Raw genomic sequence first — 116362 nt, forward strand, 5'->3', positions numbered from 1 at the left:
TTCTTAATTAAGATTTAAGTAGAAGAAAGAATTAAGCACCCACTGTCAAATGTCCATTAGACATCAACTTTTGAAGCTGGTTACTCTCATCTGGCTTTGCTGAAACATACAACTGTGTGTGATCAGCATAATAGTGAAAGCTAACACCATGTTTATGAATTTTACCAAGAGGTATAATGAAAAAAAAAAAACAGTGGGTGTAAGAAAAAACACCAATCTTTGCCTTGATATGCATAGAGAAATCAACATTTACATTTATGTCAAATAAGACCTGAGCCAGGAGAGGGCTGTTCCTCTGCTCCTGGGACAGTGGTAGCTCAAGTTACCAAGGCTCTGGGTTGTTGGTTCAAGCCCCAGCACCACCAAGCTACAGGTATCCACTGTTGGATACCTGACCCTTAACCCTCCCTACTCTAGGGGTGCTGCAACATGGCTGAACCTGTGCTCTGCCCCCAATTTCAAAAGCTGAGATATGTGAAGAAAGAATTTCACTGTGCTGTAATGTATAGGTGAGAAAAATAAAGGTTACATACTTCAACTTCAATGACATTTTCTAGCCTGTTAAGGAGAAGAGTATATTCAGTGGTATTTAAAATATGCTCTAAGGTCAAGCAACACAAGCAATGAGACACAACCCAGATCAGAGGCTAGTAGTGGGTCATTTTCCACTTTAACCAGCACTGTCTTGATGAGGCATGAGACATGTGGTATTAGAATAACTGCTGTGCTATAACCTTTTCTAGGATATTGTAGATAAAGGTGAGTTTTCATATTGACCTACAGTTGAACCCTCTCATCCCCTCTCAAAAAATTAACCGATTCTTTTTTTTTTTTTGCTATATGCTGAAGAAATTGTGGCTTAAAATCAAACAATAAATATGATATCTTACATCAGAATTTCAGCTTTCATTTTCATATGTGTACATCTAGATGGGTTAAACAACTTAGCACATGATAGCTTTTGTTTGAACCAAAATATCAGAACATGTGATGTGACAGGTTGTTTCTTGTTGTACAGATGTGTACTGTTAGATTGACCGTTTAAAGAGTTAATAGTTCTGAATATCTAATCTTAATCGTAATGAAAAAATGAATGAATTAAAAAAAAAACACCAGTGACCAGTCAATGACCATGAAGGGAAACAACAGAAATTAATGACCAAAACATCTTTGAAGATCTGTGAAGAAAAACCTTCTTTCCTGATGTTTATTTCTTTCTACATTGTAAAACAATGCTAATGTCGTTTGAACAGTTGATATTGAGATATGTCTGCTACTGATGCTCTGTAAAGCCTTCATAACGGCTCTAATATGAGGGGCTGTTAATTGGTGATTTCTGAGGCTGGTGACTCTAAATGAACTTCTCCTCTGCAGCAGAGGTAAGTTTTAGTCTTGCTTTACTGGGATGGTCTTCATGTGAGCCAGTTTCATCATGGTGCTTGATGGGTTTTGCAAATACACTTGACAATACTGTTCTTGCAAGAACTATTCCAGAACACCTGACCTTCGTGTCTTAAAATAACAACTGACTGTTTTTTTTGTCATTACATATGGATTACTTAAGTCCATGTGTGTTATTTCATAGTTTTGAAATCTCCAGTATTGTTCTAGAATGTATATATATACACAGTATCTCACAAAAGTGAGTACACCCCTCACATTTTTGTAAATATTTTATTATATCTTTTCATGTGGCAACACTGAAGAAATGACACTCTGCTACAATGTAAAGTAGTGAGTGTACAGCCTGTATAACTGTAAATTTGCTGTCCCCTCAAAATAATTCAACACACAGCCATTAATGTCTAAACTGTTGGCAACAAAAGTGACTACACCCCTAAGTGGAAATGTCCAAATTGGCCCAATTAGCCATTTACCCTCCCCAGTGTCGTGTGACTCGTTAGTGTTACAAGGTCTCAGGTGTGAATGGGGAGCAGGTGTGTTAAATTTGGTGTTATCGCTCTCACACTCTCTCATACTGGTCACTGGAAGAATATGGCACCTCATGGCAAAGAACTATTGTTGCTCTACATAAAGATGGCCTAGGCTATAAGAAGATTGCCAAGACCCTGAAACTGAGCTGCAGGACGGTGGGCAAGACCATACAGTGGTTTTACAGGACAGGTTCCACTCAGAACAGGCCTCGCCATGGTCCACCAAAGAAGTTGAGTGCATGTGCTCAGCGCCATATCCGGAGGTTGTCTTTGGGAAATAGACGTATGAGTGCTGCCAGCATTGCTGCAGAGGTTGAAGGGGTGGGGGGTCAGCCTGTCAGTGCTCAGACCATACGCCACACACTGCATCAAATTGGTCTGCATGGCTGTCGTCCCAGAAGGAAGCCTCTACTAAAGATGATGCACAAGAAAGCCTGCATACAGTTTGCTGAAGATAAGCAGACTAAGGACATTGATTACTGGAACCATGAGACCAAGATAAACTTATTTGGTTCAGATGGTGTCAAGCGTGTGTGGCGGCAACCAGGTGAGGAGTACAAAGACAAGTGTGCCTTGCCTACAGTCAAGCATGATGGTGGGAGTGTCATGGTCTGTGCCTGCATGAGTGCTGCCAGCACTGGGGAGCTACAGCTCATTGAGGGAACCATGAATGCCAACATGTACTGTGACATACTGAAGCAGAGCATGATCCCCTCCGTTCGGAGACTGGGCTGCAGGGCAGTATTCCAACATGATAACAACCCCAAACACACCTCCAAGACGACCACTGCCTTGGTAATGGACTGGTCAAGCATGTCTCCAGACCTAAACCCTATTGAGCATCTGTGGGGCATCCTCAAACGGAAGGTGGGGGAGCACAAGGTCTCTAACATCCACCAGCTCTGCGATGTCATCATGGAGGAGTGGAAGAGGACTCCAGTGGCAACCTGTGAAGCTCTCTGAGTGAACTCTAGTGAACTCTATGACTAAGAGGGTTAAAGCAGTACTGGAAAATAATGGTGGCCACACAAAATATTGACACTTTGAGCCCAATTTGGACATTTCCACTTAGGGGTGTATTCACTTTTGTTGCCAACGGTTTAGACATTAATGGCTGTGTGTTGAATTATTTTGAGGGGACAGCATATTTACAGGCTGTATACTCACTACTTTACATTGGAGCAGAGTGTCATTTCTTCAGTGTTGTCACAAGAAAAGATATAATAAAATATTTACAAAAATGTGAGGGGTGTACTCACTTTTGTGAGATATTGTGTATATATACATTATATATATAGTATATATATATATATATATGTGTGTGTGTGTGTGTTTGTCATAACAGGGTTAGTTTTTAGTTTCTTAATTACTCTTCTTTTAAGCAGAGCTGCATTATCTAAGCATTCAATTATATGATGAAGTTCCATGGGCTCAGTTGGTGAGCCAATCATAGCTGAAAACAGACACATTTTTAATTGCGATGAGATAATGATGTGAGATAGCTTCTGACTGTGGAAATGTGAGTATATTTTTTATATTTAATTCAAATTCTATTATTAAATCAAGAAGGTGAAGGGTCCTAGTAAATTCTTATTAACCTCTAAATCTAGAATAGATGCAACTGCTGTTAATAAAAAAAAAACAATATCCATATCTCACTGATGAAAGTAACTAGTAAATGCTTGTCATAAGATATTTTTCTTGGACTTTCAGTGATATATACACATGCAAATGTCACCTGCTTTCTTTTCATTGACAAGGGGAAACACAGGATTACACATCAAATTTCTTCATGATTCTTTGATAATGCCTCAGAATCATCTCACTTGATAGAGTGAAAATGTGAAGGAGTGGACAGTTGGCTGCAGAGGTGTACATACATATATGACAGCATATAATTGTTTAAAATTGGGCTGCCTTTAGATTCCCCAGTGCAGGAATTGAGACATTTGTGGTTTTGTGGTTACAATAAGTAAACACAATAAAAACACAATACAAGTTACACTTCTTCATTTTATTGATCTGTTTGAATACTAATACTTACAGATATTTGATAAATAAAGAATTTGCATTGTTTTGATGATTATGTTTTAACTGTAATTAAAGATTAAATGCATTAATATTATACTTATTATAGATTATTTAATATGTGTACTTGGAGTGAAAGTAGGCAAATCTTCATTAATAATATGTTTCCTTCTCCACCCAACCTAAAAAAATAAAAGAAAAAAGAGTTATCCAACAATCAATTTCTCTTTCTGCTTTTCATTTTCTTTCTTTTTTGAATCTTTTTATTATATTGATGAAGTGCTCATTGATATTTATTCTCTTAATTCCATTGGCTTTATCCAAAGCTGACAAAATATTTCAGTTTGGAAATATTAGTGTACCTTGTGCTCTCACTGCACTTTCATAGACCAGAATGAACATAACATGTACATACCTCCAGGGTTCCGTCTAAGGATATATCTTCTTGTCTCATCATATACAAAGATAAGGAGGGCATATGGTAAGGCACATAACCACCATGATGGTCTATAAGGGAAAACAGAAAGATCAATAGATTGCAAAAGGGCATTGCTACACTGTGTCACGCAAGTTTTTAATGCTTTCTGCTTGAGTGTGTCAAGGTGTATCTTGATAGATAGATAGATAGATAGATAGATAGATAGATAGATAGATAGATAGATAGATAGATAGATAGATAGACAGATAGATGGATTGCTAGATATAATGGGGCTTTTGGGAGGGGGGAACTTTTTTTTTGGGGGGGTAACTTTTTTCCTCAGCAAACTTACTTAAGTGGATACATTCTAAGTGCAATATCCATGCCTGGACAATATGAAAGAAAAGAAGCCAAAGCTGTCTCCTCGAGAAGCCCAAAGATAAGGATCTTATTCCTGAAAGAAAATAGTACAGATGGTGAATAGAGTAATTCTGAAAATCTGACTCCTAATTAAGTATGACAACAGCTTGAAAGTGAATTACATACTTCATTTTTTGTTGTACAATGGAATTCATCCTGGTCTTACAGATGATCAAATCAGCCCACTGCACTATTACAATGCTGACAAAGAATGCTGTCTGGCATGTGTACTCTACAATTTTTCTGCTCTCAAAAGTCTGCAAAATATAGTACATGCATTTTTAGTAAAACAATGCAGTTAAGTTTTGTTAAGTAAACACCTTGATCCAAATTTGAAGGACATACCCACTGTTGTCCATAGCTGTCCTCCAACTCATTAAAATATTTATCATCCCAGTCAATGCGCAGTCCTATCAGGTATGAGGGCAGGAATCCATTTTCAGCAAGGATTACAAAATAAGTGAAGAAACCTGCAGCTGCTTGCATCATTCCTAAAATCAGACAAGAATGTTGATTCCATTAATATTACTATAATAATTAATTCAGATTATTCATTCCTAATTATATTAAATCCAATATACTTTACAGGGCCTCAGTCATCTTACCAATCTGACCATAAGCCATGCTGATTAGCCTTTCATTCACTAGCTTGTCTTTTTTTGGGTTTCTGGGCTGTCTTTTCATGATGTCACTCTCAGCAGTTTCATAGGCCAGTGAAATAGCAGGCACCTGCATTAAAAAAGAGGAATGAAATGTAAATCCTATAACATTTTACCATCAGGTCTTTACAACCAACGACTAGTAACCCAGTCAAATTTCACGTTTTTTTAAATTAACTAGGTCATCATTAAATATTCACACAAAGCTGAATCAAATGACCAAAATACCAAATTCGCCCAAATGATTTGGGAGAACCCAAATAAACTTTAGGTCATGTTGCTAAGGATGTGTGTCAACTTTACACTCTCAAATCCTCTTTCATGGTTTCATTATCAAATTTGTTTGCTGGTTCTGAGCAAACACTCTGGTGAATCAAAAATGTGAGAAATAACTAAATGGTCTGTGATGCAATGCTGTGATACAAATTTTGTGATAGTTGGGCAAATTCAAAATATTTTTACATCAATATGTTTGTGCAACTTCCAGGAATATTACAGAGAAAAATTGTCATGATTTAGTGTTTAAAATGTATGAGTTTTACTGATTTCTGACTTTTAGAACCCCAAAGTGTAAAATTAGACAAAATGTCTTGGAGTCTCATTTAACAAGGTACTTTAATCACTGCTAAAGTTTATGTAAATTTTGGTCAGTAATTTTCACAGTTACTGAGAACATCACCCTGTTTGGGATTAAATGACATTAGGTCTTTAAGGATGAAATGTCTGTCTGAATAAAATGTTGCAAAAAAAAGTTATTTGGGTTTCTCAAATGTTGTTCAGCATATTGCTTGATAATTAGACAAAATTTGTAGAAGAAGCGAAAAAATCACCTTCAACATTCTCAACACTCATGAGAAGTCATGAGAAGTCATGAGAGATAAGAATTTGATTTGAATTTTAACAAATCAAAAATTATGAGGAATTTGTGAATTTTAGCACCAAGTCCCTTAGGATGAGGTCTCTCAGCTGTCTACCAAGTTTGGTCAAAATATGTTGCTAAGACATGCTATCACCGAGTTGATATGCTTTTAGCCTAGCACCATGCAGTGACATTTGCCAGACAACACCAGAATTGGCAGTCTGCCTCTGGTGCCCCATTCTCTTCACAGATGAGAGCAGATTCAAACTGAGCACATGTGATAGATGTGAAAGAGTATGGTGATGCTGTGAGGAACGTTATACTGCCTGCAACATTACCGGACCGGTTTGGTGGTGGGTCAGTGATGGTCTTGTGAAGAATAACCTTGGAGGGCTGCTCAAAACTCCACTCTAGCCAGTGGTACCCTTACTACTGTTCGGTACTGGTATAAAATCTTTAGAGCCAATGTCAGACTGTATGCTGGTGAGTGGGCTCTAGGTTCCTTCTGGTACATGACAGTCCCTGGCCTTATGTGGCCAGAGTGTGCAGGCAGTTTCTGGATGAATATTATCTTCTTTGAGATCGAATACATGTACGTGATTTAAATGTTCATTTAATTTTATTGAGCAGGATACATCTGTGCGTTTTTGGGTGAACCAATCATCATATCACAAATCTGATGAATAAGTTTCCTCCTGATGCCCTCCTGATGTGCTCTTTCAAAGTTCAAGGGTTATCAGACAAAATTTGTATGAAAACAAATAAACAAGCCATTTTTGTTAAAAAAAAAAAAATCTACCAAATTTGATCAAAAATAGTCATTGTTGCTGATACTTGCTCTTATTTCCTGTTTGGTGACTTTCCAGTCAAATTTATTTGCATGTTCCCTACAAATCAGCCTATCTATCAAAGCTTTCACAATGCTGTGATCAAAATTGGATGATGACCCAAAGTTTGTAGGATAAGACGTGAACCCTGTTTTTGTGAAAAAACTCAAAATGCCAGAAAATCTAATTTTAAAAAATGAAATTAACACCATGATGTTTTTTTGAATTCAGCTTGACCCTAAGAATCATAGGAAAGGGGAATCATGTTACTTTGACACTGCATGGGTTTATGTTTTAAGGCTCTGTCCACATTTGCTTCTACCGGGCTTGAATAACAGAGATCTTAATATGCTAGACTTTATAAAATGCTTCCTATTGGCTGCCCCACAATTCAATGTGTAATAATAATAATAATAATAATAATAATAATTTCTTACCATGTCAGTTCCCAAGTCAATACATAGTATAGTGACAGTTCCAAGAGGGAGAGGAATGCCAGCAATGATGAAAAGGAGGAAGGGGGAAATCTCAGGAATGTTACTGGTTAAGGTGTAAGCAATTGATTTCTTCAAGTTGTCAAATATTAGACGACCTAGAGAGAGAATTATATTTATGTTACTTATTTGGCTTAACACGAACCAAACTTAAAAAACATGCAATTCAGTTGTTATTAACCTTCTTCTACTCCAGTAACAATAGAAGCAAAGTTGTCATCCAGGAGAATCATATCAGCAGCCTGTTTGGAGACATCAGATCCAGCAATACCCATTGCTACACCAATGTCAGCCTTCTTCAGAGCAGGAGAGTCATTAACACCATCACCAGTCACAGCCACAATGGCACCCTGTCAGCAAATAATTGAAAGATATTTACTAACTGAAAGTTTAAACTCTCATTTATTAAAAATATTATTAGTTCATACCTGTCTCTGGCATCCTTCCACAATAATCAGTTTTTGTTGAGGAGATGTTCTGGCAAACACAATTTCAGTGTGGTGTTTCAAAACATCGTCCAGCTGCTCTGGGGTCATTTCCTTCAACTCTGCGCCATGGACCACACAGGCCTTTGCCTGTCTGCAAAGATGTCTGGTGTTAGTCTTTTACTTACTTAAGGAGTTTCAGAATTGTTATACAATGGAGATACAGCCTTTCATAAGGCCCTCTCCCACCTTGACAAGAAGAACACTTATGACAGAATGCTGCTCTTTGATTTCAGCTCAGTTTTAATACATGATTCTACAGAAAGTGTTCACAGAGCTGAAGATGCTGGGCTTCACTCTCTTTACCTTCTGCAACTGGATTCTGGACTTCCACAAAATGACCACAGACTAAAAGCTGAGCCTGACACACCCCATATAATAATAATAATAATAATAATAATAATAATAATAATAATAATAATAATAATTTCCATATTAATTAATAAAACATGCCAGACTCCTTGCAAATACTAGGGCTCAAGCATTCTAATGAGCACCATTGCATAGACTTCACATTAGACGTTGCTTAAAGCAAATAAACATTTTTAGCTAACCTGGGGCTGACGTCTCCAACAGGGATGTTCAGACGAGCAGCGATGTCTTCTACAGTTTCATTGCCTTCAGAGATGATACCCACTCCCTTAGCAATGGCTTTAGCTGTAATTGGATGATCTCCTGTCACCATGATAACCTGGAAACACAGGTAAGTATCTAAATATTAGACAGTGATAATCTAATTATGTGCTTATGTCTTGCATAGAACTTTTACAGAAACTAAAGGGCTTACCTTGATTCCAGCACTCCTGCACTTAGCTACAGCATCAGGTACAGCAGCACGGGGAGGATCAATCATAGACATGAGGCCAAGAAAGCACAGGTTCTCAGTAGTGAAGTTTATTTCCTCTGTGTCAAATGCAAAGCCCTCAGGGAACTGATCATCAGGGAGAATGAAATGGCAGAAACCTGGAATGTAAAGAATAGCTCAGTGTATAAAACAAAATAGTCAACCTACTAACAAAATGTCAAAGTGTTCATTTGCATCTGTGTATTCAGTTAGATTTTCTCACCTAATACCCTTTCTCCAAGGCTGCCCAGCTTTACATAGGCATGTTGGAAAGCATCTTTTGTCTCCTCATCCAAGGTTTGTTCTTTCCCTTGAATCATGATGGTTGAGCACCTGTTCAGAATGCTCTCTGGAGCTCCTTTCATTACTAATATATGCTTAGTCTCTGAGGAGTTGGGGTTCTTGTGGACTGAGAGCTTATGTATGACAGTTAAACTTTTGTTAGGGTCAAAACAAAGGGCATCAAATAATCAATAAAATGTTATTTTAAGGTTTAAATTTAAACACCTGGTATTTGTTGGTGGAGTTGAAAGGTATCTCAGAAAGCTTTGGATACTTGTCTCTCATTTCCTTCACTGAACCACAGCAGAGTTCAATACACTTTAACAGGGCAGACTCTGATGCATCTCCGGCTGTATCTCTCTGTAAGGTAAGGCAATGCACAAAATAAGAAACAATATTTTAGTATTTTTGTTCCTTCCATGGGGAGATATGACCTTTTACATATTCCACTTATCAAAGGGACAGCTACTATATGCATAAATAGTTATAAATAAAGTGTGAGAAAAAAAAAGATCAAAAATTACTTGAAGAACATTTAAAATATCCAAAAATTAGATGAACCTTAAGTATTGGAACTTTGCTCTGATCGCCAAGGAAGACTGCACGGTTGCACAGGCCAGCTACACGAGCAAGAGCAGACCAAGTGGGAGAACTTCTGTCAAAAGAGGTTCCACTTTGGTCCTCTGTAGTATCTGCTTCATGGATCTCGTTGTCAAACCACATATGTGCCACAGTCATACGGTTCTGGGTCAGAGTTCCTGTCTTGTCTGAGCAAATAGTGGAGGTGGAGCCAAGGGTTTCTACAGCTTCAAGATTCTTTACCAGACAGTTCTTCTTCGCCATACGTTTAGCAGTTAGAGTCAGACACACCTATAAGAACAAAAATGTAAATTATTATTATTATCATTATTTTCAAATGAAAAGTAATATTGATCACTTTCTTGATTTTGACTTTAAATACAAAAGACTGACTTCATATAAATTACTATGTTAACTTTGAATAATGTAGAACCATCATGGATATTTTTAGGTACAATACTTACAGTGACAGTAGCAAGCAGACCCTCAGGCACATTGGCAACAATAATTCCAATAAGGAAGATGACAGCTTCAAGCCATCCATATCCAAGAATAAGGGACAAAATGAAGAAGGACACACCCAGGAAAACAGCCACACCAGTAATAATGTGGATAAAGTGTTCAATCTCTATGGCAATGGGAGTCTTTCCACCCTCCAGACTTGAGGCAAGAATAGCAATGCGGCCCATGACTGTGTTATCACCAGTGTTGATGACGATACCTTTGGCTGTACCTGAGAAAAATATTTGATTCATTTTATTAAAATGTACATTTTATTAAATATCTTTTGTTTAGTAAACTTATTTTATCAATTATATATTTGTACCTTCCAAGCAATTTGTAGAAAAGAACACAATATTCCTTGTCTCAAGAGGATTTTCATTTGAGAAGTCAGGAGTACGAGTTTGTGGTTCCGATTCTCCAGTAAGAGAGGAATTGTCCACCTGCATGGGCATAAATGTGCATATCATTTGAGATCATGTAGATATAACTGTAGACAGTATTATAGTAGACAGTTAGGTCAGTATTATTTTTTGTTACTTATTTGTTGTTTTGATTTTTGATTTTTTTTTACTTCTTCCAGGGTTTTCCCTGATAGTTAACTTCTAGATATTGGCTTTTACAGGGAGATAGGAGATAGGATATGTTTGCACTCTTTGGTGTCACCCAGATGAGGATGGCTTTGCTTTTGAAACTGGTTCATCTCAAGGTTTTTGGCTTGTATTGTCTCAGGACATTTTCCCTTCACACAGTTGCCTCTGGTTTGCTCATTTGGGATAAATATAAATTTAAATTTTAAGCTTTGTGATTTTTATTCTAAATTTTTAGATTTTTGTAAAGTTGCTTTGCAGCAATGTTCACTGAGTAGAATTGAATTGAAAATGCATTTGTCAAAAGTCTAAATCACTCACTGACATTCAGTAGCCACTATATCCTGGTCAGTGACGTGGTGGAACCTATCCTATGACCTAACCCAACCTAACACTGGGTAGCAATACCTGGGTGGCACACCAGTAGGAATGCACACATTCACACTTTATCATAGCCAGTCCACCTACCACATGACTCCTACATGAACCACATAAAACCCACCTTGGGTAGAACATACACAAAAACTCCACACAGACCATAACCTGAGACCAGGATGGAACCTCAGACCTTGAACCCTCTCAATGTGTTACCCAAGTTGAAATCAATAGACATCATTTTTAAAAAATGTAATTGAACTATTTGAAGGACTCTTATCTTACCTTGCAACCATGAGCAGCAATAATACGCAGATCAGCAGGAATCCTATCACCACCTCTGATTTCCACCAAGTCACCAACAACAACCTCTTCAGCGTTAAGGCTCTTTCTCTCACCATCACGAATAACCAGAGCTTGCTAAATAAGAAAAATACAGTTAAATGTTGGCTGACATGTGGACATTTCATATTCTTTATTTTAAATCATCTTTGTGTATTACATGGGGAACAAGATTCTTGAAGGAGTCCATGATCTTTGAGCTCTTAGCTTCTTGGTAGTATGAAAAGCAGCCAGTAATCAACACCACTGTGGCCAGCACGATACCCAGGTACAACTATGAAAAAAAGGCAAAGCTTATTATTTGTTTCAGTAGTAACTAATGAAACTAATGAAACATGTTAACTGATGAAACTCACATAATGATAAATGAAAATGAACATTTCTCACATTATCATTTTCTGGTTCATTCTCTGTAGTAATTTGAATTGTAAAAGCCAAGAAACAAAGAAAAGCTCCAATCCACAGCAGTGTACAAAATCCACCAAAGAGCTGTTTACAGAATTTGACCCATTCTGGCGTGGAGGGAGGAGGTGTCAGAACGTTGGGTCCATCACGTTCAAAGATCTCTTTTGCACGGGTACTGGACAAACCCTTTAAAAATAGGATTGTAAATGCATTATTAATCAGTTTTAGTTATTTGTTTTAAGACAAGATAAATGATTAGGTTTCAATTAAATTCAGAAGAATAAAAAAAATAATTTGGCAAAATATACTATAACATGTAAAATATAATTGTAGCATCACTATATTATATAATATTAGAGTGACAAATAAAAGGAAAGCCAATATGTCTATATAATGTGCCTGGCCACCAACAGCCACCTGTTTCAATGTGCCTTGCCATAGACTCCTTATAAAACTGATCAGAGAGCCCTGTGGAGTCAGTCATCCTGGAAAAGACCACTGGAAGAGAAATTTGTTATCTTTCTTTTCTCTAACCTAAGGTGTATCTAAACTATGCCAGCTAAATGTCCCTACAGCATAATGGAGCTACTGTTTATCACTGTATAAAATTACTTTATTATGTCTAAATAATAAGGTATTATTATGCAGAAGTGCTCAATTTTAATAACAGGGCCTGCTGCACCCTGAATACTACAACAATCACTTCTTTTTCAGATACATACATTTACAAGCACAAGATAATAAATAAAGTTCACAATCACAATGTCTAATGGATACACAGAATTCTTTTTGACAATTTTTTTTGTTGTAATTGATCAAGTCCTATATACAGTTATGTCTAAAAGAGATATATTTCTCTTGGTTGTATAATAGTTTTATTTTGTATTTGAGAATTATTTATTTTACATTTTGGGGTATTCTTTAACAACTGTACTTGTTAAAGTAGTACTGTAATTGTTATTTTGTTATTTGCCTTATGCAAATATATAAAGTACAAATATCTACATGGTCAAACTCTCACAACACAAATAAACATGTGCACAGCTGATTGAGATAAATATGGTTAATATCAGTGCACATGGCAATTTCCTTCCCAAAGACCATTGTAAAATCAAAAATTGCAATAATTCTCAGAACAATTTACTGGTCATTAAAACATGAAGATTTTAGAGGAGTTTAGACTACTGTTTTTAGAGATTAATTGTGTTATACACTCCAACAGATCTTCTACTCACTCTGTTAATGTCAGTGCCATATTTATGATGCAGTTCATCTAACGTCAACTTGTGATCATCCTGCAAGGGTAAATAGGATTTAATTATTTATTAGTCAACAATAAACATTCCATCAAACATTCCTTCCACTCCATTGAGCCAAAAATATAAAAGCAATCATATTAAATATTGTAATGCATTCCTTTACGTAAAAATATGATATACTGTGAACTGTAAAAAATACAAAAATGTGCTATTCTTACCAGATCCACTTCTTTCTTAAGTTCACTTATGTCCTTCCTCTTTTTCTTCTTTTTTTCCCCTTCTTCTGAACTTGCTGCAAGCATGTACTTATCATTTCCTGTCTGCATAAAAATGTTAAAATATGAAAAAGTACAACATTAATTTTAAAAAGCGTAATTAAATAGATTACAAAACTCAAAGTAATAATTTAAGCACACAGTCCACTTACCCCTAAGCCCATTTTAGGTTTTTGTTTAGTAACTGATCAAAGTATGTGCTGGTCCAGGTAGAGAAACCTTTATATCTTAGCAACTGACCAGTCAGAAGGGGAGGAGTTTTGGTCAAAACTGGATGTAGGTAATTTTAATTCCTCCATGGCAACCAAACAGTTTCCCAAAACATCTGGGAAAGGGGTAAAGTGTTTGTGGAAAAGTTTTAAAGTATTGTAGATACACAAAGGGTCCATACTGGTAGGTAATTTAAACTCTCCAGTGTGTTTACATAGTAATATACCAATATAACCCATCAATATTATCCATGTATTTCTTGGAATATTTTAATATTTATCACATAAACATATTCTGCATATGATTATCTACATATTACATTACTATATTTCAGGTTTAGTATATGCAAAGTAGTTTTTATATTTGTTGATGATGGTCTTTACCGTGTTCCATGTACCATGTATCTGATGTTCTGGAAATTCTTTTATGCCTCTCTCCTGATCCTTACATTTCAGAACATGGACCATGGCTTCAGCTGTCAGATAAAACAATGAAACAAGAAATGTATTAAAAAATGTAATATATGTTTATAAAGTAGTTTTTATATAGTGGGTGGTAGTAGTTCAAGTGGTTAAGGCTCTGGGTTGTTGACCGGAAGATCAGGGTTCAAGCCCCAGCACTGCCAAGCTGCCACTGTTGGGCCCTTAAGCAAGGCCCCTAACCCACCCTGCTCCAGGAGTGCTGCATCAGGGCTGACCCTGCACTCTGACCCCAACCCCCAAGGATGGGATATGCGAAGAAGTAGTAATGTATATATGTGACAAATAGAGACTACTTAACTAGTATGTCGAATTGTCATCCAGTCAGAGGTGGTTTTAATTGATTTAAATAAGGAACTAACATTAACTTACATCCATACACAATGTAGCTGAAGATTTGTGCACACCTGACCACACCTGACACTCATGGCCATCCCATTCCAGATTTAGATTTTTTTTCCATTCAGCCACAAAAATATTATTGAGATCAGGCACTGATTTTCGTTGAGAAAGCCTGGCATTCCAGTGTCTTTCAAAAGTGTTCAGTGGGGCTGAGCTCAGGTGCAGACCCCTCATGTTTGTTCACTCCAGCCTCTAACTTCATGGACCTCATATTGGGTGCAAAGGAGCATTCTCATGCTGGAACTGGGTTTGGGACTCTTAGTTCCAGTGAAGGCAAATTTAAAGAAATGTTTATCAACAAAATGTTGTCCAATTATGCATTTAAAAAAGACTTATTCATAAATGTATATGTATATAGGAAGTTTGGACTCCTGTCTTAAAGCAACTTTTGTGATGTGAAATTACAAAAATAATTAAAAAAAACCCAAACAGAAACATTTATGGGGAAAAAATTGAAAACAAAATAAAAAGAAAAAACCTCAACAACAAAACAACAACATGGTCACATTAAATTTGTACACCCATTTATATACAATAATATATAATAAATAATTGATGTGGTCATATTCAGAATGAGTACAGAATGAATCACATTCAAACTGATGTCCAAAAGTACTTATCATACAGCTGTCAACTATGAATTTATTCTGATTAACTCTAAATAAATATCAGCTGTTTCTGTAGAATTTTCTTCACATTTCTTGTTTAACTGAAATGTAAGGATCAGGAGAGAGGCATAAAAGGAATTTCCAGTAGATCAGATATACCATGGAACACGGTAAAGACCATCATCAACAAATGGAGCACCACCAACAGGACAGCCCTCCAAAAAGTCAAGACAAAAACTTACCAGGGAGGCTTTCAAGAGACCTAAACATTCAAGGAGCTACAGAAATATCTGACAAGTAGCTTCACACACAAACTCCAATTTCCAGCAGATGCACACACACACACACACACACACCTGTATTCAGTTAGTCACATGTGTGCCCATACATACACGCTCTCTCTCTCTCTCTCTCTCTCTCTCTCACACACACACACACACACACACTGTTTAAAAGACAAACTTTAACTTATTTTAGTAACTTCATTGTTTTGATATTTGCTCCTGTTTCTGGTTTACTTGTATTTTTGACATAGACCCTGATATCCTATGTTGATTGCATGAACACTGCCCGTTTTTGACAAAAATCTTTGGACCGTTTACCTGGTGTTCTTTAGAAACATCTGTCACTGTAAGTTTCGTGTGACATACTGATTACTCTCTGCACGTGACAACAATATCTCATATTTTTCATGTCTGGCCTATGAGGTAGTCTGGCTAGAAGAAAGCCCTTTCAAAAAATAACAAAAAATAACAAACAATATCCAAACTCAACTAAATCACCCTAAACCATGTTGCAAAAATGTGTTATGGTCTGATGAGACCAATTCCAAAAGTTATAACAATTCCATATTTTCAAAACAGTGGACATTGTCACAAAGCAGCTTTAAAGGAATATAGAAATTTAGGAAATAAATGTTAAAGCCAGTGGCATGGAAACACTACCTGAGATGATATGTGGAATGAACATTGAGAGGAATCAGACTCAAAAGGGAACCCATCCTCATCTGGGTGACACCGGATAGTGCGATTATAAATAATTGTCCTTCCATAACTGGGACAATTATTGGAATTGTGAAACCAGGAAATTCATTCAAGTTTTAACATGAAGTCTATTTTGTTGAAGTTATCAGCTGTTCACTGGTGTGCAAGACTTGAGAAGAGACTCATGGCAATTGCAGTCCTAAAGCCATCATAGCAATTAGTAATATTAGAAAGTCTTCATTGAAAAAACACTCCACCTTTATAGATTAAAGTCACACTAATATCATGTATCTTTAGGCTGTCCATGTATGGTCATCCTCAGCAGCAGCAAGTGCTTTCCGAGTGATGAGAACTCTGAATAAATGTAGGGCATCAGGATATTTGTTAGCTCAAGGCTTGACAAAACAAATATGAGCCAGTGGAGTGTGCATAAGATAGGAGTGATGATTTTCTTATCTTCTGGTTCTAGGACTGTAGATTCTGCATTCTGGACTAGCTGGAGCTTGTTCATGCTCTTATTGGAACATTTAGACAGTTAGACAGTAAGGCAATAATCCAACAAAGAGGTAACAAAAGCATGAACTAGTTTCTTCATCATGTAGTGACATTATATTCCTTATCTTAGCAATATTTCCGAGATGAAAGAAGGCTACCATATTAATATTATCTACATGAGCTTCAAATGAAAGACTGGAGTCAATAATCACACCAAGATCTTGACCATTTCAGAATGCCATGTGAAGAGAAGTCATCATTTACATCTACAATATCCTCTCAGGTAGGCAGGAGAGAAGAGCACTGTTTATATTCTATGGCCATAGACAGGCTGAAGGTGATGACCTTCATGATTATTCCCATGCTTTATCAAAAATACAATGATCTAGTCAGCTCATGCTTGACTAGATCATAGTGGATAAGGGGTGATTCTCTTAATAGGTAGCTTTGCAAATTTGTGTGGGGTAAACTCTAATTGTAGTGCCTGATGAAGCCAGGAGCCGTGTAATAAAATTAAAAGATAGGAAAACACACAGCATGCTGCAAACAATGTACCAGGAAAACTGTTACATGCAGTTACACCGGGTTTTAGTCTGAAAGTGGTTGCCAAAAAGGGTAAAGCTACTGGTGAATTGACCACCGCATTAAGACCTCACACACTGAAAAAAAGCTTGGAAAGGAAATTCAGTAGACACATTGGAGGCATTGCTGGTTTTGTAAATCTTTGTGGATGACTATATAAATGCTGCAGCTTCATCAGAAGTAAGATAACTAGAGAATCAGGAGACCAATTGCCAGTGTATAATGAAAGAGATCAATTGAAAATAGTATTTTTACATGCACAAGTTTACATAGTTACATAGTTACATAGCACAAGTTAACCTGTAAAGATCATACAGATAATGCCTAATGCTAACAAATGAGAAACATAGAAAAACATGAATATAGACAAAAAACCATGACAAAAACACCACAAGCAAACAAAGGCCAGACCTGTAGACCAGTTAATCTGAAATGTTCAAATCATCACATAATCATGGAAAAATAAAAATCCCACACTGGCAAATTATTCAGAGCTTTTTGCCTATATCACGATTAAGACTGAAAGTATAGAGATAAGATTCACCATTAGATCCATTTGACTTATGACCCTCCTGTAGCCAAACCTTACCATTTCCTCCCAACAAATCTGTAAATATACAATATTGTCAGGGAGCATCCTTTTCACTTCTGAAAATGGGGATAATCCACAAAAGTACCGCTGATCATGCAATACAATGTCCGGGTACGGGTCAGGAAATCAGATGGATGCCTGTATAGCCAAACTCAACAACAGGGTCATAAAATGGTGACATATTCCCACTGACCTGTATCACTGAGATATGGTCCATTACAGGGGTGAAGACATGAAAAAGACCGCCATTTATGACAACTTTTGGGCTTTTGGAGTATTCTTGTATGTCTTTGTGTTTGCAATGGGCCAGCAATTTCCCGGTGCTTAATAGCTCACCATGTGTGACCTGATCTTATAATACTGATCCATATAATACTGGTTTAAGACTAGATTTCTCACAAACCTTTGAAGAATATTTAGCAAGTTTTGAAATTGTACTGAAATGACAAAGAGACCAGGTTGAAAGTCAAACAAGAGAAATATAATTTTTGCACCATAGGTTTGGTTTCTGGGTCATCAGATAATTAAATGTTTGCAGAAATGGGAAGTACCCAACTTGCTAAAATGGCAGAGAACTTTCCTAGACCCTTGCAGTTATTACCTTCACTAAGGATTAAGGATTTTTCACAGATTCCTAAACCTCTTCATTATCTAGTGAATCACAGCCCCTTGTTAAGTTGGAAGCTGATTCCAGTAGTCATGGTTTAAGAGCCATCCTTTCTCAACAGCAGGGCCACACAAAAAAACGGCATAGTCTATACTAGTAAGCAGTTGCAAATTGCCAAAAATGACAATCTAGGTGGGTGTAAAATGGTCAGAGAGATTCATGCAATAGAATCTGATGTATACTTGGGGGTTGAGCCTTCAGGAAATGCAGAGACCCTCCCTGGCTACACCAGCGATGAGCTAAGTGCATTTCAGACACAAGATACTACTGTGGGTGTTGTTTGTAAATTTTGGAGGGCTAACAGGAAACCTAACATTTTGTAAAGATCTAGCCTGTAAATGTCAGTGCTTTCCCCTTTTGAAGCAATGGGACAAGATAAGAGAAAATGATAGGTTACTCTACTGTGTGAGATGCCAAGCAGGGTGAATATCACCAATTTCTCTTTCTGTGCTATCTGGAAGAGAAAGTTCTTCAAATTGTCCATAATTGCTTGGGGCACCATAAGACAAAGGTGTTTTGGGTAGGGATGTATGAGGATGTGTAAGCCTGAATCAAGATGTGTCCCAGTTGTTTTTTCAGAGATGCCACAACAATCCACTATCAACACTAATCAGTGCATTCAACACCTACCAAAATTCCTGTTGAAAGAATAGTTCATGAAGTATGGAGTCTATCTGTAGAAGAGATTGTGCTAATTGTCTATGAGAAATGAGTGAGACTGATGCTACAAAGGCTTTTGAGGCAGAGTTGTCTATATCTGAGCATGCTCACTGCACTATTCAAGATTCAAGATTCAAGATTCAAGAAACTTTTATTGTCATTTCTAAGCCCTAAGCCTAAAGGTAATGTGCCAAAGAGCCAACACTGGTGTTCCCTCAGCAGCATTGTTTCATGACCTGTTTCATGAGCCCACATCAATGCTTAGTTACTCAGTCCTGAAGTGTTTTTTCAAGTGCTTACAAGTCTTAGTGTAATTTTCTTTAGAGAAGATCTGTATTAATCACTGAGGGGGTTGACCCAGAGCAGGGGAGAATAAAACCAAGTGTTCACCAATTTAATACCTTCAGATTTTAAATAGCTCTGTTTCTTTAAGAAAATACAACCCCTCTCTGCAGAGGTAGACACACATGCACAGGTAGACAAGCAGAGATGAAAAAGTTTTATTTTTAAATTTTATATTCAAATATAATTGCATTGTTTTACATTCTAAGTGGTGTTCTTTGTGCATAATGTGCTTTGACTTTGACTTCAGAACACAGTACAATACACATGTACTGTACTGGAATGTATAGCTATAATATAAAAACAAGGTCATCAGCCCTTCTCTGTCTATTTGTTTACACAAAATGTGTTTAGGAAGAAAACAGCAGCCTGAGTAGAAATATAAATATATAAGTTTTATTTCAACAGTTTCACATTCTGCTTGGTGGGTACCCAAAAAAATCTTTTTTTAAGAGAACTGGGATCGTTGCCATATTTTATAACAGTTCTATGTGCTTGTATTGCATTGTTTTGTATCTTTTGGCTTCATGGAACACAATTAAGTGTCTTCTTTGCCTTGTTTTATTCCAGTTGAAGGAAATTTAGTGTCATTGTCACCTCAAAGTTATCTCATAAGTATAATTTGTTCATAAATAATAATTATAAATATTAAAACATAATACATAAAAATAAAAAATAAAAACATACATTGTTCATACATTATATCAAGTGAATTTTTTTGCTGAAAATAACCCCCAAACAAATATATAGCTTTTATTTTGACTTAGTATCCCTGCCCAAAATTAACATTTGAAATTTAGATAATTTCATTTATTTACCATGATTTTGTTGAGAAATGTCTTTCTACCTCCTAATGTCTCCTTCCTGTGTAGTTTACTCTTACTGTTTTTTTCCCCTCAAGTGTGTTTAGACCATTAAATCACAACCAAAGTATGTTGTGTTTTTACCAACAATTTTGCACTGAACTGCACATTATAGATTAAACCACAATTTAAAGAGCTTCAGTGTAATTATGTAAATAAAAAGAGGAAATTAAACCAATAAAGCTTCCGACATTAAAGCATAAAGAGGAAAGAAGGAATTTATTTGTAATTAGCTCTTGTCTAGACATATAAATTAATTATACAGATGTAGGTAGTAGTAGTAGTAGTAAGGTAGTAAAGAGAATTTCAGTTTCTTAAATAAGAACACTCAATGCTATATTCAGTAGACATTAATTCATGTTTAAAATATAGGAGAATTAAAAATGTACAATGATCCTTAATTGCAAGAGAAACTGTTTTTAAAAGAAACTGCCTCTGAACTGCTGGTGATCCTTTTGCCTTCAAATCTATCATGCAGCACCAGCACTTATTTCCTTATTTGCAAGACCCATATGTTAGCCAAACAAATTAATTTTAATGTTCTTCAACAATAATTGTGATTCAGTGAATTTAGTGACTGTCAAGATAAGGATTTAAAAAATGAGAGTAATCATCTTAACAATCTGACACATAAAACCACTTCATGGGTTTTGATATAAGCCATTTATAAATCCTGAAGCACTGGTTTATACGATACTTGTGAATTTGTTAGAAATGAAGTGGATGTTCAGTACTTCAGGTGAGATGAAAAGGCTGTTTCAGAATGTCATACATTTTGAAACATAAGATTTCATGATTTAGAATAAAATATTTTCTACAATTTTTTTGTAGAACACCCCCCCCAAAAAAAATAAAAATAATTTTTTTTTTTTTAGTACTTTAGAATAAACAATGTTTGAATTAACCAATTTATGGTTGATAAGTCAATATGTTTTGAAGATTTTTTAAATTTGTGACTACAGCAAATATGCTTAAGTCTAGAACTTATTGGCCTATGTAAATACATTCTTTTTATCCGATGTCTTCCTTCACTTTATTCTTTTTCCAACAGTCTTCTGAGATCCATTTTCCTCTGCCATCAACTTGTATCTATGCAAAATAAAACACATTTAAAATACATAAAGTACAAAAAAACAAAAGACACACACAAATAAAATAAAATAAAATAAAATAAAAGCACAGGTGGCAAAATATATAAAACAAAGATGCTCAAAAATATTACTTGTTATAATAATTGCATAGTGAAATACTCACCAAAAACTCAATTTTCCTTTCTCCAGTTAGGGACATACAATTGACCTTTATTGGTGTTTCTAAAAACATGCTAATGTATGTCACAAAACCTGCATCTTACCTGTCAGAAGGGGAGGAGATTTGAATAAAGGTGAATCACAACAAAAAACTTCCCTAAACATGTAAGAGGTGGGGGAACTGTTTGTGTACAAACATTTACGTATTTTAGACACACCAGGTGTCCATGCAGGTAGGTCATTTTAAATGGTCAATGACAACCATCCTAAACTTATTAACTTATTAGTTTGGAGCTGTTAATGCAGTGATCGACATTCATAATTATCATACTGTTACTGAACTAATACAAGCTCTGCCTCATCAGGAATTGCAGTTTGTAGAAAACTTACAGGATAATTAATTTTATTATTATTGTATTTTTTTTAATAAAAAGTGAAATGCGGTCAGTGAAACTGGTTAAAACAGTTATGAATGTTTTATGATTATTCACTTCCATCTTATTCCAAAACACAATTACAATTGATCTATTGACCTACTAAAGTTTGATGAAATTCAGTGCCGCAGACTTTTGCTTTTATTATTTCTGTAATTGAGATCAATTTATTTATTTTAAATCATATTGTCTGTACACTCAGAGATAACTTGGATGTACTAGAAAGTTTATAAATATGACAATGAGCTTAAGAAAGATTGAAAACATTTTGGCATTACTAACAGGAATCCCAGGAATATAACCATAATAAATGCAAAAAATATTGTAGATATTTATTAAAAAGTTTGTCTCTGATTGATGAACTTCACTGTGGCTGTGGAACTGGAACAATGAAGGTGGAGACAGAATATACCACAAAGAATACTGTAAACATAGAGTTGGGTGAGCTGTTTGTGGACAAATTTAGGGATACAAAGCAGGACAAACTGATCCTCCCCAGTTCAGATCAGACTGATTACGAACACACATCTTTTACAGAGAGCACATGACAGTGTGAGGACAGGGTTTCTGAGGACAAAGACTCTTAATGGTGAGTGAATTTTATTTTTAAATGATAGAGAATAAATTCATCCAATTTATATTTAAAGGCCTGACAGAGGATATTTAAACTGGATTGGGAAGAGTCTCAATAGTTTCGCAGGAGGACAGCAAAATAAGCACTGAAGTGACATGAAGACTTCAAAGTTTCAGCTTTGAACTTTGGAATTTCTCAAGTAAACTGAAGAATTTGAAGAATTTATTAGATTTTGCAGTTTAAAAGTCTCATAATCTTTGCTTGTTATGCGTACAGTATTATAATCAGTATGTAAAACAGTCTTTACAAACATTTATCATCTAAACATGTATTAGACAAATGAAATCATTTTAGAATGTCTTTAAATCTCTATGTGACAGTAATAACCCATAGGTAAATGTATTTGGTTAAAGGTTTCTATTTGATATCTTAGTAAATTTAATGGGGATTTTCACTTTTATAGCATTTTGTTTTTCTGTTCCTTAGTACAGAAATTGAGACAAATCTTTCTGAGATTCAAAACAGAGAAATTTCTATTTTGCTCTAACATTTGATAACTGTTATATTTTACTTACTGTAACTTCACATATAATCCAGTATATTTGCTCATTTGGCAAATATATATAAAAAAGTTAATTAATAGTTAATAATTTTTTTAAACTTATAAATGTTTGAGGACAAAGCCATGTTTGCCAGCACAGGGATCTGAACACAAAGCCTTCTAATCTGAAAGTGCCATGGCTGTTGGGGTCAACTTAATTGTTGAATCGGTTGTCCTGTTTTTTTTTTAAAGCATTATCCAAATTATGTACTAAACTAGATGTACTAAACTAGATATTTACAACTATACAAGTATAAAAGTAAAACTACAAATTTAGATCTTTCCAATTAATAATTCATTTAATGTCAATAATGAGCTACATCTTCATTTAAAATAATAGTTCTAATAAAGAATATTTGTCACAAATCTACTAAATCAAACATACTGCATTTGTGATGTAGTCTTTCCAAATATACATAAGTATGTGTGCAGAAAACTGGGCAGACTATTTAAATCAACTGGACTGATTCATTAACCTGGCAAATGTGGGAAATGTGTGTGACTTTTTTGCAATTTCTTTTGAAACTCAAGAGGAGACAGATGTGATATTACTGCGGTCTTTTCCCTCAGGAAACAAACTGAGAAACAGAAGACATAAGAAGTCATCTCTTTTATTTCATACATACAGACCAGAGTTATAGAGAGATTTACTCAGCAAGTATAGGAATATGTGAATATAACTTATAGGAATTCCTTTATAGCAAGTTATACAATTTATAATTATCTGCATTTATAATGATTTCTATTCTTTATTTGAAAAAAAAAAAAAACCTTCAAATGATTAATGAAAAGACTGGGAATGTTTGTGAATCTTTGACATTAAGGTTATAAATCATACAACTAGAGTAATTCTGTCCTTCCAAAGAAATACAACATTTAACATGTTAATATTACATATTAGTACTAGATAATATATTACAGTAGTGGGGACCTGAGCTGGACATGGATTGTCTCACTGCTAAATTCAAACACTAGACTGAAAACCTGAGAAATTTCAACTTTGATTAAAGCAAAGATTTTCATTTGATTCCCCTTTGACTTCATCATTCACCATTATGGCCTTAATTTCACGTTTGTGCTGAGAACTCACAAATATAAATCTCTAACACAAACCCACAATCACCTTTAACAAACTGCTTACAGCACATTAAACACTGGCTTAAACTGAACTTTCCTAAGTTTATACCGAACTCAGGATCCTAGGTTTCTCTTGTCAAAGGTTATTGAACACTGCACTGATATAAATGCCATAAAAAATTCCTTCCTCTACTGCCAAAGAACTTGGGTTCACCCATGACTCTACTCTTTTTTTTCAGTCTAACATTAACACTGTAACCAAATCAGCTTTCTTCCAAATAATCCATATATATTTTTGTTTGTTTGTTTATGTTTTTTGGTCTGTTGTTACTTGTTTGTGTTTGCTGTTGTTAACTCTGATTGTTTTCTGATTTAATGACAAGGCTGATTTCTTAAAATGCACATAGATTGGTGTATTTTGATTGTTTGCCTATTTTGAGTCTGCGCTTGCATCTGACTTCACTGTTTGCTGGAGTCTTACACATCATATAATATATTGTGTATATTTTCTGACACAGCAGGAGTAAGGCTTATGTCTACAGCAATGTTTTCCCTAGAAATAACATAGCAGTGTTTTATTTATGTGCAATAAAATAAATGTTAACTAACATTTTTGAATAAAGATCTAGTCTGAGGGCAAACACATCCTTCTACACAGAATTTATCAAGGTACTGTTATGGGTAGGGTGTGTATATACAGTACTAGACCTTTCCATATGTATTAAGACACCCCTGGTGGTAGAAAACTGATTATGAGGAACTCCCATTCCATTTAATCCCACTTAATAATGCCAGCACAGTCAGCAGAGCCAATACTGACTGACATGGTGCAAAGAGTGACTGATCCTGTCTTGCTTGAAGGTTTGGCAAGATTTCCAAATGTTATTTAGCCATAAAATGAACCTGTTGGTCCAGTGACAGGAGCCTGTGCTGCACTGCTGCAGCCCAGGTTCAGTTCCTAGGCAGGGAACCAACCCAGCCACTGAGGGGTTAATTATCAATGCTGGTCCCAAATCTGGGTAAAATGGAAAGCTTGTGTTGGGAAAAGAATCTGGTTTTAAACATGTATGCAAACAAAGAAGAGCAGTTAACGTTGTTGTGCTCTTGTGGCATACATTTCTTCAATATTGTGGCCAGGATCATGTGATCCTTTTATTGCATAGTTGGTCTTCAACATCAGCTTTGGAGAGCAAATATAAATAATAGTATTTAGAAGATTATTAAGCTGTCTTTAAGATATGTTTGAAATGTGGTAAACCATGGTTTACCAGGTCAAATGTACTGTTCAATTTATCATTGATAAAAAATGATAAAAAAAATCGAAAAAAAGATGTTACTTTGTTGTGAGCTTTTAGTAAACAGCTGATTATATCACAGCAAAACATGCTCTCCTGAAATAATGCTTGGTTATTACGGGGCATTGTGCTGCATTACTCACCTGCTCTTCCATGCATTCAGGAAATCTGAAGAAACATGAGCCTGTCATAGCTACAGCATGATGTACCAGAGTTTAAAGGAAGGCCATGTCAACAGGATGCACAGAGCAGTAAACAGATATCCAAACTGATATCCTCGAGAATGTCTTCCCTTGGAAAATACCCTGTGGTAAGTTTTATGTCATGTTTCATAAGGTGAAGATTTGATCACAAAGTAGTTTGGATGGGGCAGTAGATTCATCTATTTGTGAGCTAATACTGATTTATTAAAAATCTAATTCTGTAAGGCAGATTCTACAACATTTAGTTCCAGTTGAATCATTTGATTGGACTGAATGAAATGAAGAGGTGCTCTAAGAGCCTTGATATTTATTTTTAACAGCGTGGTACATTTCATTATTTGCATCTCACTGCGATCGCTGTGTAAGGTTATAACACCACGTTAAAGACTGCTTGCAATTAACGATTCATGATATGGTGCTTCATATATATCTGGGTCCTTTTATATGTGCCATAGTGCCACTGCCCTGTTATTTACACCACCCTAAAGATAGGCTTGGAAGTCTATAAATAGTAGATTGAAAATATGCAACTGTGCATAAACAGAGTAGAAAATAAAGTCCATGTGTATTTACAACAGAAGTATTTCTGAAAAAAAGTTGACTTTGTTTTGTAATCGATTACACTGAATTAGCTTCAATGCCAACTAGGCTTTTTAAAAATAATGAAAACATTTGCTTATGTTTTTTTATTGTTGTTGTTGTATTTATATGCATTATGCAAGCAGACATTTTCTCAACATTACTGTCAGAGTTCAACTTTATTAAAATAATAACATATTTGTATGATTAATACAAAGTGGGAGTGTATATATTGTGTGCCCATTTCTTTCTAAGACAGTGTACATTCATCATGAATTCCATAGTTGATAGGTGGGTTTTCTTAGTAGTATGTCTCCTTTTCCACCCATCCTAAAATAGAGAACATTCACATTAGAAAAGATGGTACATAAAAGTGGAACCCAAATTAATTAGTTACACACAATTTCCAAACTTATTAAGAGTTATTTGTTCTTACCGCCTGGGTTCCGTCTAAGGAGGTACCTTCTTGCCTCATCATAAAGAAATATGAGCAGTGAATATGGGAAGGCACAGAACCACCAGCTTGGTCTAAATGGGATGAATAAAAGTTATGTAACTGGCTACACTGTCAATGTTTGCAAAAGAAGAAGTCATTTCCATATACATACAAATAAGATTTACTTATGATATTATAAAAATGATGTGTAAAGAAACTTACTTCAGTGGATACATTCTAAGTGCTACATCCATGCCTGGGCAGTAGGATAAGAAAGCTGCCAAAGCGGTCTCTTCAAACAACCCAAATATTAAAATTTTGTTTCTAAACGACAATTAAAAAAATGGTTTTAAGGGATTAGAATACAAAAGAGTAAATAATGTAAAATAACATTTTTTTTGTGGTAATAAAGACTAAATAACTCCAATGATCAAAACTTTCTGATTACTTAATATCATTTCTATAACTTTATTTACTTACTTCATTCCCTGTTGCAGGATGGAGTTTCTCCTGGTCTTACAGATGATCAGATCGGCCCACTGCACAATTACTATGCTGGCAAAGAATGCAGTATGGCAAGTATACTCCACTATTTTTCTTCGTTCGTAAGTCTAAGGACAAGGACAACTTTTAATGTACTTGAACGTTTACATACATAAAAAGTGAATTCAGTGTTTTAGCTCATAACATTCATGCAAGTATTACATACCCATTGTTGGCCATAGCTGTCTTCTAGATCATTATAATATTTATCATCCCAATTGACACGTACTCCTATTAGGTCTGAAGGCAGGAAACCATTCTCAGCAAGAATTACAAAATAAGTGAAGAATCCTGCAGTAGCTTGCATCATTCCTATAAAGACATAAAAAGTCATAAAACTATCATTCATATTTTACCCTGTTTTCTCCCAATAGAATTATTCACTTATTCCCACACACTAGCTAGCTCCTACTGCAAAAAAATACACCAACTGGGGCCAGTGAGGGCTAGAATGTGTTTCCTTCAGAGCACATAAACCAGGCATCACCTTTTTTAATTGCTATCATGCTACATCACAGGGCAGCTGAAGACACAGCAGAGTGCTCTCTATTCTTCAGACATTAACATACAACTCACAGACACCCACAACTCTTGAGGGCCATTCTACATACTTCAGCACAATATATATAACTGATCACCTACAAAATGCACCAAAATTCAACAATATTAAAGAAAGAATGGTGGTTTTGTTAGGATATGTCTGGTTTAAGTCAACTTGTCAACTAATACATAGAACATATCTATATAAAGACCTTAAGAAGAAATATTTCTATACTGATGGGATGTTTCTATCTCAATGAACAGGCCAGGAGGACCTAGTAAATATGTATGAAAACTAATTTAACTCATATGCCATATGCTCATATACATGTATTCTTATTCACCATGTCCTGAAACGCATGATATATATATATATAACTGCAAGTTTGGACTGTGTATATAGATTTATATGACTATCAAAAGTTTCTTTGCCTAGAAAGTGTTCTCTTACCAATTTGACCATATGCCATACTAATAAGCCTTTCATTCACCAGCTTGTCGGTTTTAGCATTTCGGGGCTGTCTCTTCATGATGTCACTTTCAGCAGCTTCATATGCCAAAGAAATAGCAGGAACCTGAAATATGAGCAAAAGTCACAATTACCTCATCATCTTTACAACCATATATTGGGTGGCTTCTATATCTGTGTTTACTTTTATAGGAACCTTACCATGTCAGTTCCTAAGTCAATACATAAAATGGTGACAGTGCCCAGAGGAAGAGGAATGTTTGCAATAATGAAGAGCAGGAAGGGGGAAATCTCAGGAATGTTGCTGGTCAGTGTGTATGCAATAGATTTCTTCAAGTTGTCAAATATCAGACGGCCTGGAGACAGAATAACATTTTAGCAAATTGCAGATCAACATTGTTAACCTGATAGTTCAGTAGCCATTCCTACCTTCTTCTACTCCAGTAACAATAGAAGCAAAGTTGTCATCCAGGAGAATCATATCAGCAGCCTGTTTGGAGACATCAGATCCAGCAATACCCATTGCTACACCAATGTCAGCCTTCTTCAGAGCAGGAGAATCATTAACACCGTCACCAGTCACAGCCACAATGGCACCCTGTAATCAAAACAAAAATATTTAGAAATTTACTTAACAAGCAACATTCAAAATTTTGAAAGAAAGCTAATTGTTCTGTATTTATTGTACCTGTCGCTGACAACCTTCAACAATGATCAGTTTCTGCTGTGGAGACGTTCTGGCAAACACAATCTCAGTGTGATGACTGAGGATGTCATCCAGCTGTTCTGAGGTCATTTCCTTCAAATCTCCACCATGGACCACACAAGCCTTTGCATCCCTGAAAATAAGCATCAGCTGATATCTTAACAACTTGGACCACTTCATAAAAGCTTTTAGGTGCATTATTCCAAAGCATTTCAGTTACCTGGGGTCAACATCTCCAACAGGAATGTTTAAACGAGCAGCAATGTCTTCCACAGTCTCATTACCTTCCGAGATGATGCCCACTCCCTTCGCAATGGCTTTAGCTGTAATCGGGTGATCTCCTGTAACCATGATGACCTGGAAATGCAAAAATATTTGAGATCTAGAGAAAAGATTATAGTATCTATTTAATTATACTGTAAAACATTCACTACCAATACGAAATTAAAACACTATACCTTGATTCCAGCACTCCTGCACTTGCCCACTGCATCAGGTACAGCAGCACGAGGAGGATCAATCATGGCCATGAGTCCAACAAAGCACAGATTCTCAGTGGGGAAATTTACTTCATCAGTATCAAATGCAAAGCCTTCAGGAAACTGATCATCAGGGAGGCTGTAATGGCAGAAACCTGCAAAGAATGCAATTAATTCACTCCTTTCTTTAGTACTTATTAATGAATATATTCATTCAATAACTTCTTTATCCTTGTCAGGGGCATGTTTGATCCACACACACATTTTTACATACATTTACACCTAGGGACAATTTAGAGTATTCAGTCTATTAATTGAATGGTTTTTCAGAGGTGGAAGGAACTGGAGGTAATATACATGGACTCAGTAGAACAAGTAAAACTTCACACAGGATTGAGCTCATGATCACATCAGGGACCCTGGAGCTGTGTGGTGTTAACACTACCCCCTGCCTCAATATGTTATGGTATAGTGTAGCTTGTATTTTCTACCAGGAGAAAGTCAGTTCTTTAAGCAGTGAATTATACAACCCACACAGTGTCACTTACCTAATACTCTTTCTCCAAGTCCTCCCAGTTCCACATAAGCATTCTGAAAAGCATCCTTTAATTCATCATCTAGGGGTTGCTCTTTTCCTTGAATGATAATAGTTGAGCACCGGTCTAGGATTCTCTCAGGAGCTCCCTTCATTACGAGCAAGTGTTTTGTCTCTGAAGAGTTGGGGTTCTTGTGGATTGAGAGCTGGGGACAATCAGATGATGTTAGAACTAACTTATCTTTGAATTGTTTTTGTTTTCCTCCAAAAGACTGAATGCATAAAATAAGTACCTGGTATTTATTGGTGGAGTTGAAAGGGATCTCAGCAATCTTTGGGTATTTGTCCCTCATATCCTTCACTGCACCACAGCAGAGCTCAATACATTTTAGCAGGGCAGACTCTGATGCGTCTCCAGCAGTTTCTCTCTGTAAGAGCATATGATAGAAAATTTGCTCAAAATCAATACGAGTTAATTGAAAATAAATGAAAAATGAATGAATAGGAAATGGACTGATAGATAATTTGATACTTTAGCACACCTTCAGGATAGGAACATTGGCTTGATCGCCAAGGAAGACTGCACGGTTGCACAGGCCAGCTACACGAGCAAGAGCAGACCAAGTGGGAGAGCTTCTGTCAAAAGAGGTTCCACTTTGGTTCTCTGTAGTATCTGCTTCATGGATCTGGTTATCAAACCACATATGTGCCACAGTCATACGGTTCTGGGTCAGAGTTCCTGTCTTGTCTGAGCAAATAGTGGAGGTGGAGCCAAGGGTTTCTACAGCTTCAAGATTTTTGACCAGGCAATTCTTCTTTGCCATACGTTTAGCAGTTAATGTCAGACACACCTATTTGAAGCAGAAAATTGTAAGAAAAGCATTATTAAAGGATATTAGACAAGATTTCTTGTATATTATATGGCACGTTCTAGCAAATTAAGCTTATTTTATACCGATTTTACTCATGCATAAGTAAGAGTATAAGTGAATAATAATTCTATTCTTACAGTGACAGTAGCAAGCAGACCCTCAGGCACATTGGCAACAATAATTCCAATAAGGAAGATGACAGCTTCAAGCCATCCATATCCAAGAATAAGGGACAAAATGAAGAAGGACACACCCAGGAAAACAGCCACACCAGTAATAATGTGGATAAAGTGTTCAATCTCTTTGGCAATGGGAGTCTGTCCAACCTCGAGACTTGAAGCCAGGGTGGCAATTCGACCCATCACAGTGCGATCACCAGTGTTGATGACGATACCTCTTGCAGAACCTGAGAACAAAATATTATATTATCTATCTATCTATCTATCTATCTATCTATCTATCTATCTATCTATCTATCTATCTATCTATCTATCTATCTATCTATCTATCTATCTATCATTTTTATAATTCTAATTATCTCCTTTTTTTCTCTTTTCAAACAAATAATTAAATTTTCTACCTTCAACACAATTTGTAGAAAAGAATACAATATTTCTTGTTTCCAGAGGATTGTCATTGGAGAAGTCAGGAGTACGTGTCTGAGGCTCAGATTCACCAGTAAGGGATGAATTGTCCACCTGAAAGGTAAGGAAAAAAAGTTCAGAATGTGCAGCTTATAAGAACCCAGTGTCTTAGATTTTAGTGGGTCGAGATGGCATTAATAATGACACATCCTCAAACACACTTAAGTTGAGAGGCTACACCACATGAAGCTATAGACTATATATCTAGCTATAGATCTATAACTATAGATCTAGTTTTTTTTTTTGCATAATAAGCAGTTAAGGGTGGTCATATAGTCATCCATTATATTTGCTAGCAGCTTGTTTTGAGTGGTTTTACATGCATCTTTTTTGTTTAACTGTGCTTGAGTTGATAGAATTAAAAAGACATTTTTCTTCTTTTTCATAGCCTTTCTGTAGCAAAAACTTATTTCTTATTTCAGACATTATCCACACTATAAACCCCACTTTCTCTCTCCCAGTGTCCTACATTAGAAATGATTCATGGGGCAGTAAGAATTTTGCCCCTGTAGGCCTCTTTTAGACCTTGTTGTAGTTCCCATTTTGACCACAAGGTACTGCGAACTCTGTGGAAGTTTGGCAGAAAGCTCTTTGTTACATTTGCATAATATCTAGCAAGATTCGGCAAATCAAAGGAAAATCAGATTATGCCTGTCTATTGTGACACTTTTTAATCTGCTAGTCACTGAAAAAGGTAATTAATATTGCAACAGAATTGAAAATGTTTGGAATTAGCAGTACACATGTATGACGGAAAAAAATGTAAATTTCATTGTTTCTGTAATCGTTAAATAGCCAACATAGTTATTTGAAAGAGTTTTAAGGATATCACCTTGCATCCATGTGCAGAGATAATGCGCAGATCTGCAGGGATTCTGTCACCACCCTTAATTTCCACAATGTCTCCAGCAACTACATCCTCAGCATTAATGCTCTTCTTTTCACCATCACGGACAACCAGAGCTTGCTGAATAACAGAGAACATGTCTAGAAGTGGCAACATGACTTCTCATGATTTCTTAATGAAATATTATTTCATGGTCTATACCTGTGGGACAAGATTCTTGAAGGATTCCATGATCTTTGAGCTCTTAGCCTCTTGATAGTATGAGAAGCATCCAGTGATCATTACAACAGCAGACAGGACAATTCCAAGATACAACTGTTGAAAACAGTGTGTGTGTGTGTGTGTGTGAGAGAGAGAGAGAGAACAAAGGTGAACAAAGGTGTTCTACTGAGATACTGTGTAAGAAGATACCGCTGATATTTTAAACTCTCTCTCACACACATTATGTATTTTTCTTACATTATCGTTTGCTGGTTCATCTTCTGACGCAGCCTGGATTCCATATGCCAAAAAACAAAGAATAGCTCCAATCCACAATAAAGTGGAAAATCCACCAAAGAGCTGTTTACAGAATTTGACCCATTCTGGGGTTGTAGGAGGTGGTGTTAGAGCATTGGGTCCATCACGTGCCAGGATCTCTTTAGCACGAGAAGCAGTCAAACCCTTACACAAAGTATAAAATCCTGTTAGCATGAAAGCAGTTTATTAACTTACAACAGATTCTAAAATTAATAACAGACCAATGTCTATTATTACATTTCTTAAATCTTTCTGAAATCTTCAGTGTTGAACATTTTAGTTTTAATGCTTATTTTATATACAGTCATATGCCTAAAATTGTACAAGTAAAAAAAAAGCTTTTTTATTAGGTGTAAGACACTTAACCTCTACTCACTCTCTCAAAGTCAGTGCCATATTTGCGGTGAAGCTCATCTAAGGTCAACTTATGATCATCCTTCAGGGAAAAATACGAACACATAATAAAAATATCAAAAATTTGTATTATTATCTTTAGCTTTCTGACTTTAAAGTGTAAGGCAGAATTTCTCACCAGATCAACTTCTTTTTTTAGATCGTCCATGTTCTTCTCCTGCTTCTTTCCCTTTTTCTTCTTTTTCTCCCCATCTTCAGAGGTTGCTGCTAATTTGTATTTCTCACTTCCCTTCTGTGCAAAATGTGGCAAGAATATTTCACAATTAAATTAAAAACTCATACACTGCCATCATACATAGTTACAGCTTTACCAAACATATTAGAAATATCAATTCTTATCTACATTAAGCAGAAAATATTAACTTATTAACTATTTTTTTTTTTGAACACTTACACCTAAGCCCATTTTGTCTTTTTTAGTTTATTCGGTGTTCAGCAGGGCTTTTCCTGTTCCTCTGGAGATGTATAAAAGCTCCTGCTGTCCCAAAATGGGCTCACAAACCTTTATATCCCACTTGCTCACCTGCCTGCAGGGGAGGAGATTTGAGTAAACTTGGACAGGATTGGCAGATGTGTGTGGTTTTTTTTTTAAATTTATAATTTATGATCTATTTAACCTTCATTCCCACGTTCGAACTTTCAATGACAACCACTAGCAAAGGACAACCAAAGTCCTTTTCTGAAAAACGTACCTAGTTTTATGGAGTGCTATTACCAAAGAGTCTGTAAATCATTTACACAAAGACATGCAGTGTAACTACATACTGACTGGGCAATATTTCTTGTATTTAATTGCTGTTTCCTCTTTATTTAGACTTTTCATTGGGAATATTAGGAAAAACACTCTTTAAACCCTCCATGGAAACAATCAACATGGTCTCACTCCACTATAATTAAAGTTGAAGACTCAAAAATCTTAAATGGAAAATAATGATAGCCTACCTTGGCTCACAGGTATTTTGTAAAGCCACCAGGGATTTTAAAACCTAGATCATGTTTTGTAAACGCCTGGCTGTTTGTTGTCAGATGGTGTAGGATAGCTTAAGATAAGAACAGTTCATCTGATGTCCTTCCCACAATTCTCACATTCATTTCAGCACAGAATGAATGTGGCTGCTAAAGTGACGATTTGCATGTAAATTTGCCTGAAACGTCTCTCCCACCATTTTCCAATAGTCTGTTGGGTTAGAAACCTGAAGAACCTCAGTATTACTGAATTACCTGCTACTGAGAGAACTGAAAAGTGTCTGTGAAACACGTACATATGAAAGGGATCTAAACAATAAGCACTCATTTGGCTGAAATGAAGATTGCATGTGTATAAACTTTAACAAGTCAGCATTGAACATTTCACAATGTTAAAGATTAAAATAGACGTTGTTCAACATAGTTATATTTTAATAAACTCTATTCCTCCCTCTCATAAAACTCCAACATTCATTAACTTGGAACTGCCTGAGAGAGAGTGAGGGCCATTATGGTAGAGAACCAGTTTTATGCAAACAGATGACACAGACAGGACAAGTAACAGTACACAGAAGAGCACAATGATTTCACTAATTTTCAACTAATTTATACATTTCTGCATTTACTAATCTCAATTATAGACATTTATTGAATAAACTGTTCAATTTGAACCTATGAAATGTGTACCTGTAAAAAGGCTGCAACAAATACAAATGCTACATCTAACATAACCTTGATGTTAAACTTCGTAAACCTTTCGATGAATTGCAGTGCAAAAAATCAGGTAAAAAATCCAGGTAAAGTTCACATCAAACATCAGAATGAAGAAAATGTGATTCTGTTTGTGGCATGGTTGTTGGTGCCAGATGGGCTGGTTTGAGTATTTCAGAAAGTGATGATCTGAGAATTTCACACACAACAGTCTCTAGAGTTACAAAGAATGGTGTGAAAAAACAATGAGTGAGTGAGAGGTATGTTGGTGGCATTGCCTTTTGGTAAGAGAGGACAGAGGAAGATGGCCAGATTGGTTCAGGAAGGATATAATAACTCATATAATCACTTTTTAACAACCATGGTGAAAACACTGGCCTTGAGGTGGATATGCTCTACATACAACTACAGAAAACCACAAGTCTGAATCTGTGCCCATGATATCCAAAGATTCTTGTTCTTGGGTAACAGGAGTGGAACCCACTGTGGTCTTCTGCTGGTGTAGCTCATCCAAGGTCAAGCTCAAGGCTTGATGTGTTGTGTGTTCTGAGATGCTGTTCTGTTCACCACAGTATGGGAGCTTATTTGGTTTACTGTAGATTTACATTTATATTTATGACATTTGGCAGAAACCCTTATCAAGAGCGACTTACATTTTTATCTCATTTCATACAACTGAGCAATTGAGGGTTAAGGGCCTTGCTCAAGGGCTCAGCAGTGGCAGTTTAGTGGACCTGGGATTTGAACTCCCAACCTTGTCATCAGAAGTCCAATACCATAACCACTAAGCTAACACATAGATTTCCTGTTAGCTCTTTTTTTGCACCATTCTGTACAAAGAATGTAAGAATGGTCACCTGGCACCAACAACCATGCTATGGTTAAAAACACAGAGATCACACTTTCCCCCCTATTCTGATGTGACCTGTACCTGCAGGATTTTGCATATTGTGCTTCTGTACTATGATTGCCTTATAGGACAACTGCGGAAATGAGCAGGTGTACAGGTGTTCCTAATAAAGTGGAAGTGAGTGTATATTATGTAGTGGCAGTGCCGCTTCTTGAACTGTTATATAGTTATACTTCTCCTTTTCATATCACTTAATTAATTGTATTATTTATATATTGGTCTTAACATCAACAGCAAAAGAGAGAGAGAGAGAGAGAGAGAGAGAGAGAGATCAAGGTCACATGGTCATACCTGCACCGGATGAATATTTCAGCCACTGACAACAAACCAAGAGGAAGAGTTGTGGCTTTAGATCAGGGTCTCATTTCATTGGGTTGTCTTTGAACTTATGTTATGCATGGATTGTTTTGAAATAATTGAGTGCAAAATAAAGTATTACCCTCTGCATTGTGAATTCAACACGTCTATGAACCTTTCTTTTAAATGCATGCAACATATTTTGCTTAGCAAAGTGGGGGGAGGGGAAGAGACATCCAAAGTAGATATTTGAATAGGATTAGTTTACAATATGAAATGAACATGAAGTGCACCAATGGCATTGAAGGAAACACCAGTATAATTCATTTATTTCAGTTACGATCCTATATGAATTAATGTGAAATAGCCATGAGGCAAACCAGCTAAACAATAGAGTCTCTGTCCCACAAAATAACCCCAGTGGAATGTCAGGACTAAGTCTCTGAATGGCCCATAGTCACTCACCCACACTGGTGTTTTTGTGTGAGTCAGGCATGCTGCTTGTAAGAGACCATTGTTATCTTTTAGCTCAGAGGAAAGAGAATTGTGTGCTCAGGTTACTCGACTCGAACACCGCCCTTCCCAACACAATTTTCCACTACTTTTCTTTGGCAGAATTGCTACTTGTATCCTTCCTGCTCTTAGTGTTCTTGTCTTCAACAAACATAACTTATTTTTATCCTGATGCCCCATATAGAAAAAGACAAACAATCTTATTTAACATATGAATATTATGATTAAACTAGCAGCATACAATTTCTTACAATCAATAGGAAAACAATGCCCAAACACAATGACACACTGAAACTACAAAATGTTCTTTAATATACAATAACAATATATTTGACAATACTAAGATTTTGTATTCTAAAAAAAATTGTTTTTTTCAATCTAGGTTTGTTTGTACAACACTGTGATTGGTTTCTCAGCATGTCCCTTTCATGCCATATTCAAGCTAATACCCCTGAGTAATAACAATCTGTTATGTAAGGTCAGTTCTATGTGGTGCATTCTTAGCACCGGTTTAGTGATACGGCATGAATAAAATATGCATAAATATAGACCAATGCCAAATGACTTCAGAAGACATGGGCTTCTGGAAAAATATTGATTTTGATATGCATATGGAAATCACATCTTTGATATTTGGATTGGAAGCCTGTGAGCTACACTACCATTATATCAGATTGTTAGGTTACAGTTTTAATTTGCATATTTTGTTGATTTCTGAAGTGAAAACAAGTTAACTCAATTGTTGTTGCAAACTATTTTAAAAAGATTTTTTCAAAGAGCCAGGAAGGAAGAACATGTGATACATGAAAGGAAAGTCTGAGGTCCCAGTGATAGAAGCCAAAAATTTGAAAAAAAAAAGAGAAACATATAGCAAACAGTACAATTTAAAAACAGTAAACAGTGATAATAAAAACAATGAGTGGAAAATAAAAGTGTACATTTCCTATGTTATTGCTCATAGAAGAGTCTGCAGTGTGGCAGATACTGCACATGAGAAGTCTGTGGTGTGTTATTATTGCACATGAGAAATCACAATGTAAGTGTATTATTGCACGTGTAAGGAGTTTGTGAGCCTCACTGCTTCTGGAAAGAAGCTGTTTTGAGTCTGGTTGTTCTGGCCCTGATGCTGTGCAGGTTGGTTTCCTGCAAAGTTCGATGCACCTTTACTTTATAATTAATTAATTAAATAAAAAGTAATTGTGGCCGGTGTGAAAGTTTGGACACCCCTACAGCTGTAAAATCTCAGAACTCAATTAACTTGTTAGGCTCTAATTGACTCATTAGGACTCATCACCAGTTAAGACGAGATCTGAAAGACAAGATCTGAAGATGTGAAAGACTTAAATAGAACTGCTCATATTCTGGGCAAAAATCAAAGCAAAACAAATAATTTGACATTAAACTTAGGACCTGTAGGAATATTTAGCTGATCCAGGAGACAGGAGTGGAGATGCACTGATGCATTGTGCAGTATCACTTGCACAAACATGATCTGCATGGAAGAGTCATCAGAAGAAAACCTGCAACTTCAACATGAAACTCAACATCTGAATTAGACAACATCATCTAGATAAGGGGTTTGATTTTTACCTCCCTGTGTGTGGAGTTTGTATGTCAAGCATGGTATTGGAGGGCTGATGATTTGGGCTTGTATTGTAGCCACAGGACCTGGGAAACTTACAGTCTTTGAGACAAGGATAAACTTTATACCAGAATTAAATTGAGACAAATGTGAGGCCATCTTTCCAGCAGCATAAGCTGGGTTGTACTTGGGTCATGCAACAGGACAATGATCCCAGAGTGGGCCAAAATTTCTCTGAAATGAAGTGATCAACTGATAAACTGCTACATAAAATACTTACTTTAAAATATTAATGAGTGTTTGATATGTTAATAAATTTTAGGGTGTATTTTTTATTTTATTTTATCTTATTTTATTTTAGCATCTTACTGTATTTATCTTATTACTTTTTTTTGGAAAAAGACTGATTTCTGTATTTTTTGTCAACTGTGTCATGGTTAAGTTGAACTACGTTACCCAATGTCCAATGTCGCATGTCTGATCAGTGTCTTAATTTTCTTTGTAAAGACCTTTCACTGGCAAAATTATTAATGCAGCTGGCATAATTATTAATTATTAAGGCCAAGTCTGAACCTAAATCTACTTTAATCTTAATCTGAACATGATTCCTCCAGAACTTAAACCTAATTAACTCAAATGGAAATTTTTTGGCTATTTAAATTATAATATTATAATAAAAATTGCAACTTAAAATAAAACAACCAAAAAAGAAAAAAAAATGCTATTAGTTGGATTGCCCTTAGTTTTAAATAAACATATGAATGTGTGTGTGTGTGTGTGTGTGTATGTGTGTGATGCCTAGGATAATGAGGGTCACTGGAAGTGAGTGAGTATTTCATACTGTTATTTTAAGAATATGAGACATATATGTCCATCATTTGTACTTGAGGCTTGGACAAGGACATAGCAAGGCATGGCATGAAGAAGAGGAGTGGAAATGTTTAGTGTTGGCAGGCAAGTGGAGGTGGAGCCTGTGTTTATATTGCACACACACACCATCTGCCCTTGACTTCTTGTGTCTGATTGAGAATTTCCTTGAGCCAGATATTGCTTCATGCCAGTACTTTACTTGTTTTCTCTCTGTTAAGTGTTTATGGTAACACCAACAGCTGTGACTCAGTAGAGGAAGATTCTGTTCCACAATCCTGTACCTTGCTACTACAAAAATCAAGTCTTAACATGCAGGTCAATTAAAATCATCATTCCAACATACATAGAACATAAATAATTAAAAATAATACATACAAAATATGCAAAAATAATTACATACAGATAATGTCTTTTCAGATGATATACCCAGATGAACTTTGGCAAGGATTCACTTATGCAAGGATTCACAAGTATTACAAGTATTAAATAAGTCAGAAATTTAAGGGATATGAGCTTTAAATAATAAACATGAATCTGCCAGGATCTCATAAAAAATCAGCAGAATATTTGTATAAAGTGTGTTTTCTGTGCCATGCTGTGACATTTGTCCTTCATCTATCAAATGTTCAGCTTCTTGAAAATGATATGAAGGAATTTCTTTCTCTTTTGATATCTGGTTCAGGTAGTTGACAATGTGATACGCTTCAGTGGAATGTGGTGACTCAAGAGGGGAAGATTTCACAGATTTCAACTCTTTTTTTACTCTTCTAGCTTTTTCTAAGGTTGTAGAACACCATGTACCAAGTATTATCAGTATTGGATGAAGCGTAATCCACTGCACATTCCAGAAATAATACCCATGTCTAAATATAGGACACTTATCATTCCTTTACATAGAGATATGTGATACAGGACATGTCACTCGTCTTAAACTGTCTGGAGGCTCATAGTGGACCAACACTGTACAACTTGTCTACATATATAATGCTGTAATCTGATGCTTTGTTTCCGTGCTTGTGCCATGACTATAAAAATGGGACATGTTGTACTAACCAAATTTTTCCATAGAGATCTATAGAGACTTAGAAACTTCTTATACAGTGGGGGAAATAAGTATTCAACACATTTTATTTTTTTATTTATTTTATTAAACACAGTTCCAGTTAAGCAATTCACATGAAATAAATTTTGACCAGGCATTGTTATTATCTAAAGAAATCTACACTGATAAAAAAAAATCAAAATGTTACAATTAATAAAGAAGTGGAATGACAAAGGGGAAGTACTGAACACACTAAGATACCAAGGCAAGGCAGCAGCTGATTTTACTAGAAGTAGTTCTACCTCCACCGCGAGTGCACTTTCCCCCAGAAGTCTCCATTTTCCAGTAATTCACAGCCATTTTCAAATGCTGTATGGCAAACTTCAAACAAGCTTCAACATGCCTTTTTTACAATAATGAAACCTTCTAGGGTGTGCGTGCATGAAGGCCATGGAGGTGGAGTGCATTGCCTGTTGTTTCCTTTGTGACAGCTGTATCTGCTGTAGGTTTATCTGGAGCTCTTTTTGAGTGTTCCTTGGCTCTTGGGCCACACTTCTGACTATCCTTCTGACTCCCTGATCAGAAATCTTGCGAGGAGCTCCAGTGCGTGGCTGGTTGATGGTGGAGTGATGTTTCCTCCACTTGTGAATAATGGCCCCAGTGGTGATTACTGGGACATTTAGGAGTGTTATGTAGTGCAACAATCTTGCTGTGAAGGTCTTGGGAGAGCTCTTTGCTTCTACCCACCATGAGAACTTTGTATACTTGCATTCAAAGGTGAGTCAGACATCTTCTAAACTATCAACATGTACCAACCCAGCAGATTCTAATGTGCAGAGGCAGGAGGTTGAACTACTTACTAAAATCTGCTGCCTTGCCTTGGTGTACTGCTTTTTCTGTCTTTGTTTAATACTTTTTGAAAGTAAAGTAAATGTTTTTAACATGCATTGCACTTTTAATTAATAAATAAATAAATAAATAAATAAATAAATAAATAAATAAATAAATAAATAAATAAATAAATAAATTAATTAATTAATTAATAAATAAATAAATAAATAAATAAATAAATAAAACATTATAAAGGAGGTCTATAGTTAATGGTTTATGAAATGTTTGTAAATGAGATTGTGGCCACATATTCCATATATATATATATATATATATATATATATATATATATATATATATATATATATATATATATATATGTATATATATATATATATGTAGTGTATGTATATACCACATTCCAGTAGAGGGCAGTGCAGTGGGCAGTGGAGGCCCAGTTGTTAGGACGTTGGATTACTAATTGGTAGGTCAGGAGTTGCCAATGCTAGGCCCAAAACCCTCAACTGCTCAGTTGTACAAAAGTAAGCTTCTCTGGGTGAGGGCTGCTGTAAATGCAGTGCAAGTTAATGATAATCCAGTATGTGTACAGTTCTGTTCAATTTCCATTAATTGAGAAGTTTCCCCTTAACCTTTATCCTCCTGAATTAGCAAAGACAGAGCTAAGCAGTGGAGGACAAACAGGATAGAGACAGCCCTTTAAAAATTAATGTACATTTGGTCCATGAAGCTCAAATATGAATTCAATTAAATCTCAGCTCAAATACAGCAGCTGAAACATTATTTTAAATAGAAGGGGAGCTTTATTCCAGAAGAAAGAGTAGAACAGGGCCATACTGCAACCATAATGTACTGTAAGTGCTAGGAAGATCCAGGACAGCATTCTCTGTTTAATACATACTTTACTGCAGTGAACTAATCAATAAAGTCATAATACTGCAAAACAAAATTATTGTTGCACAACTGTTCCTGTTCGGATGTTTCTAACTGGATATCATACAATTAAATACCATCAACCAGCTGATCTTTCATCTGTTTTTCACACAATGGGCTTGTGGTTCAGCATAATCTTAGTAGTAGTTTTCATTCCCTTGTAATTTAGGGTTCTCATTTATCACGTCTCCCTGTTAAAGTAATAAATTTCAGCTGTCTTCAAATATGAAGTATATAAAGTTTATAAAATATATCAAGGTTTAATCAGCAAATGCCCTGAATGTGCCCTGATAATTACTTCAATTATGAAACTGAAGTAAGAGGTTCCTTGTTGTTTGGTATAGCAGATCTTCATTATCTTCATTATGGTATTTTGTGTCAGAATAATTAGTGTATTAGCAATTGTATAAGACAGACAACTGCCTATGCTATATAGCATTAAACGTTTTCTATACAGATGGGAAAGGAAAGAAAGTATATGGAAGAATATAAAAATGTAGGCATACACAGATCAGGCATAACATTATGATCACTGACAGGTGAAGTGAATAACACTGATGATCTCCTCATCATGGCACCTGTTAGTGGGTGGGATATATTAGGCAGCAAATGAACATTTTGTCCTCAAAGTTGATGTGTTAGAAGCAGGAAACAAGCATAAGGATTTGAGGGAGTTTCATGAAGGGCCAAATTGTAATGTAACTGATCAGAACATCTCCAAAACTGCAGCTCTTGTGGGGTGTTCCTGGTCTGCAGTGGTCACTAGAACTGGACCACAGCGTAATGGAAGAAGGTGGCCTGGTCTGATGAATCACGTTTTCTTTTACATCACGTGGATGGTCGGGTGCGTGTGCATCACTTACCTGGGGAACACAGGGCACCAGGATGCACTATGGAAAGAAGGCAAGCCGGTGGAGACAGTGTCATGGTTTGGGCAATATTCTGCTGGGAAACCTTTCATTCTTTGATTAACTACGGCCTTTCACTATGTCAGAGAGCTCAGTGGGGATGGTGCGCTCCCATACCAGCATGTGATGTATCCTGTCAGGATGCTCTCACTGGTGCAGGTGTACAACCTGCTGTCCCAAAGAAAAAGATAACAGAGAACTTAGTAGAACTCTGATGACCTCTCAGTCGTACTCATGCAAATTTAGCTGTTTTTGTCAAAAAAATAGATCAAAATACCAATGTCCTGTCCACAAAACTAAAGTATGAGGAGAAATATAACATTTTCTTTTCTATACTTGCTTATACTCAAGCAATTAGGAAATTATGCTTACTAGTCCAGAAACAAAAAAAATAAATAGAAATTTGTCACACAGTGTTACAAAACTGTGCATCCAAGAGAACAGAATTTGCTGTGCTCTCAGAGAGGGAGAGAGACTCTTTCTCCCTTGTCAATCACAGTGACAACCCAATCTTTAGCTCATGTATGTGAAAGAGGATATTGCTTTCCTCCAAGTGTGTTAAGCTGTCCTGTGACGCATATTTTCCATTGCAATAGCTTGAAAAGATGTGGTTGGCATGGTTTCATGTCTCAAAGAACTTGTCTTTACAGCAAATTTATGACTTTCATCAGTATGGAACGTTTCGTATATTCCCTAGGGTAGTGGTTCCCAAGCTTTTTGGTCAAATAAGCCAAAATGGACATTTTTTGTGACCTTAAACCTTGACAAATCAAAATGAATGATAAAACAATAGTAAAATACTGCTAATATTTGGAGTAATAATAACAATCTGCAACACCACCTTTTGGACAAATAGTTGGACAAATCGTTTGTCTCAGTAATGTTGATTTCTGCTGTGTCTCCAGACAGGCAGGGTAATGGGATGGGATAGGGTGCTTCAGTAGAAGGGATAATTGATGAGTGATTTTTTTGTGAGAAGAGTAAATGACAGTCCATTGAGGCATGTATGTAGCTGCCTGGTGTATTTTGTGTGAAATTTGTAAATAGTTCAGATTCAAGTTCATTTTAGCATTCCTGAAATTCAATTAAATTTTGATTAGCAAAAGTGCTATAGGAGAATTCAACAATACAAACACAATACAAAAACACAAGGCAATATAACTTTACACTAACGAAACACTTTATTAGGAACACCTGTACACTTACAAAAACATGCAGTTATCTAACCAGTCAAGTGTGTGGCAGCAGTGCAATGCTTAACATTATGAATAACATCCACTGAGCAGTGGTTCTATGGATGGAAACATGATGAAAGAGGTTGCTGAACAATGAGCAGACTGTTTGGAGCTTAGAGAAACTCAGAAAACCGAAGTTCAGACAATTGAAGGGAGTGAAGCAGTGCAGGATGTTCAGTGGGAAACAGACAATTTTTGGCTTTATATGCAAGCATCAGTTTTTTAAACTTAGTGCAGGCAGCTACTGGTAGCCAGTGAATGGAGTGCCACAAAAGGGTGATGTGGGAGAACTTTGAAAAGTTGTAAGTCACAGGGCTGCATTTTGGATAATTTGCAGAGGTAGATCTGCCAAGAGCGAGTTGCAGTAGTCCAGTCTCAAAATGTCAAGACACTGAATAAGCACCTGAGTGGCTTGCGTGGATAAGATTAGTTAATGCGAATCATTGATCACTTGAATGTGAGAATCACAACATAAAATCACACCTGAAAAATGCAGGAATTGCATTTATCCAGAATTGTCATAACCAGCTTGGCAATTTCCTGCAAGACCACTAGAGGGCAATCTGTAAGGGCTATTTTCATGTTGTTTATATTTGCCAGTGTAATGTGCCTTCTCTTGATGTTTTGTTTCTCCATGTGTGCTTTGCCCAACCCAATCCATTGTTCTGCTTTCCTGGCTTTTTTGTCCTCACTGTTCCACATTTCCTTGATTACATGATCTATATATGCTTGTTGATTTGTGTCTGCTGAGTCTTCATTGTGTTGAACTGTGATGCTCTCTTAGGTTTCTGCCTGTACTTTTGAATTTACTCTGTGTTGCTTTTCGAGTTTCTTGGTGTAATCTTTCTAAAAAAAAAAAAACCTTGTCTGTTTCCTCCTGCATTTGGGTCTGGAACTTTGTACTGTGGGTAACCCTTGAGCCCTTCTACTGAAAACCAGGGTTTGGTACTCCCATAGTGTTATTCATAAAATGTTTGGTAAGTATAGCATTTAACTATATAAAACAATACATAGTACGAATGGGAGAGCATAAATTATAAAACACTGGCTATTGTATGAATAAGGCTTAAGCTATAAGACATTGTATACTACAAATACAAAATATAAAACATAAAAATATACAACACTGTGCAGTTTGAAACAGGAGACATGGTGCAAATCTGAATTGAATATATTGGTAAAGACCTCTGCTATTTGGTCAGATCACTCTTTCAGTCTGCAACCTGAGTCCCTGAGTCTGGACCAGCTGCTTTGGTGAAGTTAGTTTTTGTGAAGGGTGCAAGCACCTGGTGGCAGTATAAAGAAAGTGGTAGTTCATTCTCAGGTTGAGCATCATGGGTAACAGGCAAAGAGGTGGTTCAGCACATTGGGTAGAGGAGCATAATTACCTTCATTCCAGTCAACATGCAGTAGTAAATAATTATTGTTTTGAAGCAATACTCTACGTGCTGTTTTTATTCGTGCTTGAGGTATCTTATTCCAGTTGTTAGGTTCCTCTTGTATCTTTATTTGAGAGTCCATACGGACTATTCAACCATTGCCTCAAGCAAAGTTAATGTAAATGTAGAGGAGGACTAAAGAGATAGACTGCTCTAGTTTTGCTTCCTGGTGAAAGAGGCACAGCCTTGGAGTACATAGTTGGTTACGGACATGTGGTCAGACAGTCTTGTAGGGAAGTCTTACTGCATGTGTGGATGAATGGATGATGACATTCGAATTTCTTTGCAAAGCATTGTTTCATCTTCTAAAAAGTTTTTTTTCAGTTACAGATTTACAATTTAGGGCTACTGTAACATTGAACATCTGAGCTTCAAAAGAAAAATGCTACATAAGTACAACCATGACCCAAATCAAAATCTTGCTGTGAAGTATATGGAGATCAACATTTGTTTAAGGCCACTTCTATCCATGGCTTTATCAGGAAATATCATAAAATTTATTGCTTTGTTTATAGATAAAGCTCTTCAGCAGCTCTGAGGGCATCTGAGACCCAGTTATAACTTCTGATTTGATAATCACGGAACACAAGACAGTCCTAGGTTTGAATCCTGGGTTTGAACAGGCAGGGGCCTTTCTGTGTGGAGTTTGTATATTTACTCCTTGTACTCTGGTTTCCTCCCACAGTCCAAAAACATGTACATTAGGTTAATTGGTAATTCTGAATTGCCATTGGGGGTGAGTGTGTGTGGTTGTCTGTCTATATGTGGCCCTGTGATGGACTGGCAACCTGTCCAGGGTGTACCCCTGCCTTTTTACCCAATGTGCACTGGGATAGGCTCCAGCAGACCCCCATAACCCTAATTAGGAATAAAGCAGGTATAGACGATAGATGGAACACAAGATATTCTGTATATTATCCTACATTTTGTCAACACATTATCAGGCCATAACTGTTATTATATTGAAATTGTGAACCTGCACTTGCTTGTCCCTTCTTGCCCAGTTGGTAGATGTCATGTTATAGGGGAGAGTTATCTAGTTGTGGCAAGACCAGAGTCCATATGAAAATGGAGGGGAAAAAAAAGAACAACTGTGGTCTGGTAAAGAAAAAAATAAAGATGAGCTCAGTCAAAACACCAGGATTGGAATTTAAAAACTGTGTTCTGTGCACATCTGTAAATATTCTTGGGACAGTAGTTCTGGAAATCAATAACAAAAACTTCATCTTTCGTGATGGCTAATAATATAAATGTGTGTCAGAAAAGTCAGAAAATGTAGACTGACAGAAAACATATTGTTCTTTGATGCATCTTAGCTTCCCTGAGCTTAACTAACTCTTGTTATTTATGTCTGACCACGCCCGTTCTTTACACATTAGAGTACTTTGAGATGGTGGGTATGACTCGGTATGTAGTGTTTAATACAGTATCAGTTTCACGGCTCCTTACAGCCACTGGTGGTGTGTAACACCTGGATACCACCTTTGAATATCTGCTAATGTGTGCAGGCTGAAATCTACAAACAAGGTTGCGTAATGCTGCATGATGATGCATCCACTATAAATACCAGCATCATTCATGAATCAGTGCGTTTTTCCTTCTCACTTGTGCTAAGGTTGGATTACATTAGCAGCATGGAGCTATCTGATTAGATCACAGTGAGAGTTAAACATATTCTGTCCTCTGAAACTGCAGACAGGCTCTTCTCTTTGCTTTCTACCTTGGTAAGGGAATTTTCTTATATATTACAAACAATATTATTAGAACTTTACAGGCTACAGGATCCATTTCCCCATAAAGATTTGCCTGCTTAGTTAAATGGTACTGTCTCAAAATTTCTACCATTGGGTGTTAGACTGTCTGAGTGGGAAGCCAGTAATTACACTGCTGTATCAGTCTCTTGAAATCAATCAGAAGGACAGGAGAGCCGGAGAGCCGGGATTGATATGTTGTACTAAATCAAGCTTTGCTTTTGTTAGCTCACATCATAGAATACACTCTTGCTTTGTCTGATGGCTGCAAGAAGCATGTAACCCCCATGTAACGGAGTGCTCACAAAGATCTCCATAATTAGGCTATGTGTGAAGTGGGTGTCTCCCTTATCACTAGTAATTGCTTTAGCTAAAAGAATTCTCTGCAGGCAGATACTTGCCTGGCATGACATGACTCTGGAGGCCTACTGCTCCAACTAACATACCCCACTGCAAGGTACATCTTCTCTTCATTTATACTACTCCATGACATATAAGTTGCTAAAACCTGGGTGTAGCTATGTAAATTCTCCAGATTCTCTGCCATGAATCCTTGATATTCAGTCAACTGCAAAAAGGTTCTAGCTCTTATTTTATTCTTTCAGTTCACTGAGAGACCACAACACAATTATTAGTTAGTACATTAGTTCTAAATCCATTCATTTTTTTTTAAATTGATAGATTTTCAGAGAATTTAACCTGTATCTAGGCTACTTTTTGACAACCCTGATTTAGACTGTTTCTCGATTTTTATGTGAAATGTCTATCTTGCCTAACCCAGTGTCCCTTTACCCTCTTCCCACTTCACATCTAGTACAGAACCTACAAATTTAGACCTCTGCACCTTCATAAAATGTAAAATGCTTAAAAGTTCTTTAGTGAAAACCCTGAAGGACCTACTTAGAACCTTACAGAAGGAACTCCCTTATGAGTTAGAAGTAGAGTTGTTGAAAGATAAGAAAACTTCATTTATCCAACAAACTCTTTTTTTTTTTTTTTTTTTTTTTTTTAAAAAGTGTGCCCTTGAGAAGCAGGACATTTACAAGCTGACAGATGTTGTTGAGACTAAAAAGGCCAATGTTTCCCAGAATTCAGTGTTGTTTTAGCCAGCAGGCTGAGCATGCTTTCCCAGTGGTGGAAGGGGGCCTGTGGTGTGAGTCAACATACAGAGCAGACATGACATTCCAAATGCACCTCACTACTCTAGCTGTGTTTGTTCAGATGGACTGATGTGCTTTTATTCCAGCACATGCTGACTCTTCTTTCTCTAAAAGGAGTTTTTGTCAAATCAAAATATTAAACATCAGATACAAATCTGCTACACATCCTGTTGCAGTACCAATCAATCAATTTCCTCTACTTCCAACCTCATTTCATTTATACATACAAGAGTTTATTTGTTATTCCAAATTAGCAAGAGATAATTAGAACTTAAAGGACAAAGGACTCAAACAGAAAAACAAATATGGACAAATCTGCCCATATTTTAAAAGCATATATGAACATTTACATTGAATACAAGTAAATGTGCACTAAAGGACCAAATGTATGTGGACATTTGATCATCACATCCAATTGTGAGTCTTTCCTAAAGTTGGCAGCACACAATTGTATAGAATGTCTTTGTATACTGAAGCATTAAGATTTCATTTTACTGGAACTAACGGGCCCCAAACCGTTTCCAGCACCTGTGCAGCAGCACCCATTCCAGCACCTGATAATTCAACTGAGCACCTTTAAAACATGATAGTAGCTATATGTGGATGTACGCATGAACTGGCATCCCATCTGGGATCTAGAGTGACTGGTTACTGAAAGTGAGTGAGTGATATACAGAGATTTAGTGCCCTCTGCTGGTTAACATGACTTTTTGGTTTTGTGTTTAAATACTTGAGGAAAGAAACCTTTATAGAAGGTCTAACACAAGTACAAAGGAAGCCAAGCTTTATTTAATAATACTATATATAGACCACATAAGGGAACATTTTGGGATCAATCAGCTGCTAATTAAAGAAAATTATAGACATTAGTGCAGAATAATCTCAAATCTGACACTGCCTAAATTAATGTCATATAGCAACTGTACAAGCATGGTCCATTCTCCCATATACACTATTTCCATTTGCTGACCTCAGCCTAACATTGATGCCTATATGATGAATATATCATTATAATATGAATAAAGTATTGGAATTCTAGAATGTGCTCATGTGAAGAAAACATGCAGTGTGATTGTGAGAATAAATAGTGGGAATGGTGCATACTGGCCTAGTTTGCCTATGTAATGCAATACTTTGTTGTCTTTAAGCCATTTTGTAAGAACTTAAATACTTACTATAATAGTCCTTCGCCAACCAAAACCCACAAGCAACCAAATTCTAACATTCTGGCTGAAGTTTTTATTTCTAGATATTTCTAGGTATCTCAATTTAATTGTTCTTATAACTGATGCTGAAGTGTGTCAAAAAAGGGTGAGTGAAGACAAAAAACAATGCATTTCAGATACATGCATCAGATAGATAAATGCAGTTCAACAATCTTAACAAGGGCAAAGGCTGAGAAATCCAAAACAGCAGGTGCAAACAAAGTCAAAACACATGTGTAATCAGATAGACTACTAGACTAGGCAAAACAAACTTATGAATCAAGAAACAGACAATAATCCAAAAATGAAATCAAACAATGGCAAAAGGCTTGGAAATGTCAGGCACAGGAACACTGACCATTTATTTTACTTTAAGGTGAGTGTGAAATGAGAATCCTTATATTCTTTGGTCTGTAATTGTGAAAAGGTGTGTATATGTGACAGTTTGAAGTCAAGTCAAGTCAAGAGGCTTTTGTTGTCATTTTGATCATCTACAGCTGATGCAGTACGTAGTGAAATAGAACAATGTTCCTCCAGGACCCGGCTGCAACATAAAGGCACTACATAAAAGATCTCCTGGTTGTCACTGACACTGAATTTCTCCATGAATCTGAAAAGACACACAAGGTGACAGGATCTCTGTGCCTGTCATTCATGACATCCCTTGTGATGCCAGAGTACATGTAGACATTGTTATAGAATAGTCCTGCATTTTGGAATGCTGGGGAGGGCTCACGTGAAGAGTTTGTCATGGAGGCATGCAAGATCTACTGGTCAATGTCCCATGGGATGTTTCCCACCAAGCATGTCTTCTACAGAAATTAGCAAACCTCAAGCTCCCTGATGGTCTGCAGGGAAGGTAAGTGACGGACAGTGACAGCCAAAACCTTGTCTTGATCCATGAGCACTCCCTCTGGTCTGATCTTTAGCCATGAAAAGTCACTGTCACCACAAGAAGCTTGTTTTCTCTCCTTTAGCACAAAATGGATTAAAGAACTATTTGGTTAAAAATGCTTGAAGTTGGCAATGTGGGTTTTTTTCTGGGGAGTAAACTAAAATTATGTTGATGATGAACATCCCCAACACGTCTCTACTGCAGAGCCTTCACTAAGTAGTCATTCATGGCTTGGGTATCTTTGGCTGACAAGGAGTAGATGCTGTTATGAGGTCATGTAATTCTTGCCAGGAGCTCAATGCACAATCATATATCTGTGAGGTGGTAATCCACCGGCTTTGGTTTAGCTGAACATTTCTTTGAACTTTGGCACTCCAGAGGAATTTCCCTTTGGGTCTGAGTCTTAGGGCTTCCTATGGTCATAAATGCAACATAGGATGGGGGAACATGAAGGCACTTTTTATGACAATATGCTGACTCCATACGGAAGCAAGAGGTGGAGGTCACTCCAATCAAGATTTCTCTGTGAACGTGAGCTTTTACAGAGAGAGAGAGAGAGAGAGAGAGACAGAGAGAGAGACAGAGAGAGAGAGACTTCTCTGTACAGGTGTCAGTGAATAGGGGATGCAGTGGAGGTGAGGGCTTGCGAGAGGTTATTCACAACTTTCTATTCATGAACTATTCATGACTTTCTAATTTGTGGCTTTTTTCTCAGTTAGTCCTGCTGCATCAAGCCTCTCACCAGATTCAAAATAGAGAGAAGAAAACTCTCTTAGATAGCTCCATAGAAATAGTATCTGAGTTCTAGAGAAATCTGTTTCACATTTTTTTTGAACATCTTTTCAAACTTCAGTTTTTTCACTTCTCCAGTAGTTTAAGCTCGAACCATGTCTGCTAAACAACCCTGAATCTCATTCTGAATTATTTTACTAGTGTACTTTGAATTATGAATGGAAGTCAACCTTTTTTAACAGCTTTGTCATGGTTACTAATTGTCTCTAGAATTGCCATGAAGTTCCCTTTATTTTCTGAGACTGCAAACTCATTGTGTTTTTTTGAGCAATGTTTTGTGTGGCAGTAATGAATAACACTTCCCTTATTGCTTTTATATATTCCCGATTTTCTCTACCCTGATTGTTATGTTCCTTATTTAGGACAGTTGCCAGCATTGCATTAGCTGTTACAGCTCTTTGATGGTCCCTCCATGCAATCGTTGCTTGTCTGCGCAGCTCAGACTGGGCATGGGTTACAAACCCCACTCTCTCTGAAAGTTGCTTTCTGCCAGTTTTTGAATCCAGATGGTTAGCAGGGTTAAAATAGGGATAAATGTTAGGGATAAATTTTAGGGATAAATTGAGACGATGTCCATTGTTAAAAGTACTATACAAATAAATTTAAATGAATTGAATTGAACTGAATTAAAATGTCTGACAAATATTCAAGGCAGGGGGCAATGTCATACCAGGCTGTCTTGAAGAATCATCTCCTGTCCCCAATCAAGGTCCTTGAAAATAGTCTCAGATTCGGCGGGTGGGTCTTCTTTACATTAGCTGATATCTGTGGATAAAGACAAACCAATATAAGGCACATATAGGAATTAAGAAACACTAAAGTAATATCTATTTTGATAGAGAAACTGCATTACGGTGAATTTGATCAATATAAACCATTAGACTACATGGACAACTTATGAACTTTACAAGCCAACAAATATGTTTCTAACATGACACTCCTGATGGTCTTAGGTAGTTTGTGGACATAAACACCGTCTCTCATACTCTGCATGTGTGTCCTCCTCAGCCTCACTGTCATATTCTTCTGACTCTTCTTCCTGTTCTGTGCATTCACTTTAATAACTTTCAACTAAGTCTTCTGACTTTGCCTTCACTTCCCACTGCTTCTCTTCCCTTTCTGCTTCTTTCTTTCTACCTGAATCAGTCTCTGTCTCATTATATTTAATTATTTGCAGGGCATTTTTTCCGGGGAAGTTGTAGATTCCTGTAATGGTGGATGTACTGGCTCCCAACAATTGAGTGTTAGACACAGAATCCATGCTCCTTTCAGTAGGACTGACTAGGACTGAAGCCACACCTCCTTGAATAACACTGATAGACACAGGATCCACAATATCTCAGACACATAGACACATAGACCACATGTCCTCCATTAATCGTATGTGATGGTGCCACCCACACCACCCATAAGCAACCTGCGAGTGCTCCTCTCACTACTACTGCAAAGGTAAACAAAAGACCATGTGGCTGTAGGGTGGGGCAGCAGAATCTCTCCTGCCCGCCAATCAGGGCAGTTGAAGGTCTGCTGGTAAAGTTACTTGAGCCAAAATATATCATACTGATATATTTTACAGCAACTGGAGATAAAACCATATAGTACTTAAAAAGGTTTGAAATCCATTAAATACTAAATGGAACAGATGAAAATTTCAAATGTCTGCTTTGCTTATTAAAAAAACAAGGGGCATAAATTAATACACCCAAATTAATACACCCATGTTAATATAATGATTTTATAACGATTTTATGTTAATTGATTTGTACCATTAAACAGTGTAGAAATTTTCAGAACATAGTTTGGTATTGTAGGAGTTTCTGAGGTATTTAGTGTTTTCAGTCCTCTGTGTGCTTGATCGTTCATGGTGTTTTGAAGGTATCTCTTATTAGGATTTAGTTGCCTTGGAAAGCAGTATGCACTTTACAGGTGATCAACATACAAAGACATTTAGCATTTACAAACCTTTATAAATATATCAGAAAAATTAAAGGTTGATAAATTTATTTTTATTTATTTATTTTTGGTGCAACTGAATGTTACCATTTTCGACAGTCTTAGCAGTATGTCCTATTTGGAGCTAGAGCATGGTCAGTAAACACAGCCGGTCAGCAGTGAGTCCTCCTCTCACCCGCCCACATTAGTGACACGCCCTGCACCGATTTAACGTGCTACTGAAACCATGGTTACTGTAGGTTTTTGCTGTATAAAAAACAAGATTTTTAACCAATTCTTTGGCAAAATCACTCAGCAGACTCAAAAATGCAGGGTATAAAAATGCAGGATTTTACTGTCTATTTCTGATTGCACTTATTAATCATTTTTAAAATCACGTTATTATTGCTTGGGCGCTCTGGTCACGTGCTGAAGTGATGCACTTCTGCACCGTCAAAACTGCCATTCTCGTGCCTCGTGCTTGTAATTGCTTTTACATGTGCAGTCGTCATTTCCGTTTTTGGAAACAATTTAGTTCGGCGCCATCAAAAGCACTGACGTGGTCCTCTGTGCCAGACTGCACGGGGGATTTGTAAAAGTCCCTCAATAATGAAACAGCGCTCGGACCGTGGTGTTGTGGCCGCGGACCGCTCTGTACGGACCACTGCGGCACGATCACAGCCGTCTGCTTAAAACAAGCCCTTCTTATTTGACCTCAAAACGGCTCCAGCGCGTGCAGCCTCGACCGTTTTTGTTTACATCCGCCATGCAGGAGTCGGATGAACGGAAAGGGGCGGCGACGGCAGACGTGCAGGTCGATGAACACCCCAACGCGCTGATCGCGTGCAAAGTCCCCGACGAGGTCTTCAATGACACGCACGTGAAGGTAGGCTATAACTCACCCTCTCGATAAAGCTTCACCTTTAACACTGACCGGCCTTTATCGCCTCCAAAACTGTTGACTCGACACATTATTTGTGACAGTGACCCTTACATGCAGGTGAGGTGTGCGATGAATCATCATGAGTCAGGAGACAGCGAGCATCCACACGCAATAATAATAATAATAATAATAATAATAATAATAATAATAATAATAATAACGCAGTTCATTATTATACTTAAAGCTTAAACATAAACTTAAACGCGAAAGCTTGATTGTCTAATGTTCTATGCCACAAATATTGCCAAAATGTCCAGCGCAGTAAATCCAATAATCTACACAAACATATTAGACAGGAAATTACCTTCAGTCACCAAAATACTGCATTTATACTGTATTTCATCATGCACACACAGATCACTCCTACTGTTGAAGTGAGTAATTCTGTTTTCTACATTTTAATCCAAACATCAGTAAATACAGCTTAGTGGACATAACTGAGTCATATTTGATGGTTATGTATGAAATGTTGGCATACAAATTAAAATTAGTTCTATTCTTGGCCAGGTATTTGTGTAACAACTAGAGCATTATAAATGACCGCAACCCCTTTTCCCTATTTCAGGCAACTCCAAGGTGGCTTGCTATCTATAGATGAGAGAAAAAGAATAAAAAGGCAATCTATGCACACAGCTTCTTAGTATTTCTTTTCAGTCTCACTTGCTGAAAATGAGCGTTTGTACTCCTTAACAAAAAAGCGCTCTGTCAGTTTACACTGGTGGAGACGGTTACTTATCCCACATCTTTCTCTAAACTGCTGAATACTAACCATCAGGGTTGTTCATTTGGCTGTAGAATTTGATGAAAAACTGATTGTAAAACTGATTTTATCTATTAATCTGAAAGTGGGTATTATTTCCAGAGCTCTTCTTAAAGGTGGTGAGCTAGGCCTAGTGGTCTCCCCCTCCCCCTGATTGGCTGTGATAATGACCACTTTAGAAACTGATGAGTAAAATAAAATAGTCATGATCATTATTATTTACTTCAATTATCTTGTTTTGCTCTGCATACTAAAGAAGGGGCATGGTTTTTGAACTCTGATTTAATTTTGAGCATTCTGTATGGGTTGTTTTCAATATTTTTTTGTGTTGTCTTAAGGGTGTTGGATTATAAAAATTTAAAAAAAAAAATTATCTTGAAATATCAAGCATTTCTGGAACTTTTCCTTGGTTCACCCCCTTTGTGTTTCTCGGTCAGTTTTTGTGTGCATGCCCAAACAGATGCATTATTCTCTTGGGTTCTGCCACTTCAGTCTGTTTCAAGGTGGATGGAAGAATTTTTAAAAGAACTATAATCTTTTTTACAGTATCTAAGTTCTCTCACTAGAAGTAAATATTATTTAACACAAAGAAACAATGTTCCTTGTAAACTATGTATAGTATTGATTTGAATGTGTGTTACATAGGTAGTGTAGCATGCATATTTTATGACTTATACTCTATGACTAAGCAGAGGTATTATTCTTAGATAGCTTCAGACTGAGGCAGTGTTGAAGTGAGTAATTATGTTTTCTACATTTAATCCAAATGTCAGTAAATACTGCTTAGTGGACATGACTGAGTAGAGTCATTTTTTTTTTTTGTTATGTATGATACGTTAGCATACAAATTTAAATGAGTTATATTCATGCCAAGATATTTGTGTAACGCCTAGAACATCATTATAAATAACTACATCCCCGGCTCCTGATTTTAGGCAGCTCCAAAGTGGATGGCCTCAGTTTACTATAATTAGAAGAGAGATAAAGAAAGGAGAAAAGTTTCAGTCTCTGCAGCACAGCTCCTCACCGTTAGTCTGTCTCTCTCTTAGCCTTGCTTACTGTCAGTATCACTTTGTGGGGAACCAGCACTTGTATTACGTAAGAGTAGAGCACTTTGGTAGCCCACTGGAGGCTTCAGCTTGGTGAATGTTCTCAAATTGCTGGCTGTGGTGTGGTATACCACACCATACCATACCATGGAGACAGTTAGTGATTGATTACTTATCCCACCAGCATCTTCCTCAGACCTGCTGAAAAACACTTCGCAAAGGTATTGAGCTCTTCTAGCAAGCACACACAATTTATGTGCTCAGTATGTTTGGATTGAAAGGATTTTAAGTGGTGACAATTGCATATTAGTGTGTTCCATTTTATTGTACATGTAGCTATCTATTGTAATGTTATTCTGTAGCATGTATGCATAGCATTACAATACTTGTTTTTGCTTTTCTGATTGTTTGGTATTTTGCATGTTTTGAAGCTATATGAAGACAAGGATTATGGACATTGTAGTGTTAATAATGGCCACATTAAAAGCCTTTGGTTAAAATAAAACATTTATGGGTACTATTATTATTTATTGCTTCAGAGTGTCTTGTGTTGCCCTGTATACTTAAGTAGGAACTTGACTTGAGCTCTCTTCCTACTCTATCCTGATGCCCTACCTCTGGTTAGAGCCTCGTATCTTTGTGGTGCACTTTGCTGCATAGTCCTGGTTCTGTGTGGACAGCCTGGAGACCCATGGGAATGCTGTGGATAGAAATACTTTGGACTATGGTCACTATGGCGGTGGCATAACTGCTGTTGTGGCGGTCAGTTTTATGCTCGGGTCTTCAGCAACAAACATTCAGGGGCTTCGGCAGGAAGGAATTGGTGTTAAGTCTATAATGAACTCAGAACTCTGATTTATACATTGCTCAGGAGCTCTTGGTTGCACAATTCAACTCGACCATAAACTGTAGAAAAGACATTATTTATAATCACACTCTGAGCCTGGTTCCTCTCAAGGTTTCTTCCTCATAACCACACATGCCTCAGCCTTGGCCATTGGGGATAAACACTAATTTAATTTTAAATATTGTTATTTTTATTCTATATCTTTATATTTCAGTAAAGTGCTTTGAGACAATGTCCATTGTTAAAAGTGCTATACAAATAAATTTGTGTATGCATTTCTTTAAACTGATTTCATTTTGAGCATTGTGGATTGGTTGTTTTAAATGTTTCTCATTTTTGTGTTAGAATAACGGTATTGTATTCTAAAGTATCTTGAAAGATCAAGAGTTCTATATGTGCCCAGATATTTGTGTAACACCTAAAATATCATACTGCAACCCCTCCTCCTGATTTTAGGCTGCTCTGAAGTGGATGGCTTCTGTTTGCTATCTTTAGAAAAGAGGAAAAGAATAAAAAAAATCAGTCTGTGCAGCACAGCTCCTAAACATTGGTTTGTTTTTCTTCAGCATTGATTGCTACCATTATCACTTAGTTTTTTTTTCTCGATGTCGGTGAACTCACTGATAATAAGATAACAGATAAGATAAGATAAGATAATCTCAACTTGCCAGGCTGAGTGTGTTGTGGAGCTTCATACTATACCATGAAGAATTAAAAGTTGTTGTCTGATTGCTTGTCCCAACCTGCTGAACAAAAGCCCTCAAGGGCTGTGAGTGCTATTGGTCAATGTGGATGTTAAGCTGACCTGTGCTGCTATGAGAAGTCAAGGATGATGGGCATTGTCATGTTAATCATAGCCACATATTTATGGTTATGTATGATATGTTAGCAAACAAATTAGAATTAGTTCTATTCATGCCCATGTAACACCTAGAAATTAATTGTAAATAACTATAGCCCCTCTTCCTGCTTTTAGGCAGCTTGAATGAGGATGGCTTCCATTTCTTATCTTTGAATGAGAAAAGGAGAATAAAAAACCCTTAGGACACCTTTTAAGAAACACTTGATCTTTCAAAATATTTTATAATACACTAAACTTATGATGTCAGAAAATGAGAAAAACAGTGTCTAAGTGTCTCTCTTGCCTGAAGTGAATAAGAAAATATAATATAACACAAAGGAATAATGTTCCTTGTAAAGTACATATAGTACTGATGTTTTCTGTCTTTAGATGAGAGGAGCAGAATAAAAAAAGCCTCAGTCTGTGCAGCACAGCTCTTCACTATTAGTGTGTCTCTCCCTCAGTCTTGCACAGTAACAGAATGAACAGCAGTGAGCTCAGTCAGCCATCTATAGGCATCAGTCTGATGGACATTCTCAACTTGCTGGGCTGGGTTTAGTTTGGAATGATGAACCACAGTGGAGAATAATCGGTTTCAGTCTTCACAGCACAATTGCTCAACGTATATCTTGGGGGAAGAACAAACAGTTGTATTTCTTAAAAGTAGTGAACTCTGTCAACAAACTGGACACTACAGCCTGGTAAATGTTCTCAGCTTGCTGTGTATGGCTTGGCACAGTAGCCTCCAACCTTTTTAAATAGCACCCCTTAAAGGCAGTGTGCTACTAGCCAATGAAGAAGTTGTTCAGTTGAGAATAAGCTGTTTACAGCGACTCCTCTGAAAGTGGGCAGGGTTTCCAGAGCTAGGCCTAAGGGCTATGTGAGGACCAAACCATCACCTAGGTCACTGTCAGGGTTACTCATGTCAGGTCATGGTAACAGATTACCTATTCAAGTGGTAAATAGGTCAGTGGCCTATTTGTTAGCATATTTGCTCAGAGACATGAGAGAGAGTTTGTATTCAGTTTAACAGAAACTTCAGGTAAGTGTATATTATATTGTAATGTTTGTTTTTACTCACTGACTGCACCGTAAAAATGTGATAAAGGACAAGATCTACTGTATAGATATATAATGAATAGACTAGAATATTATCACATTGTGCTAAGTTTATTAATAAGGATAAAATGTGCTATCAGCATTTTTATGCTGTAAAACTTGATTACCAGGCATTGCTCATTAAAGCTGTACTGTACATTTACATTGAGGGAAAAAATTTTGATCCCCTGCTGATTTTGTACGTTTGCCCACTGACAAAGAAATGATCAGTCTGTAATTTTAATGGTAGGTTTATCTGAACAGTGAGAGACAGAATAACAACAAAAAAATCCAGAAAAACACATTTCAAAAACGTTATACATTGATTTGCATTTTATTGAGTGAAATAAGTATTTGACCCCTTTGCAGAACATGACTTAGTACTTGGTGCCAAACCTTGTTGGCAATCACAGGCTTCAGACATTTCTTGGAATCTCAAGGAATTTGGGCCCACTCCTCTTTGCATCCACGACCCATTTTCAATGCCCTGGCTGACGGAAGGAGGTTCTCACTCAAGATTTGACGGTACATGGCTCCGTCCATCGTCCCTTTGATGCGGTGCGGTTGTCCTGTCCCCTTAGCAGAAAAACACCCCTAAAGCATAATGTTTCCACCTCCATGTTTGACGGTGGGGATGGTCTTATTGGAGTCATAGGCAGCATTCCTCCTCCTCCAAACACGGCAAGTTGAGTTGATGCCAAAGAGCTGGATTTTGGTCTCATTTGACCACAACACTTTCACCCAGTTCTCCTCTGAATCATTCAGATGTTCACTGGCAAACTTCAGATGAGCCTGTACATGTGCTTTCTTTAGCAGGGGGACCTTGCAGGCGCTACTGGATTTCAGTCTTTCACGGCGTAGTGTGTTACCAATTGTTTTCTTGGTGACTATGGTCCCAGCTGCCTTGAGATCATTGACAAAATCCTCCAGTTTAATTCTGGGCTGATTCCTCGCCGTTCTCATGATCATTGAAACTCCATGAGGTGAGATCTTGCATGGAGCCCCAGACCGAGGAAGATTGACGGTCCTTTTGTGTTTCTTCCATTTGGGAATAATCGCACCAACTGTTGTCACCTTCTCACCAAGCTGCTTGGCGATGGTCTTGTAGCTCATTCCAGCCTCGTGTAGGTCTACAATCTTGTCCCTGACATCCATGGACAGCTCTTTGGTCTTGGCCATGATGGAGAGTTTGGAATCTGATTGATTGCTTCCTTCTGTGGACAGGGTGTCTTTCATACAGTTAACCAGCTGAGATTAAGAGCACTCCCCGAGAGTCCTCCTACTGTAATCTCAGCTCCAAAGTAAATTGTTTGAGGTTAAGAAAAAAACACAGCCACCAAGATGTTTTCTATAAAAAATAATCAGAATTAAATCTAATTCATTTCCAGTGTGTGCAGAAAGAGTGTTTATGATAAATAGAGGCATTTTTGTTATTAACTATGGTGTAAATACTGGGAGAGGGATAATGTAATGAATAATGTCTGTTCATCAGAATTGTGTGTGAACATTTCTTCCTTTGTCAATTACAAAATCTTTTTGGGCTCGTTTCAGGACTTGTTTGTGGTTTTTGAAAAGTAGCTGGGCTGGAAATTTTGGTGAAACCTGGCAATCAAATTAATGCAAACATTTGAAGTTACATTATATTGCCAAAGGTTTTGGGACATCTGCCTTAACATGCACATAAATTTAATGATATCACATTCTTAAACTGTAGGTTTTATTATGGAGTTGTCCCGCCCTTTGCAGCTATAACAGCTTCAACTCTTCTGGGAAGGCTTTCCACAAGGTTTGGAGTGTGTTTATGGGAATTTTTGACCATTCCTCTAGAAACGCATTTGTGAGGTCAGGCACTGATGTTGGACGACAAGGCCTGACTCACAGTCTCTACTCTAATTCATCCCAAAGGTGATGAGGTCAGGACTCATCCATGTCTTTATGGACCTTACTTTGTGCACTGGTGTGCAGTCATGTTGGAACAGGAAGGGACCTTCCCCAAACTGTTCCCACAAAGCTGGAACCATGAAAGTGTCCAAATGTCTTGCAAAGAGTTCCTTTCACTGGAACTAAGGGACCAAGCCCAACACCTGAAAAGCAACACATAATCCATAAACCATAATCCCCCTTCACCAAACTTTACACTTGGCACAATGCAGCCAGGCAAGTACTGTTCTCCTGGCACCCGCCAAACCCAGACTCGTCCATCCGATTGCCAGACTGAGTAGTGTGATTGGTATCTCCACTGCTCTAGAGTCCAGTGGTGGCATGCTTTACACCACTGCATCCAGCGCTTTGCAATGCACTTGGTGATGTAAGGCTTGGATGCATTTTCTTGAATGCACAGGTGGCAATCTATCACTGTACCATGCCTGAATTCACTGAGCTCCTGAGAGCGACCCATTCTTTCGCAAATGTTTGTAGAATCAGTCTGCATGACTAGGTGCTTGATTTTATACACCTTTGACCATGGAAGTGATTGGAACACCTGAGTTCAATGATTCGGAGGGGTGTCCCAAAACATTTGGCTATGTAGTGTATGTTTTTACATGTAGCTGTTAAACTGGATGCTGGATGAATAATGGATGCTTGTTGCCGGTCTGTTACAGGGTTACTCTAGAAATTTACTAGATAGTATCCTGTAGCATCAGTCTCATGTGCTGGTCACCTGACTTAATTTAGTTTGAGGCTTTGTGGTTATTAATTTCTGCCTGAACAAACACAAAAATTACAGTCGCAAGTTGTTACATGCCACAGCATCACCTCCTCAAATGTGCCTCTTAGAAATTGTGCAGTGTTGCACTTTAAGCAGTTTCATAGAAAATGCAAGCAAATCACTTTTGAAGGGGAGGTCTGAGCAGTCTTTAGCTGGCTTTGTATGTATGCACTTCATAAAGAATAATCTTTATTATTCCATAAAGATTAACCAAAGACAACTAACAACTGAAGACAATTAACAACAAAGTTCTGTCAGTTTTTTCTGTCAAAGTTTTGCTTAAAATCTTGTGTGAGAGCTCTGTTACGACACGCTGTTGCTAGTAGCCTCATTGTTAAGAGAAATTAATGTGCGTCATTGGAGACAAATGCAGCCTGCTCCATTATTTTTCAATCTGCACTTCATTGCAATGTCAAATCAGACATGCATGGGTCTCATTTGTGTTTCACATGGAGTGTCAAAGAGGCAAAATACGTCTGATTCATATCTTTGTCTATGCCATAGTGTGAATGAAAGCTCAATTCTGATTGGTGAGTTTATGTAGTATAGCAGCACAGGTAGCTCCAGTTGTAAAGTGATCATTAATATTATTGCACTTGTTCTAATGTTATTGTTTCTATAGTAGCAGCTCATACACAGAGACTTGTATGGATTTGAAAATGGATAAATGGAATGTTTAACAAACTAATTCTCATAATCTTTAATTTGGTGAGGTTTTTTTGGGAGAAGTGTAGCTTGTGAGTACTATTCATTTGTGTACTGTTTTCTGTTTCCTCCATTTTCTCTGTAAAATCACAGGCTGCACACTGTGTGTGTGTGTGTGTGTGTTGTAGTACCTGGTGACTATGCCACTTTAATTTTTTTTTTCTGCCTCCTTACCTTGGATTCACATTTCCATTGCTCCAACTTCACAGGCACATTGCCGTAGCAACACCGTTTCATATATAAAAGAATTCTTCACAATTTAATGTCATGGATAATTTCTAATAATTTTTTTCATCATTTGGTATGAATTAGATGAAAAGGAAATTGTGATCAACATACAAAATCCAGCATGACATCAGGCATCTGTTTGGGCGGAGATGGATGAATGCAGTTTGTCTTAACGAAGACAAGAAAAATTGTCTTGCATATTCCATACCCAGGACCAAGCTCTAGCCAGCACATGATGTCACACACTTCTGTCCTGTGTTCATGCCAAGCACCAAAATACCAAGCATGAAAAATATAATAATAAAAGTAGTAATAATAAAAATTATGAGTCCTGCCAAAAACAGTAGGGTAATGATTGAAATGAAAATGGGAATGAAAAATGATTTAATATTGCTTATTTAACTTTCTGAACTCCACTCGCCAACACGTAGAAATAAAAATACCTATTTGCATAGAATAAAAAGTTCACTGGATATGTAAACAATGCCTTCATTTTTTAGTCACTCACTCTTTTAGATTAGTCAGTGCTATAAAATATCTTTGCTCCTACGCAGTATTGTAACACTTTGATGTTAGTGAATTAGAAAGTTGGTGAAGGAATATAGAATGACAGATGAATGATGAATATTGAATTATTAAATGACAGACGGAAGGTAGGAGGGACAGAGGCAGCGCCTCATTATGAGAAGAGCCAGTTTTGCTGATTACTAAATCTATAAGCTGTTACAACAGCAGATCTCGTGACTGCTGACAAATGTGGTGGAAGGAACATCTTGGAGATCTAAACAGAAACCATATGAACTTCACTTTACAGAAAGACTAGCAATTCCTATGTAATGGTTCATCTTACAGAAAACAGAATTATAATAGAAATATAATAGATAATAGAATTCACAGACATGCCCTGGAAATAATACATTTGGGGAAATCTAATGGATTTCTTGTTGGTAGTATATTAAATCAGTTTATGTTGTGTTGTATTACATTCCCCTGTCATGTCCCTGAAGACAACTAAATACAATCATTTCTATCTCGGTGGCTAAACTTGTGAACAGTGATGTGTTCATCCACACAGCAGGTCAGGTAAGACTGTTTAACAATGAAATGTACATGTTCTTTTGCAGTTTAGGAGGATGGTTCCTTTTTGAGACTGGTTCCTCTCAAGGTTTCTCCATCATATCTCGGGGAGTTTTTGCTTGTCACTGTAGCCTCAGGCTTAATTTTAAACTTTGTCATTTTCAATCAGAATTTTTACATTCCTGTAAAACTCCTTTGAGACGATTGTTAAAAGTGCTATACGAATCAAATTGAATTGAGTTGAATCAGTTTGATGATGCATTTCCGAATATCAGGGGAGGGGCCTACAGGAGACTTTTGTCTAGACCAAGTGACAGAACCTTGTTTGTTGTCTTTTCCTATTTTTTTGTCATCTTCAGGGCCAGTTCGAGAAACTCTTTCATCAGTTTGATGTAGGAGTATATTTTCAGTTCTTCAAAAGCTTTCACCGTGTACGCATTAACTTCACCAGCGCAGTGGCTGCGGCGCAGGCGAGAGTGAACTTGCACAAGAGTGATTTCAATGGCAAAGAGATGCGCCTTTATTTCGCCCAGGTACCAATGAACTTACTGTAACAACATAAACCTACAATCAGGGATATAATTAACCAAAGCTTATTTTTTAGGACACACACACTGACGGTTGAAGAAAACATCTCATTTTATTTACTTATTTCAGATAAATCACAATTCCATAACACAGCACTTAAGAGTTAGATAAAGATGTCAGTTTAAGAACTGAACTATAGTAAAGAGAGCAGAAGATAAAAAGAAATATGGACTGTATTTTATACATATATTTCATGGCTTTTTGAATTTGTCTCCTCTATTTGTTTCCTATCTATCTCTTTTTCTACACCCTCTCCCTGCACTGCTCCTCTTTCAGTCTGTGCATATAGGCAGTCCTCGACTAGAGCCTCCAAAGCCAGACAAACAGTTCCTCATTTCTCCTCCAGCTTCTCCTCCAGTAGGTTGGGAGCAGTCTCAAGACGCTACACCCATCATTAATTATGACCTTCTGTGTGCTGTCTCCAAACTCGGTCCAGGTAAAAATACACTATAGCAGTATAGGTACAGTACAGCATCAGAAACACACAGTATTTCATTCTTACATTAGTTATCAGTGCTGATACTTTCTTAGCTTAACTGTGGGCTATTTTGTTTATTTGGCTTTGCTAAATTGGTCTTAAATTCTTTTTCTTAATGTGATATAGCAAGCAACAAAATTCATATAAAAAATAATAAAATATAACATATAATGGAGCATGTGACTGTACTCAGCCAATGACATTCAAGCACACACTGAAAAGTATTGATCATCTACCTGTAATCAGTAGAGATCAGCTGTTTCTGCAGGATTTTCTTTACAGCTTCTTGGTTTTATCAGACTGCCAAATCCACGGTTCTCAATAAGCTTGCAAAGCCGGTAGTATCCCTCAGGGCAGGGGTAGAAAAGAATTTTCCAAAACATGTACCATGGAATACTGTGAAGGTAATCAACAACAAGTGGGGAGAATTCAGCACCACAGTGACATTACCAGGAAAAGGACGTCCCTCAAAAGTGCAGAAAGGACAAGACGATCCCTTTATATTTTTCATGTGTCTGGGGTAGGGTGGCCTTTTCTCATGGAAAAAAAAATCAAAGCCCACTTAAATTTTACCAAACCAGCAAAACTTATGGTATATTATAATGAGACTAAGATAGATATGACCGCTTATCACTCAAAGAACACCACACCCACTTGGCATGTGGTGACGGGTGACGCTGCCAGCTATTTTGGCACAACACCTGCTGGCCTCCGTATGAAGAAAAATTTCACCCTTCACACAGAGGATCCTCTAATCATTTGTTTTTTTTTGTTTTTTTGGAAGGAAGAGTGGAATTTACAGATCAAGAGGTGTTCAGTTGTTCGAATCTATTCAGGAACACTGACTGCTGTGAAAACTGAAAAGTACTGAAACAGTAGTTAAGTGATGTGCACTCATACATTTAGGTTATTTCTTTTTTTTAATTTTCCTGAAATATTTTACTATGTTTTCATGATCATTTTGTAGCTGATCTTATATTAAAGTAGAAAAACACCTACCATTATTTATCTGGATTTATTTTTTACATTATAAAAATCAACACTTTTAACAGGGATGTCGAGACCTTATCTACTGTACATGCTGTTTATAATGATTTATGATATCTGTTGCACAATGTTTGTCTAACATTAGATAGCTTTCTTAAAAACCTAGATAGTGTAGAAATTTACGAAATTGAAATGTGGAGCATACACTTGACGTAGTTTCCTGCTCATGGTCTGGTGAGTCAGTCTCTGCTGAGTGATGTTATACCCCATGGATGCGTGTGGTATTTTAGTCATGCTCCAGAATTTGCTGAACTTTGTTCTTCAATAACCATGTCAGTGTTAAAAAGCATGAAACTGGTTCCAATGCAGTGAGCAAGCTTTTTAATACTGTTGCGTCCTGCTCTGTCTCCAAATCTAAAATAAAGCATGTCAGGTCAAGACAACGAAGATTACGTTTTGGGATTTGTTCATAGAGAGTGTTTCCCCTGGACAGACTGTTAATGAGTGATTTTACATTGAAATGTAGTCATCTACAGGAATGTACCAGGAAAAACACACCATGATAATGCATACACTCACACTGCATAGGCTTACTTGCTTATTTACTGCTTGTGTGCAAATCTTACCCTCTTCAGTCCCATTTTCAATTTCAGGAGCAAAAAGAAGAGGATTGAAGCTCTGATCTGGTACATACGGTGGATGAGAAGTGAATTGTTTCTGGATTTCTTGGTTAAAAACTCCAGCCATTTTTTCCTGATGCAGTGACCGTACAAAAATATGACCTGTATCCACAAGGTATGACACCATTCATGAGTCTGACTCACCAGACGATAAGCATATGCTACCAAGCGGCAAAACCTGAAACCTAACCACAATCACAATTTTGTTCCCGTCAACCATCGTCTACAGATGGGGAAGTGGATGTGATCTCAGTTACTTTTACCATAACATTATTGTTATTGTTAGTTCTATAAATACTTATTTCCTGGGATTTTTATACACAACTGTCTCTAGAGTTAACTCAGAATGATGCAGTAAAGAAAAAAAACATTCCTTGTTGAAGACATGGGGCAACCTTACTGGCCAGACTGGATTGAGCTGACAGAAAGGTTACAGTAACTCAAACATTCACACTGTACAATTATGGTGAGCAGAAAAGCATCTCAGAACACACAACATGTTGAATCTCAGTGTGGATGGCTTACAGCAGCAGAACACAACGCTGGGTTAAACTTCAGTCAACCAAGAACCAAAAGCTGAGGCTTTAGGCACAGACTCGCCAAAACTGGACAGAACTGAACGTAGCATAGGCTGATGAATTTCTTTTCTTAATCTTCTGTTTTAGGCGAGCAGTATGAGTTACACACTGGAACCACCACCACACCTAGTGTCATAGTGCATGTGTGTGAAGACGACAGCTCGGGTGGTGAAGAGGAGACAGAGGGAGGGACCCGGCCCCGCCCCAAAATCATTCAGACTCGGCGCCCTGATTATGCTCGCGCTGTCAAGAAGTGAATTTACTGAACCATCCGGGCAACTAGTAACTGGACTTTTGATCTAGATTCATATTTGAGGCAGCAAATACGAGCACCTCTGTCTGAGATGGAGTATCCCATCTTTACCATCACATACGCTTCGGAAATAAATTTGGTTCATTACAGTAGAACAAGATATATTAAGAAGTGAATTTGAGTTTATTTCATTCAGCAAAAGGAGCTTCTGCTTGGCCTTACATTCATAGAATGAAAGAGTGGCATTTAGAGGGTGCTATCTGCTTTTGTTTGTTTTGTTTTTTTTTTACTTGAGTTTTTATGAAATACATTTTCTTCATGTGTGAAAGTTATGTCTACACTGTTGAGGGCCACTATTGTAGAGCAGCTCATTGCCATTATATTGTAGACTGTTGTGTTTGTCTTTGTTGGTTCTGGTATTGTGCATAAATGTAATTAATGTTGCTACAGTTTTCTAATTTTCTCTGATTATTATGCACTTGGGGCCGAATTCAGAGTTAAGCCTGCGTAGTGAGGAGCTAACGATGAAGTTGCACTTGTCCAAACGGGCGCCAGATTAGACCACATCAAATACTGAGGGCTGGTCAACAAAATAATACTCACAAATTATACAACAGAATAAATATTTACAATACAAAAATACATATACGTGAGGTCCATGCTGCTATGGCAAATGAAAAAGTATTCTTGTTTCCAGCTGTTTTAAATCAAGCTTTTTTACTGTTAAGTGTTTACTTTTGGTATTTAGCTATCTCTATTACCAGTCTGATCCACCATCAAGTGAAAGGAAAAATTGGCCCACTAATCTTAAAGCCTAAGAGAGATGCCATGGGGCAGTTAAGTATTTCACCCTGGGGCCAGACTCTGGACACTACTGGTCTACTAGATGAGATTCTGACCTTCTTCATGATATGGACACAATCACAATCCACTCTAAAACTAATCACATCTGGATTTTCATTCCTGCCTAAGCTTCATGATTTCTGCTGTAAGGCTTTTTCTAGTTCATCATGCAAAAAATTGTGCTGTATCAGTAATATTTATAGAGTTACAACCAGTTAAAATTGCATGTTGTTAAATTGAGACATTTACAGTGATTGTGTTTTAATGTGATTATTATGATTTAGAGTTTTTCACATCCAGATTATGACAATGAGCTTTAATATATTAACAACATATTAGACTATAATTCGATTTTTAGATTGGTTCATTTGATTCTTTGTCTTCATTTCATTTCATTTATTTTATATTGTATTTTATTGTCTCTGCATTTTTTAATTTCAGATTAAATAATCTGGCAACACTTTCTTTCCCCCTTTTTTTAAATAGTATTGATTGATGAAAGAAATCTATCCTCTGAGGCATGAACAACATGTGAATAATTTAATAAGTGAATAATTTTACTAATCCTCTCAGAAACTGAAGTTAAATATAAACATAAATCTTCACGTAACTTTCGAACCGTCAGCAGCTCTGAATACGGCCCTTGAAGAATAACGCCTTATTATGTGGTACATGTTTGACATGACTTGAGTGTTGCTTCATATCTGTTACAGAAAATGTGATCTGTTGTACTGTATTGTCTGTGGAGATTAGTCCAAATCACTGTCAGAGGATAAAGACAATAAAAAGATAAAATGCAGTACCATCGTCTCTGCTAAGTATTTGGTGTTTTTGAGTGAAGCCCCATCTATTAAATAAGCTTCAGGATTATATCATGAATGAACTGATCTCTGACACTGACTAAACTCATTCAGTAACCCAGTTAATATAACAGAAACATCTGATTTTTGCACACATGTAAATTATAAATCTAAATCTAAATATGTGGCCAAAATCCAAAGTGTATATTTTACTTAGTTAACAATTATTTTTGCAAGTGCCCACAAAACGATAAAAAACGTAACGTCTGCCGAGATAGAAGCTGTTTGGTCATGTTAATGTACAGTGGAGTTCTATGATAAATTAAAGTTTACTTTAACTGATTAGACTCGTACATGTGTGCAAATCAAAGCAAACTGACCAAAACAGGACCATGAGGTTGCTTCAGTACTGCACACAAGTTTCTATAATGATTTTTTTTAAAAGGGAAGAGAAAATATAAATAAATAAATACATAAATATTATTATTATTATTAATAATAATAATAGTAATAATAATGAGATGATGATGATGTGCTCATTATTTCTAGATATGGGGTAAATAGATTCCCTAGAGTTTCAGGGTTTCTCTCTGCCCCATGCTCGGGGGAACATTGTTTGCAAAATGTCTTGTTCTTGTGTTGGCTTTAAGACATAGGATTGCTGTGTTGTAAAATATTTTGCTAATAAGAGCATGTAGAAGTGTACTACGTAGAGGTGTATTAGAGCTTTACTTCATGCTTCAGATGCTGTTGCCAAGAGTTTTAGGTTAATTCTTGTTTTATTTTTAAACAGTATAATACGAGCAAAACGTTGTTAGATTTTATTTATTTAAGCTCTTTTGCATGAATCAAATAAGTAAAATTTACTTAAAAGAAAGGAACAGTAAGTGGATTTGCTTATTTTATTTCTTCAAACCAATTATATCAACTAAATTTTACTTAAAATTAAATTAAAGCTATTTTTCTTTTACTGCCAAATAAAGCCAAGTCACAGGTTGAAAGGTTGTACATTTTAACACATTTTAACATGTTTTTCTCATTTCCCACCACAGCTTCTCAATATGATGATGGGGAAATCTTTCAAAAAAGTAGCAGAACCATGTAGCCCAATGTCTCACTAGAACGTGGAGACATCTCCAACTGAAACACATCACCACCAGTCCGACTCCGAGCGCTCAGAGCTGCAGACAAGATTATAAATACACTGTTGTATAGGATGAAGCCTTAGCATAATTGTGACACTAATACGTAAATACAGAAAATCTAATACAGTACATTTGAGACAACAATGACGAGTATGTAAACTGAAAAAAAACAACTCCAGGGGATATAAATGTCAGAAACAATCACTATTCATTTAAAATAAAATTTAAGAAAGTTTATTTACACAGTTCTTACTTTTTACATATTTCTACTTTATTTATATTTTATTTTACTGTAACTGTAGATTTTATAGTTTATTCTTTCCTTTGGCATTTTACCTCCTTATTTCCTTTTCAAGGTCACAACAGTTGAGTAAGCATTTCACTGCATATCATTCTGTGTAGGATTGTGTATGTGACGAATAAAAAATCTGAATCTGAATTACTTACATGAACATTAACATCATTTCAGCAGAGCACTGATGCAAAAACATGATGTAAAACTCATCCAAAGGTAACCATTTTTTAATTTATTTTTCTTTTATTACTTACAAACAGGCTTCACAGAGTAATAAATAAGAGTGTAGTATAAAGAGGTTGATTGTAGCGACACTGACTAGCTCCAGGTAAACAAATGAAATGGCTCCACTTGTGGCCTCGTCATTAGATTTGCCAGTGGCTCCACTGCTTCTGAGTGAGGGTGAGGCCATACATTTCTGGGGAAGGAAAGGAAATAATAATGAAATACATGGGAAAAGTACAATAAACTTTAAAAACGCTAAGAGGTAGCTGCATGGGCTATGGACACACTTCCATATCGCTGCCCACATGAAGTATTTGAAGCTCATATGGCTAACTGTAATACACTTTCAACTATTGCATTATTTGTTTAACTTTAACCATTTATTTCTCTTTGGCTTTTATTGGCCTCTAAAATTGGTATTGGTACTCTAACTGGTACTTCAGTTACGGAATAACTAATCTCATATTAAAAAAATGAATAACTCAATAACCTTGTTAATTGTACTTTTCCAACATGTATTACATGGATCAATCAAGAAACTTGGTATAAGCTTTCTGAAAGGGGGAAACCACTTCTGTTCCCTACAAGTCCTCATGAGCCCACTGAAGAGATCCTGGAGCCCAAAAAGGCCCTTTGTACAAACCCATGCATGATGCTGAACCGAAACTGGGGTCTCTCTTTTTGCTAGTGATCACTGCAGGAAGAAGAGCTGTGTACTCTGACCTGGCTTGGATGGCTGGTCAGATAACAATGTAGTGGCAGACCCTGGGTTTCCGCACAAGGCCATATCACTCAATTTGTTAATAAATCTATGAAAATGCCATTCCATGAAAATGAACCTGCAGAGCATTTCTGTTTGCCTCATATGCACTCTACAATATTATTTCGACTGTACCGCAGAGCAGCCAGTTCTTAAACCAACTATCCATTTGTAATAAAGGAAAAGCAGAAGCTCACTGGGGGGCTGGACGTCATCACCATGGCCAATAGCTGGTCTGGATGCACAGCCGCTACACTGTGACGGACCACTCAAGCAGTAGTGCTTTTAAATGGACATTACTTGTAATTTAGCTCCATGAAGTCTATGCTGCTGCTGCAAACCTATGCCGCGTTTGCACCTAGTGATATTCAGGTGATTGACATACAACAGCATTTGTATGAAAAGCAATGCAAATATATCATTTTCAAATATTTTCTTCATTCTGAAGAAAAGCAATGCAAATATTTGCCAATTTAAAATAAAGGAGCTATGTATGCATCACATCATATATCTTGAGTTTTTGTCTCTATTCATTCATTGTCTATACCCACTTATTCCTAGGACTCCTAGGGTCACGGGGGTCTGCTGGAGCCTATCCCAGCGCACATAGGGCGAAAGGCAGGGGTACACTCTGGACAGGTCGCCAGTCCATCGCAGGGCCACACATAGACAAACAACCACACACACACTCACTCCTATGGGCAATTTAGAATTACCAGTCAACCTAATGTACATGTCTTTGGACTGTGGGAGGAAACCGGAGTACCCGGAGTAAACCCACGCAGGCACAGGGAGAACATGCAAACTCCACACATAAAGGCCCCAGTTCAACCCCGGGATTTGAACCCAGGACCTTCTTGCTGTGAGGCAACAGTGCTAACCACTAAGCCACCGTGCTGCCCTCTATTCAAGCAAAACCAAAAAGCATTTTCTTAACACTGATGACATTTAAGAAATCATGAATATTGTGACAACTATCTGGTTTAAACAGACAGCTCATGTGGTGAATATGTGCACAAATTAAAGTTAAACAGAAACACTGCTTCATTTGTTCATCCTGCGTCCTGTAGCATACCAAGATGTTCAGTCATCCTTCTTGTTGTCAATAAGTTCCTGTGTTTCCTGTGCAAGTTTTCTCTTCATCTCTAACTTCTGTTTCAGGGCTGCTTGTACTTTCTTCTGCTGATACAGTTTGGCTCCAGCAAAGGCAAGACATAAGAGAAGGGTCTTGGCTGCCAGAATGTACAACAGCAGAGGAACGTTGTCCAGAGCCTAAAACAAAAGGGTTTTTAAAAAAATGATGAGCAATTATAAACAGGACAGGGCATTGTACTATATCTTTACTATATTTTTTAGTAGACTCAAACTTATTTTTAATCAGTATGAACACAGGTCTGATGTAAAATTAGTCAAGACTGTTTGTTTTCATTGTGAGACCTTTGCTTGGACAACCTCACACAGTTCGATATCACCATTTACTCTGAAGATACAAACCTTTATGTGGAAAAACAAGTTCTATTTTTTACTTTTCTATGAATATATTGCTAATTGTAAGCTAGGTGAAAACATAAATACTTATGAAAAACTACAAATTTATAAAACCATGAGTGTCTACTTTCATATGAGATATTAACCACTGCTGTGGACAAGACAAAGAACTTCAATGCTGACCATGGACACAAGAAAACCGGTGGACATTCCATATTGGGGAGGAAAAACATCAATTAAAAACAAACTTTCAGAAATGTACTGTCTGTGATGATTGAAATTTACAATTATGAAATGTGAATTACATGTGAATAGCATACTATGAAAGCTCGTCTGGCATAAAACCAGATAAACATTTAAACTGGGAAGCGTCTGGAAATGTCCAAAACAGCTGAGGACTTTCTGGAAGGAGGAAGGGGGCGGGGTGATGAGGAAGGGGCGGGGCTAAAGATGGACGAGCAGCTGCTTTACTTTTTACACACTTACTTACTTATATCTAAATTAATACATCTCTAATAATGTTAAAAAACGTGTATACAGGTAATATTACAATATTACACTACATCAACGCTGTCATTATGATACAAATAAGATTCACGACGTTTAAATAAGGTATTATATTATATAGACACCTCATTTTTGCTCGACTAGATGAAGCTGAACATTAATCAGTAATTAACAAAGACATGATCATAACTTTTACACTCTGTATAACACAACACGCAGGTTATAGTCTCACAGATCTGTTTGTCCTCCATGAATAAGGAAATACAGGCTAGTGCTCTACATGTCTAACCACATTAATAAGTACCAGTTTTAAAGACTCTAAGTTTTAAAGACTAGGGGACATGCTGCTCCTTACCCGCCAGTTGATCATTTTCGTTTGTGTTTAGATCTTCAGAAAATCTCTAAAAAGTCCAGCTAGAGCAACCATACCTCATCTTTTGCTAAGTGGGTGCTGTTTTCACCCTTAAAACATTGGTTGTTACCGCATATAGCTCATGTCCCGCCCCTGAGGCTGAGATCCAATCAGAACATGTCTTTCCCTTGCGCGTGTGACCCTATCAGGAAATATCACGCCTTAATTCACGGTAATGCAACCTATTCATGGGCTGTGTCTCTACTCTACTCTTTATTCCTTATATAAACCCTCGTGAATCAGTTAATACAGGCTAATCAAAGAGACAACACAACGGCCTTCTGGTAATGTTCCCCACTGAGCAGCCATTTTCCCCTTTCCGGGTTGTAACGAAAACTGACGCTGTGAAAATTCGACGCGTGACTTTTGCGCATGCGCCATATTCGAACGCGAGCTCCTGAGTACACGCAATGTATTTTCACGAGCGACACGTGTTCGGTTAGGGAAGAAGCACTATATTCATTAGTAATTTTTCCTTACAGTAGATGATAGATCAAACTGAAAAGAGGATTACACTTCATTTTTTACAGATTTATTTGGCCGGCACTTAAAGCGAGTTTAAAAATAACGAAAACAATACTATATTTCTTAAATCAGTTGAGGTTAAAATTAAGCAAAAGTAATATGTAGTATTAACGATGTAAAAGCTTTGGAGTTTACAAATCGGAACTTGGGTTGTATTGTACATATTATGTAGCACAAATTTCAACAACATAACATGTAGATTAAAAGACAAGTATGGCCTGAAACAGAAGGTTTCAGAAAACTGGTTGAGAAACAGCCATGCTTTCCTAACATGGTGAGGTTACTGAAGAAAAAATCTTATACCATGGAATGACTGAGCAGTAACAAGAAACAAGGGGGGTTTACATCATCAGCAAGGTCTCTCACAGGCAGAAATGTTAATACAGACAGACAGATGTTTTGTCCAAGCTCTTTTGCAGAAGCACAAAGATATTGGGCAGAGGAGCGTAGACGCAGTGGCCGGCCAAGGAAACTGGTCTAATTTGGCCAAATTTATTTTGCAGCAAGACAAGCTAAAATGAAGAACAAAGAGTCTTGAAAGAGGTGCTATGGCCTCCACAGAGCGCTCATCTCATCATCACGGACTCATTGTGGGATTACATGAAGAGACAGAAGTAACTGAAACAGCTTACAGAACTGTGGTTAGTTTTCCAAGATGTTTGGAACAGCATATCTGTTCTTAAAAAGAAAAAAAAAAGATACTGTGTTAAAGGCAAAGTTTGCTAACCCCTAATAGTGATTAGATTTAAGTTTTCTCCTGTTTACACAGTTTGCATTCTCACTTTATTTATTTCATTTTGTCTTCCTGTTCCATTACTCACCTTAGAATTAGGAAATCTGCCACCAAATGTACCATGTTATAAGTTCCATGTACCATGTTATAAGATCTTTTAATCTCGCTCCCCAATGTTTAAAGACTTAGCAGAATTTTGTTCTTCAAAACAAAATTTTGAAGAACCTGTGCCAAATCACTGTAGTGATCAGCAGCTGAAAGAACAACAACGACATTATACAACATACATGACTTACATTTCTGTAAATACCTTGCAGGTATGCAGACAATACTGAGAATTTAGCAATTCAGTGATTGGCAACGGTAAGGGACAAGAATTTGGTATCTGAAATACTGAACAGAAAAAAAAGCAAATGATTCTTTGTTAATACACAAAGAGATTCCACCTAATACTTAATTGCCTCTCAAATTCTTATAAATATGCAAAATATTTTTTTCTCAGTAATATGTGATTTAAGTACAGATGGGTGACAAAGTAAAGGAAATCTGGTGGCTCTTATGCTTTGGGAGACAATTTGTCTGGTTTGGTTTGCTTTGCAGCAGCTTCTCCCATTAGAGTATATAGTCACTGTAAATAAATAAAGATATTCGTATTCATCACCATTTTTCTATATTGAAACATTTACATCCTGATGGAAGTGGTTTCTACCTGGATGTGTAAGTGAATGATTTTTTTTTTTTTTTTTTAAAAAGGTACATTAAATGTCATGGCCTTCACATCATCAAATCTCAACCAAACCAATTGTCTTATGGGGGATTTTGGAGGAACATCTTTGAAAGAATTGTGTTCAACCCTCCCGGTTAGATCCAGAGACTTGTAGAATCTATACAACGGTGCATTGAAGTTGTTTTGGTGACTCTTAGGTGACACTTAGATGTGATTTGCCAATGACTGAGATATTTCTAGGATTTGCAATTACAAAGATGATGCATAACATGTTTCCCAAGCCAGTAATGTGTAAGGTGTTCTGTGCTGTTCGGATATCCAGGTCAGTCAGGTCCCCTGTGCAGCAGATTTAGGATAATAGCCAAGTCACATGGGCAACAGGGATTAAAAATTCACCATAATCCTCTGGAGAGAAAGGGTGGAGATAAAGCAAGGAGTCAGAGCAAGCCATGTTACCGCTATAGATTGGAAAGGCAATCACTATAGTTAAAAAAGTGGAGCAATGTCCTCTCATTGATTATCAAACCATTCTCTTTTTATTATACCTCAGTTCAAAACTGGCATGGATCATTTCTCTCAGGATCCTAATGTCACGGTGATGCACACTGACTTGGACCATCTGGAGAGTGAGGAGGAAGATGGAGAAGTGATTGAACTAGCAGATGAAATGATTGAGGACATTGGCATGGGAGGTGAGGACAGAACAACTGGAAAGCAGACATTTGGCAACCAGTTTGCACCTGATTTACCACAGAAAGCAATACTGGCCCCAGTCATGCATGTTACACTGGGAGAAAGGGGCACAAAGTTTGTGGATAATGCTTGTGATGCAGAACCTAAAGAAATGGACATTCCAAACAAAGTTCTTGATAAAGAGAGAGAGAAGGAGCTGGAACAAGTGGGCTTCAGATTGTCTGAATTACAGGCTGTGCTGGAGCCATCTGTGGCAAGTGAACACCAGCCTTACACTGCACTACAAACTCAAAACATACCACAAAGCCCTGAACTGTTCTCAGTAGTTACCAGGGAACAAAAAGGACAACCATGTTCATCTACTCTAGAGCATCAATCTCACGTGGAAATGGCAGGACCTGTAGAAAAACAAGTTGATGAAAATTTAGCAATCCTGTGTAAAAACACAAAAACAAAAGTTTCAATAAAGATAGAGGATACGCCAAAGGAAGATTCTGAGGAGGAGGAACAGTGTGCAGAGGAAACAGCTGAGCAGGAAGCAGTGGCATCCTCTGAGGTAAGAATAATGGAGAGTCCATGTCAAGTGAAAAGAAAAACACTAAATTCTGTGTTCAATAATGATGCTACAATGGAGAATATTAGTTTAGGTTTAAACAGGCCAATGTACAGGTATATCTGATCTCAGTCACCTGTTACAGTAGAAGGATCTGTAACTGAAGACACAAAGCAACACGGTTTTCCTGCAAATGATAAGCTTGAGGAACCTGTTGTCTTGGACCAACATATGAAATGAAATGTGAAATTTTATGGATGTCTGCCAAGTATCTCAGAAAGCAATTCTACAGTAGAAATAGCAGAAAAGGAGGAGATCAGTCAAAAAAGAGCTAAGACCACAGTTGGGCAGCCAGATATTTGTTTAATGCAAAAGAGCCTACAGGAAATAACAAAGACCCACAGCAGGTGCATGACACAGTGCATGATGTTACAGGTTTGAAGTTAACTGAAAAAAGTCTGGACATGGAAAATGATCAATTCATTAAGAGCTAGGTGGGTCTACAGTAGAGAAAGTAAAAACAGAGGAGGTAAAATAGAAATGAAAATTTATAATGATGCAAATAATGAATTGGGGGAGGAGGATCCCCTAACGTCCTCCTTATTTATGAAAGGAACTGAGGATAAATATGGAGAAGCCAAAACCAATATAGAGAAGCCAAAAACTTATGAAGTGTGTAAGTTTTGCTTCTAAAGAAAGTTGCATAGAGTGGACATAGGGAACTGAGTATGGGGGTCACTGTAGCCAGAAGACAGGGAATGAGGGAGGATGTAAAGTAACAATATCTACGTGGCTGATTGGCAGAGAAACATCAGGCACTGGCAGCTGTTACAGAAATGTAAACATGGAATATAAAAGAGAAATTATTACCAGGGTCAAATGTCAAGAAATCATAATTCTAGATCTTCCTGTTTCTGTACCATATAAGAAGGTGGTTCACCTGAAGCAGATGCCCCCAGGTGTGATGCAGGAAGAGGAAGTGAAGCCTTCAAAGAGATGTCCAAAAGTTCACAGTCCTGATTCTACAGACTGGGAGATCTTCCTCTATGTAAAGGTACCCACACATGTCAATAAGTAAATAAGAAAAAATAAGAAAAAATGGAAAATAAATATTAGGGTGTTATACAAATTTTGACCAGCATTTTTTTCTTTACTATGAATCCTTCAAGAAAGCTGAGAGTTATCATTTAGAATGTTTTCGACCAATTTCGACCACAACAGTAAGATCAGTGATAGCACAGACTCCCACAGAATTCTGGTTGGCCATAACATGGGTTCCTCTAGTGAAGCCAGCAAGTCAGAGAATTATCCCCATTCCCAATGTGTCCATTTCTACAATTCATTGCAACATTTATGTAGTGAGGTGGATTTTCTGAAAAGTAAGCAGAAAGAATTTAGCTGCCTACTTTAGTTGAATTTGGTGTGAATTTTAATGATTTATGTCCTAATTTTCTTTCATATGTTTCTGGTGCTTAAATGGCAAAAATGGCAATGATTGTTTCACTTCATATTACAGACATCAGAAAGACATATTATTCTGTAGCACATTCTGTAGCAAAGCCTGAAGGCATTGTAGAATATCAATGGGCTGGAAGTGATCTTTTGACCAATTGGTGTACAGATAATAATATAATAATATCAATAATAAGACTTTTAAAAAATCATCAGCTGCTGCACTGTTTTGATAGGAGAGTTAGGAGAGTCTACACAATGACACTCTATTCCACTCACTGTTATATGAGCAAACATTAATAAAACACCTTACACTGTTCAGCTGTTTACCAAGTAGACATGACAGAGTTATGAAAGTGCACAGAACTGCACAAAAAAGAAAAAAATCTTTATTTTAAAAGAAAAAACAGTTTACAAGAACCTGTCCTGCAGAGTGAGAGACAAGTATGGTAAAATGGACAGAGGTCATTTGTGAGAGGGAAGATAAGTAAGAGCAGAGAGAGAGAGAGAGAGTGAGATGTAAAAGAGTGTGAGAGAGGAGAGAGAGTGTGGGGGAGTGAGAAAATAAAGAAAGAGATTGAGATTGTGTGAAAGAACGAGTGTGTGTGTGTGTGAGAGAGAGAGAGAGAGAGATTAATTTACAAAAAACAAAAAAATCTCTATTTTAAGTATTCATGTATTAATAGCTTTATGTGGAAGGTATTACTCACAGTTACAGTTAATGGAACTAAATGATACCGAGTGTGTGTCTAGGTTCAAATGGAAGGTGCATTGTGTGTAAGAAAAGAAAATCTCTTATCAAACCGTACACAATGTCTGTAAATGTCTAGAAAACCCCTAAAAACCTCCATATTCCTATTACACCATAAATACATTGCATTAGCTTTAAATTCCCAGTGAATCTACACAGCAGTAGTATAGTAAAGTTATAACTTATACTGCTCTAAAGGTATTTTACAAATATTTTACAGCTTCACCAGAAGAAAAACACCTGCAGATAATACATGACTGAACCTAGATCATTTGTTTACACATGTACATTCTGAAGTGAAACTGAATTCTTGCTCCAGATACAGTAGATGGATTTCATGTCCCTAACATTTAAAATGAAGGAAGATCTTAGAAAACACATGTTTGAAATTTGTTTATTCATTTGACACTTGGATTTTCTGTGCCTGTCAATTTCAGAACAAAGAGCTACACAAAGCAGCTGGAAAAAATTCATAAGACTGGCTCTGATAAACAGACCGTTTATTGATGCTGTGTTCTCCAACAAAGAACAAGTGTTTTATCAGGAACTCTAGCAGTCTCATACTGGCATTTAATCCACCCTGGACTCTTCCAGAGCATTAGCTTTTGAGAACATGCAGTCATTTCACTACATTTCTAAATAATAATAATAATAATGTATATTTTGGGATTAAGATCTAAAACTGCATAGTGCCAATATTTAAGAGTTAATCTAAAATTTCAGATCTATAATGTAGAGGTCAGAAGTGAGATATGAGCTGCTTTACTCTGCTGCTTTTCTAAACTTTTTTTGAATACAAAAATGGCTTGGTTTGATATAGCAGCCAAAAAGTTTGGATTCCCCAGTATTGAGCTGTTTGTGAAGGTAAGAAATTCCTCAAATTAAATTTTGTATAGTTCATAATATATAGACAAATGATATATATTTTATCCATATTAAAAGATGGTGACGACGATAAAATCTAAAGAATTTTCATTTATTTTCTTCTGATTGTCTCACACCACAATTAGACACATGCTGATATTACTATTTTAAAAGAAACTTAATTAGTTTTGTTTGCTGCTACAGAACATTTTAGAGGTAGACCTGTGTGTGTGTGTGTGGTTGGGGGGGGGGCAATTGGATCTAAACTATATGGCTAAGCTTTGGGGTGAACTGAAACATCAACTTACATCTCACCATTGCCATTGTGGCTGAATGAACAAATCCACACTCTAAACTCTAAAGGAAATTCTTCCCAGAAGAGAAGAGGTTATTAATCTGGAAATGAAATGGAATCATGAAATCTCATTAACCTAAATCTCAGCATTACTCAGATATCATTATCACAGAGGAGTGATTTCTTTCTTTCTTTCTTTCTTTCTTTCTTTCTTTCTTTCTTTCTTTCTTTCTTTCTTTCTTTCTTTCTTTCTTTCTTTCTTTCTTTCTTTCTTTCTTTCAGGCAGGAATTGATGGGGAAAGCATTGGAAACTGTCCATTTTCTCAGAGACTCTTCATGATCCTTTGGCTAAAGGGAGTCATCTTTAATGTAACAACTGTGGACCTCAAGAAGTAGAAACTCATTTTATATCATTTCTGTATAGTTATACGAGAATATGAGGAGATTTAATGCTAAGTAATGAAATACTTTCATAAGAGCTGTATCATGATCTTGTTATTTTTGTAATCTTATAGGAAACCAGCTGATTTGCAAAACCTTGCACCGGGAACGAATCCACCTTTTATTACCTTTAATGGTGAAGTGTTGGTGGACGTGAACAAGATCGAGGAATTTCTTGAGGAAAAGCTCACACCACCACGGTACAGGACCAGTTATTAATCTGTTCAACCACAAGAGTTTAGAGTGAATTGGTGTTCATGTTTTTTGTTTGTTATTTACCGTATATCAATGATTCTAAAGGTATCCAAAGTTGGCTGTTAAACACCTGGAGTCGAACTTTGCAGGAATAGATGTATTTGCCAAGTTTTCTGCCTATATCAAGAACTCTCATAAATATGCAAATGATGGTAAATAATTCCAACAATAATTCTTCTTCTTCTTCATCTTCTTCTTCTTCTTCTTCTTCTTCTTCTTCTTCTTATTATTATTATTATGTTTTTCATCTGTAGGCTTGGAGAAAGCTCTGCTGAAATCCCTGAAGAAACTGGATGATTATTTGCAGTCTCCATTGCCAGAGGAGGTTAATGCCAGCAACCCTGATGACCCAGGACCATCAACACGCAATTTCCTGGATGGATCAGACCTAACTCTTGCTGACTGCAACCTGCTCCCCAAACTACACATCATCAGGGTATTGTGTCTTATTTGCTGTCTGTAATATCTATAATATGTACCTATAACATGTCGGTCCATACAGATAAGAGCCTTGCATCAACTTTTAACCTTTAGCTCATTCATTTTAACCCTAATTGTTGACTGACTAGCTGAGGCCTCATTTAAGATGTTATAGTAGAGTTATGATGGCACACACTGATTGTATTGTTATTTCTTGGCTCAGGTTGTTGCAAAGAAGTATAGAAATTTTGAGATTCCAGCCGACATGAAAGGGATTTGGCGATACCTGAACTCTGCCTACCAGAGAGAAGAGTTTACCAGCACCTGTCCTGCAGAGCGAGAGATTGAGTTTGCCTATTTGGATGTTGTCAAAAAGCTAATATAAGTATGGTGCATGGTGAAAATAGACTGAAATGTGTGAGGGAAAGGAAAAGTGAATTAAGTATTATCTCAGCCAGAATCACTGACATGGTGCATAAAACATAAATAAATCTCTCTCATCTGTGCTACCACTAACTAGTTTTACAATGAAATCACTCTCTCTTAGTTCCTGATTTATATTCTTCAGATTTAGGAAGAAAAAGCTCAAACACAGAGTTACTAATTAATATGACCATAAAATCCTGCAGTTTGAAACATGGTGCCATGTAGACAAAGAAACTCAGAGTAACTGAGTTCCTCGGAGCCAAACCAAACTCATGTAAACCTCACAGTAAAACAAATAAGTGATATATATATATATACTGCATAACTGCAACTAAACCAAACATAATGCAGATAAAAACAGATAAAAATCACAAACAGAGATATGAGATTCAGACAGCTAGCTAACCAAAAACATAAACTACCACAAACCATTGAACTCAGACAAAATACTGTGAAACACCTGAAAACTGTAAACAGATGATTTAACAATAGAGCTACTGTCAGATATTTGTGGAAATCAAAGAATCCTTTAATCAAAATTAGTTCTGGGGGAAATGGACCAATATAAAAAAAAAAAAAAAAACTCAGGACACATCCATAAAATCTCCCCATTTAAAATCTCCCCAGATAATCTTACAAAAAATAAACTAATAATAAACTAGAAATAGTCCTAAAGCAATAATCAGATCCCAACTGACTAGCAAATTACTCACTCAAGATGCTGAAAGAGATTAAAGCCGGTGGCCCTGACAGCATCAGCACAGAAATTCTAAAATACAGCACAGAAATGCTATCTTATTAAATCTGTTCATCCTGGATCTCCAAGCTGGTGATTATCTGGAACTGGGGCTTAAATCCCTGATTTATGAGACTGGAGATAAATTAGACCCAAAAAAAAAGTGCCCGGTCAGCTGTGTGAGCAGTAATTTGGGGAACTGATCATATTTACACTCTGTACATCCTGATCAATCAGCACTCTCACAAAAAAAAGAAAAGCAGAAATATTTGTATGTTTTATAGACTTTAAAATAAAAAATCATTTGTCTCTGTTTGGTACAGAGGATTATTTTATCAGGTTTTTAAAAGTGGTGTAAGGGGTAATGGTATGTAACATTATCTAGTCTATCAATCTGAACAAAAGGACAAAATAGTTCATTTAAGGGCATGGGGTGTGACAGAGCTGCAGCATCCAACTCAATATTTATATAAATGAGTTAGCGGTGTTACTGGAATACTCTGCAGCTGCTGGGCTTAAGGTCCAATTTCTGCTCTACACTTATAACCTGGACCTGCTGGAGCAGTATTGTCAGACCTGGTCCCTGTTCAAAAACAAGAGCAGATCTCAGGAAAAACAGAGACCTGTTCACTCCAGGAAACCCCGCCCTAGGGCATGTATTACATTACGACTACCTGAGACTGAAAATCTGGAGGCTTTGATCAGGGAGTGATAGTGCAAGCATAAGAAGCACAGTGAGCTGAGTGAGCCCAGTCTCAACACTGTTTCCACTGTGAAAAATATCAACACAATAGAAACACCTGAAAAAATTCACCCACAAAAGTTCTACAAATTAACAGAAGAGAAATTAAAACTAGTAGGAGTAGGACTTGAAGTGTGTCTCAGAACCGAACCTGATGTACAGTGAGACACCGAGTGACCTGCACACACCCTGAATACACACAATACACGTTCTTATACGTCTCTGTCAGGGTTTTGATGTTGTTATTGTCTGAGAGTGTGAGAGACTGAGTGAAAGACAGGAAGAGTGTGAGAATGGAGAGACAGTGAGAGAGGATGTGAGGGAGATTAATCTATAAGCAGTTTAAGCATTTATCCTATGGGCTTGATATGTGTCCATTATCCATTAGTTTTGTGCAAGATTTTCCATTAGAAGCTAGAACTTATCATTTTGTTTGATTGCTAAATTCTGACAGATATTTTATCAGATATATTTACAAAAATGACTGTAATTAATATAAATATGTAATATTTTAAAATAAATAGAAGAAATGACATACTTCCTGTATTAAAGCATATTAATTTATTGTTCTATATTGTCTATTAAAAAGATTAAAAAGTTATTACTGTTTATTACTTATTGTTTTTATGTTTATTAATTAGCTGTACTTTATTTATATTCATATCAGCTATCGAAGTAATTCTGTTTCAGTAATGCAGGAAAATGTGTCATGATTTGAAATTGAAATAATCAGAAACTGAAGGAAGTGTTGAAGATTTTTGTTACGTTAACACTCTCCTACATTCCTAACACGAGTGTACAAGCTTAGTTTGTGATTTATTTCTTCTTACAGTCACATTTGTTTCTGACATGTAAAAAAAAGGGGTTTTTAAAAGGTTTGGGAGAAAGGACAAAGAGAAGAAAGGCTCTCCGATGTGTTGGGTCTGATCTCTCATCACTCTTCCACTCACTGACTTGGACAGGCTTGTTAATTGGTTGTCATGGTAACAGTGCTAGAAGGCCTCAGAACAATCAAAAAACATTTAAAGCCATAATATCAACAGCTTGGGTTTATTGGTTACTAAATATACTTTGTTACCAGAGAGACACTCACCTAGAGAATTTTGGCTGGAGCTTGAGCAAACATTTAGATAATGTGAAAGGGCTGAAGGGGAAGAAAAGCAGTCCCACTGACGCCATTCGTACCTGAGCTCTTTGAACTTTTGTCTTTCTAAATTCCCTTAATATTTCACAATGATCACCAAGCACGGGAGGTACAAAAATAAATTTCTGTTTATTAATAGGACCTATTCGGCATGCTTGAAAAATTTTATTTATGTCGTACAGCATTCACTTGTAGAATGGGGGTTAACAGGCTTTCGTGCAGTGAGGCTACACACGTCATACGAGGTCACTGGGGTAAGTCATGTTAAGTATGTTGTTGAAGTCTCAATTAGAAGTCGCCTAAGTTTTGCTTGCTGATGAGCATGGGGTCATGCTAGAATGTGATATGGAAGTGTGAGAAATTTTTAATTCTGGGAGCAGTATTTCCAGAAGCAAACTGTAAAAAAAAAAAAAAAAAAGTTGTTAATAAAAGTTACCTTTTGTATAGTGTGTATTATTACTGCAACAGAAAATGCACTGTGTATGTGAGCTACTTGATTTTACTCTTCATTATCAGCTCACCTCTCTTGTTAGTTTTCTTGGGAGTTGACGGGAAAGACTTCTTGAATGCCTTTCCATTCAGGAGTTTGGGATCCACTTGGTCAGTACTAGCCCTTGCTGAAGCACCTTTGCTGACCACAGATGACACTGTAGTTGATTTCATGTTACCCTCTGGGATCTACATTGATAGCAAAAGAAGCCAAATTCACTCATTAGCAACACTGGAAAAAAATCCAAACAGAACTGTTTTTAAAAAAAATAATGTTATAGTCAACAGTTATAAACCTACCATTTTATTCTTTTTTCCTGGATTGCGACTGTTGCTATTACCTTGAAACAGATAAAAACATAATGTTTTATACATTGTGAATACCAGGGGTTCCAGTTAAACTCCTAATTTACTCTTCAGTTACTCACCCTAAAGCCTACTGTTCTGTGATAATACAGTGAAACTACCTAGAGCCATGTTCTTCTGAAAGTGAGGAAATATTCACCATATTGTAAGAAATCATGGATTCGAGTGTGTGACTTTGGTACTGTTAGTATCAATGTGAAAACACTTTCTTCTGCTGTACTACTTCTAAAAAAAGATTTAATCATTTATCTTTAATTAGCTCAATATAAATTATTCTAATTATAATATTATATAGTTGTGTAGGTTATTAATTATATTATTATTATATTATATTAATATAAATTATTATAATTATATTCTCACATAAAAGATCCTCAGTAAAGTGAGTTAAGGAAAAGCACTTTTTTTCCTGAGAATTTAAGGGGTTACATTACTGGAAATAATCATAACATTACAACTTTAATGTGAATGTTAATTTTAATGTTAATTTATTATCAGAACATTGTTCTTATAGTATTATTTTTAACTTAGAATAAGTAAAAATGTTGAATCAGCAATAGTTTCCTGCAAGAAATGAGCAACTGATATATAAGCATCTCCTTTTACTTACCTCTGGTTATGATGGTGAGGCGGCTGTTTAGTGTATGGTTGAGTGACTTATGAAGCTCCTCAAGAGCACTCAGCATATGCAGCATCTTCTGTCGTCTTTCTGCTGTCCTGCTGGCTGAATTTATCTTTGCACTCTTGCTTTGTTTATTTGAATTAACAATTGCTGATATTAGCTTCAGTGGTTTGCGAACACTGCTGTCTTCCATTGCAGCATGATCCTCTATTTCAGGGTCATCCGTTACAGAGCCTAGGTTAAGCTGATTTTCCAAACTGTTAGTTGCTGCTGCTATGTTTTTCAGTCCATCAGAGTCAACTGGAACTGAAGCAGGATTCAGTGTTTGGCTTTGACTGTTAGTTGCTGCCAGTGTTTTGTCCAGAAAATGTGGACTGCTTATGGCTTTGTCTAAACTACCTGAAGGTCTTACAGGGACTGTCATTTCCTGTCCATCAAAATACGTAGTCATATCGTGGATCTCTGGGCCACTCGTCCAAGGATCTGTTGGTTTCTTTTCACCTTTTGGTTAAAATGGGATATTAAACATGTGAGTATGTCTGATCTCAGTGGCATTATTTCACTATACATCACTATATTTACTGTATTCTGTTCCAACATATTCTCTTTTTATATTTTCAATATTATTTATAATCTACTAGTTTGAGTTGCTGGTGCACATACAGTTAAATATCAAATGACATCTACAAAGTTGTAAACAAAAAAAATGGTCCCTAGAACTGTATGACATGATGCTGTCACATGCAAGCTTGTGATCAAGACTGCAGAAATGTAAATATCTGTTTTTACTGAAAATAATTTTAGTAACTTTTTTAATTATTGAAATTAATGTTTTGATTCTACAGTAAAGAGAATCACTTTAAGAAATATTCTGATTCTACCATTATTATTATTATTATTATTATTATTATTATTATTATTATTATTATTATTATTATTATTATTATTAATGAATCATACATTACTTCCATTCAATCTATTTTATAATACATCACAATTATTCATCAAATTACAATGAACAATCTACTTTCTACACCTACATTTGCAGAAGTATTAACGAAGAGAATAGGCTCACTGGCTGATTAAAGCTGGTCAACATCAGACATAAAGCTTGTTTGATTTTATTCACAATATCAGCTGATGAAATACTGTATATGCTTATAATTCAAATCTCTTACGTACAACAGAAAAACTTGAGATTTTTTACAAGAGTAAATTATTTGACTTTACCTTTTAGTGATGTCTTTTGAAGGTCTGGAACTTCTGAGGTTACTGGTGCTGCATCCATAGCTGGAGCTAAAATCAACAGTGCTACTACTGACAATAACTTCCACATGAATCCTTTCTGCATCTTGGCTTTGTCTGGGACACTATACAATTGCAGAGCTAGCATTTCAGGCTTTTACAAGCAAAAATAACCGTCCACTTTAATTAAACCTTGTTTTTAATAGATGATATAGATCATCTCTCAGTCCAATACACACACTTGTTACTCTAATGCGCCCCTACAATGAGAAGGCTTGTCGAGTGTGTGATGTTTATCACGCGCTGTTGCTGCTCTTTCTCTTCCATCATGCAGGTGCTGCTACGCCTTTTAAACCTAGTAAGGTTTGGGTGTGGCATAGAGACCTGCCTTGGCAATGGCCAATCTGAAAAAATCCTCCTCCTTATCATGGATTGGCGTCTTTGTGACATTTAGGACTGTGTTTGGTGTTGGGGCCTTCCATTGTAAATAAGGCAGCAGGCAATGGGCCCTTCTGCGTCAGAGTCTCTTTCTCCTTTGGCCCCTGTGCAAACACATTAGGAAATGCCCTATCACTGCTTATACAGCAGGTCTCCTGGCCACTGTTCTCCTCCAGATAGACAATGGGAAATGTCAAATCTAAAGATTATTTAATCATACATCTAGACGAATACCTGAATAAATCCAGAACACATGTATATGTGAATGCATGCTATATGCAGACAAATCTAAATAAAAATGATTGTATAAGCTTGTGTATGTAGGGTTATTTAAAAATGATTTTTATTTTTAGGGACAGTGGGTTGATATAATAGCCAAACTGTACGAATTTAATCAAAAAAGTGTTTCCGTTGTCTAAAATTGTTAGATTTGGATGAGAAAGTTATTCCAGTTTTTTTAATTTTTTTATGTTGAGGTTAATGGTAGCAGAAATTCCAGTCTCTATTTGTCTGGTTCTCTGATGTCAGGAGAGAGGGATGCGGAATCTGAGCTAAGCAGACGACAGAGGAGACAGAATCACAGCACTGGATGAATGGAGGTTTAGAAAGCCAGTTGCTGGGAAGGCGCCACTTAACCTACAAGTATTTAGTAATTCATTACCCATGTATATTTGAATACTGACTCATTCTTTGACATGTGTGTATCTGTTTGCATGTTTTTGTGCCAATACTTACATGGGTTTTGTCTAACTGATTCTCGCTCTTTATTAAAATTCCTTGGTCCTATATTTAGATCAGTGGGAATAAAGAAGCTCTGCCTCTGTGCACTTTTTTCCTCGTTTCTTTGAAAAGCTGGTCTAGATGAGGTTCACTCTGTAAATCAGCTACTGCTGAAATTAAAAGGTCCTTAATTTGCCATAAACTTATTTCAAAATACTTAAAAAAGTGACTGAGGTTCTTTGTTAAATTTTGATGACAGAAGCAGAGATGATAAGAAAAGATGGATGAACAGAGCAGATGAGGTGAGGTGGCACTTGTTATTATGATATTTATAAACATGTCCATTTTACATTAGCATGGATCAGCATAACAAAAGCAAGTATGTACATGCTTTGTTGCACAGGTTGTTATGGTTTAGGTGATGGGAAATTGAAAGGTTTTCTGGATTGTTAAGAGAAAGCCATCATGTTATTATTAACCATTATTGTTTTCTCTTGTGTCACTACTTGTTTGCCTGATTACAAACTTTATTTGCATTTAAACCAAATGATTTTTTTTCTTCATTTATTTAATTTGTGGCCTGTTTCATGCAAAAAGCAATACAATCAATCTAATTACTGACTAAGGTTAAGAATGAAAGAATAATGGGTTGAGATTATTTTTCTATTCCTGTGTTTTGGGATGTTATATACAGTGACAATCCAAAAAAAAAATACTGTAATGTACATACTGTATGTTGTTTGTATTCAGCATATGATTATTAGCCTTATTTCCAACAATACTAATAAGATCCACTCTGGTATTTTCATTTCAGAGCAATATTGCACCTCTGGTGTTAAACATATTTGATACATTAGGTGCATTAAGGATTAAACTGTTTGTAAATAAACATGATATCACTGTCACCAACATGAGAACACATTGCATTTATATCGACGTGTGTCACATAGATCCTAATCCAGAGCAAATTACCAAAGTGCTTCAGAATCTCATTAAAGTATATCCTCTTTGCTAGTACAAAAGCAAGTGCACCGTTGACCCTGCTGGAGTGGAGTTAGTATGATGAGTAAGAAAAAACAGTGCAAAGTACTTATTTATTTGTTTGTTTGTTTAGCTTAATGTTCTTTTGGTGAAAAGGTAAACCCTCTGTCTTTCTTTGAAGGCAGCCAGTGACTTCAGATAGTCAGGGGTCAAGTTCATCCCACCTCTTTTGCTCCAGGTCCGAGAAAAGAAGTCATGATGCATGCCTTCCTTGTATCTTGAGAGATAGGGGTCGAGTTGAGCCATTTTAGATGCTTCTAGGAAATATTGTGGAGAGTAGCCCAAGCCAAATACACTTATGCCATCATAAATTGTGTATAGTATATTCACAAGCCTGTGACCAAATTGGGTAACTGTGAAACCATCAATTATTTAAATACACTTCTTTTGAAGCCTGAAGCATCTCCTATAAATATGTTGTTGAGAGCAGGGTTTACTCATGTCTTTTAGTTTTTATAGACAAGCTTCTAGAGAGTCATTGGAGAATGAAAACTCAATACAATTAAATTTTATCTGTAAAGCACTGTGGACATTGAACACAAAGCATCTTTACAGAAATATAAACGGTTTATTTATTTATACGGATTTAGAAGGGAAATTACATTTATAAAATTATTACTTACAAATTTATTTTTAAAAATGTAAAAATGATTATTTTGGCATCAAACAGATTTTTCTCTTTTGTTCCTGACAAAATTTTTTGAAATCAGCTGTTTATTTTAAAGCACATTAACTAAGAAATTAATCTAATTCTTAATTTATTATATTTAACACCATATTTTTAACATATGTTAATTTTTCTAATGGTAAGTGTAATATTAAGTTTCACATCATTAAACCTGCAGTACATGGTAGTGATGCTAGATGGCGCTATAATACCGCAAATTTCATTGGAAACGCAGCCTTTATTTCGGTGGAAACGGTTCTAGAGATGCTACAAAGCCACATAGAAGTGGTGTAGTGAGCACCTTATGTCCCTGCCAGAAAACCCGCAAACAAGATTAGGTGATCATGTGAGAACAGGAACTGCTGATATTGCTGCAAAGATGGATGTTAGGGAAACCTAGATGATTCAGTCACTACAGTAATGCAATACATCTTACACACAAGAGGAGCAGGTTCGAAAATGGCTCTTTAGAAATCTCTGTTGTTATGTACAAATAAATAACCTTTATAATGTGTTATTTTTTACTTTTTAATGAAGGTGATCCATACCTTTAACATATGATTTACCTTCTTTTATGTAAGTCTGATTCTCTTTTGAAAAAATATTGAACATTAATAAATAAAATTAAATTGGGCTCATTTATGTTATTTCAGATGTCAAATTCAGGTCTGATTTTTGTATATGTGGGGAGAAGCAAAAAATAAAGCAAAGATGGAAAAGTGATGGACAGAGCAGAGAAGGAGAAGGTCAGAGCCCAGAAAAGAGCGATTTGTTTTCAGTGAAACTGGAGAGCCCACCCCCACTTACCACCAGCACAACCTACAGCAGAATCAATTACCACTTGTGAGGATGAAACCAAAGCCGTGCAACACAGTAAGGGCATGACCCAAGGAGTGTGTAATTGAGGGTGTGCATGTGTCTGTAGGTATGAGAGAGAGAGAGAGAGAGAGAGAGAGTGTGTGTGTGTTTGTTTGGGATTTGTGTTATAAAGGTGTGTCCAGTTTCTAATTAGTGAAAAGTGTGAATCAGTTGTGGTCACTAATATTTTATAGAAATTTTAATACAAACTCCTTTGTTTCCTGAATAGTTTAGTGTGTGTGTGTGTGTGTGTGTGTGTGTGTGTGTGCGTGCACGTGCTCCTCCACCACTGGGTGCTGAGGACAGTCTGTGTGTTGTCACTCTACACCTCGAGGACACTGTGGCTCACCAGAGGCCAGTGTGGTTCAGCATGGGTTTGGAAACGTCTGAAACCTCTAACCACAGGAGCACGTTGGCCACCCAAGCTGTCAGGGCAGGGGTAATCACAAAACAAACTAGACTTATGCCATTCCACATCCAGAGCAAGAGACCCAAGCTGGGCACACCTACCCTGCCATGAGTCTAAATTGTGTATACTATGTTCACAAGCCTGTGAAGTCACTGTGAAACCCTCAATTAGTGAAACACATTAATTAAGTCTGAAGCATCTCCTATAAATACAGTTCAATATTAATTAAACCTTGGATTATCTGTTACAATAGCAGTGTTAATAAACTACCTATCGCTATTTCGCTAACCCTGGCTAATCTGCCTATAGCTTCATGGGATATAAAGGCATTTAACACACGGTTAAAAAGTCAGCGAAAACACAGCGAGAGCATTCTTTACCCACAGATATGTCTTATGATTATTTTCCGTTTGGCAATATCTGTTATGATCTTGATTATTTCTCAAACATTTCTCATAAGAAATATATGTTTGAGAAATAATCAAGATCACACATAAATGACCAATTAAGGCACTGTTTTCTCAAATTTTAATAAATGTGGTTTTATGTGATTATGAGTCCCTCTTGAACCCCGTCATAACAGTTTCATGGTGCATTTAATGTTCTATAGAATACAGTAACACATTTCATTGTGAAGTAAATTAATCTGAGCATCTATCAGTGGTTCAACACCTGTCTTTCAGCTCTGATCAAATATCAGAAAAGCAGCAATAGAGTCTGACGAGAAAGCCTCAAGGAGGAGTAGAAATAGAGGGATGAAAGGAGAGGAGTGAACAGAGTAGAGGGATAAAAGTGTGAATGGGTCCTGAAGGAAATCAAGGAGGACAGTACAAGTGATTGGTTACTATTAGCAGACTCTAATGGGTGTGACATCGATAAGGACTGTAACTTGATCTCATGTTTTTTAGTGCTAACTGCTGCACTCCCGTCGAGCCATCAATCATTATCGCACTCGGACTGGATTCCTTAGCTTGCTAAATATTTAATAAGCTTTTAAAAAGAAAACAGGCAGAAAACCAGAGTTAGGGGGAAAAAGATTACCTCAGATTTTGTCCTCTCTTACTTTTGTTCTTTCTACCAAAGGACATGAGACATCTGTTCTTAGACTTTTTTATTGAGAGAGAAGAATTCATTCACTCAAATAGCATTTTTCCTCGGATACATCGTTCTCTTTTTTTTCTCTCTCCTAACTCTCAAAAAAAATCTCAATCAAAATGACTGACATTTGTTCATAGATGCATAAACACATCAAGCTGCCAAAACCTTTTCATCACAGACTACTGACATGCCCCCAAAGTCACAGGACATCAGACTCTTCCCTAGTTCTACTGGATCCATAATTAAAGTATATATTACTGCACATGGTGTGGTGTCAGGTGACCAGAGGTGAGATCTGATGCCTGGAACTCTGGTTCTATAACAGTAGCCCATTAGCAGGTATGAATTATACATTCAATGCCAACATGTGCACAGAGATGGAGAGAGATAGAGAGTGAACGTGAGGACCAGGCAGTGTGGACATTCACTCAAATTCTAAGTAGGTCAGTGTAAAAAGGAATAAGAAAGGACTCCACTGGGCTTCTCTACACTTGACCCTTTTGATGGTGAGCTTCCTCTTCTTCTAACCACAACCTGTAATAAATCAACTACTTTTGTTCAATATCAAGCAAACCCTGCTTGTCTCCTCAGGGCCTGCTCATGTGCACATGTGTCTCTTTGATTGTTTATGTTTGTTTGTTGTAAATTATTTTTTAGCAAATATTTTCAATTATTTCTAATTAATCAGTGCACTTTTCAGATTACGGTCAAATCTAAAAAATTCACATAATATGATTCCTTCAGTGAAGAAAAAAGAAGGAGTAATGTTGAATTTGACTTTTTATTAGTAAAAGAAACTCTTTTTGGATGCTGTTTTCTTTTGCTAGCTAAATGTGCTTCATCCTGTGATGAACTGGCATCCCATCCAGGGTGTGTTGCTGCCTTGTGCCCAGTGTTCACAAGATAAGCTCTGGACTCACTCAGGGTTGCCAAGTGTCTGGTTTTTGAACGGACAGTCCTGTGGTATTTTAAGCTCTGTTGTCCAGTTTGTACTGCCTGTCTGCTCACATCTGCATCCATTTGTTGAAGTAGATAATGTGCTATTTTAGCCCTATAACTCTCTCTCTCTCTCTCTCTCTCTCTCTCTCTCTCACCTCACAGGGGTGGGGTGGGGTGTGGGGGGTTGTGGGGTTTCTGTGGCGGCATCTCAAACCACATTTACCAAACTAAATTGTGGGTCAAATTACTGCACCACCAATGGCGAGATTTATTATTTTGAACATACAGTTTATTATGATAATATGCAGATTGTGTATACAAGTATAGGAATGATTGCGGTTATGGGTGTTACGGTTTTAATGATAAATAATATCAATGAAATATATTACATTATTATTAATTAAAAAATAAATGCATTTTCTTTTCTCTTGTGCATGGGTTAATACAGAAGACTGAATAAACAGTAGATTGTCTAATCTTAGCTTTACTCGTTATTCAGTGGCAGAATGAAAAACATGAAAGAACTCCGTGTGGACATTTGTTACGTCACCATCATCTTCCAACTGTTTAAACCATTAGAAATTCCTCTAAAACCTTTAGGGTAGATCAAGTGGTTAAGGATCTGGGTGGAAGATTTGGATTCAAGCCTCAGCACCGCCAAGATGTCACTGCTGCTTTGGAGGTTGGGGTCAGAGCGCAGGGTCAGAGCGCAGGGTCAGCCATGGTACAGTGTCTCTGGTGCAGGGAGGGTTAAGATGCACAGATGCAAAAAATTGCAAAGAAAAGTATTCCACTGTGCTGTAATGGAATGTGTGGCAATAATAAAACAGGATTTTTCTTCTAACCTTTTGCTCATATGCATTATTTTCTGGTAATGTATTGACATCAGCATTAAAGTCTCTGTGTCTGCTTCTGCTGATTAAGTCTTTATTTTTCAGATATTTGAACATGAATAGTTGCATTCATGAACATGAGTGACATGCATTTGTAATATTTGACATACATTCATTTTCTGGCACTGATTTGGTTTGAACATTGTGGGGTTGAAGTGTGAATAAGTATGCTTTTCAATATTTTTTAAGTAAATTAAAAATAAATACATTATAAATAAATAAATACAGACGGCATGACCTGAAGTCCTCTATGAACAACCTCATTGTTGTTGCTAATAACGGGAAATATTAAAATAAATGTAGCTTACATAACACGAGGCTGTTTTTGACTAACTTCTTATATTAATATTGGTAGTTAAATTCCAATGAATTAGCTAGCAAGTTATAATATATGCAGAGTGCCGTTAGCTAGATTGCACCATATTATCTTACCTCCTCCTGACATGTTTTATACCTGTGATCTCACAGTCACATGCTGGAGTGATATTAAAATGTTTATCTGATTTATTATGACAAACTGACAGTGGCTATGTAACACCAATAATGTTACAAAATAAATTGCTTTTATGTGTGTTTTAGTTAAAAGTTTAGGTAAATTTTTTTTGGGTGGGGTTCTTGTAATTTCTAGTTCTAATTATTGGATGGTTACCTCCCTCTTATCCCCCCTGGACACCCTGACTGTGGTACACTTACGCGGAGTCTGGAGCAAGGTACACCCTGGATGGGGTACCAACCCATCACTGGACACAATCTCATACACACTCAGAGGCTACAGATAATTTAGAGATGCCAGTTAGCCTAAAAAAGAGAAAATACAAAACAGAATTCATTGTTTGATTCCTTTCTTGGGGCAGTGGTGGCTCAAATGGTCAAGGCTCTGGATTACTGATCAGAAGGTTGGGGTTCAAACCTCAGCACTGCAAAGCTGCCACTGTTTGGCCCCTGTGCAAGGACCTTAATCCTCTCTTCCCCAGGAGTGCTGTATCATGGCTGTCCCTGTGCTCTGACCCCAACTTCCCAAGCTGGGATACATAAAGAAAAGCATTTCACTGTGCTGCAATGTATATGTGACAAACTAAGGCTTCTTCTTCTTTATCCCTGGCTCCTACTGTTCCCCTCATGTGTCTCTGTTTGTTATCTCAGTTGTCAAATCAGCATGTGAGTGTGGCACAGCTATAACAGATGGAGTAGGTGGAATACTAATGCCACCAATTACACAATATTTAGATTGATGTGTCTTTCTGGTGCAGGAATAGGTAATGGGGACACACACTGAATTGCAAAGACATTAAAGCATTTGAAGCAGTCTCTTTAACACAGTGACTACATTATCCTAATGATCAAGTTGTCCAAAGTCAGTGAAACACGTGCGTAGCATCAGATAAACAAAGGTAAATTAGCTCCTCAGTGATCTTTTAGCAATTGCTATCAGACCCATTAACCTCAAAGCTTTTAATTAGTCACAATCCCTCACAGTCCAAAACAAACTGTAATTATACAAATGAGTTCATTTTACTTACTTTCACTTAGATTATTTTTAGGTCATTTATTTCTTAGCTGAATTTTAGTTTGAATAAATAAAGTAAGTTCATTTAGTTCAGTTTAGTAGATTTTATGTTTCACTTATTGCTATTGTTTAAAATGATTAAATCATAGGAAAAGAAACTCATTTTTACAACATTTTAGGTCCTCTGTAGATATTAATAATATGTAAATTACAATAATTGCTCTGTTTTAATATAGTCTGCTGTGTTTCTTGCACTTGACTGCTGTATTAGTGCTCCATGAACCCATGTACATTTACACCCTTATCTTGAGTTACATTTTATACAGATGATGGTTAAGGGCCTTACACAAGTGCCCAGCAACAGCAGCTTGTAGGACCTGGGTTTCAAACTCACAACCTTCTGAACAGCAGTCCAACATCTTAACCACTAAGCTACCACATCCCTTACACCTTATGTACATCGCTCCTATCTACACACCAGAAAAAAGCCACAGCTCATCATTATAGCTCAGATCATCCATTTCCTCTTACCTCCCCTGTTTTATTCATATGCTCTCACAATGTTGTGTAAAGTTGTTAAATGCCCCCGAAATGAATGTAAAACTAGATTCTTATTAGATTGTGTGTCTAATAGCCTAAATATAGTATGCCCAAGCTCTACTTCATTTCATAGAATAAACTTACGCATTCCAAGGCTATTCCATATAGCATTTCTTATAATCTCAGTCTTGGCCAGACAATTATATTGTCTGTCTTGCTTCCATTTCTCTTTATGAATAAACTCAGGGATCTATTTAGATGACAGTCATCACAGTGATTTATGGCACACATTTAAAGAAAAGTGTCTTCTCCTTCAGTGACCTTACAATCACAGAGTCCAGCTAACCCATTTCCAGAAACAAATGGGTAAACAAAATGGAAACACCAGACCTAAAGAAATAAAAAAGAAAGATTTTGCTTCAGAAGATAAAACTGGCAGTGATTAGACCTGTAGTGTTTGTAAATATGAACCACAGAAATGACAGATTTTTTTCAAATGAAACTTTTGAGTACACTTGACTCTACCAAATCATTTCTCTAAATGATTCGTCGTCCAGCTGTGCAAATCTGTGCATTGATTCTCTCGCCTGTCAAAGGCTTGTTCAGAAAGATTCAGTCAAAAACGTTCCCCTGCTGCTAGCAACATAACTTCAATCCTTCTACACAGATCCATTAAGCTGAATTAAATCTATACTAAAAATAGAAACTATTATACAACAAAAAGTTGAATAGTACATAATTGATCTGCAAGGCAAAAAAAAGATAAACACTTTCTTAATTTAGGGCATTTAGTCAATGTCACTGAAGCACCCATCAATGCTGAAGAGAGCGAGGATGTGTAGAGGCATGAAGCCACAAAACAAGCATGATCTAATCTATATGAAACTCTACAATGGCTCACGGTATGAGAAAGCCATTTCCTTTCACTTTGAACTTGTTAAACCGACCCTCTGTTTTCACCTGAAAAAATGTAGGAACATTCGCTTCATTTAAAGTTTAATTCCTTAAACACCAGATCAGCAGCAGTCACAACTCCGACACTCATCCTGCCCTTCCATAGGGTGCATACGGGGGAGTCCGGCTTATAGGTACGGCTCAAAAAGAGTCACTGTATCGAATGCAATGTCATCATGGAGACTTTTCATTTGTGTGACACACAATGACACATAAACTAGTCTCTAACTTATGTGTCCTCTTGCACCTTTGCCCTGCTGCATGCTGTTCATCCCAACAGAAAGCTCTGCCATATTTGCCTGGTGTCTGCCATACATGCATTAATGATTGCACTTTATTGCACTATTGAAACTTAGCTTGAGCTTTATCCAAACTAACAGTCTAATAACGTCTGCATTACAGAGTAAATTAGGAGAAGTCAGAGTCAGACACAATGGAACAATGTTATTTATCTAAAATCATGCAACTCTCCATGCAACCCCCTATTTAAAACCTAATGTGGCTCTTGAATATCATGGTTTACCAGGATAATAATGAACAGAAAATCCTATCAGTCAAAATGATTATCTCTCAAAGGCAAAGAAACTTCAGCATCATTTCTGTAATTGTTTAAATCAAAACAATTTTTAGTTCTCACCAACAACACATAGCCTCAATAACTATCCCTCTAGTCTTTTTATTTGATTCTGTTACTTTCTGGAATCTTGCCTTTGTTTTGCTCTTCATTACTGTAAGATTTTGATTCAGCTGCCTTCACTGCCAGAGCATAAGATGTCTAAGATAAATCAGTTTTTGCGTACTTCCACAAAACCAATGTCTCTGATTACAACAGCTAAAAACAGAAATGTAAAAGTATTTGTGTATCACAGACAAATACCCTAAAAATCTAGAGACTAGTATGTTGGTCTTGAGTTGGTCTTGAGCTAAAGAAAAAACAAAGAGGTTTAAAACATGAGATAAAAAAAAAAAATCACAGATTTTATCATTTACATCATGTCCTTAAATCCACTGTACAACATCCATTTTAGTGACAATTATCTCTATGTAAAAATTGTCCAATTAAGTGTTCTTAATACTAACTAACATGAACCTCTTGAACAGTTGCAGTGTTTTACTTTAGTTTAAAGAAACAAAATATATCAGACATAAGCATCAGACATAGGAATAAGCATAATAAAATAATTACCTTTAAAAATAAATATCTCATTCACCAGATTCATCAGTCTGCTCTCTATGTATACATGTTCTATTTATTATTCTGTAGAGAAAGAAGTTCTTCCAGTCTACTTACTGTAATACAGAAAGAAATATGTTTATTTCGTTCCAATCCACAGCATTCTTGGCATACAACACTATTTGGCCGGCTAATTGAAAGCCCCCTGAGACTCATGCTGGTATTACAAGCAGGCAGCCTGAGACTGTTATCACGGGAATGATGCATAAGGCAAGAACAGTTGGTCCCAAGGGAGTGATGATGAAGAACGGAGGCAGGCAGGCCATGACAGGTAAACAAAACACTCACCCCATAGTCCCTCCAGTCTTAGACTGACCCTGTCCACAAGCCAGTGGAGTGAGACCAAATGCAAGCATGATAGGGAAGCAGTAGGTGTAGCATGGAGAGGAAAAAGATAAAAAAGGATCCATGATCCTTTATAGGCCAGCAAATTGCAAGTGTTAGCAAGAGCAAGAGGGGTTCTTAATGTGCATTTATTATATTATGATCACTTTCTAGTCATGTACAGACAGAGGAGAAACAGAGAAACAGTTTAACATTTACATTAAAACATGTTTTTTCTTCATAAGAATATCTACATAGAAAACATTAAAAATTAATTCAATTAAAGATGTATAAATCTAAAACGAAAGCAAAACAAAGCTGAATACCACACATATATTGATTCTAACTTTCCTCTTATATGTTTGATTTTAATATAATATTATTATCTAATCTTCAAGAAAACTTATTTCAGCTGTTTTTTCCTTATGGCTTGTTGTTGCTTCCTCATCAGGTGCATTTATGTCATTAATTACTGATCCTTTACCCCCAGTAACAGAGATTTCCTGTTGAATTTTGTTGTACATAACAGGATGAATCCTTGTTACTGAGAGCAGTAGGTCAGATATTCTCCAGAACTCGGTGTTTTCGTTTGAATGTCCATCTTGCGTAAAAGAAATAAAAAAAGGAAAATGTTAAAATTGAATGCAGTGAAAAACAACTATTTGTTCATAATGAATGAAATCATTTTAAATATAAAAATGCTTATTTATCAAATCTACTAACATCCATTTTATTTACATTAATCTTGGGGAAAATAAACTACATTGTAGTTTTTATTGTTACCTTCATGACTAGCCTGAGATCAGCCTACAGTGTATGATCATCTGACCATAACGCCCATTAGTCCCTTGTGGAACATTCTGTGCTATTTAACAAACCAGGTCTAAACTATCGAAGGAAAATATCTGCCACATTTACCACATGATCGTTTGACCTTAGCTCTTGTTGTTTTGCCCCCTCCCCTTGTGTTTCGGTGTTGAAGGAAGGAAACTTAAATCAGCAATTTCCATGAATAATTAACAGCTCACTGGGATTAATTATTAATGTGTTGCACGAGTAATTGCTCCCGTTTAAAAGAGAGAGTGTGACTTTGGGGAACATAAGAGAGACTGAACAGTGCAACTCAGAAATAGTCTATCTATCTATCTATCTATCTATCTATCTATCTATCTATCTATCTATCTATCTATCTATCTATCTATCTATCTATCTATCTATCTATCTATCTATCTATCTGTCTATCTGTCTATCTAACTGTCTGTCTGTCTGTCTCCTGTTTTAAAGAGAGAGTGTGAGTTTGGGAAACATAACATTACATTACATTACTTATCTTTTATACTTCTTATACCTTAAAATTTCTAGTATTTAGTATTTTTTTTGTTATATTTTATTTTATTATAGTTTAATTGTTATATTTTATGTTATATTTTGTACCCTTAAATTCTAGTATTTAGGGTTTTTTTTTTGTTATATTGCTATTTTAGTTTTTATTTATTACCTTATTACCTATGCTTGTGGATACTGATACCCATTGGGATGAATAAAGTATCTATCTATCTATCTATCTATCTATCTATCTATCTATCTATCTATCTATCTATCTATCTATCTATCTATCTATCTATCTATCTATCTATCTATCTATCTATCTGTCTATCTGTCTGTCTGTCTGTCTGTCTGTCTGTCTGTATTTCTGTCTGTTATACTACCAAAAGATTCCTGGTTAATATTTTATCATACACAACTCCATGAAGATCAAACTACTGCACACTGTATTTTTTTCACTAACCTGTACATTCACTATGCCTTTTGACTTTCCTGCCCTACCTTCATTAGCATTTCTTTCCTCTAACACATTTGCCCTTCTTTGCTCGTCTTGCACTGCATTCTTCTTTTTGTGAATTCTCACACAGTGTGTATCATATTTCTCAGACCCAGCTTGTTAACTGCTAGCTAATTACTGTCATTATCTCCATCTGTTAAACTCACAGGAATGCTCCAGTCCTCGAGGCTGTCTGCTTGGAGTGCTGACTCTATTGGATTTGGCTCATGTACCATGTTGTGTGTGATCCGATTGTGCCATGATGCAGTGTTGTCTGTCAGGGCTGTAAGTTTTGTAGGTCTAATTTGTCTCAGTTACCTTGTTAAATTGCACATTAATGACCTAAATGTATAGTCTCTCTAAAGCAAAACAGGTACTTTTACAATCTTTACCCTTACTGCTTAAGTAAATACAGAACTGGAGTAATACGATTTAACATCTACATGTCTGAAAACAGTGTAAGCCCATCGTTTATAAAACCTGTAGATGTTAAAATTGTGATTTTGCCGAGTGCAGTTAGTAACCTCTGATTTAAAAATGTGTATGTAAAAACTCCCAAACTTATTGTATGATCCTTACCTTCCAATGTATGTAAAAGTCAGTGATTCCTCTTGTTCTTTCTTTCTGCTCATCTTCCATCCAAATGAACAAGAACCTGATCTGTCCCAGTCTGTTCTCTAGCTATTCACATTGAACCTCTGGACTGAGGTACGCTGAACATCAGTTATCTTTATGACAGCTAATACAGACTAAGAAGACCACCAATAGGGCAAGACCATGTTAGCTATTAACAATGTGAGCTAATCTTTTTAATTAGCAAAACTGTTGTGTGAGTTGTGCTGTGCTTCCTAGAAGTATATTACACAAGTTTCCATCCTGACAGCTTGTCAATTTTCTGGAAACATTTTCAGTTCACTTGTAAAATCAACTTTTATGTGAGGCACCAAGTTCATGTTCAGGTAGCTTCTCAGTCGTCTACTATTCATCTACTAAAGTTTCCTGTGTTTGCATTCAAAATGATGTGATGGTATAAATTCTATAACTTTTATACATTTGGAATGTGGGGCCCAGACTTTATTTTTTTTAGCTGCTAAAAATGTTTTCTTGTAAATATATATATATATATATATATATATATATATATATATATATATATATATATATATATATATATATATACATTCTAATACAGAGCACACTGCAGTGTTCTCTGGCAAACTGGGTATCTTATCTGACTTTTGCAACACACTGCCATAACTCAGCTCGCTGTAAACACCTTTGATCTTGCTTGTGACTGCAATTGTTACTCAATCTTTTTCCCCAGCAATTGCTTTATGAGATAAAATGCTATCTGTGGTGTAGAATATTGTAGAACAAACAGTCCTCCCTGTGAATCTGGAACAATGACCTCATTTGATAAAGTGAAGTAAAGCTACAATATGCACACAATATCATCGAAAGGAATAAACATTATATTCTTTTAAGTTCCACAGAATTTATTTAATCATCTGCTCAATCAATTGCATCTAACGAATCAGCTACACATAGTTTAATTCATCATGTTTGGACTATATTTGCACAGCTGCATAATTTTATTCTAGCACTTGTTTATCAAGTGTTGGGACTTTAAGCTGCATATTGCTCAGTTACTCAGCACCAGCACTAGCAGACTGATAAGCTCTGTCCTGTCCAGGACTCTTGGCTGCCATAATAAAGCAATTAGAGGGAGCTGGCAGGCAAACACCGCCCACTGTTCTGGGGTTTCCAAGACAGGCCCTGCCAATGCCAATCCCTAATAGGATCCCAAGCACAGTCCTGCAAAGATTCAATTGGATTCGAAGCCAATCAATCATCCTAGCTATTGACCTTTGATTGGATTTGGAAGGCATGTCAGGGACACTTTGATTTTAGCTCTGGCCCAATGAAGCTGGATGTGAAGGTTTATTGTTTCAGACGGGTGGAGGGCCTTGTTCTGGGTTTGACACACTGCCAGGAAAGATGGATGTGTACAGTGAATGCTGTATCCATCCATCAGTATTAGAGTCAGTCATACCGTACCATCAGAAGTGACCAGGATTACTTATAACGTCATCCCTCACTGGTCTAAAACCTGCCATGCATAACTGCTGTACTTCTCAGAAAATGTTTCAAAGAAGTTTTTAAATGTATTGTTTTTATGCTAAACTCACATCCCCAAACATAGTACACTGTGTTGAACATATCTACAAGATACATACAGCGTATACAGTATGGATTCTCACTGTTTCTATATATGGTGGATAGAGACAGGGAAATAACTGTACACATTCATGCACCAAGACCTTCAGCTTCTATCAACTTATTTTAAATGACAGGAGATTACTTTTCCATTTACAATCTACTGAAAAATAACTGTGTTCCCACAAACATTCTACAGATAAATGATGAATACTCGGGCCAGTGCAGGAATAATGGCATGAATTACTTCAGTTTTTCTTCATAGTGCTGCAATAATCTCAAAGTAGCCATTACACATAACGACTGATCAATGTGTCCTCTAAAGGATCTTGAGAGCAATGTAGATGCAGAGGTAAATAAAGACAGAAAGGTGAAAGAGAGAAGAGCGTTTACTTAGTAAGTTCATCTTGAAGTAATAGTACTTACTAGTGAGCAGGTTCTTCCAGACCATTAAAGGAGGCAATTAACAGTTGTGTTCTAAAGATAAGACATGGGGGGTTTGGTAGGGGGTTGGGGGGATGGGTAATGGTGGTGGTGGTAGGGTCAGGGTTTACTATGATTGTCTAGACCTGAAGGTGAAGTCACTAACATGGTGCTTACCAGTGGTTAATGAACATGTGAAGCATTAGACAGATGGACTGGATGAGACAACAGGAAATTTAATGGTCTCTCTCTCTCTCTTCCACTTATTCTATTTTCAGTGTTTTCCTGTTCTCCCCATACAACATCTTTTTCATGATATCCTTTTTCCCTTTAATTCCTATACCCACCCCACACTTACCTGGTGTATTGCTTTAGAGCTTGCAATTCAATTGCAGCCTCCCATGTGTCTCAGGCCCTTCTAGCTTGTACTTGTGCATTATCCCATTACAGCCAAACAGTTTTGACACCCACTGACTAACCGATGCCATAGATAATACCATAAAGACAATGCTCAATACAAATCAGGTCAGGATAACTCATTTAACCCTGCCATACATATTTCTTATGTGTAACTCGAAACGCTGGAAAAATGAAATCAATAGAAATGTTTCTTGTTAATGAAGATGTACCGGGCTGCCATTCTTGTGGCCTGTGTGGCTTTCAGAGCTCACAGCTTGGTCTTAATAAATCTCCCAATGCGGTCAGCTGGGTGGTCAACATGGTAGAAAGGCCAGACAAACCTGTCTCAGCTCCTTGTACCTCTGTGAATGCAGTGTGAATCAGTGTAAATGATGTGTGTACACCGTTTGCTAGTTGATGTCAGGTGCTGTAATGAAAAGTGTTAGTTTTATGTAAACTAAAGGTAAATTAAAGCTTATAAAGACATATATTAATACACAAATCCATTCTATGATAATTCTCACTAATACAAGCTTATATTTTATATTAGAATAAAATATATTCAATAAACCTCTTCCTGAATCAATGACATCCATAACCCACAGTGTTGGGTGTTTACTACAATTAGCAATGCTACTAGCTTAACTTTTTATTTTATAGTTATTTAAAATATAAAACTTTATATATTTATTAACATGGTGGCACAGTGGCTTAGTGGTTAGCATGTTTGCCTCACACCTCCTGGTCTTCCTCTTGCTCATCTTGCTTGCCCTGTGCTTGGTGGGTTTCCTCGGGGTGCTCTGGTTTCCTCCCACAGTCCAAAGACATGCTTCCAGGCTGATTGGAGTCTCTAAATTGCCTGTAGTGTGTGAATGAGTGTGTGTGCCCTGTGATGGGTTGGCACTCCGTCCAGGGTGTACCCTGCCTTGATGCCTGAGAGGCACAGGCTACCCATGACCCAAGAATAGATCGGATAAGCGATACAGACAATAAAAATGAAATGAATTTTTTTAACATGGCAGTAGCTGAACAATTTTCAGATTGATATAGCTTTTTTCCAGTAACAAGCTACATTTTCACCAAATAGAGGCATAACAAAGGGAAATCATGCACTGCCATTTTTTGACCAAGCATGGTAGCTAACAGGAATTGTTTACACTAAAAGCTATCATAAAAAGTGTCCTTAAGTACCATCACTTGCTAGACAGATTTTTACTATAATTACCTGAACTTAAAAAAGGAAATTGTTGTACCTTTGCATTACGTTCAAAGTTTCTGAATAAGAGTGAAAAAATAGAAAAGCCATTGATGTCATTGATTTTCCTGTTTGTCAAAATGATCAGAAACAGTAGTTAGCTGTTTTGTTAACAATGTACAAAATGTTACAGGCTGTACAAAAATAATCATGCACTAATCCCAGAATTAATACTTAAATATCATCAGTTAATGATGAGTTACTAATCACGAACTAATGAAGAGCTAACCTTAACTAGAATTAATATGAGAATGAATATTAATTAAAATAAAACATGCAAAATTTCACATTTCCCCCTTGTGGTTGAAGGAGCAGAGTCCTGGGTTTGAGCCACACAGAGCATGTACTAGTACAACAGCAAGATCTGATGAGAATTTGATGGAGAAAAGACACAAAACGGGTTGAGAAGAAATGATCAGTGTTTATTATTAGTTCCTTTATAGATTTAATAAGTAGGATCAGTGTAAATTCTGGAAGTACCCCAGCCCCTCAGTACCCCAGTACCCCAGCTGAATACGGCAAGTTACATAAACTATTTTTCTAAAATTTAAGATTATTTTATTATTTGAAATGATGCATGTTAAGGTTAGCTCTTCATTAGTGCATGATTAGTAGACTCCTTAACTCATTATTAATTTATGTCTATAGGTAAGTATTTACGGAAGTCCTTAGAGGCCATGCATTATTACATTTTTTCTTTCTTGTTCTCGTGATCACATGATTTTGACATAATAACTTTTGACAAAAATTATTTTCTTGCGATTTCGACAAAATAAGAGTTGTTTTCTCATGATCATGGCTGGATTTTTCTGTGTACAAAAACATGTTCCAGATTATGCAAAACTGCAGAATCGCAGCATCATGAATGATCGCATTTGCTTATATTTTGATCAGAGATTGACTCAAACGGAAATAGATCTGTGTGTGTCAGTGATTGAAATCTTCCACATAAGGGTCTGACACTTGAGGAGGAGTCACATCATGATTACACACCAGAAACATCTGCAAAGTGTGAGATTTTACCATGATACAATTACATCGTGATAAAACTGTTTTTTATTGATGTCGAGATCACGAGAGAATTAAGTCATGATCATGAGAAAGCAAAAAAAAGGAAAAATATAATAATGTATGGTCTTTTAGGACTTGATAAGTATTAATTCAAGTATTGTAAAATGTTTCCGCTACTTTTTCTTGGTAGCTTAAAGTGTAGTAAGCTACATAATCAAAGGGTGGTTTGACTCAAGATATTTTAAATCATGAGTGGCTTGTAGCTTAACAAATTGTAAAGTAGCTTTCCCTAACACTGGTGAACGATACCTAGGCAATCATCTGCTATTTTTCAGGCAAATAAACAATGACCTCCTTATGGTCCATTTCTCAACAAGAGACATGCATACACTGTTTAATGAATCACCGCTAACAAAACCAGTAAATAGAAACAGCAGTTTACTTAAGTAAAGGGTCTAAATAAAACTGTAAATGCCATGGTTAATCATTGTGCATCTTATTCTCACTCACTGAAGAAAACTGTGACTGGAGATCACCTCAGAATCTTCAATACATACAGAAAAGACAAACAGGACATTCTGAAGAAAAGAGATTCCTGCAGAATGTAAAACACACACACACACACACACACACACACACACACACACACACACAGTAGTGATAAAGTGAGAGTGGTCACCCCCTCTGTCCTCTACTCTGACATATATCACAGCCTGCAGTTTGTGTGGCAGTGCACATTGATCGGCCATCACACTGATCACATTACAAGCCAACCAGATTAGATTTGCATTTTTAATTTATTTCCCTTATGAAAAATTGCATTGACCAGTTAAAAAATGACATATATATGTATGTATATGTGTGTGCTCACTCACACACACACACACACACTCCACACACACACAAACACGCACACACACACACACACACACTCCACACACACACACACACACACACCACACACAAATAAACATGCACACACACACACACACACACACTCTAAGATACTAAGAACCTCTGTAATTCTTGTAAATATTTCAGAGATTTGTTGTCAGTAATATAATTTGTACATATGTGTCTGAATACTAATTTCGTCTGTATATAAATTACTGGAAAACACCAGCGCTGGGGAAAGTCATTTCTCATTCATAAATGATAACAAATAGCAAATTGATGAACTTACACTTACGTTTTAGAATATTTTAAAAAAATTAATTCAATGATTAATTTTTGTAAAGCCTCACAGAGATACACAACTCTGTGAACAGCACACAGTCTGGATGAGCCTCATGGAACAAAAGCACAATATATTACAGTTTTTTACAATTGCTTAAGCACAATTTTAAAAACAAGGCTCATTTTGTCAAAACACTACAGACAATTCACAGATCCACACACACACAAATAGCAGAACACCTCAGTTCTTTTGCAAAATGAAACACTTCGTTCAAAACTTTACATTAATTTAACAAAACCCAACTTTGACACCATATGGAACACACATGGTTCATACATTCTGATTCTGTTTGATTCATTTACACACTGCTCTGCTCAATCTTAAACACTTTTAACTTTTATAATTTTCTAATGATATAGTCTGGGTTAGATTTTTTTGTTAGTGTAAAATACATGAATATTGAAAAAAAAAACACGACACCAGTACTGTACATTGACGAAAATATTTCTCTCAGCACATTGTACAACCATTCAATACATTCATGCTTTTCCAAAGGTTGCATTTCAAATCAGAACATATTCGAAATACAATATAGTACACAAACAAAAACATGTGGAGACAAAACAAAAGAAAAAACAACCTAAGCATCTCTTGGACTAGCTGGATCTGGCCATAGCACGTCATCCACATCACAGGTGATGTCCTCTCTCGCAAGACAGTGAGAGAAGAATCTTCTTGAATGTGAATCCATCCTTCCACAAACCCTGCATCAATTAGGTCATAGGCCTCCTCCATGGCTTGATTGAGGGGTATCCTGACATAGGGCTGGAGATCGTAAACCTTCCACCGCCATGCCGAAAAAAAACTCTTCAATGGGGTTGAGGAAGGGAGAGTATGGTGGGAGGTATTGGAGTGAAAATTGTGGATGATCATGAAACCAGTTTTGGACAAGAGCAGATCGGTGGAAAGATACATTGTCCCAGATGACAATGTATCTCATCTGCTTGGCATCCATTTGTTGTTCTGCTGTGACAATGTTGTGAAGTCTGTCTAAAAATGTAATAATGTGGGCCGTGTTGTAAGGACCTAACTTGGCATGGCGGCGTAGAATCCCATTCTGTGTGATTGCAGCGCACACTGTGATGTTGCCTCCACGTTGGCCCGGGACATTCAAAATAGCTCTATGGCCAATGATGTTTCTCCCTCTTCTTCTTACTTTAGTCAGGTTGAACCCAGCCTCATCTATGAAAATAAATTCATGTGAGATTGGATCACCATCAATTAACAGAACTCTCTGAAAAAAAAAAAAGAAAAAAAAAATAGAGAACATGTAAAAAGGTTTTGTGTGCAGTGGACAGTACTGAAGTGGACATTACTTACCTCCACATATTCATGCCATAGGTCTTTTACTCTTTCAGAATTTCTTTCAAATGGCACTCGGTACAGTTGTTTCATCTGGATGTGATGCTTTTTAAGGATTCGCGCCAGTGTTGTTAGAGAGACCTGATGGACATTATTGAAAACTGTGTGGTCATTCAGGATGTTTGTCTGAATTTCTCTAAGACATATCGCATTATTGGCCAAAACCATGTTTATAATAGCTCTCTCTTGTTCCTCTGTGAATATGGGGCCCCTTCCTCCTCTATGTTCTCGACCCTCAATTCTATGTAGATCAATCAAAATACATGTTACAGTAAATGTCACAAGACAGCACACAAGACATTGTCTCAAACATGGAACACAGTGAATGGTACCAAATAGTACTGATGGAGGTCATGTAGTAGGCTATACTGTACTGTAGACAGCAGAGAAAAGTTGTTTTTATACCTGTGCTCTTGTCGAAATGTCCGAATTACTGAAGCAGCAGTATATCTGCTGATGTTGGGCTGAACTCTCTGGCCAGCCTCTCTCAATGTCAACCCATGGTTTACAACATGGTCAACCAAGGTTGCTTGAATCGCATCTGATAAATTCTGTCCCCACCTTCTTTGTCCAGGTCCTCCAGGTCTACCTCTTCCTCTCCCTCTTCCTCTCCCTACCCTCCTTCCTCCATGGACTGCCCCTCTCAACCTAACTCTTTCTCTTACTGCAACATTGCCTTCCATTTTTGATGAAGACAGGTAAACTCACCTGTTGCCTTTTTATAGTGCTTACACCTGATCATTGAGTTTATAGTTAAGCACCTAAGTGTCTGCACATGTGATGGCCATGTTTGATTAATTGGTTTATAGGGGTGATATTTTGGAAAGCAGTGTCTTGAAATGGCAAAGAAGTGACATTATGTTAGATTTCTGTGTCTAATGTAGAGAAGTGTGAAGTGTGTTTAGTGTTTTGCAAAACAATGTGTGTAGTGTTTTGCAAAAAGTGTGAGGCTGATAATGTGCTTATAGTTGTGCAGATCTGGGCTGAGGTTTTGCTCCTTGAGTGTAAGGTTTTAGTAACTGTGTGTTATTTTCTATTTTAGTGTGTAAGCAATCATAAAAAACTGTAGCTCAGTAAGACAATTGCTGCCTAATATATCCCACCCACTAACATGGCTGATTGATGTATGATATATATATATATATATATATATAAATTAATACGGCCTGCAGCTTCAGGTAATGTTCACATAAACTCAATACGAGGAATCTCAGTGACTTTGATCACACATCATGTACTATGGAACTTGAGGCAGGTGTGCTACAACAGCAGAAGTTTCTACTCCTGTCAGCCATGAACAGAAAGCTGAGGCTGCACTGGACACAGACTCACAAACCTGGACAGCTGAAGACTGGAAAAATGTAGTCTGAAATAAATCTTTTCAGTTTTGAAAATCCTTAATTTTGCTGAGGCACACAGATAGAAAAGTCAGAATTTGGAAAAAACAGCGCAAGTCCAAACCCAACCTTTATTGTGTCAGTCCAGGCTAGTGAAGGTTGTGTAATGGGGGAAGGTTTTCTTTGTATATTTTGGTTTTGTTAAAACAATCAGCATCGCTCAAATGCCACAGCCACTATCTGAGTAGTGTTGCTGAGCCTGTGAATCCCTTCATAGCTAAAATGTGCCATTTTGCAAAGCAAAATTGATCTCAATCTAGTTCTATGAAAATGACTTCAAGTACTTTGAAGTCATTTTCATAGAACCCCAGTTACTGGATTACAATCCAATAGCTTTCTGCAGGAAGAAATTAGTGCTAAGTCAATAATGAACTCAGAAACTACACTGACCTTTTAGTTCCTCGAGAGCTCTTGGTTGCTGTTGTAGAAAGGACTTTTACATTATTTACTGCCAAATGAGGATGAGTTTCCATCTTCAGCCTGGTTCCTCTCAAGGGTTCTTCCTCAGATCATCTCAGGGAGTTTTTCCTTGCCACCATCGCCTCAGGCTTGCTCATCAGGGATAAACAGAAACTTAACTATAATTTCCCCCCCCTATCTTTCTATACTTCTGTAAAGCTGCTTTGAGACAAGGCCCATTGTTGAAAGCGTTATACAAATAAATTGAATTGAATTAAAAATCTAACATCTCTGGGATTTGCAGAATGAACACCATCAGCAGGTGTACCTCAAAAGTCTGCAGGAGTTGCATGATGTCAATCATATCAACATTGCCTGAGTCTCAAAGAAAAGTTTTCACCATCTTGAGGAATCCATGTCATTGAGGCTGTTTTGAGAGCAAAGTGAGGCTCTAACTAGTACTAGAATAGTGTTACTGATAAAGTGCTCAGTGTGTGACACAGCAACTGTTTTATTGTAAAGACATCTTCAAAAAACACATGCTATACATTTATACATTAGACACTTAAAATATTATGACCATGACTTGTTTGAAAACTGCTTCTCAAGCAGAATAGACTCAAGATATATGAAGTCAACACATACCTTTACCTGGATATGGAACCATGGACTTACTTGATAACTTATTATACTTCATTAGGTGCAATAAACTTTTATCATATGAAAATATCTGAAAGAGAAGATAGAGAGGTTGGTTTTATAATGTATTTGGTCATAGGACGATAAAACAATAAATACTGAGCCTCGTTAATGCAGCATGCTGGGTTCATTATTGACCTTGAAATGTGCATTCTGGTCATTGCATGATGGTGCAATCAAATGCTTCCATATAAATGAAGCAGGGAAAGAATTCTAAGCCACAACTTACATTACATTTGTATTTCTGACAACTGGCAGACGCCCTTATCCAGAGTGACGTACAAAACTGCTTTGAAACCTTAATCATAACTTTACTTACACAGAGCACAACTTAACAGCAGTGATGGGTGATAGAGTCATGTAGTGATACCTGACTTTGGAGAAACTTCTTAAAACTCACCTTTGAGAAATGCTATAAAACCCTATAGTAAGAGTCCACTCTGGGTGTGTTGTGTGTTCTGTGTTATTATTATATATTCTAATAGCAATTTTTGTATTATGTTGGACATATTACAGAATATGTCTTGATTGGTTATGTTCACACTGCAGACCTAACAGCTCAAATCATATCATTTTACATGGCACAGCTTTGTCTTTTCATTTCATTTCCAATTTAGGACTCTTTCATGTATGCTGCTGAAATTTACTACAGATCCCGAAGTGGCATGTGGCAATAAATGTGACATTCAGTTCAACTCAACATTCATAATCATGTCACACAGTTGGAATTCATCTAAATACAACATTATTCCTGAAGATTGCATTTAATCATCATTAACATGAAGCAGTTCTTTTTTATTTTTTATTTTTGGGGGAAGGCTTACATGGCTGAGTTAAGATTAATGTATTAGAAATAAAGTCCACATGTTTCTTTTGGTTTGTAATGAATCTTGTACATTGCAAGTGTGTATTGTAAATTTTCTATCAAACAATGACACACCATGTCACTGATGTTCAGCCCATATACCCGTTCATGATCTATCAGTATTTACCATACTGATCATACTTTTGGTCTCTGAGAAACAGATGAACCTTACTCTGCCCCTTTTTATGGCCGTGTCCTGATGTTTGCAGACATCCTCAGAACCTTCTACTGAACATGTCTTACAAGTCTGATTTACAGCTGACTTGATTGACATGTGGCAGCCGTAGGTTTTTTGATGTTTACTGAGGCTCACCTTCTCTTGAGTAGTTTGAAACCATGTTTGAGAGGATAGGTCAAGAACCATATGACTGGAATTTGTAAATTATGCCAAGTAGTATAAAAATTTGCAAAGCTAAAAGTGGCAGAGCTAAATGTTTCTGGGGGCTGTTTTCTTGTTTGAGAAAACCCAAAAGAACCAGCTCATGGGATATGGATTAAAATATAAAACCCTGCATTATAGCGCCACCATTAGGAGGTTCAGGCCCATCATACCTGCCTTAGTAGCGGGATGCAGAACGACTTTGACGATTCATGTTCCTATGACTTGGTCTATATGATTAGTTTTATTTAATAATAATTTTCAGCAACAGAATCAAGCTAAAATTTCATTATACACCTTATTTTCCAAGTGTTTACAGTATATCCAGGTTTTTGTGTTTGAACTAACATAAAACACACACCCCAGTGGACATCACTTACTAGTGTGCAAATTCCTGGACCTACAATTAAAGTTTTTATGCCAATAGCTCAGTGTTAACTCTGCAGAAAATGGACTGGCTGATGGAACCATTAATTCATTTAGCCATCATCAAAAATCCACTTACAGAATACCAAAATTTACTACATTTGAACTCATGATTCCTGTGAACACTTGTCCTCTTTCATTTATAATTCATTTATATTTATTCTCTTGTGTACTCTGAAGTAGTCAGCAAATGTTTGGTTTACATAATAAGACAGAATGATTTTTAAGGCAGAATCTAAACAAACAAATAAATAAATAAAATAAATCAATAGAAAAAGAAGAACTACAAAAGAAAATAATACAACCACCAGAAGCAGCAATAATAATAATAATAATAATAATAATAATAATAATAATAATATGTTTTTTTTAGAAGGGCACTGTTTCAGCAACTCATTTGATGGCTGTGAACATCAGTATATTCACCCAGTAAAAGACTTTAAATAAAATAAAATAAAATAAAATAAAATAAAATAAAATAAAATAAAATAAAATAAAATAAAAAAGTAGTTTAAGCAATTTAAAATGTTAAGTAGACATTCCTAAAATTATATATTATATATATATATGATTATATACAAATATAATCATTCAAATGGTCATTACAAGGAAAATGTCAAAACAACGAGATGTCTGAACTTTTTAAAATAATCTCCAAATAAGAAAAAAAAATGTTAGATTAAGAAATCTCAGTGAAAGGTTTTCTTTACTCATGATATAGTTATAGTAATGACTTGAACATTTATATCAGCAAATTTTTTGAGGAGTAGTTGTAAAGGAAAGGTGGTGTGTATTTAGTTAGTAGAGCAAATAATGCTTTAATAACATTGCCATGTAGAAAATTACAGAAACACAGATGTAGATAGTAAGATGTAGACACTAAAATCATTAAAGTACAATGTTATATAGAGAAGAAAAACTGTACCAAATGTATAAGTACAGTGTTAGTGTTAGTTTGATTTATAAGTTTATTTTTTATAATCAGTTCTAACCTAGAATATTCTCCACATCCATGTGAGTTTATTGATCTCAGCAGCAAGGTGAGTCAGAGTGACAGTAATGTGAGTTGGAAAATGTAGGTCCCTGCAGTATCCAGGTGAGATAAATAATAAGTTGCTCATGAAATGAAAAATGCACATGTTGCCCAAATTTTCTCCTATTTAAATCTTTTTTATCAGAATCCTAAAAGTGCTGATATTGTCACACAAGTCTTCATGGGAGTTCAAGTCACCTCACTGTGGACAATCTGGAAAGTTACTAGAGAGTGGCACTGTAGATGTACTAATCTTATCTGACAGTGGCATCTAGGTTGCTTATAGCTTAATGACCAGGTTCACGAGTCTGACAGCTGTTAATGTATTATCTGTAAAAGTGAGTGAGTGAGTGAGTGAGTGAGTGAGTGAGTGAGTGTGTGAGTGAGTGAGTGAGTGAGTGAGTGAGTGTGTGAGTGAGTGTGTGAGTGAGTGAGTGTGTGAGTGAGTGTGTGAGTGTGTGAGTGAGTGTGTGGGAGAGTGAGTGAGTGAGTGAGTGTGTGAGTGTGTGAATGAGTGTGTGAGAGAGTGAGTGAGTGTGTGAGTGAGTGAGTGAGTGAGTGAGTGAGTGAGTGAGTGAGTGTGTGAGTGAGTGTGTGAGTGAGTGAGTGTGTGAGTGTGTGAGTGAGTGAGTGTGAGTGAGTGAGTGAGTAAGTGTGAGTGTGTGAGTGAGTGAGTGACTGTGTGAGTGAGTGTGTGTGAGTGAGTGTGTGAGTGAGTGAGTGAGTGAGTGAGTGTGTGAGTGAGTGAGTGAGTGAGTGAGTGTGTGAGTGAGTGAGTGAGTGTGTGAGTGAGTGAGTGAGTGAGTGTGTGTGAGTGAGTGAGTGAGTGAGTGTGTGAGTGAGTGAGTGAGTGAGTGAGTGTGTGAGTGAGTGAGTGAGTGAGTGATTGAGTGAGTGTGTGATTGAGTGAGTGAGTGAGTGAGTGAGTGTGTGTGAGTGAGTGAGTGAGTGAGTGAGTGTGTGAGTGAGTGAGTGAGTGAGTGAGTGTGTGTGAGTGAGTGAGTGAGTGTGAGTGAGTGAGTGTGAGTGTGTGAGTGAGTGAGTGACTGTGTGAGTGAGTGAGTGTGTGAGTGAGTGAGTGAGTGAGTGAGTGAGTGAGTGTGTGAGTGAGTGAGTGAGTGTGTGTGAGTGAGTGAGTGAGTGAGTGAGTGTGTGAGTGAGTGAGTGAGTGAGTGTGTGAGTGAGTGAGTGAGTGTGTGTGAGTGAGTGAGTGAGTGTGTGAGTGAGTGAGTGAGTGTGTGAGTGAGTGAGTGAGTGTGTGTGAGTGAGTGAGTGAGTGAGTGAGTGTGTGAGTGAGTGAGTGAGTGAGTGAGTGATTGAGTGAGTGTGTGATTGAGTGAGTGAGTGAGTGTGTGTGAGTGAGTGAGTGAGTGTGTGAGTGAGTGAGTGAGTGAGTGAGTGAGTGTGTGTGAGTGAGTGAGTGAGTGAGTGAGTGTGAGTGAGTGAGTGAGTGAGTGTGTGAGTGAGTGAGTGAGTGAGTGTGTGAGTGAGTGTGTGAGTGAGTGTGAGTGAGTGAGTGAGTGAGTGAGTGTGTGAGTGAGTGAGTGTGTGAGTGAGTGAGTGAGTGATTGAGTGAGTGTGTGTGAGTGAGTGAGTGAGTGAGTGAGTGAGTGAGTGAGTGAGTGAGTGTGAGTGAGTGTGTGAGTGAGTGACTGTGTGAGTGAGTGAGTGAGTGAGTGAGTGAGTGAGTGAGTGAGTAAATAAAATAAAATAAAATAAAATAAAATAAAATAAAATAAAATAAAATAAAATAAAATAAAAAAGTAGTTTAAGCAATTTAAAATGTTAAGTAGACATTCCTAAAATTATATATTTTATATATATATGATTATATACAAATATAATCATTCAAATGGTCATTACAAGGAAAATGTCAAAACAACGAGATGTCTGAACTTTTTAAAATAATCTCCAAATAAGAAAAAAAAATGTTAGATTAAGAAATCTCAGTGAAAGGTTTTCTTTACTCATGATATAGTTATAGTAATGACTTGAACATTTATATCAGCAAATTTTTTGAGGAGTAGTTGTAAAGGAAAGGTGGTGTGTATTTAGTTAGTAGAGCAAATAATGCTTTAATAACATTGCCATGTAGAAAATTACAGAAACACAGATGTAGATAGTAAGATGTAGACACTAAAATCATTAAAGTACAATGTTATATAGAGAAGAAAAACTGTACCAAATGTATAAGTACAGTGTTAGTGTTAGTTTGATTTATAAGTTTATTTTTTATAATCAGTTCTAACCTAGAATATTCTCCACATCCATGTGAGTTTATTGATCTCAGCAGCAAGGTGAGTCAGAGTGACAGTAATGTGAGTTGGAAAATGTAGGTCCCTGCAGTATCCAGGTGAGATAAATAATAAGTTGCTCATGAAATGAAAAATGCACATGTTGCCCAAATTTTCTCCTATTTAAATCTTTTTTATCAGAATCCTAAAAGTGCTGATATTGTCACACAAGTCTTCATGGGAGTTCAAGTCACCTCACTGTGGACAATCTGGAAAGTTACTAGAGAGTGGCACTGTAGATGTACTAATCTTATCTGACAGTGGCATCTAGGTTGCTTAT

The 116362-nt window shown here is 36.7% G+C and overlaps 7 protein-coding genes across 12 annotated transcripts; 3 read left to right on the top strand and 4 right to left on the bottom strand.

The window, feature by feature from the left end:
• Positions 1-3986: 3986 nt before the first annotated feature.
• LOC131347072 (sodium/potassium-transporting ATPase subunit alpha-1-like) lies at positions 3987-13802 on the bottom strand. The gene is made up of 22 exons (XM_058380930.1): positions 13729-13802; positions 13520-13621; positions 13278-13337; positions 12025-12228; positions 11798-11911; positions 11581-11715; positions 10656-10773; positions 10294-10562; positions 9812-10120; positions 9476-9610; positions 9192-9384; positions 8912-9087; positions 8679-8815; positions 8068-8218; positions 7821-7989; positions 7583-7737; positions 5406-5529; positions 5146-5291; positions 4927-5057; positions 4733-4834; positions 4378-4469; positions 3987-4144 (listed from the first exon to the last, which is right to left on the bottom strand). The coding sequence occupies exons 1-22, from the start codon at positions 13738-13740 to the stop codon at positions 4116-4118; spliced, it is 3063 nt and encodes a 1020-aa protein (XP_058236913.1). The 5' UTR covers positions 13741-13802; the 3' UTR covers positions 3987-4115.
• Positions 13803-26564: 12762 nt separating this feature from the next.
• Positions 26565-34018, bottom strand: LOC131346767 (sodium/potassium-transporting ATPase subunit alpha-1). 2 transcript variants are annotated; one of them, XM_058380376.1, is made up of 22 exons: positions 33871-34018; positions 33595-33708; positions 33439-33498; positions 33003-33206; positions 32745-32858; positions 32529-32663; positions 31633-31750; positions 31190-31458; positions 30723-31031; positions 30474-30608; positions 30194-30386; positions 29625-29800; positions 29387-29523; positions 29149-29299; positions 28890-29058; positions 28662-28816; positions 28443-28566; positions 27618-27763; positions 27389-27519; positions 27131-27232; positions 26909-27000; positions 26565-26802 (listed from the first exon to the last, which is right to left on the bottom strand). In XM_058380376.1, exons 1-22 carry the CDS (start codon positions 33880-33882, stop codon positions 26774-26776), a joined length of 3075 nt encoding a protein of 1024 aa, XP_058236359.1. In that variant the 5' UTR covers positions 33883-34018; the 3' UTR covers positions 26565-26773. The 2 variants fall into 2 exon arrangements, with proteins under 2 accessions (XP_058236359.1, XP_058236360.1); XM_058380377.1 differs by having other exon boundaries at positions 33595-33705; positions 33871-33994.
• Positions 34019-40864: 6846 nt separating this feature from the next.
• Positions 40865-68325, top strand: rcan1b (regulator of calcineurin 1b). 4 transcript variants are annotated; one of them, XM_058380922.1, is made up of 4 exons: positions 40865-41144; positions 64084-64257; positions 64589-64748; positions 67123-68325. In XM_058380922.1, exons 2-4 carry the CDS (start codon positions 64237-64239, stop codon positions 67290-67292), a joined length of 351 nt encoding a protein of 116 aa, XP_058236905.1. In that variant the 5' UTR covers positions 40865-41144; positions 64084-64236; the 3' UTR covers positions 67293-68325. The 4 variants fall into 4 exon arrangements, with proteins under 4 accessions (XP_058236905.1, XP_058236907.1, XP_058236904.1 ...); XM_058380924.1 differs by lacking the exon at positions 40865-41144 and adding an exon at positions 47440-47455; XM_058380921.1 differs by lacking the exon at positions 40865-41144 and adding an exon at positions 53933-54352.
• A 2257-nt stretch (positions 68326-70582) lies between these two features.
• Positions 70583-74054, bottom strand: LOC131346478 (small integral membrane protein 11-like). Its single transcript, XM_058379921.1, has 3 exons — positions 73707-74054; positions 72432-72628; positions 70583-70789 (listed from the first exon to the last, which is right to left on the bottom strand). Exons 1-2 carry the CDS (start codon positions 73719-73721, stop codon positions 72440-72442), a joined length of 204 nt encoding a protein of 67 aa, XP_058235904.1. The 5' UTR covers positions 73722-74054; the 3' UTR covers positions 70583-70789; positions 72432-72439.
• Positions 74055-76292: 2238 nt separating this feature from the next.
• On the top strand, positions 76293-78072 carry LOC131346403 (uncharacterized). Its single transcript, XM_058379813.1, has 2 exons — positions 76293-76997; positions 77923-78072. Exons 1-2 carry the CDS (start codon positions 76311-76313, stop codon positions 78070-78072), a joined length of 837 nt encoding a protein of 278 aa, XP_058235796.1. The 5' UTR covers positions 76293-76310.
• Positions 78073-79765: 1693 nt separating this feature from the next.
• LOC131346462 (chloride intracellular channel protein 4) lies at positions 79766-82215 on the top strand. Of its 2 annotated transcripts, none has more exons than XM_058379904.1 (6): positions 79766-80061; positions 80639-80748; positions 80872-80997; positions 81098-81204; positions 81307-81488; positions 81696-82215. In XM_058379904.1, the coding sequence occupies exons 1-6, from the start codon at positions 79999-80001 to the stop codon at positions 81855-81857; spliced, it is 750 nt and encodes a 249-aa protein (XP_058235887.1). In that variant the 5' UTR covers positions 79766-79998; the 3' UTR covers positions 81858-82215. The 2 variants fall into 2 exon arrangements, with proteins under 2 accessions (XP_058235887.1, XP_058235888.1); XM_058379905.1 differs by having other exon boundaries at positions 80643-80748.
• A 2510-nt stretch (positions 82216-84725) lies between these two features.
• Positions 84726-87550, bottom strand: urp2 (urotensin II-related peptide). Its single transcript, XM_058379903.1, has 5 exons — positions 87228-87550; positions 85986-86498; positions 85310-85350; positions 85042-85198; positions 84726-84916 (listed from the first exon to the last, which is right to left on the bottom strand). The coding sequence occupies exons 1-5, from the start codon at positions 87388-87390 to the stop codon at positions 84885-84887; spliced, it is 906 nt and encodes a 301-aa protein (XP_058235886.1). The 5' UTR covers positions 87391-87550; the 3' UTR covers positions 84726-84884.
• Between the last annotated feature and the right edge of the window lie 28812 nt (positions 87551-116362).

The sequence above is a fragment of the Hemibagrus wyckioides genome, linkage group LG26, assembly GCF_019097595.1.
Source record: "Hemibagrus wyckioides isolate EC202008001 linkage group LG26, SWU_Hwy_1.0, whole genome shotgun sequence".
NCBI lineage: Eukaryota > Metazoa > Chordata > Actinopteri > Siluriformes > Bagridae > Hemibagrus > Hemibagrus wyckioides.

Bases quoted from the DNA above. Each gene is read 5' to 3' on its own strand.
- LOC131347072 (XM_058380930.1), bottom strand. The intron at 13,338-13,519 runs GTAAGAATAGCA...TTACCCTTGCAG, and splicing joins TTAAGAAAGAAGTGGATCTG to GATGATCACAAGTTGACGTT. The intron at 8,219-8,678 runs GTTAGCTAAAAA...ACATCTTTGCAG, and splicing joins GTTGGAGACGTCAGCCCCAG to ACAGGCAAAGGCCTGTGTGG.
- LOC131346767 (XM_058380376.1), bottom strand. The intron at 32,859-33,002 runs GTAAGAAAAATA...TGTTTTCAACAG, and splicing joins ATGAACCAGCAAACGATAAT to TTGTATCTTGGAATTGTCCT. The intron at 27,001-27,130 runs GTAAGTTTCTTT...CATCCCATTTAG, and splicing joins CTTAGAATGTATCCACTGAA to ACCAAGCTGGTGGTTCTGTG.
- rcan1b (XM_058380921.1), top strand. From the start codon at position 54,233: ATGCAGGAGTCGGATGAACGGAAAGGGGCGGCGACGGCAGACGTGCAG. The intron at 54,353-64,083 runs GTAGGCTATAAC...TGTCATCTTCAG, and splicing joins TCAATGACACGCACGTGAAG to GGCCAGTTCGAGAAACTCTT. The intron at 64,258-64,588 runs GTACCAATGAAC...CTCCTCTTTCAG, and splicing joins TGCGCCTTTATTTCGCCCAG to TCTGTGCATATAGGCAGTCC.
- LOC131346403 (XM_058379813.1), top strand. From the start codon at position 76,311: ATGGATCATTTCTCTCAGGATCCTAATGTCACGGTGATGCACACTGAC. The intron at 76,998-77,922 runs GTAAGAATAATG...GTACCATATAAG, and splicing joins AAGCAGTGGCATCCTCTGAG to AAGGTGGTTCACCTGAAGCA.
- LOC131346462 (XM_058379904.1), top strand. From the start codon at position 79,999: ATGGCTTGGTTTGATATAGCAGCCAAAAAGTTTGGATTCCCCAGTATT. The intron at 81,205-81,306 runs GTAAATAATTCC...TTTCATCTGTAG, and splicing joins TCATAAATATGCAAATGATG to GCTTGGAGAAAGCTCTGCTG. The intron at 81,489-81,695 runs GTATTGTGTCTT...TTCTTGGCTCAG, and splicing joins CCAAACTACACATCATCAGG to GTTGTTGCAAAGAAGTATAG.
- urp2 (XM_058379903.1), bottom strand. From the start codon at position 87,390: ATGCTAGCTCTGCAATTGTATAGTGTCCCAGACAAAGCCAAGATGCAG. The intron at 86,499-87,227 runs GTAAAGTCAAAT...TTTAACCAAAAG, and splicing joins TCAAAAGACATCACTAAAAG to GTGAAAAGAAACCAACAGAT. The intron at 85,351-85,985 runs GTAAGTAAAAGG...ATCTGTTTCAAG, and splicing joins CCTCACCATCATAACCAGAG to GTAATAGCAACAGTCGCAAT.